The sequence below is a fragment of the Hydractinia symbiolongicarpus genome, chromosome 1 (assembly GCF_029227915.1).
Source record: "Hydractinia symbiolongicarpus strain clone_291-10 chromosome 1, HSymV2.1, whole genome shotgun sequence".
Lineage (NCBI taxonomy): Eukaryota > Metazoa > Cnidaria > Hydrozoa > Anthoathecata > Hydractiniidae > Hydractinia > Hydractinia symbiolongicarpus.
Genome location: NC_079875.1, coordinates 21,753,436 through 21,870,096, shown reverse-complemented (window position 1 = coordinate 21,870,096; position 116,661 = coordinate 21,753,436). Strand labels below are relative to the sequence as shown.

At 34.7% G+C, this 116,661-nt stretch overlaps 9 protein-coding genes and 1 long non-coding RNA gene across 23 annotated transcripts; 5 read left to right on the top strand and 5 right to left on the bottom strand.

The window, feature by feature from the left end:
* The first annotated feature begins 7,806 nt into the window (after positions 1-7,806).
* On the top strand, positions 7,807-22,212 carry LOC130645950 (protein dispatched homolog 1-like). Of its 6 annotated transcripts, none has more exons than XM_057452100.1 (7): positions 7,823-7,946; positions 13,632-13,688; positions 16,995-17,119; positions 17,194-17,329; positions 17,894-20,105; positions 20,827-21,144; positions 21,389-22,212. In XM_057452100.1, the coding sequence occupies exons 3-7, from the start codon at positions 17,022-17,024 to the stop codon at positions 21,658-21,660; spliced, it is 3,036 nt and encodes a 1,011-aa protein (XP_057308083.1). In that variant the 5' UTR covers positions 7,823-7,946; positions 13,632-13,688; positions 16,995-17,021; the 3' UTR covers positions 21,661-22,212. The 6 variants fall into 6 exon arrangements, with proteins under 6 accessions (XP_057308069.1, XP_057308083.1, XP_057308076.1 ...); XM_057452093.1 differs by having other exon boundaries at positions 13,632-13,725; XM_057452086.1 differs by lacking the exon at positions 13,632-13,688 and having other exon boundaries at positions 7,807-7,946.
* A 2,087-nt stretch (positions 22,213-24,299) lies between these two features.
* LOC130645929 (protein dispatched homolog 1-like) lies at positions 24,300-31,515 on the top strand. 4 transcript variants are annotated; one of them, XR_008982760.1, is made up of 7 exons: positions 24,300-24,451; positions 24,714-24,838; positions 25,208-25,343; positions 26,701-28,879; positions 29,103-29,420; positions 30,359-31,048; positions 31,201-31,515. XR_008982760.1 is itself a non-coding variant. In XM_057452055.1 (6 exons), the coding sequence occupies exons 1-6, from the start codon at positions 24,449-24,451 to the stop codon at positions 30,763-30,765; spliced, it is 3,168 nt and encodes a 1,055-aa protein (XP_057308038.1). In that variant the 5' UTR covers positions 24,300-24,448; the 3' UTR covers positions 30,766-31,172. The 4 variants fall into 4 exon arrangements, 3 of the variants coding, with proteins under 3 accessions (XP_057308038.1, XP_057308047.1, XP_057308054.1); XM_057452055.1 differs by lacking the exon at positions 31,201-31,515 and having other exon boundaries at positions 30,359-31,172; XM_057452064.1 differs by lacking the exon at positions 31,201-31,515 and having other exon boundaries at positions 24,412-24,512; positions 30,359-31,172.
* A 16-nt stretch (positions 31,516-31,531) lies between these two features.
* Positions 31,532-33,828, bottom strand: LOC130645989 (uncharacterized). Its single transcript, XM_057452123.1, has 2 exons — positions 32,016-33,828; positions 31,532-31,743 (listed from the first exon to the last, which is right to left on the bottom strand). The coding sequence occupies exon 1, from the start codon at positions 33,658-33,660 to the stop codon at positions 32,971-32,973; it is 690 nt and encodes a 229-aa protein (XP_057308106.1). The 5' UTR covers positions 33,661-33,828; the 3' UTR covers positions 31,532-31,743; positions 32,016-32,970.
* Positions 33,829-35,637: 1,809 nt separating this feature from the next.
* Positions 35,638-49,555, top strand: LOC130645902 (tropomyosin-1-like). 4 transcript variants are annotated; one of them, XR_008982759.1, is made up of 6 exons: positions 35,638-35,844; positions 41,934-42,185; positions 45,957-46,027; positions 47,319-47,457; positions 47,747-47,885; positions 48,519-48,589. XR_008982759.1 is itself a non-coding variant. In XM_057452037.1 (6 exons), the coding sequence occupies exons 1-6, from the start codon at positions 35,698-35,700 to the stop codon at positions 49,036-49,038; spliced, it is 768 nt and encodes a 255-aa protein (XP_057308020.1). In that variant the 5' UTR covers positions 35,640-35,697; the 3' UTR covers positions 49,039-49,555. The 4 variants fall into 4 exon arrangements, 3 of the variants coding, with proteins under 3 accessions (XP_057308020.1, XP_057308013.1, XP_057308030.1); XM_057452037.1 differs by lacking the exon at positions 47,747-47,885 and adding an exon at positions 48,950-49,555 and having other exon boundaries at positions 35,640-35,844; positions 48,519-48,588; XM_057452030.1 differs by lacking the exon at positions 47,319-47,457 and adding an exon at positions 48,950-49,555 and having other exon boundaries at positions 35,644-35,844; positions 48,519-48,588.
* A 1,453-nt stretch (positions 49,556-51,008) lies between these two features.
* Positions 51,009-56,339, top strand: LOC130645893 (tropomyosin-1-like). Its single transcript, XM_057452019.1, has 7 exons — positions 51,009-51,155; positions 54,003-54,197; positions 54,293-54,544; positions 54,733-54,803; positions 55,168-55,306; positions 55,700-55,769; positions 55,884-56,339. Exons 2-7 carry the CDS (start codon positions 54,084-54,086, stop codon positions 55,964-55,966), a joined length of 729 nt encoding a protein of 242 aa, XP_057308002.1. The 5' UTR covers positions 51,009-51,155; positions 54,003-54,083; the 3' UTR covers positions 55,967-56,339.
* Positions 56,340-60,349: 4,010 nt separating this feature from the next.
* Positions 60,350-63,287, bottom strand: LOC130612454 (uncharacterized). Its single transcript, XM_057433808.1, has 6 exons — positions 62,950-63,287; positions 62,670-62,879; positions 61,764-62,561; positions 61,273-61,439; positions 60,847-60,967; positions 60,350-60,500 (listed from the first exon to the last, which is right to left on the bottom strand). Exons 1-6 carry the CDS (start codon positions 63,285-63,287, stop codon positions 60,350-60,352), a joined length of 1,785 nt encoding a protein of 594 aa, XP_057289791.1.
* A 4,924-nt stretch (positions 63,288-68,211) lies between these two features.
* On the bottom strand, positions 68,212-71,233 carry LOC130645883 (uncharacterized). 2 transcript variants are annotated; one of them, XR_008982754.1, is made up of 2 exons: positions 71,032-71,233; positions 68,212-68,339 (listed from the first exon to the last, which is right to left on the bottom strand). It is a non-coding gene; the product is annotated as an uncharacterized LOC130645883 (long non-coding RNA). The 2 variants fall into 2 exon arrangements; XR_008982755.1 differs by lacking the exon at positions 71,032-71,233 and adding an exon at positions 68,958-71,002.
* Positions 71,234-80,510: 9,277 nt separating this feature from the next.
* Positions 80,511-85,563, bottom strand: LOC130645872 (ribosome biogenesis protein NSA2 homolog). Its single transcript, XM_057452002.1, has 10 exons — positions 85,440-85,563; positions 83,634-83,701; positions 83,473-83,538; positions 83,170-83,374; positions 82,711-82,795; positions 81,883-81,977; positions 81,741-81,779; positions 81,309-81,410; positions 81,181-81,232; positions 80,511-80,835 (listed from the first exon to the last, which is right to left on the bottom strand). Exons 1-10 carry the CDS (start codon positions 85,440-85,442, stop codon positions 80,768-80,770), a joined length of 783 nt encoding a protein of 260 aa, XP_057307985.1. The 5' UTR covers positions 85,443-85,563; the 3' UTR covers positions 80,511-80,767.
* On the top strand, positions 85,562-94,814 carry LOC130645861 (mitochondrial outer membrane protein SLC25A46-like). Of its 2 annotated transcripts, XM_057451990.1 has the most exons (9): positions 86,829-87,110; positions 88,289-88,494; positions 88,733-88,775; positions 91,325-91,382; positions 91,829-91,906; positions 91,988-92,088; positions 92,470-92,541; positions 93,301-93,358; positions 94,183-94,814. In XM_057451990.1, exons 1-9 carry the CDS (start codon positions 86,974-86,976, stop codon positions 94,729-94,731), a joined length of 1,302 nt encoding a protein of 433 aa, XP_057307973.1. In that variant the 5' UTR covers positions 86,829-86,973; the 3' UTR covers positions 94,732-94,814. The 2 variants fall into 2 exon arrangements, with proteins under 2 accessions (XP_057307965.1, XP_057307973.1); XM_057451982.1 differs by lacking the exons at positions 88,733-88,775; positions 91,325-91,382; positions 91,829-91,906; ... (2 more) ...; positions 93,301-93,358; positions 94,183-94,814 and having other exon boundaries at positions 85,562-87,110; positions 88,289-88,440.
* A 2,488-nt stretch (positions 94,815-97,302) lies between these two features.
* LOC130645853 (uncharacterized) lies at positions 97,303-103,002 on the bottom strand. Its single transcript, XM_057451969.1, has 4 exons — positions 100,321-103,002; positions 99,180-99,495; positions 98,633-98,852; positions 97,303-98,506 (listed from the first exon to the last, which is right to left on the bottom strand). The coding sequence occupies exons 1-4, from the start codon at positions 101,171-101,173 to the stop codon at positions 98,132-98,134; spliced, it is 1,764 nt and encodes a 587-aa protein (XP_057307952.1). The 5' UTR covers positions 101,174-103,002; the 3' UTR covers positions 97,303-98,131.
* Positions 103,003-116,661: the final 13,659 nt, after the last annotated feature.

Below are 116,661 nucleotides of genomic sequence, written 5' to 3'. Positions count from 1 at the left end.
ATACATTCTTCCTCAAGTGTTGAAATAGAACTGGTACCAAGTCGTACAAGTATATCTTCAGGCCTACTGAAAGACTCTCCGTCCTGCTCATTATTGCTTGGAATGTTATCCTCCGGTGTATAGTCTTCAGACTCGTACTCTGGATTTTTAGTCATTTATTTCTACCATCTTTTCACATCAATAAACATGAGCAACATATTTGGAAATCCGTATCAAGATATCAAGACGATGATGGCTATGAAGCGGAAAACGTCAGCAGGTTAAGGTGAGTCATGTACCGAGTACGACCAATTAGAACGAGGATTTGTACGTAGATGTGCCTAATATGGGTCAAAAATGATATTATTTTTCCAGAACGTTTTAAGTTGTTGTTTAATCTAGAGCAGACTGGTACGACCACGAAGTGTACCATTGTGAGCAACTTTGGGACGAGTGTTGGTCAGAATCCTGGATTACTCTGAACGGCAATGAAATATAGAGCATCAACGAATATAATGTACTCATTGTATACAGGGACCTCTGGCTGCCCAAGTTTAAACGCGAGAATAACTTACTCCTCGAAAGAATAAATCCAAACGATGGTACAATCAGAGAATTACAGGTCAAGGCGAGTCACCATACAGGTACAGATGAGGAGAAGGCTATAGTTGCGATCTACGGAAATACCTTGTGTTTGAGCTTACCAGCGACCTTTCTATGACCGAGGGCTGCATGTTCGACTTTAATTTGTTCTCTACTTTGCAGTGTACAGAGATGTGATCAAGGATAGTGGCACGGCTGCTTCTGGGTCTACGACCGTAATTGACGGTGTTGTAAGGCCATGACGCAAAGGAAAACGACGTCGGACGTCGTAGTCCATTAAGACTGAAAGGACTAGACCAATGGTAACTTGCCGGGGCGCGTGGAACAACTTGATTTACGTGTAACGCCTTCATTAGATCTCAAAAGGCGGTATTAAATTATCCACCGTTGCCTCCTGGTTCATGGCATAAGTATAAGCTACAAGATTTGTGAGAGTTCACTCATGGTATTTATAATATGTCGACATCTCAGAAAACAGAGTACGAGTAACATATATGGTAGAGCTATCACTGCGCACGTTGCACGCTGCATTTTTTATGCGCATTTTACCTGGAGAGGTTTACCATCTACCACATGTTTCACAGTGCTTTATACTCAGCTAACTTGCCACTGTTACTTCTACAAATTGTCGTCTCATACTGCGCTATAACAAACCCACCTTTTTGACGTAGAAGCTTACAGAGGCCGTTTCTACACAGACATTTTTTACTGACAGTTTTGCTTGCTTTTCCCGACATATGTGGTACAAACGAGGGTGAGACGGTTGCTTTCAGGTAGAACATGCTGTCGTCCGCACAAGCCTACACTTCTGCCAGGTCTAAGCCTGGTACCACGATTCTAGTATACTTCGAAGTTTGTACATATCCTCCAGTATTATCTTCAGTATTGCACGTTAGGGTTGGTAAACTACGCATCACCGCGCACATCAACGCTTTATAGAGTAATATGAAATGAAGCGTCTTGGCTTGGAGGATGCCGAGTGTTGGAGAAAAGCATACCTACCAGCAGAAAGAGACGTAAGGATCGTACAAATAGAAGGGGAGTTTGAAGCATATGCAGATAAAAATCATAAACACAAAGGAGTCACTAATAGGTTGTGGTCCATTACTAGACAGGTTAAGGAAGAAGCGATGTATTTACGCTGTGGATGGAAAGGAAGAGAGAACCGACAGCATATATGTCTGAAGATCTTTAGCGATAGAAAAGAGGGCAAACGTAGAACGTGGAAGAGTACGCCTTTTAAAGGAAGCCCTTTCCCTAGCACGCGAATACTACGAAAACAAGCTAAAACGAAAGGAAGTGCGTCCCACAAAACTGGTAGATATTGAAAGTATCGCGAAGCCCTTTAGCATCAACATCAGAGTTTATGAGCCTAAGACAAACAATGAAAAGGCACCGTTAAGACTCGTCTGTGGTGAGAATAAATACTGACAGGGGTTGGATGGCATCAACCTGGGTATAATGCAGGGACATTGTTTCTACAACAAGAAGATGGATGTTTTGACGAAGGAGCGGTCATGCGCTGACTGATAACAAGTCTTCCAAAAAAGCAGCCGCCTTAAGCAACATGAATGCAACGGGCACAAGACGACGATAATATGTAAAGGTCAGGAAGTGAAGGGTATTACTAGCAAGTCGGAAAAGTTATTTTACGGAGAGAACTTTAGCTTCGTTGCATCGCAATAGATAGAGTACATGTCAATGGAAAAGGAAGACACGTACACCATGCAATCCGTGGGCATGGGGGAGAAGGAATTATACGAAAAGAAAAAGGGGAGCTCAAAGTAGACGGGTATGAACCTACCACGAACACTGTCTACGAGTACCATGGCTTAAGTGGCACGGATGCCCTTGTCAACCAGAAGCCAAGCACCGTTACGAGAAGACGAAGAAGAAGGAGGAAGCTATAAAGGAACTAGGCTGCAACCTTGAAAGCATCGAATGTTAAGCATTTTTGTGATACCCCTGAATCAGCAGCAAGCAGTAGATCTTACGCATATATTGGAGTACGTGCCAGTAAGTGCTGCCATCCACGATAATCTTAACAGCGAATCAACGTTCATTGAGCACTAAATTCTTAGTTGGACGGTTCATTGATGAGCTGGAAAAGGGGTGGGAGAAGTCGAGAGACTGTACACTAGGCCTGATAATTTTGACATGTTGCCAGAAAAGACTGGAGAGAGGTGGGTAGAATGGAGGAGTCAGGTAGCTGTAATTGACTTCAACAGTGGGAAGTACGGCATTAACATGATCAAGCAGTACGTTGTCGAGCGAATTGCCAATAATGAGAGTGGGAGGATCGCGGTGGCAAAAAGGATAACGAGTACATGTTCCCGACAACTTCGAAGTTCAAATTTTTTGATATCAAGAATTTCCGATGACAGATGGTGCAAAGTTCTTGACATCCCCGTTCCCAGTGGTTCTTTTGCCTTTGAAGAAACTGTTAGCTGTCATGAAACCGCTAGCAGCTTTGAAATCAGGGAACAAATCCTGGGGACAAGGATGAATCTCTTGAATGCTTATTGCAAAGCTGGTGTTACCGTACGAGTGCATGACAGGCTATGACAAGCTGAACGACGTCGGACCTGTTACACACGAGTACTTCTACACAACACTCCATCCACTGAAGAGTACGAAGCATTTCGCGCAGAGTTCTACAATTAAAGATTGTAGGAAGGCAAGAAGCCCGTACGGAATATACTAAAAAACAAGTCTAGGAACCTTTGCAGACAGGAATGGTTGGTGGTCCAGCAATCGCGTTCTGTAGGTATCACGAGCGGGATATGACGAGCAACAGATATCACATCTACAGGGCGTCAAAAATGTTTAAAACTGTTTTGGGGCTAGACGCTGTTACACTTTGTAAATCGTACATTTAAGGGGAAGGAAAGAGAGATCAGAATACGTTCGTTATCATTTTACAACTCTCTTTAAACATAATAGTAGTTTGTTTCTATAAGCATTTGTTGTTAATGTGATCTTCATCATAGGTGTGGTGCACTTCATAACAGACGCCAAAATCTGTATTCTCGTACTCTGATGCATGACTGCTCTTGCCGTAAAGAAAAGCTGATTAATGTTCCTACGCCAACAGCAAGCCACAGCCTAGAGATGCTGACCAAAGGTGGGCAAAACGGGTCATTGTTCCATTTTGCACATCGAAGTACCTCTCGAGCTCTATAAGACCTTCATCAAAATGTCGCCTTTGTTTCTTGTGATAAATATACCAGACGAGCAAATCCCTAAGCATATACACGAGTACTATAAAGCTACAGGATACAACCGTGTTCCTGGTAAGCTTGTTGGTTTAATGAAAGTGGAAGAGATCCTGCTGTATACACCTGTTCTGAAGTAGTACCTTGACCATGGGTTAAAAGACCATGGGTTAAAAGTGACAGCTTTTCACCAGCTCATCAAGTACCAGCGCGATAAACCGCTTGAGTGGTTTTCTAAGGAGATTGCTGACTCTGGCAAGCGGATAACTGAACTGAACATGCGGAAAAGCTTAAGGGATACTCGTTCTACGGCAGGATGATTGAGGACGTGGCAAGGCATGCCAATACAACATTTATGAGAGATAAAAAAGGTAAATCAAGCGATGCGTTGCCCATTCCTAGAAGATCTTGAGGAGATAGGCGATGCCTACAAGACCACAGAGGGTAACCATAAGATGCGGTTTAAAAGAGCATACCAATGTGGTACTGCAGTGTATCAGTTCGTCAAATTGCGTATGTTCAAGTTCTACTATGACTTCTTCGACAAGTATGTAGATCGTCGAGACTTTGAGTATATGTATAGAGCAGTTTATATAGATTTATCGAAAGCTTTTGATACGATCGGACACTCATTATTATTAAACAAGCTACGCACGTACGGAATTAAAGGCAAGGAGCTAGCATGGTTTACCGACTACTTATTTAATCGAAGTCAGTTAGTAGACATTAACAATATTTTATCTAGCTATGAGCCAATTTACTGCGGTGTTCCACAAGGTTCCATTTTGGGACCACTGCTTTTTATAATTTTTTATGATGATTTTGTAGACCATATTTCAAATTCGAAAGTTATAATGTACGCAGATGACACCGTCATATACGTTGCTCATAAAGATGTTACTAGAATTGAACAACTTCTCAATCAAGACCTTGAGAGGCTATCAGTATATTTCCGTGAAAATGAGTTAATTATAAATTTAAAAAAAGGGAAAACAGAAGTCATGTTGTTCGGAACGGCTAAACGCTTGAAAGCACATGACAAGGCTCTACAAGTTGTATATCAAGAAAATCCGATAAATTTCGTTTATCAGTATAAGTATCTGGGAACAGTAATCGACAGCAAGTTAATGCTTAATGACAACTTCGACTGATCATATAAATACTGCACTACACTTAACTCTCATAAGAAAGAAACGAAGACATTTTAGCATATCAACTTATTAAATATCATTGCTTGTGGTGTAGCGATATTTTGGAAATGTATTATTATACCTGTGACATGACTAAAATCTTTATGAAGTTTAAGATATCTAAGATTTGACCATAAAGTTGGATCCTTCAAGTTTAAAAACAAAAAAAAGAAATTGAAGTAGGCGAAAGAAACAAAAAGGTTAAATTAACAATAGAGACTAAATCCAAAATAGGATTTCGTGGTATTAACATTTAGACTAGCCAGGGAACCGGGAGTCGAAACGCCGGGTTAAGCACAAGTAACTGTGTTACCTGGTGTTGAATGCCTGAGAGAGCGATTAATAAGAAGTGTAAACTGTGCCACACATTCAGGTAAAGCGCTTTATAGTATGTCTTAAATTAAGTGAGGCGCAGAACATTATGGTCTTTCCGGTGTAATATATTTTTCAAAAAGTAACTTTTCACAACTTTAGCTAAAATAAAAACACAGTTTACAACTCGTTGCTACCCTGTTATAGAAAAAACAGTTAGCCATCTTTTTTTATTTTCAGAGAACGTTCCCGCTAAATGTTCAAAAATAAGTATTACTTTGGGCTGAGGGATTAGTACAGGCAAACAACGACACATATCCATATAGGCATAATACCCTTTTTTGAAAAAAAACTTTATCGTAACTTCGGATAAACACAAACTCAGGAAACAGCCATCATTAACAGGTAAACTGTGTCGTCAATGCGTTTAGGCATAATACCCTTTTCAAAAAAACTTTATTGCAACTTCGGTTTAAATAAGAACCAGGAAAAACAGCCTGTCATTACCTTGTCTAGCTAATAAAATCACTCAGCAATTCTATTTTGCAGAGTAGGTTTTCATGCCAGTAATAAAAGGTGTCGCTACCTACTACCTTACCTTGTTGTACCTTGTGTAGGCTTTCGAAGAAAGTCTTCAGGATTAGCAGTTGTGTGCCAGTCCTCCATTGGATTGAACATCCAGTTTACACCAATGTGTGCATATGTATAATAGAGTTTGAATCAGTCCGTCTTAACGTGGTGTATCCTACCAGTTGTGGTTCATCTGGTATCTGGAATAGATATTTATCAAGGCAGTTTTTAAAAAGGTCCAGTGTGTAACCAGACATATTACTGATGGATTTGAGGAGGATGTTAAAGAGCTTTATTCCATGGATAGGTAAACTGAACTCTGTCACCCTACTGTATTGACCACACGGAAGTTTTGCTTTCCACCCATGCCGAGGATGATGATAGCTTTGGATTTTCAGATTGACATTTGGTACCAACTGTTCCATGATATTCCAAATATAAATTATTCGGTACCTTTCCCTTCTACGGTCCAATGAATACAGTTTCAGTTCTTTAAATGATTTCCAATAGTTGTGATTGGTCAAGTTTCTGAATTTTCGTATATAGGACCATTGCAATGCCTCTATCATCTGTATCTCTCCAACTTTATGTGGACTCCATATGACTGAACACTCTAATAGAGAAAGAACAAGAGATTTCCACATAGTCATAAGGTGATCCTTCGTTCTGTTGTAAAAAGTTCTTAAAATCCAAGACATCATGTTTTTACTGTCATTTACTACTTTCAATATGTGGGAATGAAAGGAGCATTTGGTGGATAATATGACACCAAGATCTTTCAGTTCCTCTCCCTCTGTGATGATGGATCCAGAGGGGGAAAGATACGATGTGCAATTTGTCAGGGTGTCGTTCGTGCCATAACGCATGACCTGAAACTTTAGATCATTAAATTTCATGTTTGCATCTTCTGCCCATTCATAAATTTGCTGTAGATCACTTTGCAACTTGCCCATGTCCCTGAGAGAGCCGATGCTCTTGGTAACCCTTGTATCATCAGCAAATGAACGTACAATACTGTCACTGACATTTGAGTTTATATCTCCAAGGAGGATAATGAAGATAAGTGGTCCAAGCACACTACCTTGGAGTACGTCTGAAATAACAGCAACAGGATGTGATGCCATTCAATTGACCATGACTGATTGGGTGCAGTTTGTCAGGAAAGCTTCAACAAACTTAAATAATTTTCCTTTGATTCCAAGTTTTTTTAAGACAATGGTAAAATCCACTTTGTCGAAGGCTTTCGCAAAGTCAAGGTATGCAATGTAACAATTTAGTTTTCCATCAACAAAGTGTATCACATTATCAAAGTGGCCTAAGAGTTGGCTAAGACATGACCGACTAAAACGAAAACCATGTTGATTTTTGTTTGGTAGCTTGTTTTCTTCAAGGTAGCAGGTGATATGATTCCGGACGACTTTTTCGAAAATTTTGATAATATGAGATGTCAAGGCTACTGGGCGGTAATTGGATGCATCAGATTTCTTTCCTCCTTTGAAATGAGGGGTGATTAGTGAGTGCTTTAAAATTTGGGGAATTTTACCACAGTCCATACATTTTTGCCATACCAGAAGAACTGGTACAGATAGCGATGTTTTACACTTCTTCAGAAAAATTGCTGGGAAGCCATCTGGGCCTGGTGCAGAGTTGTCGAGAGTATTGATGATGTCTTTTTGAGAGAAGTGGAATTCTGGAATTTCTGATGTGTGTTGGGGTAGGTTGATTGTTATGTCTTCTACATTTTTTGGCTCACTGAATACTCTTTGATATTTGGACAATATATATATTTCGACAATACCTAAACAAAGTGCCCAACCCCCCAGGCAAAAAACCCTGGGGGCAAGGGTGCGATGTGACGGCACCTTAACAACACAAACAAGGTGAACACAAATTTTTGACATATATGGCACTCCATATTCAATAGGGCGCCTACAATCTACAAACTGCTCCGTCTGATCAAAAATCAGTTCAAGTCAAATTAAACCATCACGACTATCTAAAATATAGTATATATCTAGCTATGGCCATAGTATCTGAGTGCTAAAGTATAATCGACGGATTCAGTCTTGACGACAAGGTATAGCCAACCATATTTTTTATTAATTCTCATATCCAGGAAAATTGATGCATACTCTCTATCAACATAGCTATGGATGTCTATCTCTTCAATGCGTGTGTGTGTGCATCTGTGTCAATTTTCTTCTTTTATTAAAAACAATCTTGTATATATGAGTTGTGAATGTTTACAAAGTTTCATATATGCTCGCGCATCTCAGGCAAAAAAAAAGAATGACCACATAAAAAAATTGACTATTTCCTTTAATTTATAGCTACATTTAAGGAATAAACGATCTAAAAGAAGCTGGAATTGGTTTTTATTAACTACAGAGCTATAATTTTCTCCTTTAAAGATAAGGTTTTAATCATGACAAAATTTTTAATATTTCAAAAGTTAAGTTGATTTTTTAACTTAATTCTTTGGTCGTTGTAGTCTTTACTTTATCAGGCCTGGAAATTTGGCGGAAACACATCAGGCTTTATGCAACAGTTGAAACAAAAGGCTTTTAAAACCACACACAAGAATTATCAAAAACAAAATTAATATTTTAAATAATGGACTAATATCTGAATTGTAAACCAAATATAACATAAAACACTACACGGAGGAGAGTCCAAAACGAGACAAAGTTAAAGGTCGAATGAATTAAATGAATTAATAAACTGCACAGTTTGAAGTCATAGAGCGTGAGAGATACTCTACTGCCATTGTATACACTGTTGAGGAATTCCATAGCAAATTTTAGTTTATTTTTCGCAGTGATTACACACTTCCTTCAACGCTTCCTAAAAAATTATTCCGCTCAGTCAGATTATGTATTTTAACGAAGGGTGGAAAAGGGTCCAAAACAAGACATTTTTTTCTTTTAGTAGAGAAAGTAAATTCAAATGAATTAATAAATTTTGTGAAGAAACATCGTGGCATCGGACAGAAAATATTTTCTCACATGGTTTTTGTTCAAGTTAAAAATTTATGCTTTTGATATGAACGTTTTTTCCTGGAAACGTGTTACATTTTATTTCAAAGAATGAACTTTAACCCTATTCGGTCCGGGGTTTTTCGAACAAACTATGACGGGGGCCCCCCGGTCATAGTATGTTCGCTCAATAACTCAATAACTTTTTATAGGATTGTTTAAATTGAATCAAACTTAGCACACTTATAGTACGTCATAAAAGGAACAAAATGGCGGCAATAAATTTTTGCTTGCGTCAGCACATTTTCTGTGACGTCATCAGAAGCTTGAAAATTGTTAAAAATACCACTATCTGCTTAAAATATAATTACTTTTGTTCTAGAGCGAAAATCCGTTTTTTTCCGATTTTCGGGTAAAATCCGACAAAATCAAGAAATCGGATTAGTCACGTGTCAAAATTATTCAAAATGATTCTTCTTGATGAAACAAAGTTGTGTTGCAAGTTTCAAGTTCTAAGGATAATCCTAACAGAAGTTATTATATTTTCCCCATTATAAGGATTTCATAGAGATTTTAGGGGTAGTTTCGAGTAATGGCCAATATCAAAGCCTCTGAAAGGTATGGGACCTAAAAATTTAGCATGCAGGTGTCTAATAGATAAATGTAGAAACTCAGTAAGTATCATAGCCATATAAGAAAGCAATCAGGAGTTATTAAAAAAACCATCAGGAAGGGGCGGATCCCCCCCCCCCGGTTAATCCTGAAAACACTATTTTCGTTCTGTTCTTCTTGTTTCCGTTATTGTCTTTCGGCAAAATAAATAAATAAGGGACCGTCTTAACAATCGTTTCACATTTTATACAAATTAAAACGATTATGATCATTTCAAGATCGTATCGTCATTTTTTAAAGTCGTTTACAGACGATTTGAAACGATTGTGAAAGATTAAATTTTATTTTAAACTCTAAACTTAAAAATGATACACAGTGGAAGCGAATGGGATAGGAATGGGAAACGATTCTGAAACTAATTTGAAACGAATGCAGAAATAACTTTTGAAACGAATTTCGAAGCGAATTCTGAAGCGAATTGTTCTCACAAAACATTTAAAAAACAATAAAAACGTGATAAATTAATTGCTTGAAACTAATTATTTAACTTCATACCATTGTTGGAAGCTAAAACATTGCCGTAGATCGTTTAAAAACCATTAAAATACGATCGTATGAAGTTATAACATTGCCGTAGATCGTGTAAAAACCATAAAAATAAGATGCTAAGAAGCTAAAACATCGCCATAGATCGTTTAAAAAATTATCAAAACACGATCGTATAGGAAGCTAAAACATCACTGTAGATTGTTTAAATGTTATTAAAACCCTATCGTTGGAAGCTACAACATTGCTGTGGATCGTTTAAAAATTATCAAAACACGATCGTAGGAAGCTAAAACATCGCTGTAGATTGTTTAAATATTATCAAAATCCTATCGTTGGAAGCTACAACATCGCTGTAGATCTTTTAAGAATTATCAAAACAGGATCGTATGAAGTTAAAAAATCGCCGTAGATCTTTTAAAAACCATAAAAATAAGATGATAAGAAGCTAAAACATCGCCGTAGATCGTTTAAAAATTATCAAAACACAATCGTAGGAAGCTAAAACATTGCCGGAGATCGTATACAAATTATAAAAACAGGATCGTAGGAAGCTAAAACATCGCCGTAGATCTATGTATATAAATATTTTAAATAATTTGATAATAAAATTTCTTTAGAAATCGGTGCGTGTGATAAACATAATAATAATAATGGTGTTAAATTTGAAGCGATTTTGAAACGATTTGAACTGAAACAAACTGTTGAAACGAATTGATGTTGATATTGTGAGACGATTCATCATCATCATCATTCTCGACTTAACGTCCGTTTTCCATGCTAGCATGGGTTGGACGGGTATATCAATGACTGTGTTAGATCTAAACTCAACTTCCCCTTTATCAAGTTTGTCCTTATAACCTCCTGCAAAGTCTTTCTCGGTCTGCCTCTGGCCTTTGCCCCAGGAACTATCAAGTCTCGACAATTTCTTAACCAATTATTCTCCTCCATTCTTTCCAAGTGCCCCAGCCAATTCAATCTTCTTATCTGGATAACATCTTTAATTCTACGGATACTTAGGATACTTACGATTATGAAACAAATGCGAAACAATTGCAAAACGATTTTCTGTTATTTATCATATTTGGTGGTTTTAAGGTCATGAAGTGTTGTGCATAAAAATTACAACATCTTTGCGCCACTGTTGCTGCCTTATCTGGAGTAAATTAATAATAACTGCTGGTTCTCTTGTGGTTACTTAAAAAAACAGCTGATTTTCTGGTGGTTACTTCATAATACTGGTGGTTCTCTGGTGGTTACTTCAAAATACTGCTGGTTACTGCTGGTTCCTACTTTTAGTATCTATCACAAATTTGACTCTTGTTTGGTAAAAACAACAGCACTGCAGTATAAGTGTATGGTGTTTTCTTTATATTTTACTGAAATGTTGGTGAACTTATACAACTTTACGCCACCCGGCTTTCGGTCATCAGTAAAACACAGGACAAAGTTTATTGGCCTTTGATTATGTCAGGCTGACTACAAAATTATTTAACGATAATATGGGTACACAAGAAATTAAAAAAAGATTGTGAACCATGCTGCAGGGTAAACCCAAAATTTTAGGAATTATCAATGGAATAAAAAGCAAACAACACACAGTATATGTTGTTCATTCAGATGCGTATTGCCACACAGGGAAGTAATTTCAAACATTTATTAAGATAAGACTAAATTGATTACAGAATTTTAGTCACCTGCTCTTATATTCCATGTAGAAACTGACACATCATTTTCTGCTTACTGTCGGGTTTTAATATTAGGGGTTGTGCCGGGTATATATATATGAATAACCCTCTTTAACCCTCTTTCAATCTGATCTTGACTGTGTTAGATCTAAACCTAAATTTCTCTGCAATGAGTCTGTCCTTATTACCTCCTGCCAATTCTACCTCTGGGCTTTGCCCTGGAACTGTCAAGTCTCTACACATCTCTACACCCATTTATCCTCCCCCCTCCTTTCCAAGTGTCCTAACCAAATTTTCAACTAATTTTTCCACCCACTCTGCTATGGGAACCAAATTATATGCATACAAAAACTCCCATGGACAACCTGTTCTAAACTCCATCAACAGTACTTATAACATTAAAACAAACAACAAATGGATAAGTACAGGACACTGATGTACACCAACATTTACGCTAAATTCATCACAATGTGAATTGGTAATCCTGACATGACTTATAGCATTGCTGGACTGTACCGTCTTAACTAACTCATACACACCTAATTTTCTCATAGCCCACTAAATAATTTTACGTTGTACTCTATCAAAAGATTTTTCTAAATAGAGAACGAATTAGAGATTATTTCTTTTTTCTAAATACTAAAAATATTGGTGCTATGCCCTGGAACAAAGCCAAATTGCACCTTATCTATATCAATTCTTTCTCTAAGTAACTTATCGATCACTCTTTCAATAACTTTTCGTTACTTGATCAACTAACTTTAACCCTCTATAGTTACTTTAACCCTCTATAATTATACCTCTTATTAATGCATCGCACTTGCCCTTTAAACAATCTACTATTTACTTCCTGTAACCCACATAAACACACCTAATTCTAGTCGGAAGAAATTGTATTGATAATAACTATATACATTGTAATAATTTTTATTTTCATGCAACATTGCTTACTCCTGAATAATGTGGATTACAATAACACTAATAATCAAAATATGTTTCTTATACCCAAAATGTAACCAACTAAAACACACTTAAAACATCAGAAAAGTGCACACCTAATTATGTGAGTTGAAATAATAAGCATTAAACATCACAACCCACTGTATTTTACCACTGAACTTTTTGTCCATTCTGTGGATTACATCGAAGTTCAGGATCAAAAAACAGCTGTAACCCACAAAATAACACCTAACTTCAAAGTTCAAACTACTGGAGTTGTTAGTACTATTGAGGTTTATGTCCTCCTAAATTTTCAACACTGCCTGACAATGCAACTCACACTTATCCACTTTTTTGTAAAAAAGGCTAAAAAAAAATGTCACACTATTTTTGACCAGCATCGAACACAACCCTTATATTCGTGGAAAAAGGAACAAAATTATAAAAGCCTTTGTTATGAAGTACTATAAAGCATATGATAAAGAACACTATAAAAACAAAAAAATTATTTTGAAAGAGAGTCTTTAAGGTTGCAGTAACCCTTTTTTACGCGTTTCAACAGATGGATTTTTCAGTCGGTGTGTTATCTACACGAATTTTCTTTGTTATTTTTTCAAAAAAAATTGTCCTTCAGGCATATAGAGCCAGCTTGTTTATTTTTTAATTTACGGAGTTAGCAGATATACTAAGTTATAAATATGCAATAAAGAAGAAAAAGAATTAGCTTTCACAAGCTCCAACTTTTTGCAACCTAGTGAGTCATTGTCTTCTGTTTTAAAACAAACCTTGGGTTGGTTGTATTAAAAAGGTGTGCAGAAAACTTTTGTTTTTTATATTTTTCTTACAATAGCCATTTGTTTATTTTATTTTAGTGAAAGATAATAATATTATAGCTCTAAAATCGTGACAAGTGTGTTACTTAAAAGGTTTGATTTTTAAATAGATATATATGAATGTTTTTTGCAATCTGGATCTGAGGACATGTTGTCTCTTTTTGTTTAGCTGACGGTGAGACAAACATAAGCGCAGCACTAGTGGTGAGAGACAGGGTGGGACGAGGTTGCATGTTTTGATCTCTCTTCTTGCTTTTTTCTATGTACGCAACAGCCTCAGGCTTAATTTTTTAAGCGAATTTTGCAAATTTGAATTTTTTAGTCCATTTTGCAAAAATTAGTTTCTGTAAAAATTTACTATTCAAATAAATTAATTTCTGCAAAAAAAATTTTCTTTTTTAAAAAATTATTTATATTCACAAACTTTTTGAATTATCTTAAATATAATATTATGTGAATTTTAACTTCAAATAGCCATTGAAAAACGGAATAATTATTATTTCAATCATATAATAAATGAGACAGATTCCCTTTTTGATGCTATCCCAAACTAACTGTGTATGTGTGTAGTATGGTATCAGCTTGTGAAATAATACATGTTTAAGTACTTATAAAAGATTTGAGCTACACATAAATGCAGAATATGTTTTGAAGAAAAACATGTTTATTACATTTTTAAAGTAGAAACAAACATTATTTTATATACAAGAAATTTATTGATCAAATTTATAAATTTCACCTTGTTAACCATGTAACAACCATCCACGATTACCTTTGATAAAGCTAAAAATACATAGGTTGTTTTTTGTGACGTCTTGAGGGAACTTATAGACAAAGCATTGATAGTAACAAATTTGAAAATGAATTGGTGTAAGAACACCTAAAAATTAATCAATACTGTCAGTGATTCCATTGGTGCGACCTTGTTACTATTCAAATTAGACTCACCCCCATCATCATCAATTCTTCAATCGATTTAGAATTTGTAAGAAGAAAAAAATATATATTATAATGAATATACAGAATTAGATTATTTAATGATAATAAAATGACAATTTCGATACATACCTTAAGAGGTTTCACATTCTACCATCTCGATACTTCCTTATAGCAAAATAATAGCAACATAAAACATCAACAATTATACCAGAAAAAAAAGTATTCAGAAATATCATCAAAAAACTTCATCCCAAGCCTACTAAAAACGGATAAAGCAAAGCCCCAGGCGCGAAGTTAAATATTTGCACCTTTATCACAAATTGCACAGGTCTAAATGATTTAATTCAAATAAAAGCTACCTTAGTTACAAAATCAGTGCTAATTTTCTTCTATAATTAGAGACAAAAACTGTACATGAAAAGACATTCATTCTTGTCTAGTGAAACAAATTCATAAGGAATACCCTGTTTCAGAACTATTTTATGTTGGCTAAGGACACTGACAAAACCTTTTTACGATGTTGACTTACAAATTTATATAGGAATATATTTTAAAGTTAATTATTGTTTCTTTGTAGGCAGGCCTTTATGTCAGAGACAAAAAAACAACAATTTTTTTCTGATCATTTTTCGTTGTTTTTCTTCCAAATCAAAAGCGAGAAAATCTCTGGGAAAATAAGTGCCATCTCTGTTTGATGTGATATCTCTTACTTTCAAATACTTCTTCATTAGCTAAATGCCGCAACAACTATACGATACCGATCTTTTTAAGAAATTTGTCAATAAATTTTAAAACAAATTGTCACTCGATTTCTAACAAGAACTTCAGAAGACTTTCATAAGCAACCTTTCTGCCATCAACTTGTACATTTTAAAGTGATACAATTATTTACTTTGAATAAAATTTAGTTATTTTAATAAATTAAAAATGAACTAAAAAAGATGTTAAATTTAGAACGTATTTTTTTTGTATATCAGGTATCTTTCAACATACATTGATTTGTAAACAAGTCTGGTCAGGAATGGCATGCAATGGAATGTGCACATCTTGAACACGTTAATTTTAGTATGCTATCTTTCGCTAGCCTCGACTTGGTCATGCCTTGTCATAAAAAGTGCAATTTCTGCATTATTAGAACACTGGCAATTTTGTAACTCACGTTGGCAAACTCTCTACTTTCATCAGCAATATGCTTTCATACGTTTAATAGCAACATATTAAGAGTTTTTATAACGCCATGTATTATTGTATAATTGAAAATGAACACATAGACAAAAGATCATTTTTAATTATTGAATTGGGTAAGGAATTAAAATTTATGGATTCCAATGGTATTTCTTTTAAAAAACATAAATATTCGAACCTGTAAGGACTTTCCATTTAAATGTTTAAAAAAATATTTTAAAAATAACTCAAAATAATAAACCTTTTTTTAAAGGAAACTAGACTCAATTTTCTTAGGAAATGCTATAGGCTGAATTTTCTTAATTTTTTTCTAAATTTTTATTCCTCTATTTTATTTGTTTTCCTTATAAATAACTACGATATTTCATCAACAACTGTAAATAACATTATAGTTATGTATTTTATTTGAGACATTCTTTATTTTTATTAAAGAAAAAAGACTTTTTTGTTATTTTTAGGATAAAACTTTGTTAGGGTGTATAAGAAACTTGATTGCGATATGTTTTGAAATTATGGTGATTTAGTTACTGTAAATGTATATCAAGGTCTCCAAAAATTGGATCTTAACACCCTGAGGCTGGGAATTTTCTTAAAATTTTCTTAAGATTTACAGGTTTTTAAGGCTCATTTTCTTATAAAAAATTTTCTTATAAAAAAGAACATGTAGTTGTTAAAAACTAAAAATATTTTTCATGCACAAACGAAAATTTTAGTTTTAATTTTATGATATTTCCAATATTAAGTTTTACATGTGCAATTACGAGTTGATTTTTTTAAAAAAATCACCCTCCCTAATGAACTTCTCAAATTTAATGAAAAAAATTATCAATTTGAGCAAACAGTCTTTTTTTACAACGAATGGTTTAAATTAAGCTGTGTTCTAGCACCCTGATAAGAATTATGATAATACAACCTCATTAAACTCATGCAAAGTTATCAAAAGTAGTGCTGCATATATATATTTATCTTTTTTGTAGATTATTTTTGTGTTTGTATTATTTTGTGGTAAACTTTTATTCTACATAAAAAAACACATTCAAATATTTAATTTGCATGAAAATGGAAGTTTAAATAATAATTAGGCAATATAATATGTGTTGGTTTTCGGTTCAATATAAAAAAAAAAAAAGATTTTGTTCGAGGTTGTTTATAATCATGGTGTAGAAAGGCGATTAAAAATAATAGGCTCTGATATGTTTGGGAAGGTAAATGTTTTTTAAAAAAATTATTTTTAAGGGAAATGAGGAAATTTCTGATTTTTTTTCTCAATACAGTCTTCAAAAAAATATAAAAAAGAAACCTTGATCAGTTTCACTCACTTAATGGACCAGACTCTTTCATACGCTTTTTTTACCATTACTCCTCTGTGTTCTTTTTTAATCAGGTCCCACTTTTCTTACTTTCTAAGGTTAATCGAATTGATGATGATATAACAATGACACCTGTGAAGGAGAACATCAAAGTTACACACAGTATCAACCAAAGAACTATCAATGAAGAAGAGGATGATTTAGTTACAAAATTGTTACGACCGTAAGATAATTTTTTTTTTTATGATGGTGTCGCCCGTACCAATTCTGATTCAATTCTTTAATTTTCATTTTTAGATACTCGAAATTTTTAGTTCATTATCCATGGATTCCTCTCTGTATATTATTTGTTATTGTCGTGCTGTCTGCTGTGTTGGGTGTTATAGGAAGCACTGGAGCACCTCCGTTACCAGAATTCTCTGACCCAACGAAGGTATTCATGGTGTTATTAAACAAGTTTCTATAGGGGTATTTAAATTATGAATATAATAATAAATGGACTGGTGTAAATTGTAATTTGCAATAATATCTTTGTGACATTTTCAAACTTTTAGAATTCGAGAGGTTTTTTTATAGTACTTAGAGAGTCCTCATATTTATTATTATTATTCTTGATAATATATTGTTATTGTTATTATTGTATTCTTGTTGTTACTGGCTAAAGTTGGTCTGTCGCCCTTTGATATTCATACTAATTTTCTTTAATGAATGAATGAATGAATGAATGAATGAATGAATGAATGAATGAATGAATGAATATTTCTATTCGTCAAGGGCAACACATTTGCATCAAGTTTTAAAAAACGTCACTTAATACGATATCTAATATAGGCAGCGTTTATCAAAAAAATCTGTCGTGAGGGAGTTTACTTAAGGGGACGGGTTGAGGCATTACAGTAGTTTTACATTTGAAAACAGTAAAACTATTACTTTTTTTGGTTTTAATGTTCAATTTCAAGTTATTTTCAAGTTTTCAATGTCCTAATGTTACTTTTAGGGGTTTGAACCACGTGGAACAACCATAGCGTCACGTGCAAAGTCATTAACCAACTTAGAAAAATCCTCGAACAGTAGTGGATTGTTAAAAAAAGCCTGTGCTTTAAATGATGTTTTAGGACTGTCATCATCAACAGTTACAGACTTGAGATCATTTGCTACTGATTGTCTCTTTGTTTATGGACACAAAGATGCAAATGTAAATTTATTTGACTACATGTCCACCATCTGCAACCTACACAAATCATTGCTGGTAGACTATCCAGGCTATAACAACTATTTTATCGACTCACACCACCTACCCTCCTACATTGCGTTGGTGAATAATAAAACTGATTGTCAAAACATCAACAAAAATGATACAAAATACTTTATTTATCTACTGCAGCTTTGTGTCAAGTTTTACACAAACGGGGCGCTCAAGTCATGCACGAGTGGAGAGTGTAAAGAGATTACATCCGATAGATGTAAAACACATGCTTATATATTTTACAATACATTTCAATACTTAACACCTTCAGGTTTCGTCCAAGATGTAACTCAGCTCAAATTAACAAATAGTATTGACAGGCTTTGGGAATACAATACGGTTCAAGCTAATTTTTTTAAACCCTTATATGATGATAAGTTGAAAAATTTAGATAATGCTGAATTAAATGGTGTTGAGGTGAAAGGATTCGACTTTTATAATTTTAAATTGCATCTATTTCAAACTGAAATAATTTTACAATCTTTGTTCATCATCACTGCGATTGTATTAGTGATTTTATTTATTTGGTTCTACTCTGGTTCATTGTTCATTGGACTGACCACATTTTTTTGCATCTTAGTGACTCTTATTATTTCGTATTTTGTGTATAGTCGTATCTTTCAAATGGAATTTTTTCCTTTCCTCAATATGGTCACACTGATATTCATCGTTGGTATTGGAGCTGATGACGCATTTGTTTATATGGGCATGTGGGAGGAAGCCAAAAGAATGCACGTTATCAAAAACAGCCAGCACCATAAGGCGTATTTGGTCAGATGGACGACTTCTACCTTAAGACACGCTTCCTTAGCTATGTTAGTTACCTCACTGACGACTGCTTCTGCCTTCTACGCCAACATCAGCTCGCCTGTCACATCCGTGAAATGCTTCGGTTTGTATGCAGGTACGTCGATCATTGTCAATTACTTACTAATGTTGACATTATTTCCTGCGTGTGTCATCATTCATGATTTGTATCTGTCACAATGCATGCACTCCTGCTGTCCAAACCTTTGCAAAGCACAACCTGCTGTAGCAGACGATGGAAAGGCTGCGTTAGAGATCACAAGCTCGAATGGGAGTGATCTGAATGCGAACAATGTTGAATCTAATAAAATCACAAGGATGCAAAAGTGTGAAAGTGTATTTAATTTTGCATCGGATAAAGTGTTTCACGAATATCTTCCACTTGTTGTTTTAAAGTTCAAATACATTTGGATTGGTGTGTTGTTAACGTTAGGAGTCGGAGGAGCTGTCGTCACATTTGGTAAACCGGGTTTGAAGCGTCCGTCGACATCTGATTTTCAGATGTTTACTGACTCAAGTTCACTTGAGCAGTATAGCTTGAATTACAAATCAATGTTTGCATTTGGCAGGAGTGGCAGTGGTTTTTATCAGTTTTCAAATATCTCTTTTGGAGTGAAAGCAGTCGATAATGGAAATAAGTTTAACCCTGACGACCATGGCACGTTAGAACTTAACACTGGTACGTTGGATGTTGCCTCCGTTCAAGTATGGCTTTATAATTTCTGTGTTAATCTGAAGAATGCTGATTTCTATCGAAGCTCGTCGACATGTGGGAGCATTGAAAAGTTGTTTTTGATGTTAGAGCAAAATTGTCCTGCCGGTCACAGTAAATGTTGCAACAAAACGTTGCCATTACCACGCAGCGAATTCCTGGATTGTTTTCATCAAAGTGTTTCTTTCTTTTCTTGTTATTCATTTTATGGTCTGATGTTCGATGAAAGCAACAATTTAAAAACATTAGTTATTGACTTGTCTACCAACAAACCATATTCTGATGAATTTCAGTATAATGAAGATCTGTTTAAAGCATTCGATAGCTGGTTTAGTACGCAATTTAGTAATGTAACTTCTACAACTTTCAATGGATGGTGGAATCTCGATCAAACGTTTTACGACCTTCAAAAAAGTCTCTTCGAAGGAACTAAAATGTCGCTAGGTATGTCTTATTTTATCCATAGAAAATATAATCATGTAATAGACAATAGGAAAGTTTTCATGTTCAGAAAATTTATATTCTTTACTGAAATGGTTATGGTAGCACAGTTCATTTTGAGATGGAGGTAAATAAACTTAAAAAAGTTTGCTCCCTGGCCACGCAGGATGACGCCATAGGTTACCATAGTAGCAAAAAAATTTCCTCGAAAGAATCTATATATATTTTTGAAAAGAAAAAAGTGCTTTTAATATTTTAAAGGACCCGCGCAAAAAAAAAGAAATTGACTGATTCGCGAAATTAATTCTTCAGGAAAACAGACACCCAAAATGAAAGGTCAAATATTAATATATTACAGGTTTTCTTTTTACAATAATACCACAATTATAATTAGGCTGGTTATTATTCTTATTTCTCTGTTGTTCTAAACAATAGACCTATTGTTTTTACCCCAAAAACTCCAGCTTCCTATTCTTATAAAGTATATTTTAAAAAAAGCGTGCATAAATTATTATTATTATGAAAATATATTTTTTTTTCTTCTCTAAACGCATAAAAAGTTTAATTTTTCGTCCATCATATATAATATATATAATATCTGAATTCCATCCTTCACAAAACTAAATTTTCGCGAAATCTATAAATTTTGCAAATGGCTCGAAGTTTCTAGACGCGAAGAACTTTTGATATGAAGGTAATCTTTATCTGAATGTTTCCTTACCAGTAATTGCTATCGCTGTCTCTTTCGTGATCATCCTCTTGACGACATGGAACCTGCTTCTTAGCATCTACTCCATCCTCACTATCTCATTCATCATCTCCGTCACTGTTGGAATACTCGTGCTCAGTGGATGGGAATTAAACATCATGGAGTCTGTTGTGTTCTCCGTCGCAGCTGGTTTATCTGCTGATTTCACTCTACATTACAGTGTCGCGTATAAAACATCCATAATACAAGACAAACGAGTCGAGCGCGTCAAGAGTGCGATAAGTAACATTGGGCCAGCTATTGCAATGGGAGCTTTCACAACATTCATTGCAGGTATTTTTTTGGAACCTTGGTAATTTAGGCATGATCTTTGAACAGGTTTTTGATTTCTCATGATATGTCTGTCGTACATTGTCAGTCGAGATATTTTTAGTAGAAACGAAAATCTTTGTTGTCACTACACGTTTATTGGTGTAGATCACTTTTTAAAGGATTGTTAAACATCTACACTTCAACTCAGTTTTTCAACAAAACTTCGTAAATAAAAGTATCAATAAGAAAGTGAATTTGTTTTTAGGTTTGGTGATGCTTCCTTCGACCATTCTCTCCTACATTCAGATGGCACAATTTCTAATGTTGGTCATGTTTGTAAGCTGGGTATACAGCACATTTTTCTTCTTGCCACTCTGCGCTGTGATTGGTCCAGTTGGTACCACGTGTCAGTTAACGTTTAATAAAATGAAATCAGCCAGAGCGTCATTTCGAAGTAATTCAAGAGATAGAATTGAAATGGAACCTGTGCCTACAAATCATACGGCCGGCGGTGTGTACTACGGCCCTACCGAATGACCTGTTGCCACTGATGCTTACCACCAAGCCAGTGTTTACCATCGAAAAAACTAACTGACACCCGGTGACTGGTTCGAGCGAGTGTTCACCAAAAACTGGTAAAGGAGGAAGAATAAGACTAAAAGAATTGTTAATCAAGTGTGTTTTTGATAGGCTTTCATTAATGATCCAGGGTGAATATAATGAAGAGGAGGAATTATAGTAAGTTTGTATGTTACGTGAACTTTCTTTTTTCGATACCCACTCTAAGCAGATGATCACGTGATCTATTTAATTCATGGTGTCTGCCGGGCTTTGAACACTCAAGAAAACTTAAAATTGATAAAATAAAATTTGCAGACACCCTCTCCATAAAAAAGTCTTATTTTAAACAGCGGACATTGTGCTCCTACGAAAGACTCGAGTGTGCGAGATAAATGAATCATTTCATTGAGAATATTCTAATTAGTCAGTATTATATATTTATATGTGGTATATTTTATTTATTATTTTTGTATGCAAATGTAAATATGGCCGAACGGATGATTGGTTTGAAACAAAAATTTAATTTTTTTTCGTTTATTTTTTTGTGAATAGCATAGTGTAAGTAAAATGTATTGTCGCCAGTGCTTTTCCAGGTTGTCAATAAATCCTGGAAAATTTCTGTTTTTGCAATACGCTGGCTCATTAACATCAATTTGATTTTACAAAGTAATGTATTTGAATTAAAATTGAGTTAATTTTTTTGAAGCTTTCACCCAGCTTTCAAGTAAAAACGCTAATTAGGGCCATGCCTATATTATATTTTTTATATTATAATTGTAAACTGCTATAAATTATTTAACAGGTGCTATATATTTTTTATTTTCTACTTTGAAACTTTTCACTCGCCTTTCAACTCATACATAAATTTATCCATTTCGTTAAGTCAGCAAACTATCCTAAAATATCGATCCAATGGATAATTCTTAAAAGATATAATCAAGTTTTTAAAGCCAACTCAAAGTTGAAGGCTTTATTTCGGGATTCATTTTGCAAAATGTAATTTTGTAGATCGTCTCTTATTATCAATAAATCGAGGTATCAATAAACACTATATATGTACACAAAAGCACCTGTTGTAATAACTACTTCCCATATAGTGTTTTAACAAAAATTCTTTTTTTCGTTTGAGTAAGTAGTCTGAATCTTTCCAACCATTAAAATTATCTATATTAAAATACCCGTATACGTCTGTCTGTCACGCAAAATGGTAGCTTAGCTGCGCAAGTAGCAAGACGCACGCAATGCGATATAAAAAATAATCTCGTTTTGACAGTAGATATTATGACAAGACATCATGTTTTTTTTCTTTTCTTTGTTTGGTATATTTTGCACGCACGTGTTTTTTTATCAAATTGTAAATTACCAATCATATCAAGATTAAAAGATAATTATTATATTATATTATTCTTCCAGATTCTGTTCTTTACGCGCACGTCACGGTTTGGGCGTGTGGCCTTGTGGTTATGGAGTTCGCTTCGCAATCACAGGGTCCGTGGTTCGGTCCACAGCGCGGGCATGCTTAGCAAGTGTCTTTACCACAGCTACGGGTCAACCCATGCCATGTGAGGGAAGTTGGGTAGGCAATGCTGGTGTATACATATATATGTATATATTCAGGACACAGGACCCACGTTGATAACAGTGTTTCCAACACTGAAGTCGCTTCATCCTATATAAAATCTTCGGAACAATCTCAAAAAGTGGAAAATCAGCTGTGGGAACTAAAGCGAAAAATTGTCAAATTTATTAGCATATCGCAATCTTAAAATGCACAAAAATGCTTGTGAAGAAGGAGCATAGTAAATTCTCTGACAAAGTTTTCAAACTCGACTCATTTAATAAAGTATGGAGACCTCCACCTGCAATCAAAATGTGTATTGTTTAAATTAGGAATAGTACCTGCGGTGGAGACAACGTAAAAACTGTGTATATCGGTACGGTTTGGGTTTCGTCGTTGTGTTTTTATTGATCAAAAGCCAATCAATTCAGGTATGTTTGGATGGAGTTGTTAAACACCCTAGTTCCGATGCTTTTTTTACTTGTCTCATAGCAACATTTACACACATCTCCTACATTGATTATCCGCCATTTTTTTTACCATTAAACTTACGTTATAAAAAAAAGGAATTTTTTCGATTCGCGATACTGAATTCTGCAGGCCAAAAGACTGAAATTCGTGAAAGTGAATTTTCCCATGTTCATAAATTTTTAATGGCGTGCAAATCAGATGAGAGCTTACTTTATAGATGCACACTTTATAGATGCACACTTTATAGATGCACACTTTATAGATGCACACTTTATAGATACACACTTTATAGATGTACACTTTATAGATGCACACTTTATAGATGCACACTTCATAGCAATTTTTAATGAGCGTGTAACAGAAAATTAATTCGCACAGGGAGTTACTTTTCGATTATTCAGATTTTTTTTTCTGTGTCTGCTTTATGCACTCGCCGCCCATTAGCATATCATAGGCGTAGAATAGGATGGAGACGAGGTTGCTCATTATGGAAATAATAACAACCTAGTTTCCAGGAAAAAAGTTTTTTAAATCAGTTAATTTGTTCACAACTTTGTACTTGTGTTTTTCAAAACAAGAAGAAACCACTAAACGAAAAACGTTTATTCAGAAGAGAAATGATAAATTATTAAAACTGACGCAAATTATATATATAAGAAACGTAAATAAAAGCTACCATAAATAATAAATTTTTTTATTAAATTTTTTCTACTGTGTCAAAGAAGGAGATTTATCATGGTAAACTATTTCTAACTCGAGTTTAAAAAAATAATTTTGTTGAAAAACATACTGCTGTCTGGTAACGACTGGCAAAAATTTTATTAGTTAGAAATTTTTGCTTTTTAATTTTCAGAGTCGAAATGCAATCTACGTCTTTATTTTGTTTTAAAGTTATCGTCCATTTCTATACTTTATTTCATTATATTATGTTTTTTTTCTCCAATTTTTTGCATTGCAATAGAAGTATTTATATGTTTCTTTTTGTTTCCATCATTTTCAGATCCATCCTGAAAGTGAAGTAAAGGAAGACATGGGGAAGGAAATCCCCGATGAAGAACTTTTGAGTCTTTACGAGAAAAAGCGAAAGAAAGAAGAGAATGATTTTGTGGCAAGATTGTTGAAGCCGTAAGTTCTACACTTGTTTGAAATATTTATTTCCCTCTTTTACGCTTGTTTTTATTTACGACAGTAAAACTTCGACATTGTTTACATAGAACCCAATGAGATTTTTTCCCCCTTGTTGTCAGTTCGGCAAACAACTAGATGTAACATCCAAAATAATATCATTGGTCACGTGAACACATATTTGGCAGAGGCAGAGATTCAGGTTACCCTATAATTTCGTTATAGATTTTTTAAAAACGTTTTTAGCGTTTGCAGATGATTTTCAATCGCGTGAATGAAATTCGTTTAACAAATCTGTTATTCATTTATCCTTTCATTATGACGTCACTCAATGTTTTCCTTGCCTAAAGAGTTTGTTTTAATTGACAGGTACTCCACCTTCTTGGTTAAATATCCTTTTGTTATTATTCTCCTCCTCATTGTCACAATAATATTTTCGGGAATATTAAGCGTGCTACCTGCTACTGGTGCAAAAGATTTTCCAGACTTCTCCGATCCAACCAAGGTTTGTCATTGTGTTCATTTTTTTTTTTATCAACAATAACGTTTCTATAAATAGATGTTTTTTGTGAAACCTCGTTCCCAGATAATTCTATATGGCAAAAACGTATGTGTCGCTGACAGGAAGGACAAGATCTCTAGTGGCAAGGATGCATTTTTTTGTTATCACCTATGCTTGTGTTCGCAATATTCTTCATAATAAAATATTGCGAGTTATTTTTGAAAAATGGCTTCATTGCATACATCTTGTTATTTGATTTAGTTTTCAGTGATTCTGTCGATTGAAATTGAGAATCGCAAATTTTCCTTTTTAACGAATATCTTTCAAACCATTCTATTGAATGGCGTAGAGGCAATTTTTTTACTCTAAATTTTTGATTTGTAGTTTATACAAACTGAATTTTTACATCTCGAAAAATTATGTTATGTACTAAAACAATAACTGCATTCTGCATGGTATAATTACAACTGCTGATTTGATCTTTCTTTCAATTATGGCAAACATGCCACTAAAGAAGGTTTGTCACTTTTTCACTTTAAATTTTTATCAATTTACACTTTTTTATAAAACCAAACAAAAGGGTCTTGTAGTAGTCTACAATCCTGGTCAAAATTGGTTGAGAAAAGGCCCAACACGTGGATTTATTATCTTTATTATCATTATTTTTGTTTCTGTGGTCCCATGTGTAGAGATTTTCTGTTTTGTTGACATAAACTAGCCAGCAAAATTATGGTATGTGTATACTAAAACAGTGCAGGTTTTCACTTATAGAATACTAGCTAGTTTCCAGTCCCCCTCTGCCCCCATTTCAATGTTGAAGTCATTGTCACAGTTTGAAAAATGCAGCTGGTCACTCAACCCACAGCCAGCCATTGGCTTTAACATGGGGGGAGAGGGGGGAGAGGGGGGGAGTGGGGGGCTTGCATCTTTGTTTACCTTATGAGCTTATGTTGCATTGGAAATTTTATCAACAATTTTGGCCAGGTAGGTTGTCTAACAATTTCATGATTTTAATACCAAAAGTTTCTTATGCGACGAAAGGGGAAGCGATAATTTCGATATTGAGCTAAAGTGTCATCTTTTTAGTTTGTGTGTAACCAACAAAAAGTAACAGACAACTTCAATTTACAGCAGATAACACTTTCTTTAAAATCGTGGGGGAATAGTCATATTTCTCTCCTTTTGAGTAAATATACTGCAGCAGTAAAAGTTGATTAAAATATTCTCACTATTTTGATTCTTATAAATAGACTTTTTCCGATTAATAATGAACTTCAGATCTTAGCCAGAGGTTGTTCTAACTGGTTATGTGTTTTTTTGTGACGCAACTAACAAAAACATTCTTTTTTGTTACTTTTAGGGATTTGAAGCACGTGGAACGACCATCTCTTCCAGAGGTATTGCTTTTGTAAACACAGCCGATGTGCCAAGAAGGCAACGAGGTCGAAGAAGCGTTAACAACGGATTATGGAATACAAACTTGCGAGAAGTAAAAATTGATAGCGATTTTGTTATGGTATATGAGCACAGCGGTGGAGGGAATTTAATAAAACATATGAAAACAATTTGTCAGATGCATAAAAAGAAAATTGAGAGCGAGGCGGGGTATCACACCTATTTTTATACAACTCATCACCTTCCTAATTACATAGCGTTACTTACCAACAAAACAGACTGCATGAGTATAACGCAGAACGATATTGATGAATTCTTTTCTCTATTAAAAAACTGTGTGGCAAATTATAAGAATATGAAGTACAAGAATTGCATAAAAGATGAGGTAAAATGTGCTAGCGTTACTACTTCATGTCGTTCACACGTCAACATACCACATAAACAAGACTTTGCTACTTTTGTTTACAATGTTTTCTTTTTTTTAACTGATACTGCATTCTCGAATGACGTCACCACTTTAAGTCACGTGACAAGCATGGATATGTATGATTTTAGAAGCTACGATTTTTTTCAAACTTTATACGATAGAAGTTTAAAAGACCTCGATAACGCTGTTTATAACGACGTGAAAATTGTTGCTTTTAACATGCAGGGATTTAAGTTCCACGTGTTTCAAACAGAAGTTATCGTGCAATCGTTGTTTATCATAAGTGCTATCATTTTGGTTGTCTTATTTATTTGGTTTTATTCGGGTTCCCTTTTCATCGGTTTAATGACGTTAGGTTGTGTTCTGTTTGCCACAATCATTTCATATTTTGTTTATGGGCGTGTCTTTGACATGGATTTTTTTCCGTTTCTGAACATGGTGACAACCATCTTTATTGTTGGCATCGGCGCCGACGATGCATTTGTCTATACAGGGATCTGGGAAGAAGCCAAACTTGTTTACGTTATAACAAATACCGCTGAGCACGTGGAATATTTGATAAAATGGACCACTCATACATTACGTCACGCTCTGTTGGCTATGTTTGTGACATCATTAACAACCGCAGCAGCGTTTTACTCGAATATCTCTTCTAGTGTGACGAGTGTCAAATGTTTTGGTTTGTACTCTGGAACCGCCATTATTGTTAACTATTTGTTGATGGTAACGTTCTTTCCAGCTGTTGTTATTATCCACGACAAATACTTATCAAAATGCATGCATGCTTGTTGCCCAAGTACTTGTAAATCTCGACCGCAAGTTAAAAATCAGGACCGGAATTATAAACACACAGCATCAGGCAACATGCAGGAGATCTCCGAGAGAGAAGTCGAACTTAAAACATCAAAACCATTTGTTACTAAGCTACAAGCAGTCTTAGATATTGTTTCCGAGAAAATCTTTGAGAAATATCTGCCAGGTATTATTTTTAAGTTGCGATTCGTTTGGATTGTTATTCTTTTTTGCATCGGCGTTGGTGGAATTATCGTCACCTTTATAGAGCCTGGATTAAGTCTTCCATCCACGGGTGAATTCCAAATGTTCACTAGTTCCAACTCCCTCGAACAATTCGAGTTAACATATAAAAGGAAATTTTCGTTTAGTGCTAGTTCAAGTAAAGGTAACCAGAAGCTGCGATTTGTTTTTGGAGTAAAACCGGTAGATAACGGTAACAAGTTCAATCCAGACGATCTGGGCACGTTAGAGTATGACGGGCCGTTAGATATTGCAAACGAACAAATTTGGTTACGGAGTTTTTGTACAAACATACGAAATGAAACTTTTTATATATCATCCCACACCTGTGATATTATTGAAGCTTTCTTCACTGGGTTGACCTCAACTTGTAATTCCACGTGTTGCAACTACACGCTTCCCGTCCCTAAAGACGATTTCTTAACTTGCTTGTTACGTAAGAAATCTTTGCTTACAAGCGCTAAGTTTGACGACAGTAATAATTTGTTGTCGTTTATATTGTACGTCGAATCGTCGCATCGCACCACGGATGCTTATGGATACAACGAAGAATTATTCAATACAATGGAGAGGTGGTTCGACACTCAGATGAGCAAAACATCGTTTAAAGGCTTTTGGTATATGGATCAACAGTTTTACGATCTCCAAATCAGTTTGTTTAAAGGAACTAAAGAATCGCTAGGTAAAGTGCTTATCTATCAACACCAATTCGTAAATTTAAGTTTATTTCTGCGAAATGTACGAATTCAGTGGGTTTACTACACCGCGAAAGTTTTTCTTAATAAAGAAGACATTTTACGGTCTGAAAGTTATAGCTCTGTTCACATTTTGATTTTCAGATTTCTAAAACAGTAATTTATCCGACTTATGTAAGTTATCGATAGTCACGTATTTTTTTTTTCTAGCGATCGCTATCGCTGTTGCGTTTGTGGTCATTCTCCTCACAACCTTAAATGTGCTCCTCAGCATCTACTCCATCCTCACTATCTCATTCATCATCTCCGTCACTGTTGGAATACTCGTGCTCAGTGGATGGGAATTAAACATCATGGAGTCTGTTGTGTTCTCCGTCGCAGCTGGTTTATCTGCTGATTTTACTCTCCATTACAGTGTCGCGTATAAGACGTCTTTACTTAAAAATAACCGAGTCGAGCGCGTCAAGAGTGCGATAAATCACATTGGACCAGCTATTTTAATGGGAGCTTTCACAACATTCATTGCAGGTAGAAAGGGTTATTTTTCCACTGGTGACTGGTGTATAGGTCATCTTTCGCAGCAGGAGGTATAAAAATGTTCTGCATATAGTATAAAGTACGAAGTTGCTATAAGTTGATAAATACTCGCGAAGAGTTATTTGCATGAGGTTCAAAAACACATTTCACGAAGATCATTTTTGCGAATGTTAAGGTATTCCGCGCAATTAAGGCATTTTAACTTGCAAAAAAGTGTTCTCGCTAACTGATAAAAGATCTCTACGCAGACAAGTTTAACGAATGTTGTTAAAATTCGCTAAATTCGCGAAAATTAAACTTAAGGTAATGTGTTATTCTAGCATCTGTATTTTACAAAAATTGAAAAATTAAAGCGCGTTTGATAATTGAATATTTTTGTGTTTATGGACAAGACAGGTCACTTGGTTTTAAGTTTGTAAAGGACGTGCAAGGCCAAAAAAGCGCTCACACGTCAATTAATTCTCGAACCGTGAGATAAATATTTTGTTTTGAAAAGGTGATATTGTTGGTGTTACATCGGTGTCTTATTTAACCCTTGACCTTGAATGGGTTGGTAGCTGCAACATTGGACTCAAGGATATGTTTCCTCCTAGACTGATGTTTTTCACTTTTGACGTAGCTACGATTTTGGAAACGTATTTATTATAAATTAGTGGTGACCTCGTACCCGGGCATCTAATTTCTTCTCTGAAATCCGAGACGGTAATACGAACATACATAGGGACGAGGTTGAACTAAGATGACACACTGCTAGTCGAAATTCCTGAGTCTTCCTGTCTCAGAAATTAAGGAAATAAAAAAGCTTTTTTCGGTCAAGCGCATTCAATTAGAAAATAATGCTATTTACCGTTTTTTATATTGTGAAATTCAATATTTTGTAATAATTTTTTTTAAAAGTACTGGTACTGAGAGATGTTATTGTTTATTAGGTCTGGTGATGACACCTTCAAGCGTCTTAGTGTACATACAGATGGCGCAGTTTCTGATGCTGGTCATGATGATTAGTTGGTTGTTTAGTACAATGTTCTTCTTGCCGCTTTGCGCTGTGATTGGACCAACGGGTAATTTCTGCCAAATAACAATGGGAAAATCTTCAGCCAATCAAAATGAAACTGAACGCGTTGAGCTGAAAGACGCTCCTCCCTCGAAACAAAACGTATCTGAAATTGCAGATGTGGAAGGTTCTTCTCCTTTGGTACAAAAAACATCTGAAAAGATAAATGCTGATCGACAGCATAGCTCAACAGAAAAATTAAATGCGATATCAAACACTGATGAAAACGCAGTGCCGAACAAAAAGAGGGAAAATGTACCAAAGAAGAGCGAAATTACGTAGAAGTGATTGGCCTGTATGTGGATTCACATTTCAAACATCCTTGCACCATCTTTTAATAAAAAAAACATCAGCAAAGGATAATGCACCAATAAGAGTTATCAATGAACAAAATACTGTTTAAGCGAAACAGAACTTGTTAAAAAGCATTTTTTTTCAAGAAAGCACTTACATCATTTAAACTTCGATGAATTGTCTGGGACTTATGCTTTTCTTGAGAAGAGATGTGCTGGTATTTTTGCTATTTTGTGAACTGCACTAAAATGACATACAAGCGCACTTTCAAGTAAGACGCCATTGTTATTAATATCATTTTCATGTCACAAAAAAAGTTTGAAAAAGTTGTATTGTTTGACAAATTATGTATGTGTTTGTAATAAACTTTGCACTCCTGATAAAATCGCTAATGACGTTTGAATTTTTTGTTTGTGATTTTAGATTAATGCTGTTTCATCCTCGTTTCCAGGGTTGTATCCCTTTAAATTTCTTAGACAAGTCGATGGAGTTGTTTTAAAGGTGACACATGCATGATATTACGTTGCAACGTCATATATATCTTAGAAGATTTCCGCAGGATTTTTAATTTTACAAAAAGCTGAAAGAACAATGATAGAGGGTCTTGATTTAGCGAGTTTTCAGTTGCAAACTTTTTTAATTTTGCGAATTTTTAATTTTAGCTTCTTGTAGTACCTAAAATATTAAAGTTTTATAAATATTCTGCACAAAAAAGAAAAAAAGAGACGGGTGTTGGCACGCACAGTTATATTTCTTGTCTATGAGACTTACGCCCTGGGAAATTGTACAAAACCTGAATTTTGGGACTATTATTCGGGGTGTGCATCTTAGGAGAAATGTAGAATTGTGTTTTGATAGTATAAAACGAGGTTATAAGTTAACCAAGTTGCCAATGAATCCATCATAAACATTGGGGAAGTGGATTAATTAAGAATGAAATACGGACGTGCTATGATAAATATTCACCTATATGTGTACACACCATCCGGATAAACTATCTGAGTTCATCACTAACATATTGCCGCACGTAGTGTAGTGGGTTCGTCTGCGGCTCCCAGTTCTGGGGACCGCGGATCGAATCCCGCTCACTGCTTGGCAGTATGTTAGTGATGAACAAAGTAGTTCTTCTTCAATATGACTTACACGCATTATATTCGCCTGTCATGATCAGAGGTCTGATCGGGGTGAAACATTCTCTGTTGAGAATGAAATACGGACGTGCTATGATAAATATTCACCTATATGGATTAATTAACTCGTCAATAAAACCAAATAAAAACCTCGCTTCAGTTTGTGTTGCAGGTAATTTTTTTTCTTCCAAGCCCATTTCCTGATGTAGATACTGATAATTTCAAATCAGATGCAGTATGTGAGTTGTAAGTAAAATTTCTTACTTGAAACAGAGATATTATTATTATCTCTATGCTTGAAAGAATCAAAATGTCAGACAAGAACAAAGTTCTAATACTTGGACTATCCCGACCATCCCTCAAACCCTAAAATTTATAAAGTTTCTGAAAAATGGCATTCCCAGCCAGTCTGTTAGTGTATATAAAATAAAGTAACACGAGCAAAACATTGTCGTGAGCCTGTAAGCATGTTACACTATGATTAGAAGTATTCCTTCAAATGGAAGTATACTTACATCAGTATCAATGGATTTTCAGTGAATAGTAGAAAGTTCTTTAATAACTCAAAGTGTTTCTCAGCAATTAAATCAATGGCAATACTTGCCATACCAAATAGCGCATGCATTTTTTATTATGACATAGCTGATTTGGAAAAGCTCTTTGCACTCTTCTCGATTTTTAGTGGGAATAATATTCATTTCATACAAGTCGTCGTTTTCTCCATTGTCTATTAAGATCAACTTGTGCTTCAATTCAGCATCTTCAAGAGATAAAAGAGACTGCCGTTTCTGGTTAAAATTTCATTCACAATAGCAGTATGAAAACACTGTGGGCCTCTCCCAAAATTTAGTATACTGAGCCCAACAATCTGCCCAAGCTTGAAATATTCTTCTTTTATAAAACTCTCGGGTACAATTTTGATGCAACAAGCATTTTTATCACCAAAAAAAAAAGACCAGATACGGAAGGAAACTTTTTCATTGATAATGTTAACAACTCACGCAAAGGACTTTCTTGATACTCAGCATCTTGTATACATCTAATACAAATTTGCGTCTCAGGATCACATGTGCAGGTACACGTTGGGCATTCTTGCTTTTGGTGATGCAGCTGGTGTCATTGTGTTAAATTCTATCAGGTCGTCAGCTCCGGGATCATTGACTTTAATGTTTTCAATAAAGGTTTTGAATTGTAAACTTTCATAGCTGACTGGTACATAAAGGTACATGTGTATGGCTTTTTTCTTTTCTCTTTGAAGGTAGGAAAAATTCTCTACTGTTGTGAAGCTGTCTAATATACTTTTATTATTATATAGTCCTATGAAGGTTGCCATTTGTGCAGAAACTTGAAAGAAAATGCGACAAATGGTATGGTCATGGTATGTAGCTTCTCTCTTGACATCTTGAGAAAATCCCTTATGAAGTTTGAGTGTATACTTTTTCTTTTCAAAACATTTTATACCAAAGTTAATGTGATAACTACTTTTGATAGTTATTAGTTTTTTGCATGCGTTTAGTCGACATGTGTGTGTTCGTTTTAACTTCTGCTTCAACTCTTCAGCTCTTTCTCGATAATGTTTTTTACCTTCACCACTTGTTTGGTTACCAGGCATATTTGGAAATGTCTGTCTAAGCGATAAAAGATCACCATAGCTACAATAAACCCATTTCCAGAAGTTTATCTTTTCGGTGCACAGATGAGCAATCGAATCATCGACTTTGTTTGCAATAAAGGTTGGTAAAAGACAATCCATAGAACGTGCACATAAAAATGAGTCAATCTATAAAAAAAACACTATCTGATAAAAATTTATGTCACAAAAACTAAATGTATAACCAGCAAAAATACCCAAATAAATTTAAAATATTACTGATATTTTAAAGTTATTTGGGTATTTTTGTGTACGAATTGAAATCATCGCTGGTTGCCATCTTGAAAGTCGAAATGTAAATAAACATGTGTTTTTGCCGTTATCCGATTGCCTATTGAAACAGGCGGCCGCTCCATTTCGAGCAAGCAGCTGCCTATTTAAACAAGCGGCGCATACTTAAACAAACGACCGCGTATTTGAACAAGCGGCCGCCGATTATACTTAGCGGCCACCTGATTTCATATGGTATAAAACACAGACTCCGTTGTATATTTGCAGGACCAGATTGTTCGACTCCGGCCGCCTGTCCTGAACATGCAGCCGCCAGTTTTGATACGCGGCCGCTTGTTCGAAACAAGCGGCTGCCCAACCTCGTCCCCAGGGCATCTTGTATCTTTTCTGACCCCGGGACGGCGATACAGAAAAGATACAAGATGCCCTGTGGACGAGGTTGGCGGCTGCCTTATATTTAACCGCGGCGGTTGAAGTAAGATATAGTTGTCCTAATCTGCCACGGTAGTTTCTAGCAGCGAACTTTTTGTTAACTCGAATCAATAATACACTAACAAATAAAACAATCCTTTGCGTTTTTTTCAACCATGTTGAATTTCTCGCGCCAAAATTGAAGTTTGGAAACGACAAGCAGTTTGAAATTAACAAAACGCAAGAAAAGAAATTTCTGTTTATTTTTTTTTTCAATTTTTATTATCCAATAAAATAATACTTTTAACTCGTAAAATATTTTTTATCTTTACTATCCACAAAATCTCAAACAGAAGTTGTGAGTGTTTTCTACAAACGATCGCCTGCCTGTCAGTTAGTTACTTTTGGGTCATGATTACAGAACTGTTGTCGTGACACTATATGTCGCAAATGCCACTATATGTCGCAAACGCCACTATATGTCGCAGATAATGCCACTATATGTCGCAAACGCAACTATATGTCGCAACTTGCAACACTATATGTCGCAAACGCCACATATGTTGCATAAAATGCCACTATATATCGCAACACAATATGTCGCAAGAAAATCCAAAATTGACACTATATGTCGCAAATCCATTTTTTTAAAAAAGATTACTTCCTGTACGAATTTGATGTTGACACTTGGTAGGTACATGTACAGGACATTAAAAGGATTGAAAGTACGTGGCCTAAATTTGGTGCTGAAACTTCTTCCAACTCAATTGTCATTTGAACCTCTGCTTTAAAGGTAAATTAAGATAAATACACAGAAAGGGCACATAGATTGAAAGACGAAAGTTTTAGTTGTTTTATTTACATTTGCGTTTACCCCTTTTGTGCCTGATTTTAAAACGCAGTAGTGTTTAAAACCAGCGGATTACTCCTACGACTATGTTACTACTACGAGCGAGATGGCACCTTCGGTCAAACTCACGCAATTATATTTTCTTTCCTTTATATTGAATTTAATGTTTGTGACCCAGTAATATACGCAACAGGAGTGTAAATGTCACCTGTCCTATACATAATGCGAGCCAAGTTTCTAACAAGTGTGTTTCTTCGTTAAAAAAAACATTTGCGACATATAGTGTTAATTTTAATAAAAATTACTATCTTAAACTTTGCGACATATAGTGGCGTTTTTTGCGACATATAGTGGCGTTTGCGACATATAGTGGCGTTTGCGACATATAGTGTCACGACAACTGTGAAAAGATAACTAAACAGAATACAATACTACTGTAAATAAAAGATATTGCTTTTAAAAGTTATAAAATTTGATAAAACACGTTTTCAAATTCTGATTTTGAATAGGCAAGTGAATCATTTATGAATTCTTCAATTCAGTTTGATAAATCAAGATGCAGCCTAATATTGTATACTTGTGTTTTTCATAACATAAACTTTTTCAAATTGCATTTACAAGGTAGGTTTAATAAAAGAAGACAAAATATGGCTGAAGCAAAAAAACCAGTTGGTTTATTAAAAACTGTACTACTCGATAAGCAGGCCGTGTTGAAGAAAAAGTTAACAAAAACACTTCAAGAAGCAGAACAGGAGGAAGAGAAGCTCAGACTGGTAAATCAAAAAGCCGATAATGTGAGTTTTTTATGTCGGCTTTTGGATGATTTATAAAACACAAATTGTGTACGCAAAACGGTAATCTAATTTAGGGAAGCTGGAATTTTTGACGTTTAAAAATTTAATACTGGAACAACGATTTTTTGGAAAATGGAAAGTATTTTGAACTGATTTGTCATTCACAAGCTTTATAGAATTATACGAGTGCTTGTCATTCTCGACAGATTTGACCAACCTTGCTCTTTTTCTTGGGAAAGTGGTTGCGGTCTGACATTTACTTTACTTTGGTTTATCAATAACGCTGCCAATAAAAACGAAACATCAAAAATGACATTAAAATGGATTAAAAAAACAGCAATCCAGGTCTTAAAAGAAATTTTTTTAAGAAATTGACAGATCAATAAGCGAAATCATGTTACTTAGTAAACTAAAAATAACACTCGAGTAGGAATTATCAACTTAGTTACCAGGCGACAATTATAACGAGTGTGTGAAATTTTGCTAATGACCAGGTGCAAATCGCACTGTTTTTTGTTTCCCTTGCAATTTGAAATTTTATATCTGCACTTCTTTTCTAACATTTAGTAAAATTTCAGAATTATTGAGTAATACAAGCTCAAATTACTTTTAAGACGGCGGAATTTTTTCGCAATGACATAACTTAAATGTTGCGCTATCGTGTCATGGTTGTTCTCTTTTCGAGATCTACAAAAATTACGGTCATCGCAAAGTTAGAGAGATAGAAATGGATCCAACTTGCACTACGTACGCATTCTACACTTTTACACGTTATAAATATATGTACGCTACAATACACAGAAACACTGTGTATTTTTGTCACAGAAAAATCAAAATCTTCTAAATTAAAGGCTGAGTACTAAAATTTTTTGTTAACTTCCTTTTTATAAAAACATATACTAGTTCCCTGGGTCAACAACAAGGTGCGTGGGGCAAACGAACCCTGGGGAAGCAACACACATTGCGTCCAGGGCCGCAAATTCCTGTTTGTCGCTGCCGGTATTTCATCTTTTTTTGTGGCCTATTGTTATTGTCACGTGATCAAAACTGTCCCTGAACAACAAATACAATGGGAGGAGTGCTCTTGACACTATACATATAGGCTGCACATAACACAACCTGTTTTCTAATTTTTTCAAATATACATTATCTACTTGGACAAATTTAACAAAAAATGGATTCAATTAAAAAGAAGATGGCAGCCCTTCGAGAAAAACTTGAAGCTGCCGAAGAACGCGCAAGGAAATCAGAAAATGAGTTACATTGCACAAATGTCAAAGCAGACGAGGTTATTTTTTGTTAAACTGATTTTTTTTATTTTGCTTATGTTTTGTTACAGACCATTATACTTTTGTCTGATTTGCAAAGTAATCTTTTTACTTCCTGAAGTCTTTGTAGACTTTTTTTTCTTTCATTTCTGTAAATATTAGCTAGCTCCAAACAGAGCAGAGTTTTTGTTTATGTAGCTACTATAACAAGGTTAGAAGTTAATCAGAATGTCTAAATAAATGATAAATTGGATATTTAGCCTAGTTTATTTATTTAAGAACCCAAAATTTAGAATGGATTGAAATGTTATTCCTTTTTTTACTTTTCTTTTTTTTTTATGAGGAACTTTTATCTTCTATGACAAAAAAGGTTATCCTTCTTGTTTCACCCATTTAAAACATTTAAGTAAAGTAGCTATATTTTTAGTATACTCCTTTAGAAATATTAAGATGCAACTATACAAGACCTCTGAATACAAACACACAACGTGTTCTTTTGCTGTGTGTCACAGGTGTATACCTGTCTGATCTGTCTCCTGTTGGCGTTGTCAATGTGCGCCTTTGTGGTAGCTTTGTCTATCATATTTGTTTTTGTAATATAGGTTAGTATGTGTGTCCAGGCAGTGGGCAGATGTGAGATTTTAACAAGCAGGAGACTGTATTTTTAACGAAGATAAAACAAAACTTTATACCAAGACATATTATTATTCGCCCTGTTTACACATGCAAATATATTTTTTGCAAATTTTACAAACTTTGTGCAACAAAAGTTGATTATGCTGCTTCAATATTTTTTAGCTCCTGCACAAATCATAAATTTACCTTCAGATAAAGTATTTTTTATTAAGGGGCAGCAGCCATAATTTTCATGTGAAAAATCCATAATAGTTGAAACCTGTTAATGTGCAAATATAAATAAATAGATGTGGATATTTTGCAAGGCTAACCTCACAAATATGAAGAGATGCAGGCCTTAAAATTTCGCCCTGCCGACGTAATTGCCGATGTAAAATACAAAGAAACCATAGTTGTGTCAGCAAAAAAATTGCTGACGTAATTTTGTTGTGAAGTTTTTAAATAATGATCTTGATTTTGTTTGAGCTACTCCCACTTATATTGCGACTACAAAATAATTACATTTGATTTTCAGTAAGTTAAGCCATTATCACTAACTAAAATCACTCAGGCTACAGAAATACTGTGGTACCATTCGATTTGTAATAATGATCGCAAAAATTGTATATCATATTAAAAAGGAAGTCCAGAAGTTCTTTCTTTCACACGACACAGCAGATGTTCTGCACAGACTCTAACAATTGAGTCTACTGTACAGTTTTACTTCATGTTAAACTGTGCCAGTGACAAGCATTTTCGAAGCATGTCACCAGCGACTTCTGCGATATACAACCTAATGATGCCCTAACCTAATGAGTTCATCTCGAAACATAAAAAGCCACTTGTCAGTGAACTATTAACCTAACGAAAGATAGGAAGGTATGTCAATAAGACTTGTATACTCCATTCCCATTTGGCATCGTCTTAGGAGATCAATGCATCGAATTTATGAGAGGTCTAGCCTTAATAAAAAGTGAATGACGAAAGTTATTGCCAGCTGAAAAATTTCACTACAAATTGCACAAATTGAATCGCTGTCATGGAATCAAACTCCAGTTTTCATGCACAAGGTGCGATAACCACTATATGGTGCAATAAACTTTTTTGACAAAAGAATAAATTTCTTGGCACATTTCTTGTTCTAAGTCAATGACTGAGTTAATCTATTACTGTGTGGGTACATGCATGGTTTAGATATTCGGTGCCAAAGAACGATTAAAACAAATTACTGTGTGAAATTGGGCTACTGAGCACATTTCTACCTTATTGCTTAAATGAGACTAACATTCCTAAAATCAAAACGTGGACAGTTCAGTCTGTTCCTTTTTATTAACTTAAAGAAATTTTTGAGAAAGAAGAGTTAGTTTTGTTGGAATAATTTATGGCACAATATTAACTTTGATCTTAATTCTATATAATCTTAAATGTTCATAACATATTAGCATTGAACAAAAAAGTATTTGTTTTACAAATATATACATATTGCAAAGACCAACAATTTGTCAGCTGATGCTGGTGCATCGACCTAGCGTCAAAAGTGCTAGGCCATTCAGGATTCCTGTACTGCCTGCCTGAAGTATGGTTAATAATTAGGAGCATTGAATTGCAAATAAATTTCTGGCAAAAAATCTAGTAAATCATAACATAATATAAAAAAAATGACTCATAAGTTTGTCATCATTTTAGAGTGGTTAGTAATTAAAACAACAATTGGTTACTTGTGTGAAAACAAACAGAAAAATGTTATAACTTAACATATAAAAACATAAAAAATAGTAAATCTCACAAAAAAGGAAAAACAGAAAGTTATTATTTTTAATTTTTTAAGCTTACCTCCCACTTTAAAAAAACCTAATCTCAAAAAACTTATATGTAAACTCATTACACAGCTTCCATAAAAATTGTCAAAGTCCATGTCGTTCTTGGATAACTAGTTATAAAATTTAGTTATATATTCATAAAAACTTTGCTGCATATTAACTCCAGTTATTCTTCCCTTTAAAAATTTCTAATCATTGCAATATTCTGTTTAAATTGGTTAAGTCTGAGGTCTATCATATTCTGCATGGAATGTTGCTGCTTTTAGACATTTTTTCATATTTTTATCATGCTTGTTAACAAATCAATGAATTACATTGTTGTATAAAGACTTTTTATCAAACTTAGACAGCTAATAAATATATATACAGTAATAACCTATTATTCTGTGCTTTACTTAAAATATAAAATCTGTCATTGCACCAACTTTGCAAGCTCGGTTGGCACTTAGACCGCAAGTGATATTTTGCTGCACAGCTTGGGGTAATTGTTATTTTATTACTGTGGTAGGCAAAACAAAAAAAAGAGAATCATATACAATAAAGGTGTAATTCTTCTTCTGTCCAAATAATAGATCAATTTTTTGTTCACCATTTTCTGTTGCATTGCAACATAATGCGTGAAAAAGATATAGTGTTACAGTTGCGCAACAAATAGAAAAACAGATAATTGATAATCAAGTTTGCATTAACAATCACACTTAACAAAACATGCCGTAAACATGTTAATTTGTCTCATCATCATCAGCATGGGTTTGACGGGGTATATTAATGACCCTCTTCCAATCTGATCTAGACTGTGTTAGATCTATGGTCTATTTTGACCTGCTATTTGAAGCCATGACTGTAACACTTGTTCTTTTTAATGTTAAACTAAAAATCAAGAGACAAAAATAATCCTAAGTAATAATGAGGTTTTTTTTACTGTTGTTGCCTGTATAATTTGTTATATGTTTCTATGCTTTTCAGGAAGTATTAATTATTTTGATAATAATTTGGTCACATTATTCAGTCTTGGTCATGAATATTTGCACCCACATGCGGTGGTACGTACGCCTACACTAATACAGGCGTGCGATCAGTATCGCACGTCTAGCTTATGATTTTGGCGTGCAATTATTACATTCAGGAGAGCGGCAGCGCGGGGTTTTTGAAGCATAGTAGTTGGCAAAAAAATTGCCGACGTAATTTTGTTGTGAAATTTAAATGAATGGTGTTATTATGAAGAACGTAAGGTATAGAGAACATTAAAGTCGGCCCCTTTCCTTCATGCTGACACTCTTATGCTTGGCTGGTGCATTACACTAAGACTCGAACAAAAGACGGAGGACCATTTGGAACCATGCCACAAGTCAGTCCGACCTTCATCGTCACAGAGAATACTACGAGAAGAGTGCGCACCCATGCAAGTTAAATATAATCAGAACATGGGAGAGGTTAGGTGGCCTGTACCTTAATACAGCTTTCGGACGAATGTTCTTGTAATGTAATAATACCAAAGAAAAAACATGTTCAATAAAGTTTAAAAAATCTTTTTAAAAAGGGAAAGAGAAATCAAATATGTTTAGTAATAATAATCGAAAAAAATGTATATCGTATTAAAAAGAAGTCCAGAAGTTCTGTCTCCCACACGACACAGCAGGCAATAAGTCAGCCCTGCCCTCGGTTTTGTGAGAAAAGATGTTCTGCGAAGACTCTAACAATTGAGTCTCCTGTACAGTTTTGCTTTGCATTGAACTGTGCCTGTAACAAGCATTTTCGAAGCATGTTACTGGCTACTTCTACGATATTCAACTTAATGATGCCCTGACCTTCAGTTCGTTAATAACATGTGTACAACTTACTTCCTAAGCAGTTTATCTTAAAACATAGAGAGCTAGTTGGGACAGAACTATTAACTTAAGAAATACACCATCTGGAAGGTAGGTCAATAGGACTTGTACTTCATTTCCATTTGTCATCGTCTTAAGGAGAGCAATACAAGGTTAATGATGAAATTTTTGCCAGCTAAAAAACAAAAAAAATATTGTCGACGCAATACAGACGCAAAACATTTGAAATGTATCTCACGTCAGCAATTTTAATGAAGGTGGGTATTTAATAGAAATACATTTTAGAGATACATTTTAACACGAAAGAACAATTATGTATTGGGTAAAGTCTGGGTAAGGGATTACTCTAAAATAGCTCAGTTCTGCCCGGCGTGTGTACGAAGTAGAACAAGGCGTGTGATAAAGAGCACGCCCGAATTTCACATGGCGTGTGCGGAGGCAAGCGCGTGCGATCGCACGCCATTAATGACCAAGACTGATTATTATTTTGATATACTTTTAACTAACTACTAATTGTACATCCAGGTAATCTTTTTAATGTGTGTGTATTTTTATAGGCTGAAGAAGAAGTAACACGACTACAAAAAGAACTCGCAAATTTAGAAGATGAACTTGATACTTCAGAATCGAAACTGTCATCAATGACCCAACGTTTACAAGATGCAGAGAAACAAGCCGATGAAAGTGAACGAGCTCGGAGAGTGTTGGAAAGTCGAGGTCAGACGGATGACGATAGATTAACAAAATTAGAAAGTGAATTGCATGAAGTGCTTGGGAAAAACGACGAGGTTGAAAAAAGATACGAACAGGTTTACTAATTTATTAGTTTTACTTTATATTGTTTTAAACATGACAGGGGCTGATCCAGAAGGTTATTTTGGACGTCGATAGCCCAGGGCAATTTTTTTGTTGAAAATTTGCTGGATTTTCTAGATTGCCTAAAAGAGCCTCACCTGGAAATTATAGAAACTCGACAAAACTGTCATAATACAAAACTGAACTATATCTACCATATTTTTTTCATGTCTCTTTCAAGGAATAAAGTTTTTATCATACAGAAAAAGGACAACAAAAATATACATGACTTTAGCATATGCATCGTCTTCTTTTTTAGTATAGAACCTAGTTTCTTTATGAAAACATATGAGAAATAAATCAGCAATTTTAAAATTATGTGTCTCTATTTTGGGTGCCAAAATTAGATGTCCCGAAAATCAGTATGCCAATGTCCAAATTGACCTGGATCAGCCCCTGCATGATAATTTTAGAATCCAATATTAAAAAAAATGTTCTAACTCCTGTCATGAACAGCAAGTGAATTTTTTCAATTGCAAAGAATACTGAATATCAAATAATCTTGGCTAACCTTTAAATAAAAAATACATATCGTAGAATTTAGTGAGACTATACTGGTTGTGTATCGTACAAAGATAAATGTCAAGCTAGCTTCTGATCACAATGTAATGTTGGCGAACTGGATTCTTTAAAATAAAAATAAGACTCTGTCTGTCAGTGTATAATAAGATGAATTTGGGATATAAGTGGACTGCCATTGCATTATTTATTCATATTTTAAGTAAACAACTTTTGTTTGAAAGTAGCAATTACTTAGAGTGAAAAAAAAAGGTTTTGTAATATTACTTGTAATAATACTTTGTATAATGCACAGCATGTTATATGCTTTCCCTTAATTGTTTGCGTAAGTTTTCGAATGCACAGCATGTTATATGCTTACAGTTAATCGTTTGTGTAAGTTTTCGAATGCACAGCATGTTATATGCTTTCCCTTAATTGTTTGTGTAAGTTTTCGAATGCACACCATGTTTTTTATTTATTTTTTATTTTTTATTTATTAACTGTCTTTTTAATATTTTACAATGGCTATTCGTCCTATTAAAATAATAATAATATTTAAATAAAGAAATGTTATTCTATAAAGAATAAGACACTGTAAATTGTAGACAAGATTAGCAGAGTTCAAAGTGGCGAAGGATTGAAAGACATCGATATAATAGATTCTGACAGAGAATTAAGACCAGAACATATGAAAATGAAAATTATACACCAAAATATATATAATAAAAATATACATATATTAAATATATTTATAAATCGATGGGCTTAAGAAATAAACAAAAACAATCGAGCAAATGAACAAAGTTTGAAGTACAGCAGAAGGAATCAATCAAAGCATAAAGTATTGCTCATGGATTGGTCTCAATCGGTCAGTAGATGTTAAGTTAGGATATTGACAAATTGTCGATTAAAACTAGATATGTTGCATAATAAAAATCGCAAGAATATGGTCTAATAAATATTTTTTCAAAAAAGTACGAAATTTTTGTGATCAGGTTCCTCCCTGATAGTTTTGGGAAGATCATTTAGAAGGTGACTTGCCTTGCCAAGAAACAATTTCTCCGACACATTGATTTCATACTTAGAAATAACTTCATCAACATTACGAGTTCCACGTCCAGCAATTCTTAACTTGAAACCTTTCAAATACGAACTCATCCTGGTGAATCGATTTGTGGGCAAGTTTTAAAATTTTAAAGTGTATTTGTTACTAAATCAGTAGCCAACCAAGTTGTATTACATCCTTGAGCGTGGAATATCTCAGCGTTACAAAAGACGCAATTCTGTATAATAGTTTATCAAGTTTTTTCAGCTAGAATAGTGGCAGGTTCCAAAAAAATGAACAGTAATAATGTATTTTCGAAATTGGAAGGCCTTCTGCCAGTTGCTTCTGCAAACGAAGACAGCGAAGAACGTATAGTTTCGCATAAACTGACGATAACATCAGTATAGCAGCATTGTTGGAAAAGCCTATCCTTCGTAATTTAATCAACAGGGTTTTGTAATCGACAGTGTCAAAGGCTTTTGAATAGTTCAGGAATGCTGCTAGCGTGACCTCGTCTTTGTTCATCGGGCCAACAATGTCGTCTCAAATCTTCATTAAGAGTGTTTCAGTCAAGTGACGCTTGCGGAAACCGGACATTGTTTGGTGGTATAGATGGTTCTGTTCGATATAATCAACGATCTGTCTTGCCATTAAACGTTCGACAAGCTTTGATAAGATCGGTAAAACAGTGACAGGTCTGAATTGGTCTGGAGTAATGGACTGTTCTGTTTTTGGAATTGGTGTTACTTTGCCGATTTTCCACAGCTGATTTACCTCATTAAATTGAGGGTGTTTTCAGCTATCCCTGTGTTGATGATGTGAGTAAGTGGGGATGCGATGTGGTCAGCAATGGGTTTGATGAGTGCTACAGGGAGGTTGTCGTAGCCAGTGGAACAGTCGTTTCGAAGATTTTTAATTTCTCTAAGCACTTGATCGTATGTGACAGGACGAAATTGGAATTCTTGGTCAGCTTCAGTAACGAGGTATTGAAGAAGGAGTTGAATTTCTTCTTTAGATGTTGGTTGCAATCCAAGGATTCTGGGTGCCGTAGATATATAGTGTGCGTTTAGTTCGGAGGTTTGGATGTTTATAACGTTTTTATTTGGATGGAGAAATCGGTGGATTAGTTTCCAAACCTCTTTAGGCTTTTTCGATGAAAGAAGTCTGTGGTAGAAAGTCTTTTTGGTGTATTTTATCTGTCTTTTTAGAGCGTTTCAAGCATTTCAAAATTCATTCCAGTCGGCATTCAACTGAATCTGGTGGGCTAAAGTACGCTTTTCGTGACAAGTTTGTTGTAGGATTTTTAAGTCTTTCATCCAGGGTGCCGGAGGACGGGTGACCTTGATTCTCTTCAACGATGCGTGACGTTCAATGCACTCAAAGAGCAGATGGTTCAGTGTGCTTAGGCTGTCATCGGTACTATCAGTTGCATAAACGACATTGAAAGGGGTGGTTGCAGTGTCAGCAACATGCGCCGACAGGTCAAAATTTCTCATGTCACGAATGACCTTGTACCGTGGTTCAAATCTGGCTATACGAGTATTGATGCAAGCAAATACAGCATCGTGGTCGCTGATTTCTGGTGTTGGAAGAACTTCACTTTGCAGGAGGAGTTGTTCAAAATGTGATCGATTAGGGATAATCCTTTTCGTGATGGAGAGTTGACATGCTGAGTGAGGTCGAACGATCGAAGGGTTTCAGGGTAAGAGTCTTTAATTTGAGAGTTCTGCAAAAGATCAGTATTAAAGTCATCTGTTATCACCACATTTCCTGACCAGTCAAGAGTAGCGTTTCCAATGATGCGGTCGAAGTTTTCGAGCCATTCTGCTTTTTCTTAGTGTGTAGTTCGGCTGGTAGGCGACACAAAGGAGTAGCTTCGAATGTTTGTTTTTCCCATCGATTTCAACCCATAAATGTTCGAGAGCTGGATTGATATTGACGATATCCTTGCGCAATTTATGCTTTATATTATCCTTGATGTAAACACCTACACCACCACCACGCTTGTTATGCTTACAGTTAATTGTTTGTGTAAGTTTTCGAATGCACAGCATGTTCTATGCTTACAGTTAATTGTTTGCATAATTGTTTGTGTAAGTTTTCGAATGCACAGCATGTTATATGCTTACAGTTAAGTTTTAATTGTTTATTTCTTTCAATATTTTTTTCTTAAATTAAGATTGCTGAAGAGATTGACGAGTTAGAAAGCAGATTGGATGAAGAAGAACAGAGATGTGTAATTTCTGACAGGTATGGGTGCATGTATATATTTTTTGTCTGAGTTTCGTAGATGTGTTGTTTTTTCTGCGTGTATTTGTTGATCAACATCCTTGAAGGTGCTTGCTATGACAAGAATTCTGAGCATGTTGTATTTCATTGTGTATACGGTAATGATTCCAGTAAGCAACTATTTTGGTGAAGCATAATAGGATATGGGCGCTTGTTAGAAGATGGGCACTTCTTTGAATATCTGTACTTAATAAACTTTGAGACATTTATATGGCGGCTTAGTCAAGAGGGCGCATAAAATATGTTGTTTGCTTATTCGAGTCATTACAGTATCTACGTTTTTTTGTTTTGTTGATTTTCATCTGCCGACCAAATTTACTTGTTTATGGTCATATGTTGAATAGTAGATATTATCTGCACTTTTTATAAAAAAGTGATTTAAGTTTCAAAACCAGCGACTTTATAAACTAGTTAGATTCATAGACCAAGCGAATTTGTTTCTTTTGTAGTAAAAAAAATTATACTTGCAAAAAAACTTTTAAAGCCAGCTCTTTCACTATTATTCTTATAAAAAACGTGTATTTCAGTAAAAAAATTATCATCAAACTACAATCTTGGACAAAAATATTTGGACAGTTTGGAGTATGTTGGGTAAATTTTATATTTTTAAGTCAGGTTGATGTCGGAGTACATTAGTTAGGTATTCTAACATAAAGCTCGTTACAAAAAAATGAATGTGTAAGCATTATTGTTGGGAATGGACTTATGCAAAAGTAAGCAACAAAAAGAACAACAAAATATTGCTATCCTAACCACACAACCAAGATTTTAAGTCTCAGACTGTTTTTACAGGCTAAGAACATTAACAAGTTCACAACGTGTGAGTGGGGAACGTGTTTTGCGGGATGAACTTAATTTGGCCTTCTGTCGCAATATATTTGTCAAAGGTTGTAGGTATTTGTTGTTTATACATGCTGTATATAATGTTGTCAGTTTTCAGACTCACCAACAAACTACTAACGTCCATTCATGCATGCAAAACCCTAACTGAATCCATCACAACAAACGCATACTAACTTCACTTACTAACTCCAATACTCTTTACGTGCAATCCGTTGCAGACAAACTGTATATCCAGAAACAAAGCTTCGCTATAACTAACAGTCCTCTGAATTGGTAACTTTTGTTAAAACTCTAAAACCATACGCTTACAATATAAACTAACCGAAAAAATGCTACATTCCGTTTTATTTTCATAAAACGGAAATGCACACGCATATTAACAACAATTTTTATTGCATTTTTCGTAAAGCCGTGTAAGAGAATTGGAAGTTGAAATGGTTGAAGTTGGTAATAGTTTGAGATCGATGGAGATGTGCGCGTCACAAGCGCAGTCCCGTGAGGAACATCTCAATTCACAATTGCATGGAATGAGTCAGCGTTATCAGGAGGTGAGAACTGACCGCTTGTTTGTGTAAAGCCAAATCTTCCCGAGACAGAAAATACCGCCCAACTAATCTTAAAAATATATTGAAAATTGACTGGTAAATAAAAATTACGGGGTAGGAAGAATAATTTAAAACGGTATTCTCTGCTCACAGGAGATTTGGTTTTAAGCCATGATATGGAATGTTAGCTACTACCGCCATTCAATGTCCAAAACACGAGCAGTGCTAACATTTATATGATGGCTATATTGCAGATCTCACCGTCGGTGCACGTAACATGCTCTTATTTCAGTCGAGTGCGAGAACTAGACGTGGAGATTGTCGAAGTAAGTAATGCGTTACGAACGATGGAGATCAATGAGATGGAGGCTTCTGAGCGAGAGGAACAACTCTCTTCGAAGTTGAACGAGATGGTGCAGCGTTACAACGAGGTAAACCAGCTCTTCTCAACTAAGCAGAATGCTTAGAAAGTGGCGTATGAAAACAGAAGCACGAAGTGGAAATCTTGACTAGGATATGTAATTCATAAGTGTGACAAAATGTTATTGAAGCTGGAAATACCTGCGTATCCTAAATACCTCTATTTATATTCTAAAGGGTTTTAAAAGAAAGATGTGTTTAAAAGAAACTTAGATTACTACGGTAATAAGATATTTTTGATCAGGGCTTAGGACACTTTCTGATGGTTCATCTGGGATAAGAAATATAAAGTAGTCTGTCAGGAAGTGGGCAGTTGTAATTGCGTGCAGAGTGTCCTTTGATATTTAAAACTTGAAGTAAGATTTTTTTCTATTACGGGCATTTTTCAATCTGAGGTAATATTTTTTTGTTCGGAGCTCTACTTTATGTTTTTATAATAAAGTCGGAGGCGACAATACGTAACGCATTTTATGTTGGAAATTTAACATTCTGACGTGTCAGGCCAAGAACCAGTCTAGCGAACGGAAAGATTTTGTTCGCAACCTTGTTCACATTCAGCCTCTTTAACCTGCAGACCTGCTTGTAAACGGAGGAAGTAACTTTTTCTTTCTGGCTATTTTCTTGACATTTTTTTTTTCTTGTAGACTGAAGAAAAAGCGAATAAGTATGAGCAACATACGAAGGAGCTGGAATCTAGTTTGAATGACTTAGAAAGTATGCGAAGTTTACTTCTTGTGTTTTTTTCTAGTGCTTACCTATGCTTGCAAGATGGGAAGCATAGGTCTTGCTTTTTTACGTGTATTATCAACGTGCAGTAAATTTATAAAAAAGAATGTGAGAAATTAAAATTCTAAAAAGTGAAAATTTTAAATCTGCGATAACCTTTTCAAATTTTTGTTTTAAGAAAAGCGAAATTGGAACCTGAAGTTTCAAAATTAAACACACAACTGATAACCTTTGAAAACTTGAATATTTTTTTTACATTGGCTTTCCACCAAATATTCTGGTAAATCATATTGTCTTAACAAGTTTCAGGTAATGAAATCCAATCTCATATTGAACTGTTTTTTTGTAGGGAAACTTGAAGAAGAAAGAGATAATTACTCGAAAGTAAAGGCGGATCTGGATGCTTTGTTGTCAGAAATTCAAGATATGAATATTTAAAAACAGCCTTGTTTTTGGTCGCACGTGACGTATTGTTGTTTTTGAAAAGCTTCACTTGGTACACTGTTGGACTATTTCAACTTTTGTTCTTACTCCCGTCAACGCGATGTTTAGAGAAGAAAACAGTATGTACATGGAATATATTTTCAAGAATTTGTTAATATTATTTATGTTAATTCTGATGTTGAGTTGTTTAAAAAAAAAATACATGGGGAATAAAAAAACCTTCCAGCGTTGTCTTTTTGTTCGTACGATGTTGCTAGTCAGCGGTCCGTAGTTTCTTATCTCTACTTGTATCATCTACGAAGCTTCCGCAACTTTACTACTTTTTTAATAAACAGTAGGTATTGCTTTCTTCCGACTAATATTTTGACTTGTACTTTCTTCTTTAGCAGCCTTTTTATCCGCTTCTAAATATATATTTTTTGTGAATATGAGACATGTGGAAATATCGGTGTATTGTATTCCAAAACTAATGTATTGCTTCTTATTTGTATATATTATATATTATCGATTATTTATAGGCCTTGTTTTTCTTTGTCAGAAGAATAAAAATTAAAGTTGCACAGGTTTGTGCGCGAAACAGGGCCGTGAATGCTTTTTAAAAAGCGAAATCTAAAATTTAATTTGAAGTTTAACGTATACCTCTCAAGAACTTAAGAGCTAAAGAACTAAAGAAAGATATTCAAAGTATCTAGCAATTCTTTAAGCCGACTTTTCACTTATACGAATCTGGTCGAATCGTTCGACGTCGATTGATAGCGATTGCCACCAAAACTGTTTTCGCTCATATTCGATCGAATGCAAATTTTAACAATAACAGAGCCTTATGAGAAAACAAATTTTAAATTTGTTAACATTGATGAGTATTGTGTGAGACAAATAGATAACAAAGTAGCCACAGACATGCATTGCGAGCAGTTTTCCATGACACTAACTGTAACCTAGCATTTTGAAATCATCGTTTTTGAGTGCTGATAACAGAACTACCCTGTTTAATAAGGTACAAAAATCTATTATTTTTACAAATATATCATTTTACAATATTATTTTTAGTTGGTTTCGCCAGTACGCTATAACAGTGGTTTGTTATCTTTTAAGTGATCTGAAATTTTAAGAAGCTAGTTTGTATTTCTTACAAAGTAGTTTCAACAGGCTAAAATTCGTTTTAAAAAACGAAATAAATCAAAAATAGTTGTTTTTATTGATTTTTACGCTTCATCTAGGTTCCATTTCAATGTTGCTATTTTTTACTTTCATATTTTTCTTTCGTCTTTTGCTGTAAGTTGAAAATAAGCATACTTTCTGGGTTTAGCCTGGATGTTTCTTTATTTAAAAGGAGATTTTACAGCAATTTATTGAGTTATTATCAGGATGCAACTTCGTGTTAAGAAATATTCCTGTATATTTTATTTGATGATATTAGAATCCTGACTGACTGGGATAAGTTTTAATTCGTGCGATCACGCTCTCTTCAACAAATTGTCATATTTTAAAATGAAAAAGATTCAAAGAAGAAAAACTGTCCTGATGGGAATTTTATAACACCAACACAGGGGTCCCGCAAGCAGACAAATTTATGATGCAATCACTGGATCTGGTTAATTTGGACGCTGCACTAGGCTTTCTCAATCATCAAACGAAGAAAACCATTTACAAACCGTTAACTTTTTCTATGCTAAAAAGACTTTATCACTGGGGTAACTTTTGTCCTAAATATATGCAATACCGCATTCTTGTTACCAACCAGAGTCCCTCAAGAGCCATTGCGCCAAGGAGCCAGATCTTCGTTCGGCGTCATTCTAGGCAAAATGCATGGGTACGAGATTGCGATGAAAATCGTGTTGTGCCCCCAATTTTATAATCTCAAGGGAGAAGTGCTTTAACGGTGGAGTGTAGTCGGCCGTTTTCGCCATATTTGACGAATTTTTATGTACCAATATGATTGGTCTAGGATTTATAATAACCAATAAAATTAGCCGAAAGATAAATGATTCATTGTGCAAGATTTTCGGGATATCGAGAAAAAAAATTCGTTTATTTCCCTTGGGTGTGTTGACTAAACACTGTGAGCGAGTCAAGGAAAAAGAACATTCGCAAGGTGGAGCTAGAAATAGGTAGGCGGTGGTTGCTTGGTGTTTTTTTTAATTTATAGCTTAGGCTTAGTTGTTATTTTCTTGCTTTTTGTCACCTTGGGGAATTTATGTTTTTACGCATTTGTGAATATTGCCCTAAAGTTTCTATGTTTGATGTGTTTGCCTTCATTTTTTACAACGTTTCTCGAACTAGCTAGCTAGCTAGCTAGCTAGCTAGCTACATCGTTGAACAAGATATTAATCTATCTACCATGTTATAATCTTTGGTAATATAACTAACTAAGACCTTGGTATAATCTCGTTTTTTGTAGCTATAATAATTAAAAAAGCTAACTAAACGTTTCATAATCTCTATTTAGCATCTTCTGTATTTGAGAACAACAGAATAACATAATGCAATTAGTATGCTTAAAAGTTGCACAGTTAGATGTTTGCTACTAGGAACAGGAAGTACAATTTATAAGTTTGTTAGGAAAATTTACTTGACTTCATGACTTACGCTATCTAGCTACACTAAATTTTTTTAACTCTTCTAATGGCCCAATACTTATAATCATACCTGCACAAATCTCATACAGGCATCAAATTTGCCTAAATATTTATGGAATTGCTATATCAAAATGACAACTTTATGTGCCTAGCATTTAAATGGATATTTGTACATTTACATGTGACTATTCTTCCCAATCTTAGAGTACCGAGCAATCTTTAGACAAGAAACCATGGGGTAGTCTTGACTGGAAATCATATTTGGGGTTTTTAAATGTAAAGCAAATTTGTCAGTACCTTGACCCAGTGAAAACTTTACATATAATAAGAACATGACATGAGGTAACATTGATTGACAAACTAAAACACAATTATCCCCAGGCACTAAAATAATTGCCATTAATAAGTGCCATTAAGCTTGGACAAGCCTATCTTAAACACAGTAAAAATAATAGCTAGCAGCTAGTAGAGGTGTTTCAAGATTGGACAGAACATGGACAAAACATGCTTTGACTTAGAAAATCACAAAGCACAATTTGCAAACTCTTACATTTTTTCTCAGATTACATTTATAGCTGCTACAGATAAAATCATAATTAAGTAACAACAGTGTTTAGCGTTTTTTGACTAAAATGTTATTATTTAGGCACCATAGAAGTTTTTTTACATTCATTACATCTGTGAAAATCATGATATTTTACTAGCCTTGGGAAAAAAGAATTTTTATAAGAAATACCTCTAAAAATTGGGAATTCCTAGAAATTTTGCACTAATAAAATTTTGTTCTGAAAGCTTCAACAATTTCATGCTAAAGAAGAAAGGAGCATAAAAAAGACTTGCAATCTATGTACTGAAAATTGAGTTTTAGTTATTTGTTGACACTGTGTTAGGCTGTTACAATTCTGGGCAGGCTTAAAGACTTTACAACCAGACCAGACAAGGCTGTATACGAAACATCATCTTATTACCTGGAGAAAGACAATCAAAAACAACTAAAGGGCTTTCTAAAATAATTTGTATAGAAAGATAAAAAATATTAATAATGCAAGATTTTGTTTTTATTGTTTCGAATACTAGTAAACATCCAGTTATGAAACTAGATCAAGAAGGACCAAACTATCTTCTCACTAGGAGAAAAAATATTTGGTATGGGTTCAAAAAAGGGTTTCTTTTTGACTTAACATGACTTTTTTTTGGCATGTAATTCAGTGCTGAAATTTTGTGACTTGTAACTGGGGCTTGATATAAAGAAATAATTTTTTGGAAAATTTTTATACTTTGCAGGGCATAAAAATACCCAAGGGTTGTTTCATTTTTCAGTAGGGTGTAAGTTTTTATAAATTTTAAAAAATGCTATTAAAGTATAGTTACATATATATCTTCATTACCAGATGGTTACAGGGATAATATACAGACCAGAAAAGACATGTGTGATCACAATGATTTTATTATATTTACTGTGAAGAATAAATTCTAAACATCTACCAAGTTTAATGACATGAACATCAACATCTGATCTTTTTACCTTAATAACTCAAAATCTTTTTTTTCTAGTAATATATATTGTCAGTAATGCTTGAGAAAATTAAATTTCAAATGACCAATTTTAGGCATTTGTGACATCATCAAACTGATTTTTTACCTTACCCTAAGTAGTTAAGGATTTTATAGCCTGTGTGCAATATATGTGTTTATTTACAGTACATCAAGATAACTAAGAATCATTTTAAAAAATTGTTTTTTTACCATTTGTTTGTTGTGATATGCTAATTGTTTTCTAAAAAAAAGACATTTTGTAAGGTTTGATTTTAGTGCTGTTAATTGTGAAGTGTACATTATTATTTTTTTCTGAAATGTCAACACAATGAATTTAATGACTATATGTGTACAAAGGTTTGTTTGCTTGATTTCTCATTGAAATAAATTGTAAATATTTTACATAATGCACTATAACATTTTAATCTTTTAGAAATTTTATTTTGCACTGTTGAATGTACCCTGTCTATTATTTCTAGGAGGGGCCATGGCTTAGAGGGAGAGTCCTAGAGTATTTAATGCTCGTTTTGACCTACGCAGACCCAATTAGGGCCTGCGCTCTACTAGACAACTCCCGGCAACATCCAACGGCCCACACATGGAGCCATCTCCCCAATTTCCCTCACATGGATTGGGTTAACCAGGGGCTATGGTAACATTCACTCGCCCATGTTGAATCGCCGTCAAGAGGAATCGAACCCTGGTCTCCCGCACAGAGTACGAGAGCTATAGCCACTAATCTACGGCGCCACAAATGTTATTGTAATAATTAGCGGGATGTGAAAATGATCTAAAATTTTACTCTGTATCTCTTAAATTAACTTTTTGGTTTTTTATGTTTAGGCACTAAGTCCTAATAATCTCTGTCACCTTAAATCTTCCTACACATACATATATATATATATATATATATAAACCTGGAAAATGGATGCAATCAAAAAGAAAATGGCCGCTATGCGAACAAAACTTGAACAAGCTGAAAGTCAGGCACAGAGAGCTGAGGAGGAATTAGATGCTACAAATCAAAAAGCAGATGATGTAGGTTTGCTTGTTTAAAAAAAATAATTCTGCAGAAAAAGGTTTCCTCTCATTTTATCTTCTATTTATTTATTTATTTATTTATTTTTTTGCAGACTGAAGCAAAAGCTGAAGAACTCCAACAAACACTGGCTGCTTTGGAAGATGAACTAGATGCTGCTGAATCCAGGCTAGCTGCTCTCACAGGCCAGTTAACTGAAGAAGAAAAAAAAGCTGAAGAGGCACGAAGGGCACACAAAGAACTTGAAAATAGAGGACAAACAGATTACAGTCGACTTAACCGACTTGAAAAAGAGTTGGAAGAGCTTAATGCTAAAAACGAAGAAGTTGTTGAAAAATTTGAAATTGTGAGTATATGATATTATATTATATTTATTTACGCATAAAGTATTAGCATATTTCTTACCTAAATAAAAGTTAAAAGTTTCTTAACTCTTTAAAAATTCGTTGCCTCAATCCAGGCCACTTAAACATTTGGTGATCACTCAATCGACAGCTTTGTTTCAAACTAGATTTTCCTTTTTTTGTACTTCAGATAAGTTCAGAATTAGAGGAAGCCGAAAGAATACAAGATGAAGAAGAAGAAAGATGTAGTACTGCCGATGCGTACGTATTTTTTATTATTATTAGACGATTCTTTCTTTTGTGAGATGTTTGAATAAACGGTTTTTACTGTGTCTGACAAATACTGAAAGTGCAGGTACATCCTACCTTTGGTGGTGTTTTTAGTTTAATTTGATGCCAGTTGAGAAATAAAAAAAGGCAATCCGCAAAATTTAATCCCCTCAACCGCAAAAATGATAATTTCTCCCAATAAAGTATATGCAACTGAGAAGAAATTGTTGCTCCAAAGAAAGCTCTCCTTGACAAGAAGGCCCGAGACAGTTCGTGTGTTCTGGTTAGGTTATTAAAGAATTTACCTAGAGGTGGAAGGACGTCTTAATTTCAACTTTTAATTGTTGCTTTTCAGTGAGGTAAAAGCATTAGAAGTTGATGTTGTGCAAGTAGGAAATTCACTGCGAAGTATGGAAATAAACGAAGAAAAAGCGTCAAAAAGCAACGTCAAGACGGTGGATAAATTAGAAGAGATGACGGATAAAGTTGAAGAGGTAAGTTGCTACGAACTTCTCCACCTCTGTTATGTGTATCACAGATATGCCCTACACTGTACAAATATGCCCCACATTGTACAGATATTTTCTACACTGCACAAGTCTTTCCTAATTGACCACAAATTTTGTCCGTCTTCGTTTTATAGCTTTAAACAAAAATGGGGGGTGCAATGAATATTAGTGCAGCGTCTAAGTATGGCACGCTGGAACATGTGGGCTCTCCCTAATCACATAAAGTCCTAAAATTTCTAAGAGAAGATTTATTAGTTACCATAAAATTAAAAACTGTTTTTTTTATTGAGAACTGCTTTTAGCATAACTGAGACTGGAGAAAATTAATTTACTTGGTGATCTTGCACTGTATAACGTTTGTTGTTGTTTAACTTCCAGGTGAAAAATCGAGCTGACGAATCTGAAGCAAAAGCTAAAGATCTGGAAGCCGAATTAGAAGATGTCGAAGGTAAGATCTTAATTTTTTTTTATATGACCAGATCTAGGCCGACATATGAAATTATGAAATCTTTAAACGTTTCAAGTTTTGCAAATTTTTCATCGAGTCATTTCTTCTTGATAGATGAACTGAACAACGTAAAAGACGAGTTCAAAAAAGTAAAGGATGATTACGATGCAACGATCGCCGAACTTTCTGAGCTGTAATCACACAACGATCGCCGAACTTTCTGAGCTGTAATATCACACAACATGTAATTTATCGCTTTGTATTTAAACAAGGAAAAGAATCGAATGAAAATTAATCAGGGGTGGGTCGAGGGATCAAGTATTTTTTTTTCCTTTTTTTGAATAATATAAATTTATATCAGATACTTTTATAATTTTCAACTTTTATTTAATTTATGTCAATACGAAAGAATATAAACGAAAAAGTCTTTTTCTGTGGCGAAGGTATATATTTTTTCGAAACAAAAACTTCGTAATTCGTTCGGTCACGTATAAAAAGTATATTACTCTATTTTGTTGTCTTGTTTTTAAAGTGAAAAAACTTTTGTAGAAAAAAATTCAAATTTGTCAATTACGTTAGTTGTTTTTTGTCTATTGTTCGATAAAAATGAACAAACCCGTGGACTTTCCTACCTATCCTATGTTTTCCAGGATATTGTTGTTCAGAATTTTTTTAAATTGGGTTTGCCTTTCTACCTTACGAGTTAAGAAGCATCGGATCCATCCAAAACGACCTTTTTTAAATAAGTGCGCTAGGTTGGACGTTCCAAGACGTGCAACAAAGCTGTTTAAGCATGCATGTTCCAGTTCACTTTAAAATCCAAGAGGTGCAATAAAGCTACACACTCTGGTATGTCCAAGATAATCCAAGACTGATGACATGTGCGAGAAGGTTGTTGAATGGGAGCCCTACATCTCGACTAAGTCCTGGATCATCTTATGCGCTGCGGTTGACCCCAGACTGGGTCATTACATCGGAGCTGTTGGCAGAGTACAGGTCCACACGTTGGTGCGATGCATATTACTATCGGAAGACAAAGCTCGAATCAATCAACAGATTCTGGGCAGGTGCTTATTTGTGGACGAGAAGAAGGATCTTAAACAGTTGTTAAGCGAGTAGACGACTTTCCCTGATAAGGTAAGTACATCAGATAGAATAAAGCGATGAAACAACAATGTGATGAACGTGAACGTATACTCAATGGGTGTTCAAGTGTGGACGAAGCGCTTGTCCTGCTGGGCAGCTGTACATGTATCGAACCAAGGAGTCTGCCCATTACCTGAGTGCTAGTTGGACCCTAAAAATATCAAATAACGAGAACGCTAGGTTTAGAGATAAGACCGTCAAGTCAAAAGAGTGCAACATCTAGAACGTAAACTTCAAAAACCAGGTGCTAGGCGACTCTATCCGTGCAAACAAATATAAGAGATTAGGTAATGATAGCAGGGACGCGCAAAAGCTATTCCCATTGCTGATTTAGACTCCCAAAAATGTCTGCTCTCATGTTGTCTCCTAACATAGCGAGGGTTTAGCGTTAACTATGTCATTTGATCTTGTTGACTACCCTGGCTGGCTGGATAAATATTCTTACAGGCTAAGTAAGAAGAACTAGCCTTTAACACTTTCTCTTCTAAAGTTGTTAAGAAAGAGCACTACATTAACCTCACACTAAAGGAGTGGAGTGGGAGGTTAAAGTCAGAACCAATTTTCACAAAAGAAGGGTAACCGAGGGACCTTACAAATGTACACGAAGGGTATAACTACTATGCACATAGCTATGTAAAAGCATGCACGATAAAGAGGCGATAACGAGAGCTTCGACGAGTTGTAGTTCACTGAGTTGTATGATATAGGCTTTATCTGGCTGGGAGCAGCCAGGTAAACAAAAATGACCAACCTGAAAAAAGAGGCGGAAATCTTACGCATGAAAGGGAGATGTGTAGGAAAGAGCTAAAGACTGCTATCCGAAAGCTCAAGTTTAAGGACGCTGTAACATAGTGCATGGGTCCCTATTGCAAATCTCAGGCAAGAACTATCGTGAGCAGCATCAGTAAGAGCATCGTGCAGAACCTGTGCACATTCGTGCAAGACAACGAGGTGCAGAACATTGACAACTACAACATCCTCGCCACGTACTGTGGCCTTTGCCTAAGCTCGAGCTTGAGAATTCCCTGATCTTCGAGGGTATCAACCCGAACGACGGCAGGGTCAGGGCGCTACAGGTGATAGCTAGTGATCATGTGGGTATTAAGGCTTACAGAAATAATTCTGCGCCCGTCTGAGAAAAGATGTTCGAGCTCACTAGAGACTCGCCATTCTACCAGCTAAAGCTACACGATAGGCTGCATTTCGTTCTACACTTTGTACCCTATGAGGACATAATCAAAGGTACATTAACTTCCGGTCCTACTACCGCCAAGGCCGCTGGTGCAATCTACAAGATTACCAACATTGCACATCGAGTTTCACAAGGTAAATCACAAAGGTCTAGCAAGTGCCATGCTATCGCAGTATAGCCGTATGGCACGAGAACTGTGCAGCAAGGTTATCACCATCACCTGCGGTTGGATACACCTGCCAAGAGTTTGAAAGCCGTCCTTGTCCTATTCCTAGACCGTGTGAAACCTATTAAACCTGCTAGATGATGGATAGCATTCCGTGGAATATTGGGATTATGCAAAGAGTTTCGTCAGCCATGAAGGTTAACAGTGGAAGAGACTAAGCAATGCACAAAATGTAAATACTCGTTATCCTTAGACAATCTTAAGACTAAACCAAGTTGGCAACGGACGCAAAGATGTGCCTTGTGACGTCGATAAGGCATGCAAAAAGCGCAACAAGTGCTCGTATGATAAGGAGAAACCTACGTGTGAGGATTGTGGGATCGGGGTATCTCAGAGAAATCACGATGCAAAACCTGCGGAGGAGGTAATATTTACGAGCCAGCTACGAAAAAATCCACATGCAAGGAATATGGAGGCGGCTCTATATCCGAACATGATAACATAAGACAAAAAGTCCCATATGCGACCCTGCTGGACAACTTACGGTAGTTGTTTTAAATCAAACTCGCTGCGCTCCCCAGTGGAATAAGATACTCACTTCCACATAGTACCTCGAATGTGATATTGACACACTTCGTAAGCACATCGCTGAGTTAACAGAAGGCATAAGCTGGGAGAATTATGGCAAGGAATGGCACATCGATCACAAGTACCAATAAAATAAAGACAAAATAGTAGGGCTTAAACACTTGAGAAAGTAGCTACGAGACTCCACTGTCCCACTATCTGGCCTATATAGGCGAGCAAGGTATTTTTGACAGCCAATTCCTCATCTTGCTTGACATTCTCCTCTTTCCTACTGGACAACTTTGTGTAAGCGTGTTCCCACCAACATTAACGGGGCTAGAATTTTACTCAATATGCAGTAGAAAAAGAACCCCCAAATTTACCATGGAGTTTCCGATGAAGGGGTCTTCCTGTATGTCTTGCTTTAGCTCTTCCAAAATATCAAGTTTCTATAGCACTCGCATATATGTTAACGACATACGCAGACAGTGCTTTGGCTGCTTTCTCACATTGGGTAAGTCTTATTGAACATACTCGGCATACGTCTTATCGAAAACCTCGTCCGGCGCCTTGTCTACGAACCCCTCTGTACACTTTTTCGGCAAGAGATGCGCCTTGCCCTTTCGCAGAGCATTTCTTAAAGCTTACCGCTTAGTGATCGTCGTCTCCGTTGGGTTTACAGCCTTTGCGGGGATGCTCGCTTCATCGAACACTTTAACAATGGTTGACATCTTAATCATAGTATGTCGGTATCTCAAATAGCATAGCAATATCGCAAGATTCATAGCAAGCAGTAGAAGCGTGCAATCGTATCGTTATACGACCAACGAGATTACTCTGTACGACGTGTACGGGCGGGTCGTATATTCATACTTGGACACAGCGCCTAGCGGACTTACCAAGATAAAGCAAAGCAGGATGGGCGTGGTTGCTTTCCCGTGACTGTAGTAGCACTGAACGATATTATGCAACTGCCTGGCTAGCTTTGATCTATGGCATTCACTTTTGCGCATAGTGCCAGGAGCCGCTGGGCTAACGACTGTGCCGACACTTGGGCATTATCCTGTTGTTGCAGTACAGGCACTCGTTGCACACACTGGTGCTCTCTTTCCTTGACCTTACCTGCTCGGTCATGGAGAAGGTGTTTTGACTGCGCACTTGAAACACGTGTACGCGCCTGCTCATTCGCGGCTGACCGGGTCTGTGAAAGATGCTCAAAGAGCATCTGCTTCTCTGCACGAGCAGCGTTAAAGATGCGGTGATCAAAGTCTGACATAACTGTTTTTGTGTATGCTTCTAAGACAAAATTTATTTGGTCACGCATCATCCTTGCTATAGGCATTTTTGTCAAACATATACTCTACATCCTCATCTATGTCCTTGTAGAAGTCAACTACATCCATGACTTCAGGTGTAGGCAGTATCGGCATTCTCCCTTAACTCTCGAACTGTTCTCGTTTTCATGTTTATCAGAGATTTTGGCAATAGACTTTTTACTCTTGTGGACATTTAGGGACTTTCCTTTCGCCACTCATACATACCTGCAGATTTGGTGTATGGGACATGCGCAAATATATATACTTGCGCATGCGCAGTAAGGGTCTTTTGGATGATACCCTCCCAAAGGTTGGGAACATCGACATACGCATGATGTTCATAACTATACAAATAGTCCCAGGTAGGTGGTAGTAGTAGTAGTAGGAGTAGGAATGGAGGATTCGTCGATGGCCACTATAGTGCTTATAGGGGTATCCCAGAAGGCACGTGGCTCTTTATTTTTGCAAACAAATAACTTATTTGCTTCCGTAAAAGTTGATGGTCATGATTGGACCTCAGTCCCAAGGCTTCTTTTTTATGGCAGACAAGGTTTTAAAAACGAGGTTTGATAATATAAACAAAAGAAATATATTCTCACTCATTAAAAAAATTCTACACGAAGACTCGAGGAATATTTTCGCTTTGAAACTGAAGGAATTTAATAAGCATGGGGGTAAATAGTGGGAAACCTTCGGATGTCAAATGCCACGATACCTAAACAATGCCTTCTTGTTAGACATGTTATTTTTTCACACTTTTGGACCAGAGCTTTGTTTTCAAGTTTCACTTTGACGGCTGACATCCTAAAGGCTAAAATACATGGTAAGTTTAAACGGACCGTTTAAATGTAAGATAAAAAAACTTACCGTGTAAACAGCAAAGATGTACAACTTTTTTTGGTTTTAGAAGTTTTTTTTTAATGTTGGACATTTCAACTTTTGCTAAATTTTTCACACACTTCCGCAGTTTTTGTTTATTTTGTAATTTTGTCAATTTTGTAGCGTTGGTGCTGCACGACGCAATATTTGCATAATTTATATAGCAGTGAATGAAAGAAGAATATATGTTTTTTAAACAATTCTGATCTAGAAAAAATTTTGCTTTAAATAGGATGCCAATATTCTTTGCGACCTTTTCTTCTAAAATATTTATATGTTCTCTCCAAGTAACATTTTCATCAAGAATAACTCCTAAAAATTTCATGGATTGTGCTCTTTTTATACTTATATTATTAATAGATAAATCAGGAAACTTTAATGGCATATCATCTTTTTTATTGTGCCTGTGAAAAAGTGTGTACTTTGTTTTAGAAATATTTAGGGACAGTCTGTTTGCCTTAAACCATTCTGCCAGCTTAGAGAGTTCATAATTGACTGTGCGAAATAATGTTTTTACATCTTTATGTGCATAAAACAGATTTGTATCATCTGCAAATAAAATTGAATGTAAAATATTCGAATCTTTGTTTAAATCATTTACATATATAAGGAATAAGAGTGGTCCTAATACGGAACCTTGTGGAACTCCGCAGATGATTGTTTTGTAATTTGTACTTCCACCGTCAAAGGAAATGTACTGTTTTCTATTGGATAAATAACTTTCAAACCAGCAAATGTTGGAATTGCGGATACCGTAGTTTTTGAGTTTTTCTAGTAGAATTTTGTGATCTACGGTGTCAAATGCTTTGCTTAGATTTATAAAAATTCCTAGCATGTACTTGTTTTCGTCAAACGCCTTTGATATTTCATTAACAAGTTTAACTATTGCATGATCAGTAGAATGACCTGCTTGAAAGCCAAATTGATTGTCGTATAAAATATTATTAGCAGTCAAAAAAGAGTAAAATCTATTGTACATTATGCGTTCTAGTATTTTTGAGAAACATGGAAGAACTGATATTGGTCTATAATTAGATGCATTAGTCTTTTCGCCTGTTTTATATACTGGTAGAACTCTTGCAATTTTAAGTTTTTCAGGAAAATATCCTTGCAGCAGGAAAAGGTTAAATATATGCATTAGTGGAATTTTTATAGCATTTTTTGTTTGTTTTACAACGTTACTATTTACGTCATCGAAACCTGGACTTTTATTTGATTGTAGTGAGTCGATCGCTTTGAATAATTCATTTTCACGTAATTCGTTATTTTCCATTTGTGCGTTATTAACAGTGAGAAAGGATTTAAAACTCAAATTGCTAGGTCCAATCTGAGATGCCAGATTGGAACCAACTTTCACAAAAAAATAATTAAGCTCCTCAGCTATTAGACACTTGTTCTCGATTTTATTTCCATCAATATTTAACCTTTTTGGAAGTTTTTCTTTGCTTAGTGTTGTTTTACCTATTACTTCATTGATTATACTCCAAGTTTTCTTCGCATCGTTTTTATGTTTATTTATCAGTCCACTATAATAAATTTTTTTGGAGCGCCTCTTAATAATTTCAAACAAATGTTTATAATTTTTATATTTATTTTCATTCTCAAGAGCTCTGTTTTTTAAAAACTTTTCATACAAGCGCTGTTTCTTTTTAGATGATTTTAACAAACCTTTGGTTAACCAAGGGTTTAACAAAGTCTTAGTTTTAACAAATGTTGTTTGTTCTGGGAATGCCTGATCATATTGTTGTTGAAATGTTTGAAGAAAGATTTCATAAGCTTTATCAGCATTATTGTTCTCTAAAACAAGGCTCCAATCCACACAATACAGCAGGTTATCAAAATAACTAATAGATTTATCATTGATCAATCTTTTTGTTATTTTTATTTTTTCAGAGCAATTGAGTTGTTTGTGACGTAATGAAAATTGGAAAATGATCAGAAATATCTGTTTTAATTATCCCTGTTTTAATTGTTGTATTTGTGAAATCGTTGGTTATGATATGATCTATGGCTGTAGCACTTAATCTCGTCACTCGTGTTGGTTTATTTATAAGTGGGATAAACCCATTTTGAAAAACTGAGTTAAAAAAGTTTTGTACAGATTTGTTTGTGTTAAAATCAAGGACGTTTAGATTGAAATCACCAACGAGGTACACGTTTCTACCCGTGCCTTTGTGATCAGTAAGAATATTTTTCACATGATTCTCAAAGTTTTCTATTGATCCTGCAGGTGGCCGGTAGAGTAAATGCATGTGGATGTTTTTAGTTGCTTTGTTTATTATCTCTATACTTAATGACTCACAGTCGTTATTGTTAGCGCACGTGTCTGATTTTAGGTTGAAATAGAATAGAATTATGAATAAACATGCACACCCCACTGCCTTTCTTTCTGCAATTTCTAATTTGATGAATTACTGTGTAATTTTGCAATTGAAAACTTGAGTTTTTCTCCATATTTATATCATTACACCACGTTTCGGTAAAGCAAATGATTTTAAATGTGACTTTCAGGTTATGTAGAAGATGTTTAAAATTTTTAAAATTCTTTTGTATGCTTCTAATATTAAGATGAAGTATTGAAAAAGATTTTATATCTATTTCTGTAGAAAGATTGTTTGTATCTGGATTATAATATTTTGCGTTTTTAGTTATCTCATTATTATAAAAATTTATGTCTGGATCAGTTAAATCGTTTAAAAGTACAGTTTTGTTACCCTGGAATGGGTCGAATTCCAAGTTTTCGTAGTTCGTTTGTTCAGCCATTTTAGAATTAAAATTTAATTACTAAAAATTATTTGTAGCCTTAGGCTATGTGCAACAAAACTAGGCATTAGCAATCCTACCCCTAAATTCTCGAACTATGAATTTATCATATAACACTACAGCATACCTCCCTTCCGCCCTGTGTGTTTTCATCTCACCAAACAGTTTCTTCCTAATCATTCTTGTTTCATACGAGAAGTCTTCGTTTATGTAAATTCCTGTCCCTGCAAGTTTATTAGTATTCTTTAAAAGTTCGGTCTTAGCTTTATAATTTAGAAGCTTCAAAACAATAGTTCGTGCTGGTGGTTTCTGTACATCTTCTTGGTCATAAGTGTTTCGTCCTGCCTTCTCCTCGTTCTTTTTTCCAATCCTATGCGCGCGCTCAATGACAACATTTCCAACTCCAAGCTTATTCTCAAATAGATCCAAAACTTTCTTTTCCGTGTCATCCCAGCTCTCACCATCATTCTCCTGCAACCCACTGATCCTTAAGTTGTTCCGTCTCTGTCTATCTTCAAGCTGCCTAATTTCTTTCTATCTTTCTCTTCTTTGTGGTTACTGTGATTTACCATTTTTTCCAATTCTTTAATTTTCTTTTCCTGTATGTCCTCCAGATCTTTTTTTACATCCTCCAATTTTTTAATCCTTTCTTCGTTTGTTGTAATTTCGGATTTAACCTCTTTATTTTCATCTTTTAAGCAAGTACATGTTTCTTTTATTTCTTCTAGTTCATTTTTCATTTTATCAAGTCTGTCGTTCAGAATTGCCCTGTTACTACTAATAATCTTCAAAATATCTTTTTGTTGCTGTAGAAACATTTCTTTGAATATATCTCTGACTAGCTCAACTGAAATCGTTAAGTTGTCTTCTTTCTCCATATTTTTATTTAGCTATTATCTATTTATTTTTATTTCTACGATTGATTTTTATTTCACACGATCGATATTTTTAAATTATTTCTGTAGAGCAAATTAAAACACGTCCGGTCTCTTTCAATGCTCAAGTAGTTACTGACTGGTTACTTGTCGTGGATTTTAATGTATGTATTTAGTCCGTATCCTCTTTCAACTATGGTTTTACATTGATTTAATATCATCTTGGAGCTTAAAACACATTGATTGCATCAATTATAAGGGACTTATAGCTATCTATTATAGCTAAATTAGGTGAATTTTGGAAATTCATTCTGCAGACTTTGATTCTATTTTTTATTCCATTTCATTCTATTTCTGAAGCTTTTACGAGTGTTCCTAATGATTTTGTATCTTCATTATGATGATACGATCATCTTGAAATTTGTCATTTTAGATGATTCTTCACCCCAAAAGTCTTGACATCAATCAAATATAATTGTAAACACAAGGTTTCACTTTATTATAGACAACAACATCATTGGTTACATCACAAATTTATCGCTAATGAAGTCCAGAATTTTGCATTTGTTATGTTAAGATTTTTTAAATCGAAGAGAAATAAAGCTGCGTAGGAGCTTTTTTAGTATGTATACTAGTCGATAAAGCCCGTGGAAAAATCCACTTAGGCAGGATAAAAATGAAAAAAAGGCGTCATTTCAATTTTGATGACATCAGCAACCCATCCACAAAAAAAAACCTAGAACCTTGTTTTCACGTTGCTCAAACTGCTGATCAAGAAAATGTTTATGATCATGTGCTTTTGATGAGCGGTTAATGAGATATAAGGGCTTAAATATTTTGCTGACGTCAGCAATGACCCGTCAAAACTGTAAAACAAATTTTAAAAAATTGTATAATCCTTGAAACGCTGATCAAGAAAATGTATAGGACTATGTACTTTTGACAAACGGTTGCAGAGATATTAAGGTTTGAAGGTTTTTTGATGACGTCATTAACCGATCTATTCCGAAACGGATTTGGGGACCCAGGTTTGGGAAACTTGCCTATATTGGTCCTAGGTGGTCCCTAGTTACCCACGCAGTGAAAAATCATTGACGTCACCACTTCGTTTCCAAGTTATTTGGCCTCAAAGTTTTAGGTGCACTGTAATGGCTTCATTAATGGCTTCGTATTAATATATAAGATGTAGAGCCTGGCGTATCTGTCGCCGCGGATTAGTGGTTATAGCTCACGTAATCTGTGCGGGAGACCGGGGTTCGATTCCTCTTGACGGCGAATCAACATGGGCGAGTGAATGTTACCATAGCCCCGGTTTAAGCCAAGCCATGTGATTGAAATTGGGGAGTAGAGCGCGGACCCTGTGTATTGTGTATTCTTTTGTTATTCCTGGTTTTTAGAAAAAATTTATTAAAAGAAAATAAATAAGAAATATTACAGATATTTTTTTATAGTAAAAGTTCTTTATATACAGTGTTTTTTTACCACCATCTATATGCAAGTACTGATGCTACCCCTTATAATAGAACATTTCCACAAAAGCGTAGATAGTTGAAAACCTTTTTGTTTCAACTGACAGAAGGTCAGAAAAGTCTTCTGGCAGTTGTAAGTGTTTAAGCCGTCCCACTTTCTTGCATAGGCAGATTTTAACCATGTTCTGATTGATTTATTAGGATTGGATTGTGTGTTTAAACCGACGGGTTTTCTTGTTTCTATTGAAATTAACAGAATGATTAATGAGCTACTGTTTAAACTAAAGATTTGAGCATATTTTTTCAATTTTTTAATCATAACCGCTTTTTTTCTTTAAACATTTACCCTGCTGCTGTTATAACAATACCCGCAACGGACTATTTACGTGTTTTTCTTTGGTATTTATTGTGAAAAAAGAGTTTTTTAAAAAAACTTATACATTTTATGTTCTATTTACTGTGTAGATGAACTCTTAGACACAAAAAAAATTGAGATAAAGAGAAAGTTGCACGGTACCAGGACTTTTGTTTAAGATAGAGAAAAGTTCGAAAAATAAGATAACGAGAGTAAAATAGTTTAGAGCGTACACAAATGTCCAAGAGACCGAGACTTTTGTTCGAGATTAAGACTCCACTCTTTACACATCTGAAACCAAAGTGCTCTTTTCATAGCATCGATAAACTCCGACAGACCAGGTCAGTAAAATATCTAAACTTTGCGCTAGTTATTTGTTGATTTCGAGGGTGCAGGCACGAGTTAAATTTCTACGCGTTCAAAAATCTAAAAAAATACGCTGTTCTAACAGAGTATTCAAGTCTTGTGCATCTTTTAGCTGTACAAACGTAACAAAAAACCTCAACCTCGTTTTCAGGTCCTTTTGCATTTCGGTTAATTTCGCTCCGTAACACATCCGTGATACAACCTCGATGGGAGAAATAATTTTGACGGGACTATTTTAAGTATCCAAACGAAGACATTAACCTCGAAAACACTGGGGACGAGAATGCAAACAAGAAGCCCTGTGGCTTAAAGATTTCCGCCATTAGCAATAATCTGAAAAAGTGCTGAACTTTGAAGAAGACTGGGGGAACAAAATCATTATATATTCTTAAATTTTAAAATTCAATTTTTGATTATTATTGTAACTGTAAATCATAGCTAACTTAACTTACATAAACTTCATTTCTCTATAGGAACAATTTTAAAAGAAAAATAATAATCCTGAAAATTGATGAACAATAAAAACAAAATAAGAACAACGGCAAGGCTGAAAATTTATCTATTTTCTCTTTTTCTCTGAAAAACAGCTTGGAAAATATCTTTAAAGGTGGCAGCAAATTTTTTTTACATAATCAGTTAGGAAAGTTTATTTTTAGACTACATATTCTTATTTTTTCTTTTATGACACATTGTCACGATTTTATAGCTATAAATCTTACACCAAAAATATTCAGCCTCAACAATTCCTCTAAATTAAAATTCATGAATAATTAGCTTTAGTCTACGTTCTTGAAAAATTGTACAGAGGGAAATGATGGCGCATTATAAGGCGATCTTCATTATGCTACACTGCACGAGCTTTAACTTTCGATTATAAACTTTAAAATAAAGTAATGTTCATTGGATAATAAAACAATTTGTTGCACTATTAGGATTCTTATTGGCTTAAAGATAATTAAAGATAATTAACTCCTTTTTTTTTGCGAATAGACTGCGCGAGTATTTAATGTGCGTGGGATATTCTTTTCAAAATGTGCGAGAAAATTAGATTACGCGAAACTAACAAAAACGAATAACGCGTGTCAAAATTTTGTACCGCCTTTTCCCACAGAATGATAAAAGTAAAGAGCGCAATACAAAATTACACTTTTAGCAGTATTCCGAAAGATATGTAATACATCGAGTTGTACAACCCGCAGAAGTTGGTCCTAACGTTAACGATTTCGTAAATGACCTTACAACAAAATAGTATTTTTTTCACGTAAAAATACCGGCACTAGAAGCCACAGAATCTGCTGGAACGAATTTCGAAAACTCACGGGAAACAATTAAAACAAAAACAAACAAATCAAAACAGTTTTTTAACTTTATCAAGATTTATTAAATAAATTTTTGGCAGAAAAAACAATAACGGTTTCGCTTTCTTTTCATCACACGCATTGAAAGATTACATCACTCACTCCCATTGCACACAATCTAAAAGAAAAAGAAAACATTTTCATATAGTGAAGCTTCCAGTGCTTTTAAGGGATGGCCAAGTCAATGGAATTGAAAGCGCTGTTTTTCATCTCATAAATAATTAAGGCTAATTCGGAAAAGTATAAAAGAAAAAAACTAAACAATCCGGCAACTTTACTAATTTTATATGCAAAGTTCCAACCATACCAACAATTTCCAAATTTGACAAAATCATTTTAAAAGTGTTTATTTCTTCAGAATTTGATTGATGCAAGGCCAAGGGAAATTAAATAAGTTTATTGTCCTATACCCATTCAAAAACACATGCTTCTCATCATTCAGGTTTTTTTCAACCAACATTAATGTAATCACCCAGAGGAACTTATAATGTCTCTTGTCTGTGTTTTAGAAGCTGAGTACACAAATACAAAAATATTACAAGTGCTGAACTTTGGCAATCATATTTTGCAATCAGACCCTTTTAAAAACTATGCTGAATCATGTCAATTATTAAATTCAGCACTAATAGAAAAGCACCTTGGATAGGATTCTTTTTGGAGGAATAAAATGACTGACAAGTGGTTTATCGTGAATAAAATAGTAATTTTTACACAAATAATTTAAAAAATAACGAACTTTTTTGTGTGGGTTGTTCTCAAACACACGTGGGCGGTGGACAAGAAACTGTGATGTAATTTCTTTTGGTTTATTATTTCTGAGAATATTCTAAAATAAGAGGGTGTCAATAAGCTGCAAATATACAAGAAGAGAAATTCTTAAGTAATTTTTGTTAATTGGATTTACAAGAATTTGAGGTACCCTACAATGAGAAGTAAAGAACAGAAACGCCGTTCCGATGTCTGATGATGAGGGATGGTCACATCTGGATAATATTTATTTTGTGATTTTAAGCTACCTAGCCAGTACCATGCCAGCACTCCAGGGCGCATTTGTTATTAAATAATTAAGTGATAAAGTACAAAAGCTAAATATATTGCTTTAATGTAGCTAGCTGCACAAAAGATTTTGTAAGGCATTCTGTCATTTTAAATAAAAAAAAGCTAGGTAGTTATTTGGACCTCCCATAACAGTGAACATTCAAGACTTGAGTATATAGCTAGTTAGGTATGCAAGACATTGCATGTTGGTAAACATGTTTCCACAACAAACTGAAACCTATATTTCATAAATAAATTTCTGCACATATATATAAATAATTTTGTAGATTTTCAGTTTTCTTTTATGAAATAACAAAATTTGGGAAAGTATAGCCAGAAGTAATATTCACTTGAAGTGGGAAGACCTAAAGTCTTCAGGTTAAGACTTAGTAAAGCGTAAACTGTTTCACATGGAGGACACTTTGTGTAATGTGTTACAAATCCAGTGGAGCACTTATAGCATTAAGGGTATAATATCTTTTTCATAAACCAACATTCACACGACTTATGATAAAGATAAAGCCTATTGTTACTTCTGCAAAGCAAATACAGTTGTTTATCATTTTTCATTTTGCATAAAAAGTTCCTGTGGATATTCAAAAATTAATTGCGAGTGGCACCAGACGGGGCGATTAGTGCAAGGTAAACGTGTTGCAGATCCAGGTGTACAAAAAATAACTTTCTAACCACTTTGTATTTATACGGCATAAAATTTAGATTATGTATTTAACACTGTGCTTTAGAAGCTCATTCCCACTTTCTCTGAGCTGGATAAGGTATTTAGTCCTAAACCTGGGACACATTTTATCTGTTTGAATTATTTTTAATCCTGAGAATCACTTAGAATGTTTTCGGTACACATGGCTTGTCAAAATTGATATGCTGTCAAAAAAAGTTTATCGGCGTCTCCAAAAATGGCCAAAATTAAGAACTCAGAAGCTATGATAGTAGTAAAAAAAAATTTTGGGTTCATTTCATCAAACTGGTCTAAAAACATGTAATACTAAGTTTCAAGTCATTATTTCAATTTTTACTGAAGTAATAGGACTTTTACTTAGTATTGTTGCATAGTTTTTCATACCGCTGACACCAAAATGACTGCAGGGACTAATCGGTTTGAAATTAATCTATATTATAATACCCGTATACATCTGTCTGTCACGCAAAATGGTAGCTTAGCTGTGCAATAGCAAGAAGCACGCAATGCACTATAAAAAGGATGGGCGAACCGTGGATTTTCCACGGGCTAACAACTAGTTTATAATATTTTAATAACAAACTTTTTCTCTTGATGTGTTTTTATTTTCCTGCAAAAGTTGTTGCACAACTCACGTATTAACATTAGGATAAGAACGAAAAAGTTACTGTGAGACATGGGTTTTAAACCTTAAAAATTTCCAGCGAGAAATTTGAAAACTAATGAATGACAAAATCGCAAAAGTTTATCTTCAAATTTTAAATTTTTGTTAATGTAAAAGTAATCCACATGAAAAAAGTTTTGATGCTTTTTATGAAGAAATCTTCCATATTAGCCATATGGGGTAACTTGATGAACAATGCATTTTTCAGGTGTTCTCAAATATGTGTAGTATAATCTTAAAAAATGTGATGTAATTTTCCTCTTTAAGTTTTGACTTTTAACCCAGCTCCTTTCATGCTTAGTCTAGCTAGCTATAGCGAAAAAGTTTAATATTCAAACTTGACCTATTTTACTGAGTATTAAGTAATAAATGCTAGTTTAATCCTAAGTGTAACTATAGTAGCTAAGCTACCTGTAAGAACAACATCAAACAACATCGAGGCTGTTTTCTTTGTAAACAAACCCATTGGTATTTTTGTAATAAGTACCAAATTTTATGTGTTCATTTCTTGCGCTTATTAGTGTAACCAAAGTGCCCTGTACGTAAGTCCTAAAAATTTATGTCATTGGCTCACTCTTTACGAATGACACAACGTAACAAAGAAAAACCATGCTTTGCTATTTCCCGTAACTTATACCGAGATTTGGTTGTGATATATATCAGAATTAATTGTCTTTAAAACTGAATTTAGCCTCGTTCTCAGAAAAGAATCTGTCAAAACAAGGATTTAAGCTTTAGCCCGGACAAGTTTTAGGCGTCCAGGCTCTGGGCTGTCTCTATCTATCTATCTCTCTATCTTCCCAGGCGATATTAAAGATTCCGCCTTCGCCGGCGGAAATCAATGATTACTCTTTTTTGTACAGCACCCTTTTTAGTTGCGACTTGCTTGTCTACCTGCTCACTCTTTGTTCAGCGTTAACAATTTTAGGTTGTAGGAAAGTTTAGGAACAAAATTTTGGGAAAAACACTGAAAAACATTCCGCACTTTAGGATATTCTGAAAATTTTAAGAGAAAATGAAGAGTTACTAAATCAAGGTGGGCATGTACTGCAAAATTAATTTATAGAGTGTCTACACATTTCATACAATAAGTGAAGTTTTTTATACCAAATTTTGAGACAATGTTGCCAATAAAAAAAGTTTTCCAAAAATTAAAACTTTTTCTAAAAATAGAAATCTCGGACGGGGTTAATGACCAAAACAGTACAACACATAAATATACTCTGCAATTCATAACGTTAGAACACTTTAAAACTATCAACAAAATCATACATCGATATTTCAGAAATAAAAATGACTATGTTATGAGTGTCAAATTTTTTCAAAAAATATTAATCCAGAGGGGAAAACCTAAAAAATATGTTTTTCAAGCTATAAAATCAGAAATTAAAAAACTCAAAATTCGTCACACTCATTGCATACTTTGCATAAAGACACAACAAAATAAAAAATTTGGTAGATTTTGCTCAAGTGGTTAGAGAATTATAACCTGCAGAATGTTTTTACCCCCAGATTTGCGTAAACCGTAGAAATGCAATAGAAAACTATTTGTATTTTGATGAAAAATCAAGCAAATCTGTTCAAACTTTTGCACAAGCTCTATAAGAACAATATCAAGGATGCACAATATTATCAAGACTTTGAATATCGAAAACAGTTCTAAAATTAAGATGTTTTAAGGCATATGATAATGACCGGCAATCTCCTCGGCTTGAGCAACAGATTTTCCATTCAGGTCCTTCATAATCTTTTAGTAATAGTAATAGTAGTAGTAATAATTTATTCATCAATAGACAGAAGGTACATGATTTTATAGAAAAATGATTATATAAGTATTGTTGTAAATAAGTCTATTGAAAGGAGATCACCGCAAAGCAAAATAGCTTAAATGAAAGTGGTGACCACCTAATAAACAGGACATCACAAAAAGGACAAAATACAAGACAGGACTGTGACTAATACAAAACACAAAGGTAGGAGTTTATGTAGATAAGTCTAGTCAAATGGGAATTTACCAAGAAAAACCAAAGTACAAGGCATGATGCAAAAAATATGGAGGCTGATACAGTTAAAAAATATAATAAAATTTAGTAGCTGTTTAAGAAATGCTGAAATAGAATAGGTTTGATCTCAAAAGTAGATTTACTAAGAAGTCGAAAAGGAAAAGATTTTTGTACCTCATTCTTTTGGTAAGGATGCTCTCCAATGGGAGCTGGTAAGTAACCAATAGGTTGGGATGCAAATACTGACTTTATATTTACGTCAAAAGGACAGCTTTTGAGTTATCGGTCAACTTTGAGGATCGGTTACTCGTATAGAACGAAGGCTGCTTGAAATTACAATAATTACACCTCAAATATAACTTTTCAGCAAGTCCTTTTTTGACACCTTGTTCTTCAAAGAGTTCAACTTTACCTTTCTTACAACTGGAACATTTAACAGTCGCTAAACTATCATTGAGAACGGAGGTGTCAATAATCTTGTAACCAATACATTTTGTTTCGATTTTACGAGAACTGAAAAGACCAAGTCTAAGGGATCTTGACCTTGTCATGAAGCCCTTTTTCTCAATCTTATGAATGAGGGTATTGCGTAGTTCTTCTTTACTTCTATTAGGAAGAGGACGGTAGGTCTTAGAGGTGATAACATGCGTCACAGTATTGACAGGAAAAACAGACGTGGGCGTTGGTGTCTATATAAAAGTTAGCGAAGGTTGCAGTGTTGTTTCTTGTGGTATTCCGAAGAGACATAGTCATCCGACATGCTCACATAGACATCCGACAGACTCCGCCGTTGTTCGGTAGAATAGCGCGTACACATGCGACCTTGTTAGTTTAGAAAAGATGGCGTCTTACAGTACACACGCGTTTTGATTTTCCCAAGATTTCCATGCTTAATTAAGGATATTACAACTGGCGCTGCGAGTATCAAAGATACCTACGTTGATTATACAGTTTTTATTCAAGTGTTTACAAGTGTTCAAGTGTTTAAAATGGAGAACATATTAGGAATTTCTGCACCCACGTGTTTTAATGCGAAAGGTGACCCAAACAGCCTTGGCTCTCGATGGACAAAGTGGGTATACGGTTTCAAGACATACATTGCTGCTGCAGGCGTGACAGATGATAATCAAAAGAGAGCATTACTACTACATTGCTCGGGGGAAAGTGTGCAAGAAGTTTTCGACACCATTCCAAACACTGGGGAAAGTTTTGATGAGGCACTTGTTGCACTTGATGCATATTTTAAACCCAAGCAAAACAAACATTTCGAAAGACACGTGTTTCGTACATGCACCCAAAAAGACGACGAAAACATTGAGACTTACGTCACTAAGTTGCGTTCGTTAGCAAAAAACATGTGAATTCCACAACAAGGACGAAGAGATCGTGGATCAAGTCATTGAAAAATGTCATTCGGCAAAATCACGCAAGCGATTGCTGCGCGGGAACCAGAACTCAATCTGGACAAGTTACTTGGCATCGCCCAAGCCATTGAGATCGCCGATCGACATGCTAAACAATATGGGGAAGCAAAATCGCCGGCAGCCGGGAAGACTTACTCGGACGACGATGACGAACTGAACAAACTCGACTTCCGTAAAATGAAAATGCGAAAGTCGGGAATCAGTCGTCCGCCCTTAACTACCGCCCACGCCGGACCAAGCCGCCAACAAAAAACACCAATGTCCCGAGTATGTTACCAGTTCCATATGGCAAACAAATGCGAGGGCACCAGAGGAAAAACCTGCAACAAATGTGGAATTGTTGGTCATTTTGCAAAAGTTTGCCGATCTAAAGCTACCATCAGATACGTCGAGACTGACCAGTGGCCTGCGGCTGTGAGATATGTAACTGCTCAGATGATGAATACTCTTTTGCTATCCAGAAACGTGATCAGAAACCATTAATACCTATCACAATAGGCCAGATTATTGTGAAATTCTTGATTGACAGTGGCAGTACTGTAACCATATTTAGTGAATCGCAACTGAAAGCCATACAACCACCAGCTCAACTCAGACCATATACTAAGGAGATAGAAGGTGTTCTGCTATAATTCTCCTGAGCCATTAGATGTGAAAGGCTGTTTCGACATCACCCTCAAGTCCCGGCATTACTCCACCCGTACCACTGTGTTAGTGATGGAAACCCAAGACGTTCCTATCCTAAGCCGTAAAGCCGCGATTGCCCTAAACCTACTGAGAATCGGCCCGCCGAAAGAAGAACCCCACGAGGAAATCAATGCTATCGCTGACGCAAGATGGCGTCTTACAGTACACACGCGTTTTGATTTTCCCAAGATTTCCATGCTTAATTAGGGATATTACATTTCTCATGGAAATAATCTTGATGATAATGGTAATAAGGCAACTGGTTCTTGGTCAGAGATAACTAAAGGATTGTTGGTTACAGGGAGTTCAGAATAAACAGGTGCAGTGGGGTTATTGACATTATTAGACGTGTGGGTTGTATGATGTCGGCCATTTTGTTTTTCACTGTGAAGATTAGCCCAACAGGGCTTTCCCTTTTAAGTCTTCTTATGTCGTCTGTTTTTTGTTCTAGCCTTCATTTTTTATTAATTAATGTTCTAGAACATATATAAAACAGAAAAAGTAATATAAATGCAAGAGAAAACATTCAAAACGGTATTTTTTAGGTTCCTAGACTCAAAAACAAAAAATCTGCTATCAAAATCCACAATAACAACAAAATAAACTTTAACTTTAGCTCGTACATACTAATCACCTCGGTACTTTACCGTAGAGCAAAGTTGATATTTTCATTATTTAGTTATTTGTTGATCAATTACGGAATAAACACGGGAATTTAGTAAATATATTTGGGGGAAAAGTCCCTAGCAACAGGATATACAATGCCGTTGCTAAGGAAAAAATTGGTAATGACCTGAAGTTAAGCTTGCAGAAAAGAACCTTCTACTTATTTGACCGTAAGAAATTTTCAGAGAGTGTTTTTAATAGGCATATGGTAGTTTAAGATAAAAAAAAAAATCTGAAAATTTTTATGCACTGTATTATTTTGCAGTACATGGCCACCGAAACCCAATGACTCGAAATCTTTTTTGAAAAATTTCAAGCAGGTTGTTATGCCACGCCCATAACCCAATATTGATTTTCTTCTTGAAGTTTTTTGATGTTCGTACGTTGTAAATAGTTCAAACTTTTTACAATCTTGTCACCAACACTCATTCACTGCGTGTTGTTTTTTTGTCGTTGCGCCCATTTACGCCCTACCGACTTTTACGTTTTTGCGTGTTTTGCGCCCTGTGATACTATTTGATCCAAAACAGTAAACAAATATCTTTCAACAATAAATACATTAAATAAACGCTTCGGTCTTTTTGTTTGATTGGCGCTTTATTAACTGGACGTTATTGCATGACTTTTAATTGGCACCGTGTTTTAACTTAAAATCTGACGGAAGCTGACACAATTTTCGGTTATTTATAATTTCTTGGCTTTCATCCTAGTCTTTTGTTATTGCTCTCACGAATCCTCGTCATGAGGGTGACCATAGTCATAAGAAAAAAAGATAGTCTGGTGACAAACAATGGCCTATTGTTTTATGTTTTTGCAAGCAAATGAAGCTCGCACCCAGATCTCCGATCCTGCACAGAAGTTCAAAATGGCGTATAATTGCCTGTATGTTTTGGTTTGATTTCATAACAGTTTGATGTTTATTCTAATATGCCTGGGGAAAATTGCGCAATATTTGGTTGTTCCACTTCCAGAAGACATAAGGATATAAGTATTTTCAAAGTTCCTTTGCCAAATAGTGATTTCAACAAGACATGGGGTGAGAAATTGATCAACATCATAACAAAGGATCGTGTGATTGATAAGCAGCTGAGAAAGCGTATTGATACCTTCAAGTTATATATTTGCGAACGTCATTTCTCGCCTGATCAATTTTATGTTTACCCTACACGTAAGTCACTAAAAGAAGGGGAAATACCATATCTGAATCTTCCTAAAAAAAGTTTTCAAACTGTCACCATTAGTAGTGAAAGTCGTTCAACCACTTCTATACAAAAGCGTGAGGAATTCCTAGTTTTTCAAGATTTATCTCCGCCACCATCTCCTTCCACAATTTATAAAAGTTTTTCTGATTTTAAACAACGCATCGTGAAACTTTCATTAAGTAAAAGTTGGCATGTTGATGTGCAGGATACTTTAGTCATTGTTACATGTTTTACCACAGATCATATCCTACCAAAGTATGAAGTATTTATAGACCAATCATTAGCATTTTCTGTAAGGGTTTATGGTTGGATGTTGCCTGATGACCATGTCTTTTATTCGTTATACAATCGAACATTTTATAACATTACACTTTCAAGTTTTATTTTTGAATTAACCAATAACTACATATTATGTGGAGGTATTACTATGCTTGATCCTGGTAAAGAATTTAACTATCAAAAACATGTCATACCTAAAAAGTTTAATTACCTCTCCTTCCAACAGCAATCATTTCAATCTCATCTACACCAAGATGAATACTACCGGTCTAATGATTGCAGGATGCTGCTATCCACCAATGACAAACATCCATGTTTACAGTGTGTTTCTCACAACATAAAGGTTATGTATAGTGACACCCGAAAAGAAAAAAAGATGCTTGAACCAGCTAAATTGAAGGCACCGATTAAATTTACCTCCCCTGAAAGGATAAAATTAACTCTGCAAAATCAAAGACTAAATTGTAAGAGATTGGAAAAGGAAATTGCAGAAATAAAAAATGCTTTAGAAAGTCACTCTGAAAATGTAAGTCCTGCGTTAAGTAAAGATCTAATATCTATTTTTACTGGTTGTGACAGAGAGGCTGTTCCACCTTTTATGAAGTTATTTTGGGAGGAGCAACAAAAGTATGTGCAATCTTCTAGTCCACATAGTGTCAGATACCATCCTATGATCATCAAATACTGTCTGAATCTAGCTGGTAAATCTTCCTCTGCATATTCCGACTTGCGATTTGATAAAAACACTGGTTCTGGAATATTAGTCCTTCCCAGTTTGCGTACTTTGCGAGATTACCGAAACTACATTCGCCCAACCAGAGGATTTAACTATCAAATTATTGAAGATCTTTCTAAGAAAACAGCATTATTTTCAGCACCTGAGAGATTTGTCACCATACTATTTGACGAGATGAAGATACAGGAAGATTTGGTGTGGGATAAGTACACAGGTGAACTAATTGGTTTTGTGGACCTAGGTGATATTAATACAAACTTTGCAACACTCAAAAATGTAAAAAAATTAGCATCCCACGTCCTTGTTTTTCTTGTTAAAAGCATCGTAAACCCATTGTCATTCAGTTTTGCGACATTTGCTACCACCGGTATTACCTCATTTCAGCTCATGCCTATTTTTTGGAAAGCAGTTTCTTATTTAGAGCAAATAAATTTAAAAGTTATTGCTGCTACAGCTGATGGTGCTTCTCCAAACCGTCGTTTTTTTAGAATGCACAAGTTATTATGTGGAGAGTCAGAAAAAAATGTAGTGTATCGTTCCAGACTTATGAAGTATTACAAATAACTGTACATTCCTTTAAAGAAGTCTGTAAATTCGTACTTGAACATGGCGTACATTATATTTTGTCAGAAAGATTTTGCCAGGATGATTTAGAAAATTATTTTGGCAGACAACGTGCTATTGGATCACGCCGTGACAACCCGTCAGTGAGAGATGTAGGCTATAATGATAACACCATCAAAAGCCAATTTTCTGTACGACCAATTGCTGGAAATGTTTGTGCCTCAGGTAGTAGCAAATTTAACCTTATTGATGATAGTCCTTTGCCAAAAAGAAAGAAAAACTCTCAATAGATGCTACATCCCGGACATGGATTAAAACTGTCAAACCGGCTATTTTTATAGCCACAATTTTAAAAAAAACATTACACTGGCTATCAATATTTTTGGTCACATTCTTTAGTCCCCTTTATACTGGGGACTGGAGGGTTCTAGCAGAAAACAAAATTTTGTAGGTACACATGGTATTTACTTCACCTGGAACTTTTTTCAACTCTACAAATTGAAAAATATTTGGAAAAAAACTTGCAATCAGTGATTTATAAGTCACTGAGAATATTTGGCGTTATCGACAAAACCTGTGAATAACTGTCGTTCCTAATTTCTTAACAATAATAAAGTTTAAATAAACAATGTAAATAAATATATCAGGCACGTAGAATAAAACATATAAGTTAAAGCCAAAACATGTTTTTTGAAAATTTGTGGCTATAAAAATAGCCTTTTTGACAGTTTTTTTAGTCCATGTCTAGGACTTGGCAAACATTTAATGTCCCAGTTCTTTAGTAATAGCTGTTTTCTTTAGTTCAACTCTCAAAGCACGTTTTTTTGAATTCTGTTTAGCAGCCTTGTGTTTTTCACGAATATCTTTAGCATATGAAAAGGTGCGAACTTTAGTAAACAATGTTAACATATGCTCCAACAAGTTTAAACTAACTTCTTCATCAACTTGTGGCTCCACTTCATAACAGGCACTCTTAAAATTAGATAAAATTGAAGGGTTTTCTAGCATCTTGTGGACTATGTTGTGACATACCAATTTGGTTTGGAAATTAATAGTTGACAACCGAAATATTTGTTCACATTTAACGAAAACTGCTTGCATTTTTTTGTTTACTCTCCACAAACCTCCACGATCACGAATATTAATGTATGTCTGAGAATCATCGCTATCAACCTTACATGCTTGCAGCAGTGCAATAAATTGTGTGCGATTTGTTAAAGTAGCCTTTGAAAATCGAAACCTAGAATGTAGCTTGTGAAGAATATATCCACCAAGATAATCTAAACTTTTGAGCTCTTTTTCTGAAATTTCTGCCACCTGTAGGTGTATGTTTACCAATGCCTGATAAATGGGTCAACATATGATTTGCCACTTCTGCAAGTAAAATATTGCTAAATCGTGTTTCTTCAAATTTTGATGGTAGGATATTTTCCTTCAACATGCCATAAAAATACATGTAAAAATCTTCAGCATCCCCAGAATATTTTTCAATCATTGGTCTGAACTTGTTCCATAGTTCAATAGCATCATCAGTTGAAAATAAAAAATTTTCTTTCGAGAACAAGCATCTAATATTTTCAGGCAAACACAAATCTTTAAAGCATGAATCAGCACATTTATTTACAATTAATTTTAAAGTTAAGGGGTGAAATTTCTTCAAACATTGTTCTTCCTTTGACAGCTGTGGTATGGAAATACTAGAGTCACAAGAATTTGTTGTGATAGTTGCTGATGTATGTTTAACATTGCAATGCCTAGTAAGACCACGTTGTGATTTACAAATTATTTCACAATGTTGACAACGATAAAAAGCTTTATTTTTTTCGTTATCCATTACTTCAGTAACTACAGCGTTCACATCTGCATTAAAAATTGCATCATCGTCAAGAAAACCACCATCAAGTAACTGAAACAACTCATCAAGTTCGTCACCAGCTAAGTAATCTTCCTGTGCTGAAGCCGCCATGTTCAACTTTCGTGCAATATCGGAGGGTCGTCCTACCTAAGTTAAGGATACATTGCGTAAACAATGTCGGTGGTCGTTGCCTCTAGACTATCTTTTTTTCTTATGACTATGGGGTGACTTTCAAAAGAAATAGTTTTTTATGCATATATTTTTATTTCTTAGCATTTTCCATTTTCAGGATGGAAACCTACATCACAAATTATATGCACATATAAAGCTTTAAGCCTGCTTACGATAATCAAAATTCAATTCAATACCCAAATTTCTCGAATTAAACTAATATCCCGATAGATATGGAGAGCTCAGAACACGAAGTTTTGTTAAAAACGGGTGAAATCTGACACAAAGCTTCTAACCTAAAACTTCATTAACAAGATTTTAACCTTTTTCAGATTTACCAAGAAGTTTGCTCAAAATATGAACTACTACAAAGTACACGTGAAGTTCGCACAGTGTAACGACTCGTACAGTTTTTTCACCTCATCGCGCAAAATACTTCTACGTGATCATTCATACAGAGTATTTAAGTCGGCATAATCTGGATGACTGTCGAACCTTGTCCTATGTAGGTAGTGGTACCCATGTAGGTAGTGGTAAACCCTCCACGAATACCGCATTTTTCACACGAGCAGGACAGCATTTATACAGCCGTCATTTTCAGGATTGTTTGTAACTTGTGCATATTTACCTAAAGAAATGATAGAACTTTTTAGTTATACTTTATAAAGTTTGATATGTGACTAATTGATAAACTCCTGACTAATCATCACAACTCGTGTACAAAAGAATAATTAATTTCACTCTGACTTTGATGTACGGGCATCCCTAAAGATGTCGGCACCGAGTTTTCTCATTTTTCTCCCTCTCCCCCACCTGCTGTACGCACATGTATAATTTGTCATGACCCTCCTCCCCTGAGTACGTGGCTATATTTTGGCTAGAATTTGACCTCGCCCAAAGTTTGAAGAAAAGTGCGTATACGTAATTTACTGATGCTCCCTATAACAAAATTTAGTAAAATAACTCCGCGTACCCCAAACGACTTTTCCTCCTTGTGTTACCAGTCCCAACTCGCTTACATTCACCTGAAAGAAATGTTAAATAGGTATCAATCATTTATAATTTCTTTACATATTTTGTCTCATCAAATCGAGGCCTAACCTCGATGACGGTTCCCTTAGTGATGACACCAAGTGACGTGTACATAGGCGATTGTGGATTCTTCTTCACTCCGATTAGCGGCAAACAAAAAGTCGCCTTTAACTAAAATAAAAAGAAAGAAATCTCCTTAACAGTTATTTTAAAAGTAAAAAGAAACAAAAACCAATTAAACTACGGCAATGACGGCAACAAGACAACGACATCAACAACGACGACGACATTAACAATAACGACATCAACAACAACGACATAAACAACAACGACGACGACATTAACAACAACGACAACAACATAAACAACAAGGACAACGACATCAAAAACAACGACATCAAAATAACGACAACATTATCAAGAACAACGACAACGACATCAACAACAACGACATAAACAACAACGACATAAACTACAACGACTACTGCAACAACAACCTACCTCAGGATGAGTCACGTGAGCTTTCTTGAAACGCAAACCCTGGAAAAGTGGGATAAAAAATTTATATCATATGCAAAATACTTTTGTATGTGTACACAGTAAGATTTCATAAAGTCACGATGGGGAACGAATTGTTACGTACCATAGGCCGGATAAATCTTTCAAATTTTGGTGGCTTTCGTGTGAAATCTTCACCTACATAAGTCACTTTCGTTACCATCCTTTTCCAGCATTTCCCTGAAAAAATTAAAAATCATAAGACATTTAGACAGTATTTTTAACAACACCAACTTAAATTATTATAATATAAATAATATCCATGTATTATTTAAATTTTATCACATTTTGCAGCTCAATACAGAATACAATGTTCAAGCACGGTTCCCACTAGAGGCTAATTACCACAACTAGCGCTGAATAACATAGCATTGTTTTTTTGGGGAAAAGTTCTTTTCTTGCGCTAGTTTTAGCTGGTACCAAGACATCAAATGTTTTTTTATATTTAGCGCCAGTTAGCGCTGAACATTAAGAATAACAACAGATTTTATAATTGGGAATGTTTATTTGGACATAACTGGTGCAATATTTTCAAATTCTGATATTTAATGGTTAGTAGAACTTTAGTTGTAAACATAAGATGATTCACAAAATAAAATTTTTCATTTCTATTAAACAATTTATTTAAATTTGTTGTTTTTAAAAGAGTGACGAGAAAAAAAAACATTTGTCGCCAAATTCTAATTCTTTCATCAAATTTATGACATGCTAGTTAAGCCTACCTACACAGCAGAGCAAACTGGTTTTCTTCTCGGGAGTCTATTTTGCAAATTAATTAATTTAGCAGCGCTAGTTTACTAAATTATTACTTTTCATATTATTCAGCACCAGTTAGCGCTAATCAGAGCCTAATGTGAACGGTACCTATGGCATCCTGTGAGAAATAAAAGAAACAAAACAAGTTTTTACATACGTCGCGACTTTCCTGTTCGTACAACTCGAAATACTTCATCTTCACCAATCGCCTTCACTTTCGGAAGTGGGACATCCCATTTACCCTAACGGATAAAACAGTTGTATGGTTTTTAACATATACTTTGCAGAAGAAAATTAATTGCTCCAACAATAAATGAAATATTTCGTTTATATTTAATATAATTTTAATAATCCTTCACAAATTGATTTATAACATAAAAATTTATTGTTTAAATTTCAAAAGTGTCTAAAACTTTCTTTTCTTTGTGTACAGAGAGATACATGTTTCTGAAGCAAGGGTTTATATGTCAGCTATAAAGATAGATTTTGAAATAACATGTTAGATAAACTAGTCTAGAAGTTATTGTCCTTGCAAATTTGCTTGAAAAAAAATTGCTTCTCTAAAGATTGGTTGCATATGTACAGGTTTAATGTAATTTAATGAAGAAAAACCTACTGCTTTTTCTTTCCGTTTCTGTTTGATCATATTACTCAACACCTTGGCACGGGTTTGGCCCTCCCTGTCAAGTAAATAGGCAGGTACTGCTCCTTCTGGCGTGGATTGAGTGTCTTTAGCTTTCGTCTTCTTTTCCTCATGCATTTTCAAGGTTTTTTTAAGCTGTACCTTCTCGGAATGTCGCTTCTTGTTGTACAGTTTAGCTCTAAATTTAAATTAAATTGTTTGGATTAAAAATATCCATCAGGAACACGGTTTTATCAGATGTCCCACAACATAATTAACACAGCAAAATGTTTATACTTCAATCCATGTAGTTTCTTTGCTTTTAATGCTCTCTTGTGTGGTTCTCGTCCTTCTTTCTTACGCCTAAATCATGCAGAATCATAAATCAAATAATATATCTGCAACATTTAAAAATAGAACAAATTGAAACAAAAAATTAAAAAGTCGTAACACCTTACAATTTTTCGTGGTAATCCAATCTCCTGCCATGCCTTTTGATTGCCAATTCAATATGCTCATTTTGCGGCTAGAAATAAATATCAGTCAGTAACAAGCACAATAACAGAACAGTTTAGTTAACGTGAAAAAATATTAACTGGTTTAAGTTTATTGTCAACCAAGTTTTTTCCAAATTCCCAAGTGTCCCCTAATTGTCACACAGAATAAAAGATGTGTAATCTTATTCACTAAAAAGCATCTTTAAAGGATTCTAAAAAGCATAAAAGGATTCTAAAAAAACAAGAAGCAGGCACTGCATAAACTATCTCACTATTAAAAATGCACAACTATATGAAACATAGACAATGTGACCCAATTCAACAATTTCTGCTAACAAAAATACAATTTCTGCTAACAAAAAATCATTCATGGTTGAAAGTCTCGTGATTGAAATGTTTATGGTCTTAAATGTCATTTAGTTGACAAAAAATTAACATTTTGATCTCATTAACTGTGCCAACTTTTGTTGAAAATAAAGTAATTTTAATTTTTGGACCAATTTTGGACTAAAATGACATTTAGAACAAAATTCAAAATTATGATGTCACCATCATGTTTAGCAAACTTTTTTGTTAACTGTGCCAAATAAAAGGTGAATGACAAAAGTAATTGCCAGCTGAAAAATTTTACTACAAAAAAATATTGCCAACGCAATGCCGACGCAAATCAGTTAAAATGTATTTCACGTCGTCCATCCATCCATCCATCTATCCATCTCTACAAAGCTTTGCAGATGATACACAGATTGGTGGCCGAATCAGAAGCTGCTTATATTCTTAAAATCTGCAGATGGATTTAAATATAGTTTACCAATGGGCTGAGCAGAATAATATGTCATTCAATAACTCCTAGTTTGAGCTCATCCAATATGGTAAAATAAAACTTCCCACAGATTATCAATACCTAAATCAATTAGGTTTGCCATTTCCATCAAAATTGCATGTTAAAGACCTCTTGCACCTTTTCTGAACACATCCTGTCACTCACTGAAACCATCAGAAAGCTAGTTGGATGGATATTACGGCCCTTTCTCACCAGAGCAGCGCAGCAAATGCTTACTCTTCTTCATCCCTATAGTGGACTATTGCTCACATAGTTATGGTCACCAACGAAAAAAGGTGAAATCCTTCAATTAGAAGACTTCCAGCGTAACTACATTAAAAAAATCAAAGAAGCATATGGACTATCATATACTAATGCTCTATGTCACTTTCACCTTTACGTTCTCCAACATAGAAGAGACAATACTGTATGTTAAATGTGGCAACCCATTGTCACTTTGATGATCTCATCAAAAGTCAACACAAGTAAGTAACATATAGTGAATATTCACATAGGAATTGTAAATTTATATAAACACTTGTAACCTAACCAAAATCTTGCTGTATCATGATTATAACATTTGTAATATGTCGAAACTATTGTTTTAAGTTACTAATAAACTTAATGCTACTGAGAGAACATTTGAAGTATTGTATTATCAGTAACGACCATCAGTGAATATTTAATTATCAAAAATCCCCACAATTTTACATAACATACTGCTAAACTTACAAAACTATGATCGCAGGCATTCCCCCGCCATGTAAAGTCAACACCAAAAGGAATTTTGTCAAAAATGAAACATTGCTACAGTTTGGGAGATTTTAACAGATTTAAATTGTGAAGAGGTGTCAGAATATGAAATTAATAAAGAATTTGCTTTAAAAAATACCTAGAGAATACATCCCCCTCAAATAATATAAAAAATACGCAATATTTCTTACCATGTTTTCAGCGTATTTTATTACACGTCTCACGCCTCACACGGAAAGAAAGGAAGGTAAAAATAAAGGAACACATAACCAAGATACCATTTTTAAATTAACTTTTATTCGCATAAATTAGGTTAATCTGCATAATTAGAGCAAGGGTTTGTAGGACAGGCTGAGGAAAGCCAACTCTCATAAAAGCGAACTTTCTCAGAAGAAAAGAAAAGACATCTGTGGCCATTTACTTGTAATATGTACTTGAATGTACTACTAGCTTTAGACTTTATCATTTACTCTTTTGTGAATGCTAATTCAGAATGGGATTGTGTTGTTAGTGAATGGAGTGCGTGGGGAGCTTGCAACGAAAAATGTACAACAGGTTTGCGAACTCGAACCCGCACTGTCGTAAAACCATCTACCCACATATTTTCGAAGCCTTGTCCACATCTATCAGAGTCACAAAACTGTGGCCAAATGAACAATGGCTGTGAAAAGGTTTGTGAGAAAATGACTGGGAAGTGTTTTTGTTTACAAGGATATATGCTAAACATGGACCGAAAAACTTGTACGGATGTAAATGAGTGTAAGCCAAACAATAACAAAGGTCCCTGTAGTTATGGCTGTAAAAATTTAGCAGGTGGATACCAATGTTTTTGTCCTGCTAATCACGAACTTGAAAAAGATGGACACAGATGTAAAAAGATTGTTTCACCAGCATCATGTGCTGATGATGGTATTCATGTGTATGACTCGAGTAGAAATTGTGTTTGTGCTAATAAATTGTCAGGTTTACATTGTGATCGATTAGCAGAGGCTTGTAATAATTTATGCCAAACTGAAACATTATGTGTCGGATTAGTTATAGCTGAAAAGAGGTGCATTGAAAGGCATTTGCAAATACCAGTATTACTTCCGGTTTCGCACAAAAACTATTTATCGGGACTTACTCAGCATAATGTTGAAATTTACATCAGCAGATTGTTAAGAGGAGTAAGGATGGGTATCACTTTAAAGGATATTAGCATTTCCTCTCATGAACATAGATCAGGCATGGAACGCATGTCTACATACTATGTTGAAAGTTTACAGTCAGTAAAAGTTAACGATAATTATGTATATGTTATCTTTGTTGTCATGGATATGAACAACAACTATGTAGCTGTACCTCCCAAGAAAATATGTTCGCAACTCAAAGACACTGACATACAATGTGTAAACACAATGGATTGCAACGATTTAAAACCATACAATGTTACATGTCCCTTTGCTTATCGTTATGAATCTTCTAAGAAGCCAATAAAAGAGAAACAAAACTTGAAAGTATGGATATATGCTGTAATTGGTGTCGGTATAATTTTATTCATTCTTTGTTTACTTTCGCTTTTCTATTATCGTACACGGAAGCACCAACATGCTCCGGAACTTCAACTCCGTTCCATCCCATGGATGCCAGAAGATACTGAAGAAAATGTGTTGTATGGTATGGGTGACACCACAACTGAAGAATGTGCTCCTCTATATGAATCAATTGATAATCTGAAAGTAGAAAATGATGTGTATGGTAATGTTGATATGCGAGAGGTGTGTGCACACAACTCAGATAGTGCTGATAAAAATGAAAAATTGGTTGTTCAGCTACCAAAAAAGGATGAGCCAAGATATTCTACTCCTCCTAATTTGTCAAAGGTGTAGAATTGTGGTACATTTTTATTTTATGTTTTACCTATTACTGAAGAATCTCAGATATTATGCAATATATGCTATTTTTACTAGAATTTTTATGTCTATTTCCAGAAATTTAATAAAAAACTTAATGGTTTGATATATATTTATATAATAATTTTTATTTTTGAAACCTCTGTAGATAGCGATGTACATATATATTAGTTTATGTTTAAAACATAATCTCTACTTCTGAAGTATTATTTAGAATTTAACAATTTTTCTTTAATTTTTGTTGTGCTCTCTTTTAACCCTTTGTTAAGAGATAACATATATCTATGTTTTTAAACCATGCTGTACTCTGGGCCAAATGAGTTTGGAGATTTTTGTAGCCCTCAGTTCAACAGAAAATGTTTTTAAAATAAATAATATGCAGAAAATGCAGTTGATGACAATCAGACATAAAATTCCCAAACAAAAGAAAAAAATGTGAGACAAATTCCTGGCATTGCCTTCTCTGGTTCTCAATTATAAAGCCTTACACTTTTTTGCCTAAATGCCATATCAGTGCCATTGTCTATGATTCTCAGATCTTTTTAGCAAACAGAGAACTGTTTCTAAATATGACCCTAAAAAGTTTACTGCTTCTATTTTCAAGATTTTCTTGTCTATTTAGTTGCAGATATAGATCGCTAAGATATACAATTGCTAAGTAGTCTAAATCAAGTTCTGCATTGTCTCAACTTTTCAAAATAAATGCATTTTCATCTGTACCTGTTTATAAATCGAAAGTTATAAGGGTTTTTTTAAAGGTGTCGAATTTGCAAAAATCAGCCTGTACTGGTAGGCTTAGTACAGTTCTTTTAGGCCATAATATCATGAACAAGCTACTTTATTCAGGCGTAGAATAAAGTTGTTTGTTCATAATATTGATATCTATATTCAATAAAATTGACTGAACAGATAATGGTATTATTTTTAAAGCCTTTAAAATTTAACTCAGCATTACATAAGTTGAAAGAAATTGCACTTAATGATGTAATTATGCTCTAATGTTTTTTCCTCTCGAACTAAAGCACAGATAGCTGTAACTCAAATTTTTCGTTTTTGTTAAGCAATTTTTTTCCATTGCAAAATAAAATATGGTGTGTTTCTTGCAGATGTCTTAAATTCTATCTGCATTGCCAATTATATATATTTAGAAAACATCGTAAACAATGTTTATATTTTGAATATGATATGGTGTTTCATCCGTCATCCAGTATGATAGGCAATGTAGAGGATGATGATGTAGTCTGTAAAAAATTCTCTAAATTTCATCAAGAGGAAGTGTTTTTATCAAACCTTGCCAAACATGTTAATAAAAATGGTAACCAAGATGTAGGAATAAATCCACAAGAAAAAGCAGGTTTCATTTTTTGCCGTGCTATTTTTTTTTTGTTTTTTAACTTTGTTTTGATTTTTAACAATTTAAAAACTTATGTTCTGTCAAGGACATGGTTTATAAATTTCTTTATAAGAATTTTATCTTTCACCTTTTTTTTATTTCATTACGAAATTAGTTTCTGTTTTAATTTTATTTTCGTTTTTTTGTTTGCGTTTTTGTCAATTTTTTAGGATAATTTGTCATGTATCAATGTTTTTAGATAATTTGAGTCGTTTAGCTGGTTTTGGTTTTGGTGTTGGCAGGTATGAAAAATAAATCTTTTGTTACCTTTTCATTTTTGACGGATATCATAACTAAACTATGATGATGTCATTTATTTGGCATGTTTACACAGAAAAAAATGATAAAAAAACAATAAACCTGTGACAAGTTCAAGGACATACAAAAAAATCATACAGTTATAAAAAAGCTACAATTTTTTTTGTATTATAAGATTTTTGACATGATTTTGTTATTTGTCCTCCATTTTGCAGAATTCTTTGAAGAAATACTCAGCAATTATTATACAAACATTTTTTTTAAAAATATGTGAAATACACTGGTAACTAAAATGAAAAGGATTATAAATGCTGAGTGCCTTAGAATTTTGATAAATGCATATTTGGGAGGGGCGTTAAATCGAGAGAGGCGGTTCTTAAAAACAAATATTTCTGTCTTACGTAAAAGCTTTATTTCAAGGAAACTAGAATGTTTGGGAAAAAACAGAAAATATATAACAGGTATAAATAACATGCCCCCAAAAGTAAACGTTTATGGTTAAATTTCCTATATGTCAAAAAAATAATAGCGAACTGGTTAAATGATCAAATAAATATAAACATTTGACATGTAATTTCCATTTTATTCGAAATAAAATGACCGCCACTGGCCACTTACTTGTGGGGGGCCTTTATAAAAAGTTGCCAAAGAGGTGGCAATATTCAAAAGGGGCGCTTGTTTGGGATTGGGTGCTTAATTGAGAAGTTACTTTATTTTGTTTTATCTTACAATGTTTGAATTATTAGAAATATAAATTTGTTGCAAAGAAGAAAACCTATTTGCAGCTGTGGCTTGGGCATGTGGTAGGTCACATGCCATTGATCTCTTGTTAATGGTTATTTTTTCTGCAACAAATGTTATAAATAATCGAAATAGATGATACAAACGATTGATGAAAAAGTGGGACAATTTTAACATTTTCATCAACATGACTCACAAAGACTGCATTTTGTTTTGCAACCTGCTAATTCAAACCCTGTTATACTATATTAAAAAAATCTGTTAACAAGAATAAAGTTATGTCAGAAAAAAATTCATGATTTTAAAAATTTTTGGCAAGTTTGAGAATGCTTTATTTCAATTCGTAAAAATTTTTGTTCTTGTGAAATATCTTTATGATTTACAAAATCTTAAATTAAGGGTTTTCGTAATAAAATTAGGTTTTGTTTTTAGGTAATTTCACATAAAAAAAAGAAAACTAACAAGCTTTTAATAGTTTATTTTCAAAATTTAAACAATAAATACTAATGAAATTTAATTATTGAAATGAAAAATAGTTTTATTATTCATTAATGTCTTCAATATTGCGAAGTTTAATTCTTGCAAAATTTATTTATTTATTGTCTTGGAATTCTTTTTCAGTATATAATTTTTTTGTATATATGACAAAAAAAAGAATGAATACAAAAAACACTACAATAAAATCTTTTAAAGGGGCTACGGAACGGCTGTTGATTTTCGACTTTAGTGACTTACACGAAAGTTGAGCTGGGCGGCGAAAAACAAACTGGCTATTTTACCAGCATGTATGTAATTTACAGACTCAAACATATAGATATATCTAGAATTTTTATCTTCTCCAGCCTTGGTCATGTTATCCAAAATTAGTCTCGCTAATATATTTCTTTGTAATATACTTATCGAAAAAAATATTGAAGGAGCGAGCAAAGTGCGCTACTCTGTTCATTGCACAAAGCGTTTGCCGGATTTTTAATATGTCCGCGGAATATACGAAATGTCATCATCACCTCCAAGTGCCCCAGCCAAATCAATCTTCTTATCTGGATAACATCTTTAATTCTACGGAGACTTAGCCTGCTTCTTAGCTCATCTGAACTCTTTCTGTCTCTCAGACTGGCGTTACACATCCACCTAACCATTCTCATATCATTCCTTTCTAAACGGTCAAGATCTTCCTGCTTCACTGCCCATGTCTCATTACCGTACAACATAACACTTCTTACACAGGCCTCATACAACCTACCTTTTACCTCAATTGACAGAACTCTGCTAGTCAACAAAGGAAATAACTCTCTGAACTTTTTCCAAGCAGAACCTATCCTGCAAGTAACACTTCTTCCAACACCCCCCGTGAGCATTTTAACTGGTTCGTAGCCCCTTTAATATTTCTTTTACTTGTTTTTTAATGTGTTTTTACTTAAAAATATAAACACTTGAAATGAATGAAAGAAAGAGATTCACCTAACTATAATCTGTCATAAACAGCAAGTTTTTTTTATTTTTACTTGTAAGGTTAAGAAAGTTTAAGCTTCATGCCAAACATCTTATATTTGTAACTTTTAAGTTCAAACAGTAAGAATAATCTGAGAATAAAAAAATTAAATAAAAATTTAAAGAAATACAGCAGCCATTATTATTCTTTTGGTCTGGTTGCTGTTATATGAGCATGGGGTATGAATTGCAATTGTCTTTTCACACAGCTAGGTGTAAAGTAAAAGGATTATGCTTTTTTATAATTACTTACTAACACGGGAAATCATAAGTTAAATTAAGTACTTGTTCCTTCGTTTAGTTTGTACTTACAAGAAGCCCTGGGATACCCACTTATTGTTCTTAGACGTCAATGCCAGGTGTGTTATATAGTTGCTTTTGTGATGTTATGTAGACACTTTTGCACAACTCATATAGTGTGATATATTGCTTTTATATCTAATTATATTTGCAAATGCATGCGTTATGAAAATACTCAAAAATATCATATCTATTTTGTTGAAGAAATAAATGATAGAAATGTATAGATATTTATAAGTGATAAAAAACGTACAATAGTAAAAATAGTAAATAGGATACGTCCTTGAAGAAATAATACATGTTAACATATATTTTCTAACCAGGGGTAGAAAAAAACAGGTGTAGACATGGATAAGCGGTTAAAATATACCATATCCTACTAGAATGTAAAAAGTATACATAAAACAGTACATAAAAAATAAACAAAATCTCACGGACTATTTTTTATTTGTATCAACGTTTACTTATATCTCATTGTCAATTATTGTTTTATTTTTATGTTTAGATCAATCAAGGTGCAGTAAAGTACCACATATTTCCTTTCTCGTTATTTCGTGTGATTGAACGTATCCGGCACAGACAGGTGTGTGCTTTTGACATCCAGCAAATATTGTGATGTAGTAAACAACAGCTTGCTTTTAAAAGTTTAATTTTGCATTTCTAGGGTGTTGGTGCATTCTGGAAAGGATGGGGGTCCAGCTGTATAGCAAGGGGAATGACCATTTTAACTGAAGTAACTATATGTGAATTGCTGCATGTGCCCAGGTAGTGTTGCCTTTTCTGTTAAATAGGTGCAGTATGTGCTGTGTTTTCAAGAAACAGTTTTTTGAGGAACAGTATTAAACACCCACTTGAAAATAGGATGAAAATTACATTTTAATTTATCCATGGTTAGTGTGACCCTGGCTATAGCTTTGACAGCAACCTTGATTTCCCTCTTCTCAGGATTTCTTTTTTGTATAAATAATGACTTTTTTGTCGTTACTGAAGTGTTTATCTTGAATGGTGTAAGAAGTAAGCATGTTTCATCTTGTCCTGCATTAAATTTGTGATGTGCAACATGGGATTATTTGTCACACACAGCTCTCTAATACATTGAGCATCTATTATTGTTATGAGCTTCGTTTAATGTTTCTTCATGTTTAGAGAAAGTTCTGACGCTGACGTATTTCGTGGATCCAACATGAAAATCATTTTCACACATGAGCTTTTGAAGGCGTAAGTTTTATCCTACTAACACTGATCAGCCTAAAGCGATTTTAATTTTTCTGATCTAAAGTTTGACGCCACGTTCTTCAAAATAGTAACACAACGTCATAACGACAAAAATTTATTTTTTAAGTGGATGTTTAGGAAGAAAAACCATAGTATTGGTAACAAAAAAACCTGTAAGAGTAAACGCAGCAGGAGGTTAAAAAGTCTTATGAAACACTTATGATTTATGTCTAACTCCTGCATTGAAGTTTGCTATCTGTAGTTAGTTAAAAAAAAATTGTACTTTGACAGTTACACCTGGCGGAATAGAGTTAATCCTAAGTTGCTCCCCGAGTTTTGGAAATTTAGCAACTTTGTTGTTTTTTTGACTGGTTTCTCATAAAAAATTTCGAGGGTTCATGAAGTCAAGTGAAAACCTGTTAGTAAGTTTTACGCCTAAAACCTTTTTTTTCTAAATCGCCTAAGCACATTTTGAGAAATGAACGTTTGAGCAGTTGTCTTATTTAATATTTGTTCTTTTAAACTAATAAGACCGTTAGAGAACTTTCGAAGGAATAATTTTTAACTGTTGCTTGATTTGCAAAATATTGGAAACTGCAAAGTCGTGAGCTTTTCAAAAAAGAATTTTATTATGAATGGCTACACACTTTTAAACTAAATTGTGTCTATCAAAAGCATTTCGCACAATTTTATTTTGGCGAATTATATGCACTGAAATATTTCGCTGAAAAATAATTTTCTCTGTTTTCCCTTTCTTTTTAGAGCAAGTTTGTTGTTGACTTTACCATTTGTTTCTGCAAGCTTCATAGACTCAGTACAAGTGAGTCACCGGTACTACCCTTTCTTTTTAACAGGCTTCGGTGCAAATAAATCACCGGTACCACCCTTTGTTTTGGCAAGCTTCATTAGGTGCATGTCAAGGGGGGGGGGGGGGGAGAGTTTGCGAACCGAATTGGTGGACGAAATGTATCTGAGCATGCGCAATATTGTTTGTTAGCGGCAAAATATTTCGCTGTAAACTTTAACCAATCAGGGCGCAATCTCAGTGTTTATTTTTTTATTACTGGAAAGAATTAATACCCAAATACAGTATCGCCTCGTGTTTTGTTTTCCCGTGGAAATCGAAAAGATATTTCGCAGCTAATTCGCAATTCTTAATTCGCTTTGTGAGAATCCCAACCAACCTACGCTCATTTTTGCGAGCTTAATAGATCCGGTACAAGTTATTTGCTATTGACGTTTAGAATACGCAACCATGTTTGGTACTGTTGGACACTCATTTTTTCTTTTTCCTAAAAAAATTTAGAATTTTGAAACAACCCTAGTCTTATGAGCAATGACGGTTTAATTTCAGGGCGGTTTTGCTTGATATTTGACCGTTGAACTGTGGCTTAACCACTGGCGTTAACCACTCAATAAAAATCTTTTGGTTATTTAAGAATTACATCTCAAAATTGAAACGGAAAATCAGGAGGAATGTTTATCAAGAGCTGCTAACTGTAAAATAATTTTTTTAACGAGTATAAATTTACCATTTTTTAAGTGACATGTATTCATCCTGATGGCACTAGATTGGGTGACAGCGCTCAATCAAGCAAGCAAATGTTTTTCACCAGTTTTGAATATGCCTTGCGTTTATTTTAGTCATTGGCCATGGATAGTAGCCGTACTTTGTTTACTTTCTTCAAAGATGCCGCTCAGCGTATGATTGGTTGGTACACGTCACGTGGGCACGGCCGACTACTTCCCATCTATAGCTTAGTCCTTCCGTCTGTTGTGTATGGCGTTTTACGCTACTCGATAAAATCGTTTATATCGTACTTTTTACTGCGTGTTAATTCGAATCGTTATCGTATAGATGAGAAATCGAATAAAGATAGCATTAAAAGGGTATACTATACAGAACTGACTTCAAATTTGATCGCTTCGTTGTTGACAGATATTTTGATGTACCCGCTGGAAACATGCGTTTTACGTCTGCATTTGCAAGGAACACGAACAATTATCGATGACACCGATAGAGGGATAGGCGTGGTACCGTTGTGTACCAATTACAATGGCTTAATTGACTGTATGAGTGCAGTAAAACGAGAAGAAGGGCTGGCTGGTTTCTATAAGGGGTTCGGTGCTTTAATTATGCAATATGCTTTACAGACATTGATAGTTAAAATGTCGAAACCATTATACTTTTAACACCCCATTCATGTAGAAAAGAAATCGATTGTAAATTTATTGTAAATTTTAGAAAAATTAACCTTGCCAGAAGTAAATTTAAATTTCTGTTATCATTATTTTGCGTCGTCTTATTGTCGGAACATTTTCGTTAGGGAAATTGTTTGTCGTTTTTTCTTCGAAAAATTTTAAAAATCTGAAGTAACTTTAGATTACTTTGAAAACATTCAACTCCTCGAAAAATACAAAATCGTGTGTATATGCCTATAAAAAAGTAGCCGGATTGGTAAATTTTTACCATCGAAACGTTTTGTGCTATCTTCGTAGCACAAGTGAACAAGGTTTTGAAAAACTCAAAAAAAGTGAAAGAAAAGCTGGGACAAACCGTTTAATAATGTTATAGTTATATAGATAACGCGGAGATGGTGTAGCGGTAGCGCATTCGACTTGTAATCGTAAGGTTTCAGGTTCGACTCTCCACTCAGGCGCACTTTAAATGTACTGTTGTCAGCCTATTTGGTGCCATTTACTGACCGCTAATCGGCTTGTGTAGCAGGCAAGCAAGTTAGAGCAATGCTATACGTATCTCTAGCGGTAATGTAACTGCTAGGGATACCGCTAGAGTCAAAGGGGAGGAAGAGCCAGCATCCTCCATCCCAGGGCCTGTAGCGTTTTTTTGATATGAGGATTATCCTCATATCAAATAACGCTACAGGCCCTGGGTTCGAGGTTGGAAGAGCCAGCCGTTAGGATGGAATTCTCAAGGACGTTAAAACTTCCCGCTACTTACTAAAAATAATATTCAAAACGGGCAAAAAGATAAAAACCAATTTAGGCATACGCATGAGACAAAAGAGCTATATCTACGTTTAAGAAGGTGGTAGTGACTTAGCTCACTGGATATATTTCACGTAAACACCGGAGGTGGAATTCAAGATGCCGTTTAATATTATGAACATGTATTAGTCTTCAAATGAAGGGATATTAACGAGTTTAAACGGAAGATTATCACTTTTTCGTTTCACTATTTTTGTAAACTCCTTTGTTTTTATTTTATTGGGTTAAAACACGGGGTATCCAATCGGACAAGTGTTGGGTGAAGGTTTTATGCCACAAAAAGTGAAAATCATTTTCAACGTTCCTTAGTGCTTACTATCGCTCCTCAGGGCTTACTATCGATCCTCAGTGTTTGCTATCGCTCCTTAGTGCTTACTATAGCTCCTCAGTGCTTACTATCGTTCCTCAGTACTTACTATCGCTGCTCTTCTTACGCACACTCAGTGCTGTTTTGTCAACCGTCGTGTCTTGCTGAGGATAGCTAAAATGCTGTCCGAAGCAGTGAGAAAATCTTTCAAGGATCATACGTAAATACCTAAAAACGTATTCTGTGTCCCCTGCCCATCGTTCTTTTATTAAATTGGCAAATTCTCTTTTTTCATTGCGCCGTATAGGACGCTTCTAAAATTTCATTTCCAACTTTCAGTCGTATTAATGACAACAATAAAATCAAGCTTCTTCTTCCACGTCTCATACTCAAAAGAACTCTATGTTCATTTTTTTTGCTCATATTGTGTATCACTTTGAAGCAGACGCTCATTTTTTAATGCTGCTTAGTGCTCAATAATTATCGTTCGTTAGCGTGTGTTAGTGTTCTTTAGTGCCAGGTGAGAACCAAGCTTAAACGCATAATTGATCACGGGACCAAATTCTTACAATAGTAACCGTCTTCGTCGATTTCAATGACTATTTTTGTACAAAATTGTCTTTTTCGTTCCACATGATCAACTTCGCACATTTTTGTATAGAACAGTGATGTGTCACAGGCTCCAACCTTGTCCCCAGGGTTTTTTGCCTTTTTGACATCGAGGCGGGCGGGTCAAATAACCGCTAGCCGCCTTGGCATAGGCAAGACACCCTGGGGACAAGGATGATACAGGCTCCTGGTCTGCAAATTGTTACGCAAAATTTAAATACGTAAAGGTGATGTTGTTTTTAAAAATTCAGTATGTTGAGCGAGCAAAGAGTATTGCAGTAAAATTGAATCTGTAGTGTTTTCACAAAATATACTTTTCGGATATCAAAATTAGCTACTCCAACCATTGTTGTACTGCGTTTTCAATTAACCCTATTAAATCGGCTACTTTTTATTGTCCAGGTTTTTGACGCACATTTCTCTTTTAATTTGCACATATTTTTTTTATATCTGTCGAAGTTGTGTACCTTATTTACATGTGAAAAAAATTATTTTTGGAAATTCGCTTTTGTTTATTTCATTTCAGTGTGTTAAAGTTTGTGATTTGGTTAAAATTAACTTAGCTCGTTTTTACCCGCCTTTTTTGTAGTCCGGAAATGTCACCCCAGTGTTTTCGTCATATTCAGGAAGTGTGTTTTAGCTTTTTGTTATAAAAAATCAAGCCTTTTTTGTAAAAAAATTTACGCATTCGTTTAAAAAAAAACGAAAGTTTTTTACACAGAAAGAAATTGCGGTTGATTCTCAAGTTAAACAGAAGTGTACTACATTTTGCAAAAAAAGTTACTTAAAAAAAGTCAAGTCAAAAAGACTTATCTTGCGAGTCAGATGAAAAACAACGATTTGGTTGAACCATTATCTTTTAATATGAATTTACGAGTATTTTAAATGATTATTTTTTCACTAAACCGCACAAAAAAAACGTGCTTTATAATTATGTCAATGTGACGTCATTCAATTTGTATACAATGACAAGGCGTATGGGAACACTGTCAAAAAGTTTAAAACAGACTTTGGGGAGTAGGAAATATTGAAATGTGACAATGAAAAAATAAACTTGTTGTCACTGATAGACAATATTTCAGCATTACCTCATTATATATCAGAGTATTGAAAACATTTAAAACCTCTGTGAACACCTCAGACATTGTACACAACATAGAAATTATCCGTGAAAAAAAAATACTACATCAAGCCGTTAATAAATATTTTCTCAATTTTGTACATTTTATATAAATAAAAACGTTATTTTTTATATATATATACACATCTAACTACATACAAAATTATCTTTTTTAACGAAATAACTTTAAGCAAAAAATTTAATACATTTTCTAAGAAAAATAGAGAAAGAAATTAAAAACAACAACAAAATCTAAAGACGAGGTCTTAAAATTTTGATGTCAAGCAAACATTCTACGTATGCAGGACGAAACTGAACAAAACCTAAAATTTCTCGTTTCAATGAGATACGGAAATGACACAAATCATGGACATAAACAGTCATAAAAATTGCGAGGTGGAACAATGTAATTTCACTTCGTTATATAACATTTTTATTATTTAGCACTGAAGTTTATCTAGTGACAAAATCCATTGAATCCTTTTATTAAAAAGAACTCGCAGATGACAAATTCGATAGCTTATTAAACATTCTACTAGAGGTCGAGCTCACTTCTTTCGTACCAGAAATACATACACACGCACATCAACAAGTGGAGGGCGCTCCACCCATTCCATCACAAGACTCAACAACTTACAGATATCTTCATGGCTCTCCATCACAGAGGCTACATCGAAACGGTACTCCGCATAGGATGTGAACATTTGATATCGGCTGTTCTCCTTACAATTTGACTTCTCGACAAAATCTCGATTTGGAAAAATCAAACTTTCGACGTATCTTTTGATTTGCGGCTGCGAGTTATCGATAATCAGAAATGTCGATCCGGATGGCGCTATATCGAAGATGTTTTTTAAGCAGTGCGAGGCGTTGTACTGATTTTGAATGGCGGAAATGAACTTAACGAATGTTAAAATTTTCGACTAAAAAATAATGGTATAATTCGGGTTTACATATGAATATTTTATCTCCGTTTATATCTCATTCACGAGACACTTAGAAATTCCGTTATAACGCCTTTTTAAACCTCTATATAAAAACCACCTTACCTTTTTAATCGCTTCAATATGCTCTTTTTTCAGATGTTTTTGAGCGTCGAAATGTAGAAAATTGAAATCAATACCAGCACCATGTTTGATCAAACTCTTAGCATTGTGTTCCCAAAACGTGCAGTTATCGAGTAGGTGGTATTTCGTATGACTTGGAAGAAACGGGTTTAACCCAAGAACTTCACTACCTGGTCCAGCTCCAAAACAAGCTACGTTAAATCTAAACAGATTTTCAGAGCAAAAAAATAGATTTAGTCATTTTTCTTTACAATTTTTATTATGGTATGAAGATGAGCTGAAAAATACTTTACATAAAAACAAAACAAAAGAAACTATAACATCATGGTGAAGACATTTATTTGTTCACATTACCACAAATCACATGCATAATTGATACTTGTTCTAAACTCTTATAAAAATCCCTGATTTAAAGAAAATTTGAACCAACAAATAAATTTTGACACATTTTGGAGATTTTCTGATTAGTTGGCATTCTGTACAACCACACAGAAATAAAAATTCATGTTAAATATAGCTAAACACTTACTCGTCACTATCCTTCGAAGTGGTGATGATATCTAACAGCGTTGCAAATCTTCCCTGAAGAACGATATCATACACCATACTGGCATGAACTGGCGTGTACACAGCAATATACGCCCACCTGCTTTCTGGATCAGCAAAATTTGAGAGGCCACTGGACTGCAATGAAAACATGTGTGTTGTGAATTGCATTTTCTTTTGTAAGATTTCGTCCCATATATTTAATGGTAAACCACTTAACTTTAATTCCAATTCTGTTTTGGCACGGAGTGATATGATCTCGTCTTGCAGAACTTTCAGTAATATTTGGGACACGTAATCTATAGAAATTTAATTTTGGTTTACTTTATGTCGAAGGGGCCGCATTTAGTTTCTTTGTCTATAAAGCTCGTCAGTATTAGTGGTGATTATTTGTATTTTAAAAACAAAGACAAAATTTGGAGGAAAGATTTTAGAAGAACATAATATGTAATAATTTTATGTTGCAGAGTTCTATTTGTGATTGTGATTCTTAGTTGTTAATAAAAGAAAAAACTTGGCTTACCTAAACTGCAAATAAAAAAGTAAGCGTAATAAATTGTCCTTTGTACCATGCATACTTACTCTTTTGTGCTTAATTGTAGGGGGGAGGGGGGGGGGGGGGGTTTGAGAAAGCAAGGGGGTGGGTACTCTGGGTAAAATTTCTTAAAGTGGAGTGGTCATAATATAATGACCTAAGGGGGTATTACGAAATTTTCTGTAAAATGGGGGGAGGGGGAAGGGAGAAGGGAGAAGGGGGTGATAAAACGACTAACTTTAAATAAACTAACACTAGTGAAACAACTAAAAATAAAGATAACAATGCTTTTGACATGTTTACGGAATAAACTGTGCTGACATTTTGTTGATATTTGATTATAAGAAAAGATGCTGCTTTGTGATATCCAAAAAACTTATTGTGGGGGGGGGGGGGGTGATAATAAAATGAGGAGGTGGGTCTCATTCTAAAATTTCAATAAAATGGGGGGGGGGGGGGGTCATTATAAAATGATTTAAGGGGTGACAAATTCAAAAAAGTGCAATTTGAGCCCCCCCCCCCCTACAATTAAGCACAAAAGAGTACACTCAATTTAAATAAACAAATACCACAAGGACATAATGTTTACCTTGCATAGTAGATAAAAAGTAAACAGGCCCATTGCTTTCATCTTCTTCACTCCTTAGAGATTCCACATCGACTTTGTGATGTCCAACATTGAACTGTTTGCCAGACACTGCACTTGCATACGATTGCACACCAAAAAACTGCTCACTTTTTTCAACATTTGCAGTTATTTTTGCAGACAATACAGGCTCTGATAATATTTTTGAAAGATATCTGTCTTTTAAAGTCTGCCGATATATGATTATATCTTCATTTAGCCGACATTCCAAACATATTGTTCGCTTGTATAACTGTTGATCCTTTTTCACATCTAAGTCACGAATAACTCTTCTTGCATGTTCTCCGTATGCATTTGTAAACACTGAAAATGAGCCCACATACTTATAATTGCAACATTTGTTGCATTGAAGTATACACTGGCTTGCACATAAAGTATCCAAAGAGTTCAAAATATCCCTTGTTTCTGCAATAGCAGTACAATCGATGCAAGTTCTCTCTTTGTTGTTAACTTCAAACCATTGACATAAAGGGTACATGCACAAAGGGCTTCCTTTTGAGCACACAGAGCATATTTGCAAGCGATAGTAAACACAATCCAAGCATATACAAACAAGGTGGTCTTCTCTTGGCGATTCAATCTCTTCAAATTTCTGATACATATAGTCACCATGCTTCTTGCTCATAAATGTGTCATCAGTGTCAACAAAATGGTAGCAGTTAAAACACCAGTGGCCACTGATTTGTTTTTTTAAGATTGAAGACTGGCCGAGATCGCAAATAATATCAGAAGTAACATGGTTGACTCCAAATGGTATTTCTAGGTTTTTTGGCATTTTTATTTTAAGAGATCCCATCTAATAAATAATACAAGCTATTTGTAAAACAATTCATTTCACGAAAGATTGTAAAATCACGCAAATACCGGATAAGTTAAGTAGATCAATGATTTATTTATACAATTAACATTTGACACCTTTTATACACAGTTTTTTATAAGAGCCATTAAAATCTGACCCTATGCTAATCATTCTTATTTTCAGGTCTTTTCCCTTCTGATTCTTTCTCTAGAATCCAGGGTTTGTTCTTAAATTATTGATTAATTTTTTTCTCTCTCTCAAATATTTCCAAAATTTATTTTTATATAAAAAACTAATGCTTTGGTTTCTTCATTTGTATAATAAAAATAAAATAAAAATAATAAAAATAATAAAGTACAAAATTACATGTTATTTATGAGCAAGTGAAAATTGGAAATTAAGCTTGGATATACTTATTGCAAAAACAAACATAAATGTTGCTTTTTTGGATCAGATAAAATGGTCTAGTTGTAAGCTTACAAAAAAAAACTGAAGGTATAATTACACAAGTCAAGTCTTTTGTGTATAAATATTTTTTTGAAACATTGGTTGTCTTTACTGATGTCAGCAAAATTTTATACCCTTTTATCTCCTTAATTGTTGGTTCAAAGTACACGATCCTATACATTCTCTTGATCAGCCTTTTCAGCTCTACACATTGGAAGCAACAGCCAAATAAATCTAAAAACTCTTTGTGTATGGTCATTGTTTACGTCATCAAAATTCAAATGATTTTTTTAATTTTTATTTTCCAACAGCATTATCGACTAGCTGTGTATAAAATAAGAAAAGGCTAAAGCTTAAAGTTATATTATTAATATTATTCCGATATCTATACAGGATATAGCCACTTCAGTGTACGAAACACTGTTATCAATGTGGGTCCTGTGTTCGGAATGTATACATAAGTATACACCAGCAATCCCTACCCAATTTCCCTTACATGGTGTGGGTTGACCTGAACCTGTAGTAAAGGCACTTGCTAAACATGCCCACGCTGTGGACCAAACCACGGACCCTGTAATTACGAAGCGAACTCCATAACCACAAGGCCACGCGCCACAGATATACCCGCTTAAAAATATGCAATAAAGAAGAAAAAATTAGCTTTAACAACTTTTTACAAGCTCATGATTTTTCATTGTTCTAAAACTATTGCTGCATCTACCTTAAGGGAAAAAAAGTTTGCGCAATAAAAGATTGCGAAGTCATCGTTGAAAAAATCGTAAATTGCAGAACTAAAGATTGTCAATTTGTGACACAATCAAGAAATGGCTGAATTAAAGATTGCAAATCTGTTATTGTATCAGGAAATTGCAGAATTTGAAATTGTGAATTAAAGAAATGATTTCACAAAATCATTTCCAGTGTTCTTTTAGGAATTGGCACATTCCATTGCGTATAATCATTTGACCTTTTGTTTTTGAGAAACATTTAAAATGAATGAAAACACCCACTGTCTTAAGAAAAGTTTTTATACACAAAAATAAAGGAAAAGTTTCATACAGGTAATACTTTAATCTCTTTAATAACAGCCGTCGTCTGTCTGTCTATGTGTCCGCGAAAGCCGTGTACCGTAACGGAAACACAAAATTTTTAAAATGCACACCAATACCAAATGCGATATATTTCTGTCCACTTTGTTGCAACAGGTTAATTTAAAGGGCGGGGGACCCCGTGGATTTTTCCACGGGCTAACGACTAGTTTTTAGATGATTACCTTATTATTATATTCATAACGTTACCAAACAAAAATCTTATCTGCACTGTCAAGGTGGCAACCACTTTGACCTTTGATATCTTGAGAACCAAGGCTCGTAAATATGAAAAAAAAGCTTACGGTACAAACAAGAACAAGGGGTCACATGTGGCTCAACATGTACGTTCTATTACCCAGTCATCTGCACAACCTCTCTTCATAAAAGAGAATGTTTTAATGGAAACTGTAAAAAGAGTCACATAAAAAGAACAAAGCGTCTAAAGTCGTTAATGTCACTTAATTTGTCTCCAAGTAGATTCTCAAAGAACAACTTCTCAACAAATCACGTCACTGAAAATACCTTACCTCAACAACCTCCACAAACTCCTGATTTTTTAGAAATAATCCGCCAAATGGAAGTAAGGCTTCTTGCCGCAATGGATACAAAACTCGAAGTAAGCCTACAACAACAACCTCATGTTCAGCAATACCACACAATGTTTCCTCCTTTCCAACACCAACAACACAATCTCAAACCAGCTATTCCGAACAACCTTCACTTCTTCAGTACTCCAAATCAACCATCCCCGCAAAATCCCTTTCATCCAACAAATTCAACAACAACAACCCCAAAACACAAACAACCACTATTTCAGCCAAACCAATCCAATCCAGTCCCAGCATTAAACTTTTTTACATATATCAATATTCAAGGCTTAAAACCGAAAACTGTACCCTCAAAAGTTCCCTTTCTCTCAGACATACTAAAAGAGAAAAAAAAATATTCATAGGTCTCACAGAAACCTGTTTACACCAACACAAAGATGCTAAATTAAACATTCCTGAATATAAACATTTTCGAACAGACAGCACAAGAAAAAAATCTTCGGAAAGAGGTAGATATTCTGGAGGTGTATCATTTTATGTACGTGAAGACTGTGCTGCTTCGTTTGAGTCAATTCTCCAGTATTCAGATGCTAGCCAAGTACTAATCATCTACTCAAAGTTAGAAGATCTAACCTAAGCTATACTATATCGCCAACCAGATGATCGACAGAATAAAATATCTCCTTCCACTGACATTATTATAATGGGTGATTTTAATCTACCTCATACCAACTGGCCTGAATGCTCCCCAAACGAGTCGTGTACCAAAGATGAAAAAGAAATGATTGACATAACAAGTCAATTACTATATGGTCTCAATCTAACCCAAGTCATCAAATCTGCAACCCATCTTGCTGGTAACACACTAAACCTTGTTATAATAAACAATACTGATCTTATCCATAACATACATACACTTCCAACACTTCGATCCATTTCACACCACTTCCTTGTTGAAGTTTTCACTTGTTATACTCCAACTCACATTCAACCAACAACTTCCCCCAAAGCGTTATCCTCCCGATTTGATCATGTTAATTTCCAAAGTGATGATGTATCGTGGGAGAAGATCAATGATTATTTCTCTAACATTTATTGGAAAATTCAATTCAACAATCTTTTGGTAGCTGACATGCTAGAGAAATTCTATGATATATGTCTATCTACAGCTGAGCCAAATGTACCCCTTCGAAAACACACTTCACATGCGAAAGGTAAAATTCCTCGCGAAAGAATGAACTTGATGCAAAGGCGAACAAGAATTAACAAACTTTTTCTTAAAGTCAAATCACCTTCACGTATAAATAAATTAAAAGATGAATTAATTGCTTTGGGTTCCAGAATAATAACACAAACTGATAGAAACAATGTATTTCTATTGTAATGAGTAGATACAACACGTTCAGTATGCATAAACTATTTATGGAAATGTTTGGGGAATGGGTAGGAAAAAAGGGGCCTCCTCGTGCTTCATCATCGTAGAAAGTAGGAACCAGCAGTAACCAACAGTAATCAGCAGTATTTTGAGGTAGCCACCAGAGAACCACCAGTAATATGAAGTAACCACCAGAGAACCAGCAGTTATTATTAATTTACTCCAGATAAGGCAGCAACAGCGGCGCAAAGGTGTTGTGATTTTTATGCACACTTCATGACCTTAAAACTACCAAATATGATAAACAAAAGGGCACCTAGTGCCCAGGGCTTTTTTCTGACACTTTATGCTCTTGCTAACTAGCTATTTTTATGCTTTTTTTACGAGGCCCAATAAATGCATTCCGCGAAGATTAATTTTCAAAAATATGAATAAAATTCGCGGAATTTGTGATAATTAACCAACTTAAGTTATTTATTTATTTATTTTTTTATTTCGCCAAAAGGCAATAATGGAAACAAGGAAGAACAGAACGAAAATAGCGTTTTCAGGATTAAAGTTCATTATTTGAAATAATACGTTTCAAGGAAAAAGCGTTTATATCGAAAGTATAATTTTTTTACTTGAACAGAAACCATGTGAGAAAAACAAACGTATATTTTCTGCCGGATGCCATGATGTTTCTCCACAACATTTATTAATTCATTCGAACTTTACTTTGTCTACCAAAAGAAAAAATGTCTCGTTTTGGACCCTTTTTAGTATAGCGTTATATTTGGTTTACAATACACGAATTGCAAAATGAATATCCTTCGGTCAAATACATAATTTGATTAAGTGAAATAATTTTTTAAAAAGCGTTAAAATTTGATATGGATTCCTCAACAGTGGATACAATGGCAGTAGAGGTATCTTTCACGCTCTATGACTTCAAATTGTGCAGTTTATTAATTCATTCAATTTATATGAACTTTAACGTCTACCACAAAAAATGCCTCATTTTGGACTCTCCCCGCGTATAGTGTTTTTCGTAATATTTAATTTACAATTCAGATATTAGTTCGTTATTCAAAATATTAATTTTGGATTTTTTAATCCTTGCATGTGGTTTTAAATGCCTTCTTTCTCAACTGTTGCATAAAGCCCAAGTCACACCAGACATAATATTTTAGAAAAATGGGTCATGAACTGTTGTGTACATTATAAAATGTTTCACATTTGAAGCGGTATTTGCGTTTATTTCGTTTTATCTATTTAACTGGTTGTTCTCTTGTGGTCACTTAAAAAACTGCTGGTTCTCTGGTGGTTACTTCAAAATACAGGTGGTTCTCTGGTGGTTACTTCAAAATACTGCTGGTTACTGCTGGTTCCTACTTTTAGTAAAAGTGCTTCATCATATGCACAAATATATAATGCATATCCTGAGCATCAGGATATGCACAAATATATAATGCATATCCTGAGCGTCAGGATATGCATTATAGGCCTCTTCATGCCCTTAGCGTGAGGTGCATGAGACAGAACAGATTTTCTAAGCGTCAGATGCATCAACATGTCCTGAGCGTCAGGCACATGCTAATTATGGTGTTTTCTTCCATTCCCTGAGCGTCAGATGCATGTTTCCTATTCACATAATGACTACACTAGAGATGCCCCGAGCGACAGGTGCATCGACATGTCGTGAGCATCAGGCACATGCTGGTGTTTTAATTCTACAATGTTTCTGCAGTGAATTGTATCAACACATTACTTACCTAAACACATCAACACATTACTTACCTGACAGCCCAAGACACCCAAATCCCCCCCCCCCCCAACTGGAAGCTGTAAGGTACATCTAAAGAACTTGTGCAGTATTGGTGTTGGGTTCTTATATACAACCATTATAAATCAAGACCTGGGTAGGGTCCATTCCCTTTACAAGCAAGTGAGATTAATATCCCTGAAAACTTTTAGATGAGGTCTATAGGTAGAAACCTCCCCCACAGTGTCAGGCTCTATAGGACATCCTCAATGACTAAGGTAAACCTAATGTATACTAACCACAATGCTAAAGAACTGTACTTCTGTCACCACAATTAACATGAGCAAAACTTGCAGTTTAGCTCCATCTAGTAAAAATTGAGAAACAGCTTCAAAAATCCTCTAAAAACTCTGTTAATTATCAAGAACAAAAAGCAGATGAAGGTATAAAGCGCAGTCCGAAATTTTTCTTTTCGTATTCAAAGAAACTAGCAAAAGTCAAACCTACAGTTGGCCCATTCATTGATGAAAACAGACCCAAAAACAATGGTTAATATGCTACTTCAACAGTATTGCTCCGTGTTCAGTGATCCTTACAAAAATTATCAAAATAACAGTCAGCCATATCAACACGAAGAGCCGTTGCAAAGTATTTCATTCACAAAAGATGACATACAAAAAGCAATTGATGAACTGTCAACAAATTCAGCCCCAGGTGCTGATGGTTTCCCCTCCATCTTGCTCCAACAGTGTAAAGCAATGTCAATAGCATTAACATTAATTTGGTCAAAATCATTTGAAGAATGTATAACCCCATCAATCTTGATAACAGACATAATCGCCCCTCAACATAAAGGAGAAAATAAAGCAACACCTGCAAATTATCGTCCTATTTCCTTACATCAAGTTTTGGAAAAGATTGTTCAAAACCACATGGTTCATTATATGGAAACAAATAACTTGTTTAACTCAACCCAACATGGCTTCAGACCTGGTTGTTCATGTTTAAGCCAACTACTAGACCATTTTGACAACATTCTTCACATTCTATGTAACAATTCTAATGCAGACGTGATATACCTTGACTTTGCCAAGGCATTTGATAAGGTGGACATTGGAATTGCATTGAAGAAAATAGAACAACTCAGAATAAAAGGGAAGGTGTTAAACTGGCTCAAAGTATTTATGAATGATAAAACACAATTTGTGTCGGTTAAAGGTCACTTCTCTTCGTCTGCTCGTGTTCGATCAGGTGTCCCACAGGGAAGTGGTCTTGGACCACTCATCTTCTTAATCTTAATTAGTGACATTGACCTCCTTGTGACAACACTAGACTGACAAAAGAAGTTAACGCACTCACAGGTGCAGTGAAACTGAAAGACAATTTACAAGCAGTTTATGATTGGAGCAACACAAACAACATGTCATTTAATGATATTAAGTTTGAACTCTTACAATATGGTACAAGAAATCACTGAAAAATTGTTTCAACTACAAATCACCCTCAAAATCCACAATTACCCCTAAATCAGTCGTAAAAGATCTTGGTCCGATGATGCAATGTTCAAATACCATATAAACGTTGTCATCGAGAATCCAAAACAACTCAGCAGCTGGATTCTACGCTTGTTTAATTCAAGATCACCTGTCATCCTCGTGCAACTTTGGAAGTCCCTAGCAATCCCTCGTCTTAAATAATGCTCGCAACTTTGGAATCCATTAAACAAATCACTCATTAGCTCTCTTGAAAGGGTCCAATGGAGTTTTCTGAAAAAGAATGACTACTGGAATACACTGAAGCATTTTTGTTTGTACTCCCTCCAACGAAGAGAAGAAAGGTACATCATTATCTACGCTTGAAAAATAGCTGAAAATTGTGTAGTAAACTTAACTTCTGCTCTTGAGCTCTAAGTCTTAAATCGTAAAGGCCGTCTTTTCAATCTTTCACCTGTTCTATCAACATCAAAGACCAGCTCCTTCTATAAACTATACCAAGGTTTTCGTTATTAAGCTCCAAGACTATTCAATGCTCTCCCTAAACATATTAGGGACACGTCTCAATGTTCACTTGAGTCGTTTAAAAGAACATTAGATACATTGCTGAGTTCCTTGTCCAATGAACCTTCTATACCAGGGAAACCCTCACCCTGTGACAACAGCATATCTTCTATTACAAAGTTTAACACTGCTTCTTCTCTCTTTCTTATTAAGATGATGAAGTTGTAGTTGACGACGGTGGTTCCACCGACGTATCCAGAGAGGTTTTGCTACCGGTTTACTGGTATTGGATCCCAAATTCTTATCCTAAAAAAATAAAAAATGCAAAGAAAAAAAACTAGTAAATTAAGTAAATATAAGCTCTAGTATGTTTTTCTTCAGCAAATTTGCGATCCCTCAAAACGATTAAACTGCTTGGATTTGATGTACATGCAATCACATTCGTAACATTTGAATGTTTTGAATTCACGAACCTACCACCATCTTTACTCACATGGCCATTTCAAAATAAATCGAATGAACGATAGCTTTAGTCCATGTTATAGACCCAACCATACGTCTGTGAACATAGGCTAGTAAACAGTTTCCCATTGAAATCAATACAGCCCTGGGGACAAGGTTGGTAATCACAATTTTATTGGTCGTTACTTGTTAATAATGAACAGTATCCAGAGATTATGCAAATCTTTAAGTTACGCTACTAATTCCACCCAGTACCGCTAATGTTGAACGAGGTTCTCCGTACTTAAGTTAGTTCACACAAAGCAAAGAAATAGACTTGCTGTTAAATCGCTCGATCGAATTCTCCGCATTACTCTAGTTAGTCCTGATAAGTTAGATGATGATACCTACGAAGTACTTATTAACAACTATATATAGAGAAAAGCCACATTGTATTGCACTATAGAGAACATAGATATTCCTTATCAAAGCAGTTTTAAGCCTTCGTTAGTGTGGTAAAATAAAAATGTGATTGGTCTATTTTCTATTTTCTATTTGCGATTTTTATTTTCTATTTAGTGCACGATGTTGAAAATTGGTCAAATAAAAATTTTGCAGTGTGCAAGTTTTCTTTTTTCTCTTCGCTAGTTTAATAAACCACCACTACTGTAAAACAGTGAAAAAAAATATGGAATATGACTTTGAACAGGTTCTAAAATAAATCTACAACAGACTTCGTGTTGCCATTATATAAAAAACAGGAAACTAACAGGTGGCCTATATATTTATATTGTAAGTATTAATTCTGTGAAGAAAGTTTTAACAGGTATTTATCATCAACAAAGAATAAAAACGAAAAATATATAAAATTATGTAATACAATGCAAGTAATAATTGTACAAAATTTTGCTGTTTTGAGTGCCGCAAAGCCATTTTCCAGCGATCTACATACCTCAAAACCCAAAATTTTTCCTTTTGCAATAACCATGGTGGTGCCTCACGGAGATACTAACCTAATCAAAAGTTGGGTATAACAAAACCGTAGTCCCAAAAAAGCTATGGATATGTCACTGGGTTCACGACAGACGTAAAGGGTTACATCTTCAAAAGCATGTAGTCGATGGAGAAAATGTTCATATGGGAAACATTTCCTCGGTTAGCAGGGAAATATCAGGTGAGAAAATACCATGGGATAAGTTGCTATTGTTTTTGTGATAAGAATTTATTGTTTATTTTTGAAATTTATGCCAAATCGACATAAATTTATCTCACCTACCGAGAAAATGTTCATATGGGAAATCGCATTACCCGCTTACTGAGATCATGATCATGCGCACCCAAGATCTTGGTAGGCAGGTAAATATTTTTTTCTCATATGAACGCAATTAAATTTTGTTAAGAGTTTGTTAACAACCCGAGATCTCGACTTGATATCATGCTGAAACATTTATCTGGTTTCCATGGAAATATTTCCCATACGAACAGCCCCTTATATAAACAAAGCCTTACTTGCAAATGGGTTCTCTGGACAAACCATTAAAAAGGTTAAAAGAAAAATCAGGAAAAAAACTGATAAGACAGTGACGACAGGGAGGATGCAAAAAATAAACCAGTAGCTATTTACAGTGTGTGAGATTTCATCTATTCATCTAGACCAATATGGCCTACAAAGCAGTAATTGCCTCACCACTTTGCCTAATTTTTAAATACATAACATCGCTTATGGATAATATGTATTGTTTTAGCTAGCTATAGTCATCATAAAACCAAAACTAAAAATTCAGATAGACAGCTTAGCTAGTGTACTTTTTAGGTTCTCCAGAGAGTCAACTGACCTGAAATGCAACAAGTCTACCTTACTCTAAGAGAATACAAAAAAATTATCCTTAATAGAGTAAATAAAATGTGCCTAATTTCAAAAAAATGTTGCTTGCTAGCTAGCTAGCTAGCTACATCCTAAAAAACTGACCGTTAACTTTCTCATTCTCTGATCAAAAAGAAATTTTTCCGTGGGCCGCTTGTTTTGATTTCTTGTCGTGGCTCGCCGTTTTGCGTTTGTTGTCTGCCATGTACTTTATACGAAAGCGATTGCAAGAAAAAATACATTTTTCCAGGATTTAATTAATTGTGAAAAATAAATTATTTTATCCTTAACTGAAAACCAAAAGTAAGTGTTTGTCCAAATTTTTATTAATACCTTTTTTGTAAAATAATGTTATATCTAATATGCAATATGCGTTCTACTCCATATACATATTATATAAATCCATTTGACGTAAAAGATTTTCGTTGTTTGTGCCTACCCAGATAATATCATAAACAAAGTGACATGACTGTAAAAGATTGGTAAAGTGAGCACCACACGCATTACACATGGCTTCTCTTCTACTTCTACTTCTACTAATTAAATTCTTCTTTTAGGCAGAGGGACCCTTTAATGGAAACAAAACGAAAAACGTCCATGATAATTTGATAAGTTTTGACTTAGTTTGACTGGCTGATCTCTAGATAAACAAATGAACAACGTTTAAATAAGCTACGATAAGCTATACTATAAGATGTAGTCATTTAGGAGATTCTTGTCTCCGAATTTAGGCGATTCATCTCTCTCACTGTTACATCTGGAAAAGCCTTTACTTCCTATGGGATGTTTTTAAAAATTACTGTGTTGTTATAGTCTTAATATTCTATATTGATTGACTTTTGTAGAAATTTAGTCCTGCAAAAAAGAAAGTACCCAAAACTTTGCTTGAACTTAAAGGCGCGTAATCCCCCTTTTCGAAAAAAATTAACATATACATTTTTTTTATTTATTTCAAAGTTCAGACGGAGTTATGCCTTTCCTGAAAATTTGAGGATATAAAACTTACTAGAAATGGAAATAATGGTACTTTAATATCTTAAATTTATTGTGTTTTTTTTCTAGCCGCCATATTTAACGATCCTGTTGATCTCATATTCTCGTCTAATAAGCGGGCTGTCGCAAAATGTTTGTGAAACTGTATATAGGTAAACAAACAGCCTTAACTTTAAAAGAGATGGAGTTCGATAATATCACCATTATGGTAGGCTCCGTTCACGTCGTATTTTTTGGTTGTTTTTTCTTCGTAAAACATGGCATCAAAAAATGGAAAAAAATTTTATCTCAGGAGTCTCTATTGGAAAGACACAGAATAAAAAAATAATTTCCTCTTTATTCTATTCGCCATTGTTTTTGGAGACAACAGACAAAACGAAACAGAAAGAAGAAATCACAACATTGTCTTTTGTTTAATAGCATGACCGGGATTATTGTTGAAGATAGCTGAAGCATTATGGAGATAATTAAATTTAGAGCATAAAAGGGGAAATACTAAAAATTTAGGTATTCTAATTGTCTAGATCTGATAATGTCTCCGTAAGGAAACGACTAACTGTTTGAAAAAAGGAAAATAATCAAAAAGTAAGACAGCTAGCGAGGCAAAGCTATCTTCAGAAACAACAACAAGAAGAGGTCATTGTTGCAAGGAAGTCTGATTTCAGTAAGTTAAAATGTATAAATAATAAAGAATAACACAGAAACTTTGATTTATTTATCTGATTTATCATGTTCGGAACTTTGTTGATACATTTATAAAAGCTTTACGATGGAAACACAGCTACAGATCTCTCCCACATTCATTTTTTTTTGTAATGGCATGAATCCAGCAACCATGTGATCAATTTTGCCGTGCGTTTATTATCGCATGATTCGTGCAATGAAATGTAATGGAGGTTCTGTATACGAATAGAATTGCTATTTCTATGAAACATTTGAACATGTTCTGGTTGTCAGTTTTCAATAAAATTTTCAGAATAATTTTTTCTCATGTATATCTTTCAATTTTTACAATAAAATAGGTATACTTCGAAAAAAGTTGCCTACAGGGTGATTACGCGCCTTTAAGTTATCCTATATAGTTCAAGCAGGGTCAGGGGTCAGTTGCTTGCTATGGGCATCTTTTGATAGTAATTTTTTTCTAATATTTTATTTTCAGGATTTTAAGTACATGGGTTTATATTTTCATTCGTAAACTTTGATGCTCTTGCTCTTCGTTTATACCCCATGCCAAAACATGCGTGAAATTATTGAGGCGTATAATTCATTGCACATGAACATAAAATCTTATGAAATGGCCTGTAAACCTCCTTGAAAAATAATGTGAACAACATCACCTATAAAATTGTTCTGTAAATTTGCCAAACTTTGATGTTAAAACAATATTGATGTCAAAGAAAAGTATATCAGTGAACCTATTGCGTTACACTTTTAAATTAAAGGCTAAATAAATTGGAAACAGACGTAAATAATTGACGTCATCTCCTGCGTGGATAACTAGGGACTACCTGGGATCAATTTCCTTCAGCTGGCTCAACTCAACCCGTTTTGGAACAGACGGGTTAATGACGTTATCAAAAAACCGTTGAATCCTAATATCCCTTTAACCGTTCTTCAAAACCACTGACGAAAACCGCTATCATCCTATACATAAAGTTGATCAGCATTTCATGCTACACAAAATACAGGTAAAAGCTAAAAAAAATGTAAAAAATTAATCTTTGTGCATCGACGGGTCATTGCTAACGTCATTAAAATTTAAATCTTGGATCTTTTTGTTTTTCTTTTTCACCTAAAGTGGATTTTTTCACGGGCCTTACTGACTAGTATCTTATAATTTAAAGTAATGATTTATTGTCCCTCTGCCTTAGTGTATTTTCCCACAGGCTAAAACTGAAAATTTTGAGGGCAAATATAACAAAAACAAGACGTATGACATATGTAAAACAACCTCGCCAATAAAGTTTACAAAAAGCTGTCTATCAGATTGTGATTTCTGTTACGAAGTTTGACACAACATATTTTTCTATTCAGATAGGCAATGTCACAAACAGCAAACTTTGATAAAAAGAATCCTGTGCACTTATGGCGGGGAGACAAATAACAAGAACGGAATCGAAAAATTTACGTTCTTTCGGCATGTTTCCGAAATGATATTTCTCTATGTTGGCGTGTCATTAGCGTATCGAAAAGAATTCCGTTCTCGTCATTGTTTACAATATAATTTGCCTTTTGCTTACATTTTAACTAAATTTTGTAAAATCCAAATGCTTAGATTTCTTATAAAGAAACATGTATGCCCTTTAAAAAAACGCATTCTCTTAATCATCCTAGCTAATCCACCAACTCCTGACTTATTAAAAGAACTACGTAGACAGAAATCTGGATTGCCTGGCCCTTAATTGTTGTTGACAAAAGGGTTTATTTTAAACAGTTAAGATCGGTAAAATGAACTGTGAGATAAGGATTCCCCACTGGTGCATTGTTTAGAAGGTTTTGCGTCCAAGAGGTGGGTTGGTCCTTTCATAAGTTTGTTGGCTACAGTACTTTGAAAAGGTTTGTCAACATCGTGGTTCGTGTTTATTTCATGTTACGCACGAACCACGATAGCCCACGATGCGTATTTTTTTAACAATCGTGGACCTCACAATCATGTTTCGTGGACTACACGAACAAAAATTCAACATTACACCGTGGCGTCCTTGATAGATAACTTCTATTGTAAAACAACAAAGACCATATTAGTTTATCAATTAAATCAAAAACCGACGGCAAGAAAATAAAGTAACACTTGTTTTAATTCGTTGTCATAAAGCTAGCTATATAATAGATTTTGATCGTTCGTAAATCAAAATGCGATGTCAAAAAACATTCCTATCGCCGCTTTTCGTTTATAAACTTTTAAAATGCAATCTAAAAAACATTTCTATCGCCGTTCTTCTTTCTTAAACTTTTAAATCGCGATCTAAAACAGCATTTTTATCACCACTTTTCGTTCTTAAACTTTTAAAATGCGATCTAAGAAAACATTTCTATCGCCGCTTTTCATTAATAAACTTTTAAAATGCGATCTTAAAAAACATTTCTATCACCGCAGACAAATTTAACTTTTGTAGACAAATGACATTTCGTAAAAATACAACCGCGTCCATGACGAAAAAGTATACACCAAGCAAAAACTACGAATATGCTTTTTTAACCTGAAACAAACAAATTAACTTTAATCAAAGACTTTTTTGAAAGAAAAAAAATTAAAATATACTGGCTATAAAAATCGTGGAGCTCGCAAAAATAATCGTGGGACACACGATCCTTCGTGGAGATAATAATATTAGCGTGGTGGCCACGATAGAATGTTTGAATGTTTGTTATACATAAAGACCACGATTTTATCGTAGTTCGTGTGCACCACGCCCGTTACACGAACACGATGTTAACAAACCTTTTCACAGTACTGTAACTTTTTAATATTTATATTCTGATTTTTACTCTGATTTTATTACTTTGACCCTTTTGTCTATTTCATAGTTCATTCTGTTTTTCTCATTTTTTTTTCTCTCTCTTGGAAATCTAACAGGACCCATGAAAGAACAGAAACTTTGTAATATCAATTGCGCACTCAAAAACATCACAATTTGAATGCACAAAGGCCGAATATCTTTCCTAATTTAAGATAACAATATAGACAATACAACAAGTTCTTGGATCATATAGGGGTTTATAAAACAAGCTATATTAAAGAGTATTTAGGAAAGAGAAAGAATCTCTATTTTGCCTTTGTAGATTTAAAGAAAGCTTTTGATAGAGTGCCACATAAAGTTATTTGGTGGGCTATGAGAAAATTAGGTGTGGTTGAGTGGCTAGTTACGATGGTACAGTCTATGTATAGCAATGCTAGAAGTCGTGTCAAGATTAACGATTCACTTAGTGATGAATTTAGTGTAAATGTTGATGGACATCAGGGTTCTGTACTTAGTCCTTTGTTGTTTGTTCTAGTCTTAGAAGCACTGTCGATGAAGTTCAGAACAGGTTGTCCATGGGAGTTATTGTATGCGATTTGGTTCTCCTAGCAGAGTCGATGGAAGAATTAGTTGAAAAGTTTGAGAAGTGAAAGAAAGGACTAGAAGAGAAAGGGGTTAGGGTTAACACAGCAAAGTCTAAAGTCATAATTAGTAGCATTGCAGCCAAGTGTGACCTTGTAGTTAGAAAGTGGCCTTGTGGAGTTTGAAGGAAAGGGGTTGGTAGTAACTCAATTTTTTGTCAGACTTGCAAGCATTGGGTACATAAGAAGTGCAGTAGTATTAGTGGAAGGTTAAGAGCTGACATTTAGTTTGTATGCAAGCATTGCAAAGGTGAGATTATAGAGAATGAAGTATTTCCAGCTTTAATGATGTACAACAGTGGCTCGTTGGAGATAGTTGAGAACTTCTGTTACTTAGGTGATATGTTGGGCAGTGAAGGGGGTGTTGGAAAAAGTGTTACTTGCAGGATAGGTTCTGCTTGGAAAAAGTTCAGAGTTACTTCCTTTGTTGACTAGCAGAGTCTTGTCAATTGAGGTAAAAGGTAGGTTATATGAGACCTGTGTAAGAAGTGTTATGTTGTATGGTAGTGAGACATGGGCATTGAAGCAGGAAGATCTTGACTATTTAGAAAGGAATAATATGAGAATGGTTAGGTGGATGTGAACACCAGTCTTAGAGACAGAAAGTTCAGATGAGCTAAGAAGCAGGCTAAGTATCCGTAGAATTAAAGATGTTATCCAGATAAGAAGATTAAATTGGCTGGGGCACTTGGAAAGAATGAAGGAGGATAATTGGGTAAGAAAGTGTAGAGACTTGATAGTTCCTGGAGCAACGCCCAGAGGCAGACCGAGAAAGACTTGGCAGGAGGTTATAAGGACAGACTTGATATAGAGAAAGTCGATTTTAGATCTAACATAGTCTAGATCAGATTGGAAGAGGGTCATTAATATACCCCGTTCAACA

Bases quoted from the DNA above. Each gene is read 5' to 3' on its own strand.
- LOC130645893 (XM_057452019.1), top strand. From the start codon at position 54,084: ATGGATGCAATCAAAAAGAAAATGGCCGCTATGCGAACAAAACTTGAA. The intron at 54,545-54,732 runs GTGAGTATATGA...TTTGTACTTCAG, and splicing joins TTGTTGAAAAATTTGAAATT to ATAAGTTCAGAATTAGAGGA. The intron at 54,804-55,167 runs GTACGTATTTTT...GTTGCTTTTCAG, and splicing joins AGATGTAGTACTGCCGATGC to TGAGGTAAAAGCATTAGAAG.
- LOC130645989 (XM_057452123.1), bottom strand. From the start codon at position 33,660: ATGGATTGTCTTTTACCAACCTTTATTGCAAACAAAGTCGATGATTCG.
- LOC130645853 (XM_057451969.1), bottom strand. From the start codon at position 101,173: ATGGGATCTCTTAAAATAAAAATGCCAAAAAACCTAGAAATACCATTT. The intron at 99,496-100,320 runs GTAAACATTATG...AAATTTCTATAG, and splicing joins CTTTTTATCTACTATGCAAG to ATTACGTGTCCCAAATATTA. The intron at 98,853-99,179 runs GTAAGTGTTTAG...AAATCTGTTTAG, and splicing joins ACTTCGAAGGATAGTGACGA to ATTTAACGTAGCTTGTTTTG.
- LOC130645861 (XM_057451982.1), top strand. From the start codon at position 85,677: ATGTACTTGAATGTACTACTAGCTTTAGACTTTATCATTTACTCTTTT.
- LOC130612454 (XM_057433808.1), bottom strand. From the start codon at position 63,287: ATGCATTTACTCTACCGGCCACCTGCAGGATCAATAGAAAACTTTGAG. The intron at 60,968-61,272 runs GCATCCTATTTA...CATGTATTTTAG, and splicing joins AAAGGTCGCAAAGAATATTG to CCTTTAGGATGTCAGCCGTC. The intron at 60,501-60,846 runs GTTTCCCACTAT...CTATTTGTATAG, and splicing joins GTGGCATTTGACATCCGAAG to TTATGAACATCATGCGTATG.
- LOC130645872 (XM_057452002.1), bottom strand. The intron at 82,796-83,169 runs GTAGGTTTTTCT...TTTATCCGTTAG, and splicing joins AGAAACGGAAAGAAAAAGCA to GGTAAATGGGATGTCCCACT. The intron at 81,978-82,710 runs GTATGTAAAAAC...TAATTTTTTCAG, and splicing joins ACGAACAGGAAAGTCGCGAC to GGAAATGCTGGAAAAGGATG.
- LOC130645950 (XM_057452081.1), top strand. The intron at 17,120-17,193 runs GTAAGATAATTT...TTTCATTTTTAG, and splicing joins GTTACAAAATTGTTACGACC to ATACTCGAAATTTTTAGTTC. The intron at 20,106-20,826 runs GTATGTCTTATT...TTTCCTTACCAG, and splicing joins AGGAACTAAAATGTCGCTAG to TAATTGCTATCGCTGTCTCT.
- LOC130645929 (XM_057452055.1), top strand. The intron at 25,344-26,700 runs GTTTGTCATTGT...TGTTACTTTTAG, and splicing joins ACTTCTCCGATCCAACCAAG to GGATTTGAAGCACGTGGAAC. The intron at 29,421-30,358 runs GTAGAAAGGGTT...ATTGTTTATTAG, and splicing joins TTTCACAACATTCATTGCAG to GTCTGGTGATGACACCTTCA.
- LOC130645902 (XM_057452037.1), top strand. From the start codon at position 35,698: ATGGCTGAAGCAAAAAAACCAGTTGGTTTATTAAAAACTGTACTACTC. The intron at 35,845-41,933 runs GTGAGTTTTTTA...GTATTTTTATAG, and splicing joins TAAATCAAAAAGCCGATAAT to GCTGAAGAAGAAGTAACACG. The intron at 48,589-48,949 runs GTATGCGAAGTT...GTTTTTTTGTAG, and splicing joins TAGTTTGAATGACTTAGAAA to GGAAACTTGAAGAAGAAAGA.